The 144,179-nt window shown below is 40.7% G+C and overlaps 5 protein-coding genes across 6 annotated transcripts in view; 4 read left to right on the forward strand and 1 right to left on the reverse strand.

Moving 5' to 3' along the window:
- Window positions 1–4,918: 4,918 nt before the first annotated feature.
- On the forward strand, window positions 4,919–35,816 carry LOC309959513 (uncharacterized protein C5orf34 homolog). The gene is made up of 13 exons (XM_082835838.1): window positions 4,919–5,055; window positions 8,563–8,796; window positions 8,949–9,038; window positions 11,364–12,007; window positions 14,096–14,197; window positions 17,671–17,794; window positions 23,302–23,393; window positions 24,569–24,638; window positions 25,298–25,468; window positions 25,889–25,983; window positions 27,330–27,428; window positions 30,452–30,492; window positions 35,548–35,816. Exons 2-13 carry the CDS (start codon window positions 8,602–8,604, stop codon window positions 35,739–35,741), a joined length of 1,917 nt encoding a protein of 638 aa, XP_082691964.1. The 5' UTR covers window positions 4,919–5,055; window positions 8,563–8,601; the 3' UTR covers window positions 35,742–35,816.
- A 9,117-nt stretch (window positions 35,817–44,933) lies between these two features.
- Window positions 44,934–47,335, reverse strand: LOC309958948 (kinetochore protein Spc25-like; the record flags this gene model as incomplete). The annotated part of the gene is made up of 2 exons (XM_082835060.1): window positions 44,934–46,288; window positions 47,295–47,335. 2 exons carry the CDS (start codon window positions 47,333–47,335, stop codon window positions 45,538–45,540), a joined length of 792 nt encoding a protein of 263 aa, XP_082691186.1. The 3' UTR covers window positions 44,934–45,537.
- Window positions 47,336–49,488: 2,153 nt separating this feature from the next.
- On the forward strand, window positions 49,489–66,082 carry TMEM267 (transmembrane protein 267; the record flags this gene model as incomplete). The annotated part of the gene is made up of 2 exons (XM_082835839.1): window positions 49,489–49,810; window positions 65,747–66,082. Exons 1-2 carry the CDS (start codon window positions 49,499–49,501, stop codon window positions 66,080–66,082), a joined length of 648 nt encoding a protein of 215 aa, XP_082691965.1. The 5' UTR covers window positions 49,489–49,498.
- A 17,101-nt stretch (window positions 66,083–83,183) lies between these two features.
- CCL28 (C-C motif chemokine ligand 28) lies at window positions 83,184–102,438 on the forward strand (the record flags this gene model as incomplete). Its single annotated transcript, XM_082836347.1, has 3 exons — window positions 83,184–83,247; window positions 98,700–98,826; window positions 102,246–102,438. The coding sequence occupies 3 exons, from the start codon at window positions 83,184–83,186 to the stop codon at window positions 102,436–102,438; spliced, it is 384 nt and encodes a 127-aa protein (XP_082692473.1).
- A 37,042-nt stretch (window positions 102,439–139,480) lies between these two features.
- The window catches only part of HMGCS1 (3-hydroxy-3-methylglutaryl-CoA synthase 1), a 17,148-nt gene continuing 12,449 nt past the window's right edge, over window positions 139,481–144,179 (forward strand). The window contains exon 1 of one of the 2 annotated variants that reach the window (XM_082835524.1): window positions 139,481–139,569. The gene's annotated coding sequence lies outside the window, so the exon portion shown is untranslated. Of the gene's footprint in view, window positions 139,624–144,179 lie in introns of both variants that reach the window. The other variant, XM_082835523.1, reaches the window with a different exon arrangement.

A 144,179-nucleotide genomic window follows, 5' to 3' on the forward strand; every position in this document is an offset into this window, starting at 1 on the left:
ATGGATTAAAATTAGACTTTAAAAATAAAATTTAAATAGTTTTGTTTCCTCTAAGTTTTTGGAGTGGTATCCTGGTATTTTAAAGAGTTTCTGTTGAACTTTTTTACATGACATCATAAAGTTCAGATTTGAAATCAGAGAAACTATACTAGGATAGAAGATATTCTTTGAACAAGAGTTTCAATAACATATACATCTACTCAGAAAAAAAAGAGCAATTATAAAACATTAAAATTCTTTAGTGTCCTTATTATAAAAGAGAAATATATATGTAATTGGGGCTTTTGGAAATTGTAATAGTCAGAATTCTTTTTTTCAGAATGGCTCCTAACATGGTGGCTAGTACTTTAATCTGCAGTTCTCTAAAGATTGTGCTCACTGTAAGTCTGAGGGATAGGGGGAAGGGGGTGTAGGGAAGGGGCCCGACATTAGACTGGGGCCAAGAATATGCTAACTGAATATACTTTAAACTTTGCCCAGTCACTCTGGCATAACCACCCAGTTTTATCTGCTAGCTCATTGTCACCAACTACTGCTGTACTCAAAACAGCTACCAACAGGATCAGTATGTTCCAATTACTAGTGCTACTTAAGTAACCACCCAAACTTAGTGTCTTCAAACAATAAGCGTTTTATTATGCTCATGCTTCTGCGGCTCAGGAATTTGGACAGGGTACAATAGGGGTGGCTTTTCTCTATCCTGCAGTGTTTTGAGGCCTCGGCTGGGAAAACTAAGGACGAGGGGTGGCTCCAACAGCTGGTGGCTCTAATCATCTGGAGTCGTCTTGACTCACATGGCTGATGACCGGGCTGAGATGACTTGAAGCCATCACTCGACCAGACCCACCTACACGAGGCCTGTCCACATGGCTTGGGCTTCTTGCAACATGGCAGCTGGGCGTTGAGGGGCCATTGCAAAAGACCTGGAAGAAGCTGCCTTGGAAGCTGCGTGCAGCATTACTTCTGCTACAGTGTCTTGGTTCTAAGTGAGACGCTTGCTATAAAGCTGTATCAGATAGAAGGCCTTCAAAGAATGTGTGGACATGCTTTAAAGCTGCAACAGTACATACTGAAAGGAAGAGTTGGCCGTGTGCCACGATAGTTGGCCTTTAGGATCGCCATATCTTCAACAGAAATATGGATCAGTAAGTCTTTTGTAACAGGGACTATTAGTACAGATCTTTAATGAGCAAGGACACAAAGGTGCCAGTGAATGTTAGTCTCGTGTCTGGTAACAAAGTGCAAATATTAGTCTGAACCTGGCAGTTGTGTCATCAACTCAGATCCTCTGTATTGTCAGTGCTCTTCAGCCAAAGACTATCAGGACCATACCTGTACCTGAATGTGCTGGGTTTACTACTTGTTGTCGTGAGGCAGAATTTACACCATGCGGAACTGTGGGGTATGTCAGTAAGAGGGTGTTCAAAAGAACTTATAGGATTTGGGCTTTGGTTGGATAATTTGGGAGAGGGCCTAAGAAACCGGAGGTACACTAGCTTAGATGCTGTCAGAAAGCAGGGGCAATTCTATGATTAGGTATTTCATTCAATCTTACCTGTAGGGAGGACAGTAGAGTATGGATTAAGTTGTGATTTGTTTAATAAAAAAATCGTCACATTTATCAAGAGAGGATGCTTGGTGTAAAAGAGTAAAAACCTGTCCAGGACTGAAGGACTGAAAATTAGCTCGTACTGAAAAAGAAGGAAGTAGCCCTGCCTATTAATCAGTCTGGGAGGACAGACACAGGTAAAGCCAACTGCAAATTTAACAGGAAACATTTTTCCCCAAGGCCATGACCACCTCTTTGTGTGACCGCTGCTCTGTTAACAATGATGCCTCCAGACCTGCTTTGCTATCCTCACCCATCTTTTACTGGGGATACCCAATTGCTAAACTGCACTCACCTCATGATAACAGCCAGCCCCTCAGTTAAACCCTGCTTCTAATCCTGTGCAGAAACAGCATCCAACCAGGAAGTGGTCTCTCTTCCCTTAGAGCTTCCTCAGAATTCTTCAGCAGGAACCCAAACCTTACAACGATGACGCCCTCCTCCCCCTGTGGAGAGCACCATTTGTGTTTCCTCTGAAGTGTGCTTCCTTCCTTACATGTCAAATATTTTCTCAGACTACAGGCTTGAGCCTGGTGGTCTTTGGCTGACTAGACTTTAGCAGATGTAAATAATTTAAGGTCATGTATGCTACTGCTGTATTGTGTAAGCCTAGCAAAATGCCAGCCCTGGACGAACTGGACACTGCTGCTGCATCCAAACATCTGGAGGTCATGTTTCTGGTAGGTTTGTACTGCTATAAATTCATAGTCACCACCTTCATTTAGGCTGTCAGTGCTGCCTGTAATCTTACTATTTCTTCATTCTCTTGTTTAATTCAAACCCTCTCTACTCTGCTTGCCCCTTTATTCCCTAAAGACTTGCTTCACTGGAAAAAAAAAAAAAGCCACCAGACAAATGTATACAAATGCATCTGCATGTACTTCATTCCTCCTCTTCCTGTATAAGAAGTATCCCTCCACCTATTAAAAACCAGTTATTCAACATGTGCTTGAATCCCATGCCCTCTCACTCTCATGAACTCTATTGTTACTTGGTCTGTAATTTTTTAAAAAATCTTTCTGCCTCGGCCCCTTGCATGAGCTGTTGACCATGCCATTCCTCTCATCAAAAGAAATCTGGCCCTTACATTTCTCTCCAATTACATTCCTATCTTTGGTTCCTAGTCAGACTTCTCAAGTGTTTTCCCATTTTTTTTCCATTTCCTTACCCATTTGCTCTTCAAACCCACTATAGCTTCTGCCACCACTATAAACAACAGACCTCATTAGTCAATAATGACGTCCATGTCATTAAGTTGAATAAAGACTTCATTCTTTAGCTTGTTCTCTAGGCAAGACACCAAAATTGAATACACCCAGGTATCTAGAATACAATAGCTTGCTTTCTAGCTTTTGTGCTGTTTCTTAGTGTTTGGGGGGGATTCTCTTCCCTTACCTAATCTGTAAGAACTGGTGTTCCTCAAAGCTCAGTCCTAAGCATTCTTTTCTCATGTCACAATATCCTTGGACTATTTCATCTTCTGAAGCTTCAGTTAGCATCTATCACCATTGACCTCCATATTTATTTCTAATCTCCTGATTCTAGACCTTTACTAACTTGTTTCCACTGGGAGGTCTCACAAAATTTGTCATACTATTCCCTAAATTTACTCTTCTTACATTCCCCCCTCGTTGATCGCACTGACACCTACTCACTTTCCCCAATCAGAAACCCCTGGAATTGTTTTTAACTCCTACTCTTAAATCATCCCCAAGACCAAAGAGTTGATCTCTTAAATATTTCTTGGAGCTATGCTCTCCATTCTCACTGTCCAGTCTTGAGTCTGAACTGCCGTCATCTCTCCTGTTGCTCTTTCAAAAGCCTTTTACTGGGCTCCACACGTCTGTTCTCGTATCCTACAATCCACTCTCTATTCAGCAGTTCCAGGAATTTTTCTAAAGTACAAAAAGCACCACAAAACCCCTCTGTAGTAGACAGAATTTATATATAGGAGGTTCTTATACACTGGAGGGGGAAAAGGTGGGAGTTGGATAGGACCTAAGTTAGCACTGTGTAATAAAACTGATGTTACAGATCAATGAAAACATGGCTGTCTGAGGATGCCCTTATTACACTTTACATAAGATTGAGGTCAATTTGCATATCAGACTTTTAAAAATGGAGATGAATTTAAGGAGCTATACTTCAATCCCTTAGTGCTGCCACCTTTTGCTTAAAGCCCTTGTAATAGTTTACCACTGCTATTAAGATAAAGTCCATAATTCATAAATCTGTACTACCTACCTCTATAGCCCAATTTCAGGCTTCTCTCCCCTAAGAAGAGCCTCTCTCTTCTCTTTAATCATTCTTAAACCAAACTGGCTTTTTTTTTTTCAGCCCTTTTAAGGGGCCAGATCTTTCCTTTGGGCCTCAGAGCCTTAACACAAGGCTGTTACCTCTGCTTGAAACACTTTCCCCCTCTACTTGGCTAACACCTACTTAGCCTTTGGATTTCAGTGAAAATATTTCTTCAGTCTAGGTTAGGTCTGCCCACTATATACTCCCACAGACCTCTGTATTTTATCTTAGGAACACTTATCACAACTGTGATCAAATTATTGTCCAGTCGTTTCTTTCCAGTTAATCTCCAGCCCCCATCCTCAACCCTGGGTCTCATTCGCTGCTTTATCCCCAGCACGCCCAGCACGTAAAAGGCTCTCCATAAATACTTGTTTTAATGGAAATAAATAAATATAGCAGACGCGTCCACTCGCCATTGTAGAAGAAGATTTAAAAGGTGCAGAGAAACTGCTGAAAGTCATTTTCTGATACCAAACTAGGAAAAGAAGGTCTCTATCTTTGCCCAATTTTTTTAACAGCTTTATTGACGTATAATTGCTTAGATTATTTAAATAACCATTACTCCACTAAATTATACCTCTGTAGCTATCTCTGATAGACCATCAGAATGCAAGTCCCAACCAGGTTGGAAACAACCAGGTCAGACCAGCTCCTTGTGGGGTACGGGAAGTAAAAACCGGAGAGGAGCGGACCAGCTTCCGGACTGGGAGCCCCCGCCTCCCCTACTTCCGGTCCCGTCCCCCGATGCGAGCGGAGGGCGCGGTCAGGTCGGGACTTCCGGTCTTCATTTGTAAAGTGGGGCAGCTTTTCTAAGATGCGGGAAGGTTTGAATCGCAGCTGTTTGCCTTCGCTTCCTCTCCGGGGTCAGAGCTGTCGATGCTGCTGCCGCTGCTCCTCCGCTCCTCTGACTCGACGAAAGACCGCCAAATACTCTCCCTGTGGCCTTATTCCTCTCGGTTATGATTGTTTTCTTTCATCGAGAAACATAACTTGCTGGTAATTTGTTAAACTCAAAACAAATTCCTCGAGAAGCAGTCGTGGGCGGGCGCAGACGTTTCTACTCCGACCATTTTGGCAAATTAAAAGCACAAGGGCCGTTGATTGTCCTCATTTCCACGACTTTTCAGCTCAGAACTGCTTGCTGTGTGAGTTTAAGATGTTGGTTGTTTTGATGAGGCTTTTTCTGTAACTAGATAGCGCATTTTGAAAAATGAGGTTCCCGTTTATGTCAAGAACAAACTTGTGGCTTTTTGATCGTTAAATGTACTCGGACGTAATGTGCTGGGTAGTGAAAACACAAACAGGAATAAGACAGTAGAGATGAGGCTGGAAATTTAGGTTGGAGCTGGATTATTTTTTTTATGATGCCAGGAACTTTAGACATTTCTACTGTTTCTTGTGTATGCTTGATTATTTAAATAATCTAAACAACAATTATACCCCAATGAGCTGTTAAAAAAAAAAGAAAACTTGGCTAAAGACCTTTTTCCAGTTGTTATCAGAAAATATGTTTTCCAACTGTGTATCTGCACTTGTTTTTTTCAGAAATAGCAAGTTGATATCATGCATATATATGATACATATAGCTGCAATATAAATATATTTATTGCTATGAATATTTATTGCCGTTTAACAGGTATGTAGACAAGTGATGTAAAGCGGTTGGTATGGTCGGGTTGTGGAAAGTTACTTGTGAGGGCAGTGCTGGAAATGGATTGGAGAGGGGAAAAATTGGAAAAAGGTCCCAGACAGTCTACAGGAATGGAGGGGAAAGTTGAGGCCTGAAATAGGAAAAGGAGGAGCCAGATTTATGGGGGAGACTGACAAAATCAACAGGACTTGTTACTTGGATGTAAAGGGAAACACTGAGAAATCAAATATTGCTAACATTGAGATGCCATTAACTCAAATTGCAAATTAAGGAGGAGCAAGAATTTTAAAATTCACTTATATATTCTTATATATTACTTATATATTTATCATTTAAAAAAAAATTTATTGCACCCTTATTATTGGCCAAGTATTGTTTTAGGTGCCAGGGATAGAACTGTGAATAAGACAGATGAGGGCCCTGCTCTGATTGAGTTTATGTCCTAGTGGGAAAAGACTAAAAGCAAGTAAATAAATAGAACAGTTTTGATAGTAATAGATATTATGAAGAAAAACGATGAAATGGTTAAAAAGTGATTGGGAGATGGTTGGGAACAACTTTAACTGGTCAAGTTAGGCCTTTGAGGAAGTTAGATATTTGTGCTGAGATATTAACGGTGCCAAAGAACCAGCGATGTGATGAGCCAGGGAAAGGACATGCTAGGCGGAAGGAACAGTGTAAAGGTTCTGACATGTGATACAGCTTTCTTAAAAAAACATTAAAAAGGCCAACATAGCTAAGTTGTCCTGAACAAGGAGGAGAGGGTTAGGAGATGACATTGGAGAGGTAGAAGATGACATTGGAGAGGTAGATGGGGGCAGGTTGTATGGCTTTTATAGGCTGTGGTTAAGAATTTGAGTTTGGGGCTTCCCTGGTGGTGCAGTGGTTAAGAATCCACCTGCCAATGCAGGGGACACAGGTTTGAGCCCTGGTTTGGGAAGATCCCACATGCCAAGGAGCAACTAAGCCCATGCACTGCAACTACTGAGCCTGTGCTCTAGAGCCCGTGAGCCGCAATTACTGAGCCGGTGTGCCACAACTGAAGCCCGCGTGCCTAGAGCCTGTGCTCCGCAACAAGAGAAGCCACTGCGATGAGAAGCCTGCGCACCACAACGAAGAGTAACCCCTGCTCGCTGCAACTAGAGAGAGCCCGTGCACAGCAAAGAAGACCCAATGCAGCCAAAAATAAATAAATAAAATAAATTAATTAAAAAAATTATTCAGGTTTTATCTAAGTGCAAATGTTGGGTTGTAAGTCAAGAAGGGTTAGATCTCATTTTTATTTTAAAAGGTCCCTCTAGCTATCGTTTGTAGACTGGCCTCCAGGGAGTTGAGTGAAAGTGAATTAGGGGGTATTACTGAAGTCTGCTTTTGGTGGGAGTGATTAAGTTCCATTTTAGTCATGTGGAGTTTGATGTATCTGTGGAACAGGGACATGAAGAGAGGTCCTGCAGGCAACTGGAAGCTCTGGAGAGAGGTCAGGTAGATTTGGAAGTTCTCTAGAGAAAGAAAATGATTAAAGTTGTGTGAATTTCCTCAGGAGAGATCATTTAATATTGGTTTAATATTTACTTATATGCTGACATATTCTGCAAAAGATTATAGGCTATATCATATGTAGCTAATTATATACATTGAAAAGGGGTAAGATTTTTTTTAAAAGGCAAGGGTGGGCATAAAAGCAACATGAGTGTATCTAGTAAGAAGAGATGAAATGGGGACTAACTAAGGTCAGGTGCTGATGAATCCTTGATTTGAGAGAATGGTGAAGAAAAGGAATGATTAAACTAAAAAGAGCAATAGATATAGAGGAGGTGGTGGAGGAGGGACCATGGCGCACCCCCCACCCTTTTTTTAAAAAAATAAGAGGCAGAGGAAGAGGAAGTTTGGTGCAAGGGAAGATAGACAACATTGTCACACGTTGACCAGTTTAGTAGGGTGAAGACTGAAGTCATTGGGTATAGGAAGATACTGGTAACCGTTGTGAAACAATTTCAGTAGAGAGGTGGAGGAGAAAGCTGGATTGCAATTCATCGAAGATTGTTGGGAGAGAAAGCCGACACTGAGTGGATACTATACCTGAGAAGTTTATTGGTAGGAAATAGAGGTAAACTGGGGAAAGTGGTATCCATGGAAAGTTTTTTTTTTCTGACAGGTGAAACTTTATCACCTGAGTAACAGAAGGAGATGATGTCCTAGAAGGGGATGGAGTTAGTTTTAGAAAGAATCATAAAATTTACTGAGCTCCTACAAGGCAACATTCACACTACTGCCACTGTCATACATGTTGTCTCATTTAATCCTCACAACGATCCTGTTACCCCCATTTTACAAATAAGGAAACAACCAACCCAGCCAACCTGTGGTTTATAGCTATGAGCTAGTGGAGTTGGAACCCAGCCCTCCATTCCCCTTCCGTCACACTTATATGGAAAGCGTAAGTGAAAATACAGAGACATTTCAGAGGTAAAGAAGAGGAAATTGAATTCAATGAAATAAGGATGAATCTAAGACACTAGCTGGTTAATTAGCTTTCTGAGTCGAGACATGGATCTACTTCCTTAATGCCAGGCTAGGGGCAAGAATCCAGGTGTTCTTTTCCCTTAGGCCTAATAGTTACTTTTGGCCTGCCTTTTACATGTCCTACAAATGATTTGCTGTATTCTTTTTGCAAAGATGGAATTTGCTTGTTATTTGAAATGAGATACTGAGCATACAATTTTCAGAAGTTAAACTTCAGAAGTAAAGCTACTAAAATGATAAGGGCATTTATAACTTGGTGGGCCATCTCCCTCTCAGTTATCTTCCACACTGGAGTAGAGCCCTTGGGGTTAATGAAGGCATTCAGATCACAGAAGCGTGTATAGCAAGATAATCACTTTTCATTCAACAAAAGTAAATGCAATGGCAATTTTGTGTTTTGCTTATGTTCACTTATTTTGATAGAACTTTTGTACATGAAGAGAACTATTTGGTGCTACTGTATTTCTTATTTCCTCAGCCTTTGCCTTGGAAGGACATTTTAGCCATAGTCACAATAATGGCGGCTGAAGTGCAAATAGTACTTTATGAAGATGACTCAGTGGAGGTACAATATGTTGATGGTTCCAGATTGCAGCTTTCTCCCTGTGGCTCTGAATTTTTATTTGAAAAAGCACCTCCTATTTCAGCACATCCTTTACAACAACCAGAAAGAATTCGCCAAAGGACACACTTTGTTATTAGCACGTACCGAGTAAGTAAAGATGACACAAAAACTACTCTTTTTATTACTAAAATACTGTTGAGGTGGCCAGAATATGGAAAGTAGTTAGTATTCCGGATTACTGTCATTCTAAATTGATTTTCAAATCATCTTTTTAAATTACTCTGTATTTCTTTTTGTAGGAGCAGCTGCAGCGAGCCCTAGATTTCCGCAACTCCTTTGCTACTTGCCCTTTTTTATCTGAAAGCATCATACCTTCTGAAAGGAAAATGGTAATATTTTTTAAACTTCATTTTTAAAACAAATATTTGAGGACAAGTAATTACAAACAGGTAGTTTAATATTTAGTCTTTTTCTTCATGACACTTTGAGCATAGACATGTTGCTATAGAACACATAGGCCTATATATTTCCACAGACTAGGGTGTTTTGATATTTTGTACATTGAGACACAGAAGTTATATAGTTTCTCTCTCTGCCTTTTTTTTTCCTTTAACACCTTTATTGGAGTATAATTGCTTTACAATGTTGTGTTAGTTTCTGCTGTATAACAAAGTGGATCAGCTATACATATACATATATCCCCATATCCCCTCCCTCTTGCGTCTCCCTCCCACCCTCCCTATCCCACCCCTCTAGGTGGTCACAAAGCGCCGAGTTGATCTCCCTGTGCTAGGCGGCTGCTTCCCACTAGCTATCTATTTTACATTTGGTAGTGTATATATGTCCATGCCACTCTTTCACTTCGTCCCAGCTTACCCTTCCCCCTCCCTGCGTCCTCAAGTCCATTCTCTATGTCTGCATCTTTATTCCTGTCCTGCCCTAGGTTCTTCAGAACCATTTATATGTGTTAGCATATGTATGTGTTAGATTCCATATATATTCCATATATATGTGTTAGCATACGGTATTTGTTTTTCTCTTTCTGACTTCACTCTGTATGACCGACTCTAGGTCCATCCACCCCACTACAAATAACTCAATTTCGTTTCTTTTTATGGCTGAGTAATATTCCATTGTATATATGTACCACATCTTCTTTATCCATTCATCTGTTGATGGACACTTAGGTTGCTTCCATGTCCTGGCTATTGTAAATAGTGCTGCCATGAACCTTGGGGTACATGACTCTTTTTTTCTTTTTTTTTTTTTAATTTATTTTATTTTTGGCTGCATTGGGTCTTTGTTGCTGAGCGCGGACATTCTCTAGTTGTGGCGAGTGGGGGCTATTCTTTGTTGCGGTGAGCAGGCTTCTCATTGCAGTGGCTTCTCTTGTTGCAGAGCACGGGCTCTAGGTGCATGGGCTTCAGTAGTTGTGGCACGTGGGCTCAGTAGTTGTGGTTTACGGGCTCTAGAGCACAAGCTCAGTAGTTGTGGCGCATGGGCTTAGTTGCTCCGCGGCATGTGGGATCTTTCCAGACCAGGGCTCGAACCCGTGTTCCCTGCGTTGGCAGGTGGATTCTTAACCACTGCGCCACCTGGGAAGCCCTGTGCCACACTTTAGATTCCACATATATGTGATATCATATGGTATTTGTCTTTCCCTTTCTGACTTACTTCACTTAGTACAGTAATCTCTAGTTGTATCCATGTTGCTGCAAATGGTATGAATACTTCCCTTAATTTTAGCACACCAACATCTGTACACATAGATAGCACTGTAAATTTACCAGGCTTTCTTGACAGTAGTTTTCGTAAATCTAAGGTTTTATATAAATGGAAGGTGAAATGTGTAAATTGGCAAAAGCTTAACTGATTAAAAGACTGTTATGTGACACTTGCCATTTTTATCTTATATGAAAGGATGCAACAGGCACTGTTACCTGTTATGAATCTGTTTGCTGTTGGTCCAGATCAGTTTACCTCTGAGTAATTCGATTTTTTTAAATGTTACCCTTTAAGGCGCCCGGAATTTAGTGTGTGCTGTACCTGGTGCTATGTAGGACGAGTACCTTATACATGTTATCCTATTTAGTCCATGTGATAATCCTTTGAGGTAGCATTTCCCAAATGCTGTTCAATAATTTCAGTACCATTTATTAAATATGTAATTCTCCCTTTCCCCCCTTGTTTTGAAAAACTTATGTTATCGTATGTAACATTTTGAGATACGGTTGAGTCTGTTTCTGTGTTCTCTAAATTGTTCTGTCAGTGATTGTTATGCTTGTTCCATACCATTTAGGTTATGATTGCTTTTCATACAGTAGTGCTGGTCTTCCCTCATTTATATTCTTTTTCAGAGTAGACTTTTGGAGAGGGGCTGCAAATCTATTTATCTCTGATGCAGTGTACACTTTAAATCAAAATACGTTTAACATTAAATATAACCAAGATGATTTTTCTTTTTCTTCTTTTCTGTCCTTTTTGTCAGAGAGTGTGTGTGTGTGTGTGTGTTTTATGTCTACTTTTCTGAGAAATAATCTTAACAATATCAAGTGCTCTCTGGAAAACCATATATAGGCTGACATTTTTCATTCTTTCTAGGTAGTAGAACACAAAACTTTAAGAGCTTTCTTAAGTAATATGTAAGTATCAAATGTATGGAAAAATTGGACTGTTAACAGAAAATACCATCCCTTTTTCTCCCCTCAACTCAGCGTATCTTCACTGACATCTCAGAAGTAAGATGGCCCGATCTTGATACTGATGGTGGCATGATATGTATGCAGAGTGGCACCGTGAAGATATCATCTTTAGATGGTCACGCATACCTTTGCCTGCCCAAATCTCAGCATGAATTTACAGTACATTTTTTGTGTAAAGTAAGCCAGAAGCCAGACTCATCTATAGTACTGTCAGAAAAAAATAATAAAGCCAAAAAGGACAAACTAGTTGAAAAAGCTGGCAAAATCTGTACATATGGAAGTTTTTCAGGACAGAGACTGAAGAATAAAGAAAATGAACTTTATTATCAGATCACGAAATCCAAAGAACCTTTAGAGAAGAGTTGTGTAAATGGAACTGAAGGGAGGGAGGCACTGTCTTCACCTGGGACAAAAGACACGTGTGTATACACGTGGGTAAAGCAGTGCTGGTCAGTGGCCTCCTGTCCGGAGGAATGGGAATATCCTTTGTCTTTAGCACTTCGTTTTCATAATAATATCAGCAATATGTCTGGAACTGATGCAGATATCACCCAGAAGAGAATTTTAACTTCTGACGTTTCTGAGGAAAGAGGAAAAGAAGTTTCTGTTCTTCCCAGGGCCCTGTTACTAAGCTGTCCTGTCCCACACCTGCACAGGTAATGGAAGAATGACTTATTTGTCCTAATGCTTTTGTCAGAACCAGACCTACCTAAGGATCATTTTTCTTTCGGAATCATCTGATACCATTCATAAGGAAAGTTCAGTTGATCTAAAACTTTGCTTGTAACGGATAGTAAATAATGTCCCCGGCTAATGTGTTGCTTATATTTCTTACTTCACATCCATGCATTGGATGTTGGTGGAAGGCTGACTACACTGGGTACTTTGTTAAGCATGGAGACTGTAGAGATGAAGAGTCCCTGCTTTCTAGGAGCTTAGAGTCTAGTAAGGGTCACTATCACTGAAAAGATTATTAAAGTGTGGTAAGTGACGGCACAGAGCTCTGTGGGAGCGAGCCCTGGGAAGCATCCGCTGCTGCTCAGTGGAACCTGTTAGTTCTGTTGCTGGAGCATGGACCTGACGTGTGTGATCATGGGTTCTTTCTTTCATACATAGCCTCAGAGGACACCCTTGTCTTTGGTTAACTGACTGTAAATATGTCCATCTTCAACAGGGATAAACATGGAGAGGCTTCTGGCTGGCTAGGTACAGACCGTTTACCTTCACTAAGAAATGAATAGCCTAATGGTTATAGATTTGTAACATGAACTCTGTATAAGTAGTGTAGTAATAATGATAATAGCTAACACAGAGCACTTACTTTGTGCCAGGCATGGTTACACTTTACCTACTTTGTCCTCATAGTAACCCTATGAGGTAGGTACTATTATCAACCCCATTTTGTAGAGGAACTTGAGACACAGAAATGTTGAATAACTCAAGCACAGTCTCACACCTAGTGCTTGTAGAATTGGGATATGATCCCAGGTAGTCTTCTGAGTACCTATTTGTTATTGGAAACAAAAAATGGGAATGATTTTTAGCCTTGTCACGATTATGTAGTTAGAATTGGGAATTCCAGTATTATAAGTACACATCACAAGAGATTTATGCTTCTAAATTAACAGTTTTTCAATAACTTGCCACTGGCCTTGATTGAAATCCATTATCCTTAGGCATGGCTTAACAGGCCTTCTGTTATATGGTCTTTTCGTGGGTCTGTAATCCTCACCACTCTTGCCCTTGCTTTCTCTACTCTTGCTAAACTGGACTTCTTGCAGTCCATAGAATTCTTGCCCAAGCTTTCTTTTACCACAGCACCTACTCTTTCCATGCCAGGAACACTCCTTTTATCTCTCTCAGCTCGCTAACTTATGCTCATTTTCAGGTCTTAGCATAAATAAGCCTTTCTTCCTTAGGGTCATTATTCTGAAGTCCCTAGATTGGATTAGGCTCTATACAATCCCATAGCATACAGTAATTCTCTTTTCTTTATGTTCAGTATCTACTACTTTATGTCCCTGCTAGATAGAATCTCCTTTGAGGGCAGGGACCATGTCTGCTTTCTTGGGTGTCATATCCATAGTGTGTATTGCACAGTGCCTGGCTCACCATAGATATTTCAGTAAATATTTATTGTTTGAATCCTAAATTTTAAAGGTTAGTGAAACTTAATTGATGTATTTATGCTGAGATTCAATAATGAGATTATTAAAAATACTAAGAAAAATACATGGAAAAATAAAATTACAATTGACTCTTGGACAACACGGATTTGAACTGTGTGGGTCCACTTATACACAGGTTTTTTCAATAAATATTAGTGCTGTATTTTTATTTTTCAGATCTTTAAATGAACTAAGTATGGGGGGAAAGTTTGTGTTCGATTAGAGATCACAGTTTGGGGAATCAACAGAACTAGGGTTTGAGTGCTGATTTTATCCAAACTGTTTCAGCTTCCTGCCCTTGGGTGAGTCATTTATAAACTCCTTTGTTTTTGAGGCAGAGATAACAGTACTCGGTTTTCTACTGCACTGGGGTTAGTGCCCCCAACCCCCATGTTGTTCAAGGGTTAACTGTAGTTTTAAATTTCATTAATGCACTTTCATATTAATTTTTACTTTTCTTTGATCTAATGACTTAAGCAAGAAATAAATCTTACTACAGTAGCACTGTTCTGTTCACTTCTAAAGGTAATTATGTTAGGCAACCAGAATTAATAGCTTGTATTTTGTCCTTCACAGGTGGGAGTTTTGTGATTCACTTTCACAGAGACAGTTTGTTGAAGAAGAATATTCCTATCCTGAACTAGTGAAAGTGGTTTGGTACAAGGGTATCACCTATAGGTAAGGCACTTGTGTTGCATTTGGAGCTATTTAGCAATGTCACAGAGGGTATAGGACTACCCTTGTGGATAGACTCCCCCGTGAGTACAGTTTTGCCTGGGGCCACCATTTTCCTGTGTTTGGCCCTGAGTTTTACAGATCTCTATGTGTACTAATAAAATTTAAATTAAATTTAAATTTAATTAAAACTGAATAAAATTTAATTAATAATTTTATTAGTCCACATAGATGTCTTGTGACTAATTCACATTACCCATATTCACAAGATTTTTGTGACAACTCCAAAGCCAATGAGGAATTAGTTTTGCTTGTGAATGAAATATTTTGCCAGTTATTTAGGATACCCCTTCCAAGCAATAGGGGATCTAGTCATCTGAATTAGTCACGTCAGAAGGATGCCTGTTGAGCATGGAATTAGAGGAGAAGTTAGCTAGCCTAGAAGAGATTTCAGCCACCATTCATGCCACAAATATTCACTGAATGTCTCCTCTGTGTCTGCACTATTCTATTGAATTATCCCTATTCTACCACAAAGTATACCTCACTAGTGACTGGAATACAAGTGTTGGCTAGATTCAGAGTTTCACTTCTGTAAATAATGCTAGAAGAGATCTGTGAAATTTTTGTTCTTTGGGGTCTCCTTTTTCTGCATGAAAACCACCCCTTTCTCTTTTTTTTTTGTTTGTTTTTATTTGTTACTTTTATTTAAAAAAATTTTTTATTGAAGTATAGTTGATTTACAATGTTGTGTTAGTTTCAGGTGTACAGCAAAGTGATTCAGTTATACATATATATGTATGTGTGTGTGTATGTATATACATATATTCTTTTTCAGGTTCTTTTCCCTTAGAGATTATTACAAAATATTGAGTATAGTTCTCTGTGCTATACAGTAGGTCCCTGTTGGTTATCTATTTTTTATATAGTAGTGTGTATATGTTAATCCCAAACTCCCAGTTTATCCCTCCTGCCCTTTCCCCTTTGGTAACCACAAGTTTCTTTTCTATGTCTGTGGGTCTATTTCCGTTTTACAAATAAATTCATTTGTTTTGTTTTGTTTTTTAAGATTCCACATGTAAGTGATATCATATGATACTTGTCTTTCTCTGTCTGGCTTACTTCACTTAGTATGATAATCTCTGGGTCCATCCATGTTGCTGCAAATGGCATTATTTCATTCTTTTTTAAGGCCAAGTGGTATTCCATTGTATATTATACCACATCTTCTTTATCCATTCATCTGTCAACGGACATTTAGGTTAATACTGTGTCTTGGCTATTGTAAATAGTGCTGCTGTGAACATTGGGGTGCATGTATCTTTTCAAATTAGAGATTTCGTCTTTTCTGGATATGTACCCAGGAGTGGGACTGCTGGATCATATGGTAACTCTATTTTTAGTTTTTTAAGGAACCTCCATACTATTCTCCATAGTGGCTACACCAATTTACATTCCCACCAACAGTATGGAGGGTTCCCTTTTCTCCACATCCTCACCAACATTTGTTATTTGTGATCTTTTTGATGATGGCCATTCTGACTGGTGTGAGGCGATACCGCATTGTAGGGTTTTTTTTTGTTTGTTTTTTTTGCGGTACGTGGGCCTCTCACTGTTGTGGCCTCTCCCGTTGGCGGAGCACAGGCTCCGGATGCGCAGGCTCAGCGGCCATGGCTCACGGGCCCAGCCGCTCTGCGGCATATGGGATCTTCCTGGACCAGGGCACGAACCCGTGTCCCCTGCATCGGCAGGCGTACTCTCAACCACTGCGCCACCAGGGAAGCACCCTCATTGTAGTTTTGATTTGTATTTCTCTAATAATTAGCAATGTTGAGCAGTTTTTCATGTGCCTGTTGGCCATCTGTATGTCTTCTTTGGAGAAATGTCTATTTAGATCTTCTGCCCATTTTTTAATTGAGTTGTTTGTTTTTTTGATATTGAGCTGTGTGAGCTGTTTATATATTTTGGAAATTAATCCCTGGTCAGTAGCATCATTTGCAGATATATTCTCCCAGTCCATAGGTTGACTTTTCGTTTTGTTTATGGTTTCCTTTGCTGTGCAAAAGCTTTTAAGTTTAATTAGGTTTAGAGAAACTTAGAGAAATTAAAGAAACATTCCATTCCATTTACCATCACATCAAAAAGAATAAAATACCTAGGAATAAACCTACCTAAGGAGACAAAAGACCTGTACTCCGAAAACTGTAAGACACTGATGAAAGAAATTGAAGACGACACAAACAGATGGAAAGATATACCGTGTTCTTGGATTGGAAACATCGACATTGTTAGAATGACTGTACTACCCAAGGCAATCTACAGATTCATTGCAATCCCTATGAAATTAGCAATGGCATTTTTCACAGAACTTGAACAAAAAAATCTTAAAATTTGTATGGAGACACAAAAGACCCCAAATAGCCAAAGTAATCTTGAGAAAGAAAAATGGAGCTGGAAGAATCAGGCTCCCTGATTTCAGACTATACTACAAAGCTACAGTAATCAAAGTAGTATGGTACTGGCACAAAAACAGACATATAGATCAATGGAATAGGATAGAAAGCGCAGAAATAAATCCACGCATGTCTGGTCAATTAATCTATGACAAAGGAGGCAAGACTATATAATGGAGAAAAGACAGTCTCTTCAATAAGTGGTGCTGGGAAAACTGGACAGCTACATGTAAAAGAATGAAATTAGAACATTCTCTAATACTATATACAAAAATAAACTCAAAATGGATTAAAGACTTAAATGTAAGACTGGAAACCATAAAACTCCTAGAGGAAAATATAGGCAGAACACTCCAAAGAGTGTTCAAAAGATAAGTTGCAGTGATGTCTTTTTGGATCTGTCTCCTAGAGTAATGGAAATAAAAACAAAAATAAACAAATGAGACCTAAACCCACCCCCTTCTGACAATATGTTCTTCATATATGTTTCGATAAAATTGACTTGGCTTAAGTTTTTATAAATTATATACCCAATACCTTGGGTATTGGGTATATACCTTGCAGCCAGGTACAGTCACCTTCTCTTAGGGGTGGCTCCTTTTACACATGGCTAACCTCATCCATCAGGTATTGATTCTACTAGTTTCATTTTTACAGAATAATATTATTTTTAGGCTCTGGAGTTGTCATATTTAACTCCTATGCAGTGGGCATTGCTTTGATGACTATAATGTACCAGCCACTGTGAGTGGCAGTGGGATACCAGGATGATAAGACAAGATGCCTGACTTCTAGAAGTTGAGCTTAGTTGAAATAGATACATTAACCAATTCTGGGTGTTCTGTTTATTTTTTCCAAAAAAATTAATTTAGCTGGTTGATGTACAGAGTATGAAATGATCCATTTTTTTTAGATAGGCAAAAAAACCCCTCATACTACCTTTTTTTTTAATATGATTGCCATCATCTATATGTTAATCTCAATGAGAAAAATATTTTTTTAATGATTATTTCTTTTCCTTAGACTTACCCACAAAAATATGAGCTCAATAGAGGTTTATCCTGGAGATGGATCTGTTTTCAAATCAGAAGGAGCTTATTTGGGAAACTATTTTATATATTATTACATTCAAGAAGGATCAGAAGAGGTAAGTTGACAATGAGGTCTCAGCTCAAGAAGATTTTTGGTACATGGCTGTTTATAAATAATTCTGAATATATATATATATATATATATATATATATATATATATATGGGAAATTTGATCTTCTATAAAATTTCTTGCTACTACTTCTTAGTCTAGAGAATTAATATAATCTTACTGCCAGCATTGGCACAGTAATTACTAACCGCCTTATTTTTGCTGTATTCTCATCCAGTATTCTGTCATCCATTTGCCTAAGCAGTTTGTCTTTAAATCAGAAATTAAATTTCTTCTGTCATAGAATTTATTAATAGGAAACACTGAAACCAGCAATATTATTTGGAATCAGTATATTTCTTTGAATTAATATTTGCATATTAAAAAGCACATTCTTTTCTCTCCACATACAATTGCTTGCATATTTAAAACACCTCTTAACTCCTAAATCTTCATATACAATTAGAACATTGAACAGGATCATTCTGTTGTTGAAAACAGTGAAACATAACATGATCTATTTAATATATCAGACCAAAATGTAATCATGTGGAAATTTTGTTAATAGTCTAAATTTGCTTGTTCCCAGTCTGACATTTGAAATCCACCCTTTTATAGGGATTACTATAGTATCACACAGCTTTGCTTCGCAGGATGGAACATAATACGTTTTCTTTCTCTATTACAGAGTATTTGAGTGATAAGATTATCACGGTTGCTAGGAAGAAGACTTAAAACTAGAGCAGATTTTTTTTTAACTAGGGAAAATTTCAAACATATGCAAAAGCAGAAAGACTGGCGTAACAGACCTTCATGTACCCATTACCCAGCTTGTTCCATCTATACTTCCCACTGCCCCCTCCACTTCCTATTTATTTTTAAGTAAATCCCAAGTATCATTTTATTCATAAATATTTTAGCATATATTAGAGCAGATTCCCTGCTGAAGTCTATTTGTAGGAAAGTATTTATTCAATAAATATCAATTGAACATTCATAGGCAGGCACTCTGTTAAGCACTGGGTAAAGATGAAGCGTTCTTGCAGTCAAGAGTTCACAGTCTAGTAGTCAGTCAGTCAGGCAAACAGGCAAATGAGATGAAAGCATGACCAGTAGTGTGTGTGTGTGTGTGTGTGTGTGTGTGTGCGCGCGCGCGCACGTGTGTAGTGCATGAGATGATTCAGTAAACAGGCAAATAGAATGGGTATGCATATACATCCACACTACTGACTGCTATGTATCGAGAGTTCAAAAACTACAAGGCAAATACAGAACATCTTCCTGGAGCTTCAGTTTTACTCAAAGGTGTCGTGGGGAGGGGGTGATAATTTTTATACTGAAGCAAACATATCACATGTGCTTTGGAGATAAAACTTCCAGACAAGTTAGTTGTGCCTTTGTGGTGGACTGCTTTGGGCTTTACACACTCAGACCCCAGTGAGCAACACATTCATTCTTCTCTGTCTACTTGAGTGAAAAGATTTAGAAAGAATTTGCTTTCTTTTGGGAGTAAAATTGTTTGCTCCTTACTTTAACCCATATTCCAAAATAAATTCCAGGTGGATTAAAGGGCTAAATGTAAGAAACCAAACTTTATATTTATTAAAAGAAAATAGAAGGACAGTGTTTATAGTGTTGTGATAGGGAAGGCCTTCTTAAGTACAATACACAAAACCAGAAGGCATAAAGAAAAGTTTGATCAGCTTGAAATTTTTAAATGTATGTTAAATTTTAAATATTTAACTTTTGTTAAATTAGATAAAGTAAAAAAGACAAAGGCCTGGAAGAAAATATTGTACACTATAAATCATTAATAAAAAGACCAGAAAAAAACCTAACAGAAAAATGAGCAAAGGGTAAGAATGATTATGCCATGTAACCCATAGTATTTGAAAACATGTTCAACTTTACTTCTTGCATCAAAGAAATGCAGATTAAAATAACAATGATATAATATTTTTCACTCATCAAATTGTCAAAAGGTTGATAATATCTACTGCCAGCAAGGGTATGGGGGAAAGGGGTGCTTTCATAGTGTTGATTGGAGTGTAAATTGATTCAGCCTTCATGAAGGCCAACTTGATAATACCAAGTAAAATTGGCTGGAAATTCTGCTTCTAAGGTATCTATCCTAGAAAACTATGAGCACATATATACAAAGAAGCATGGCCAAGGATGTGGACTATGGTCTTGTTTGTAGTAGTGAAAAACTGGAAGTAATCTAAATGTTCATCAGTAGAAAATGGTGAAATAAGCTGTGGTGATCAGGTCATGGGAATGTTGGAAGCAGTTTAAAAGAATGAGGAAGATGTAGACGCATAGAAAGACAGATACTGAAAGATCTCCAAAATGCTGTTGAGTGAAAAAAAAGTTGCATGAGAAGATGTACAATGATATCTTCTGTGTAAAGAACAAAAAACAAACCCCAAACCCAATTATATTACTGTATATAATACACATGTAAATGCACAGGGAAAGATCTGGGCAGATAAAAACTAAACTGAAGTGGTTACTTTTGGGGAGGAATCTGGGATTTTGTGAGGGAGGAAGAGTCGGGAGGGGCTGAAATCTTATATTTTTGAACTCTTCCCCCCCCCCCAAAATGTAGTAATGTATCATTGCTTGTATAATTAAAAATTCAAAGAGGAAAGATTGACAGGGACTGACAGTGTAAGTGCTTCCATAGAGATAAACACTTGATGCTTTGGGTCCACATAAGGAAGGGTACCTGACCCTGTTTGGGAGGCTCCAGGAAAGCCTTCTGGAGGAAGACATGGCAGGAGGAGTTATGCAAAAGCGGGATGGATGTTAGAGGAGCATATAGCTAAGGGAACACTGTTCTTGCTCAACTCTCTGCATGGCTGGCCTTTTGTCATTAGAATTTCTATTTCAATGCCACCTCCTCAAGGAAGCTTTTCCTGACTATCCACCTTAAAGAAGCTACCTATGACACTCCCTATCAAGGTACCCTCCTCTTTTTTTCTTCTTGGCATTTAGTACTTTGTGACATTTTCATATTGATCAGTGTTTGTTTACTAACTAACCCACCTAGAGGTAAGCCTTGTCTTGTTCAACACACTGTTTTGCTAGTGCATAGAACAGTAGATAAATGTCATCTAACTGGAGGCAAGAGTCTGGGGCCAGTATGGAATGTTGAAGGAAATGAAAATGCTGTGGTAGGCTGTAGTAGACTAAAACAGAGGTAGAATGGTGGGGGATATGTCCACAGAAGAGATTAGACCAAGTTGAGCCAGTTCACTAATGGAGCATGAGAAACCCTATTGCTTTTGGAGAGCCACTGAAGGATTTAAGTAGGGAAGTGACATCATATTTTTGTTAGGTCTTTTCAGAGGAAAATGAACTGAGATGGGGAAGCAGTGGCACTTCAAGCTGTAGAACCAGTTAGAAGACATGTATAGTAGTGCAGAGAAGGAAGTATTAGGGCCAGGCAGTGGTAATGAGAATGGAAAGATAAGAATGGACCCAAGAAATATTAAGGAGACAGAACTAATGACTGAACGGGATATTGGGGATGGGGAAGGAGTTGAAAATGATGCCAAGTTATTGAATTAATCAATGAGTGGTGGTACCAGGCACTGGATTAAACCAAAAAAATTTTTAAACCGAAAGTGTATTGATGATGGCATTTTTTGAACTTACCAAGAGATTTCCATAAAAGATTTAAATTCTATTATAGTTCAGTCCCATCTGCCTGATAGTAATTGAAAGAAACTCTTAATTGTAAGATGCATCTTTATTTCAGAGAGGTTAAATCGTGAAAAATAAGCATTTTAGAATTGATGCAATTAGGCAGTGGAAAAAGACAAGAACCTTCGAGGGACTCAGTATCCGATAGAGAAGGACATAAATAATTAAGGTGTGATATTTTGAGTGCCTACCATGTGACTTAGCCCACTGTGCTAATAAATGCTGAGGATACAGAGGTCAGCAAAACAGATTCAGCCCCTACCTTCACGAAGCTCCATTCTAGCAGAGAAGACCAACATTAAGTATAAAACATTAAATTGCAATTGTAATGGAAACCAAGAAGCAGGAATAGAGGTTTTCTGTGCTTGTAGACATAACTAGGGGATTTCACCTAGCGTATGGGACCTCCTTAATGGCTTCCCTGATGCTGAAGGAAAAGTAGGAGTTAGTCAGACAAAGGGAGGCGATGGAGGGAGGGAGCTGAGTTCTAGGAAGAGGGAATAACATGTAATGATTGACATACCAGAGGTAAATATGAAGTAGGAGGGAGGGAAAAAAATGCAGATTTTGAAGGGAAGGTAATTTCATTTTGACATGTTGAAGTTGAAATGTCTTTGTAATATCCGGTAGAGATTTAGATATTCAAGTCTACAGTCCAGGATAAAAGAGGAGAGATTATTTTTTGAGTACCATACTATAGACTAAATTCTGTCCCAGTTGCTTTATATATGTATTATTTTATTAATCCTCGGGACAATGTGGATGGTAGGTAGTATCCCCATTTCATAGGTTGTAGGCACTGAGACTTAACACAAGTTTGTATAACCTGCCCATCATTATAGTAGTAAAAGGCACACCTGTGATTTGAATCCAGCTCCGACTCTGAAGCTTATTTTCTCTCACTGATGGTAGAGTATGGGCAACACTCTCTTGTGGTTCAATTCAGACCTCTACTACTACTTAGCCCTCAAGCCTCAGTTTCCTTATCTAAAAAATAGACATTAATATTTCATATCTCTCAGGATTATTTTGAGGAGTAAATGAGATAATCCTTTGTAAACTACATAGCATAGCACCTAGCACATAGTATCATCTGTTTAATAAATGTTAGTTGTTGCTGTTGTGATATTTATTATGAACACAGTTTTGGACCCTCCTGGGATTACCCAAGAAGAAACAGGAAATCAGAAGAGAAGACTGGAGACAGAGTCCTGGTAAACACTAGCATGAAAGAGTCTCAGAAAGAGGAAATTCAGAGGGAATAACAAAACAACATTTTTTTCTAATTCAAGAAGTTGAGCTTGTAAATAATAATATTGTCTTACACAAACTAGCAATTGTTCTTCCATTAATAAAATACAACAAAACGATATAGCCATTCAATTAAAATAGTAATTAAAACAGTTTTTTAAGCCTATTTAGCCGCCGCCTTCTTTTTTTTTTTTCCTGTCTAAAGGGAAAAAGGGGCTTATGGTAGGTTTCCTGTTAATGCACAGGGAAATTAGTTTGTTAATTTGAGTACCGCCAAGATTTAAATTGAGCAGTAAGTTATAGGCTGTTAGAATGTAATTTTTGAGTAGGATAACTTTTGATAGGAGGAATTCTAAACTTTAAAAAAAAAAGGGAAAATGGAAAAGCATCATAAAATACCTTTTAAAGTTACCTTTTATGGGCTGTTGATTAACTTAAAATAACTGCTTGCCTTTTCACTGTATAAATACATATTTTAAGGAAAAAAAATAGCTAAGTAATAATGGCCAAAATTTATTATTGAATCTTTTTTAAAATTTTAAACTAATTTTCAGAGAGAAGAGAAAACTTATTCAGTAAATAACCTTCCTCCAGATAGACCAGGAAGTCCATTTTCTGTTTGTTCTCTAATTAAACAGGCAACCAGGTAAGTGCTTCACGTTCAACTGAATCAAGTGTTATGTGTCTGAGAAACTTGATACATTTTCTAGTGGTTTGGATGAGATTAAGAATTGGTGGGTACAGTGGAAATGTCTTTAGTAAAATCTGTCAACTTTTCTGGTCTCATCATTTATAAAATAAAGTGATCACAATGTCATTATAAGAGTACTTCTTGGCATTTCCCTGGTGGTCCAGTGGCTACCACACTCCCAATGCAGGGGGGCCCGGGTTCGATCCCTGGTCAGGGAACTGGATCCCATGTGTTGCAACTAAGAGTTTGCATGCCACAACTAAAAGATCCTGCATGCCGCAGCTAAAGATCCCACATACCACAACAAAAATCCCTTGTGCCACAACCAAGACCCGGCACAGCCAAATAAATAAATAAAGATTAAAACAACAGCAACAACAAAATCCCAATTATTTAAAAAAAAAAGTACTTTTGGCTTTGAAATTTGAAGTTAAATATGGAGAAACATCCACATATGGCAAGCAACTGCTGGAAGAAAATAAGTGCCTTTTCTCTAGGTAAGTGTGGCATCATTATTGTTCCTTGGAATCAAGTTGAAGATTTAATGATACATTTGAATTTTCATACTTCTTTATTATCCTAGGAGTAATAACGATTTCTGAGAATGAACAGAAGGTGAACTGTAGTTTGGTTCTTTGGTTCATATGTTTTTTAATTCATTAATCAGTCTGTGGCACCGAGAGGAATGAAAGTGGATTGTTGAATTAAATTATTTGTTTTATAAACTTATGTTTAAGCAACTTCTAAAGTAGATTTGAAGGAGCAGAACTGGTCATTTGATTTTCTAGGGACAGTTGATTCACATCCCCACCACTCTTAGACTATGCTAAACCTTTCAGGTGCTGTGAATCTGTCACTTCTTAAAAAGGAGCAAATTCTGAAAATCCTCTCCATTTGGAGTCATTTCATTGCTAAAAATTAGAGGAATAACCTTAATTATGTAAGATTAGCACAAAGGGAAGCAACAGTAGTAGTTCCCTTCTAGGGGCTTAAGGAAGAAAGAGGTCCAAACGTATTTTTGTGGAAACGAGTTACTTGCCTAAAATGTTGTATAGCAGTGAGAATGGGTTGCTAGAATTGGAAAATGACATTATTTGCAAATGTTTAAGTAGTATTTTTCTTGTTCACAGAATTCTTCAGCATTGTGCCAAGATGAAGCTTTCTTTAAGCCATAACTATCATATATGCTGCTGGAAAATGGTATCTTAAATTATTTTAAAAGCAAGATATTTTTAATTGCTTTATTATTTGTATACATACATATAAGTTCAAATTACTTTCATCTAAGTCATGTGAGAAAGTCTTTGTAATATTAATACTGGTTTATTTAAAAAATCCATTTAATAGATAAACACTGCAAAACTGGGCTTTTATGTTATACTTTTACTGTATATAGTTTGTTGTTTCTTTTTTCTTAGAGGGGGAGGACAGGGGAATTGATTGGATTTGAAGTATGTGAAAACATAGTTATTTTGAAACATATTACAGTATTCATTCTATTTCCATAACTGTAAAAGTAAATTTTTTTTAATGCTGACTTGGAGGAAGTGATTCTCAGACCTTGATTTCTGTATCTATACTGCTTTGATTATAAACCTATATGTTGCTGTAGTTCCTAATCTTTGTCTATTTTCTATGTAAAGTTCAGCAGAATGGTGACTTTCCAAAGGTATTAGTACTTAATCTGCTTACAATAGACTCTTTTGGGTAGCCACTTCTGGAAAAGTCAAAACATCCATAAGGGTTCTACAATATTCAACTTCTGAATGAGAATCTGAAGTTGCCTCAGTGTTCATTAATCATTTCAATCTTATTAGTGGATAACTGTCTTTCCTGCTATTTTTATTTTCTGGTTTTAGGTACCTGGGATAAATGATAGCAATATACTGCCTTTGCTTTTGAGAGAATCGTTCATACCCAACGTGGGAAGGTTTCTTGCATACTCTGATGACAAAGTACATGCTGTCTTTTTAGATGGCATTACTCTAACCCTGAATTGGAATTTCAGCTCTCTTATTGAAAAGAGACAGGTAATTATACTTCAGACTGAAATCTATTTTTTATTTATTTATTTTTAATCTGTGGAAATAGAAAATGAAGTACCACAGTATCTCTATTTTTTGAAGTATAAAATCTGTCAAGAGGCTTTACTGATCTCATTGGATTTCCTAGCAGAAATCAGGAAGGTGTGACAAATCGTCATTTTTATAAATGTAACTCATTATAGAGAGAGGGACTAGTATTTTTGTTCTTTTGATAATTATCTATATAAGGGTGGTGGTTAAATAATACCCATATCCCATGTAAAACAAAACTTTTAAGTTAGTCAAAATAAAGTTTTAATGATTCGTCTACTTCTTTTTTTTTTTTAACTGAAAATTAATTAAAAAGAAGGTTTTGTTTTTCAGTTCTAGAATACTAAAACTTTCCTTTCCTCCTTGCTTCTTAAGGTAAATCGAGGTCTCAATTTATGTTGGTGTAAGTTAACTTTTCCTGATGGACAAAATCAGTTAATTCAGATTCAACACCCTGGACCATATGAAAGGTACTGGAAAGCAATTAAAAAAATAATTTCATGTTAGTAAACAACTTCCTTTTAGAGAGGAAGCATAAAAACATTATTTAAATGTTATATATATTTTCAGTTTTTCCATGTGGAAAATGCATAAAGTCATTTCAGCGGGTTTCAGTAGCTGCATTGTTTTTGTTTTTGTTTTTTTGGCCATACCGTGTGGCTTGTGGGATCTTAGTTCCCCGACTGGTGATCGAACTCACGCCCCCTGTAGTGGAAGCGCAGAGTCTTAACCACTGGACCTCCAGGGAATTCCTCAGCAGGTTTCAGGGTTTACAGTTATATTGGTCTCTAGCATAACTAAATAGATCAGGTCAGCTTTAATCATTTCCATTTGTATTCTAGTGATTTTTCAAAAGAAATGTGTTATAGATATAACTGGCTTGCTGTGGAGGTTGGACTGTGGTCAGCTGTGTTAACCAGTTAACTAATTAATCCCCTAACCAATTTAAACTAAGGCTTACAGCCACAAATAACTAAACTTATGTATTATTTCTGTAAAGTGAAATAAAACAAACTAGCTAACGATTATTCTTAAAATGGAGAAGATTCTTGAAATCAGCTTTTTATGAATATGCTTTTTCTCTTTTGGCTTATGTAATTTGTTATAATAATCATTCTCTTTGTGATGTTCTTGACATGTTAGTGATTTTACTTGAGGATGTTCACAAAACAATTGCTTTTTTTACCTCTTGAATTTATTTTTCTGTTGGGAGTTATTGCATTTTGGTTTAAATGCTCCAACATTCATTGCTAGTTTGAATAATTTGCCTCAAAAGATAGTGTCTGTTTAGCAAACATTAACTATTTATTTCAGCCAGTCACTCCAAATCATTCATTTTATTGAACTTGATACTTGTTTTGTGTGTTTGATGAGTTATATGTAATTCTGGATGTGTGTGTGTGTGCATTAACAGGTGTGTTCTGGTTTAAATTTTAGAAAGCAAATGCTCACTAAGTCTTGTGTGTAAAGACATTTTCATGATAAAATTTAATGAAATTCATTTTACTTTGAAAAACTAAAAGGAGAATTTAGGTATTAGAACTTTGAATGAAATCCAAGTGTTAACCTGTGTTCTGATTCTTAAATCTCATCTTTATTAATCATATATGTGAGTAAATCATCTTATTCCTGATGAATGAGAAAAACTTGCTTTTTCTTTTTCCAATGAAAATGATTTAAAAATTGCCCTACTTTAGAATTTTTTCTTTATTCTTTTTTCCCAAACCGTCTTAATGATTTTTCCAATTTTTAAATGCTTTTATAAATATTCTACAAGTTCATTTTTCAAATATCTGTCTTAATGTATTCAATCTAGATATGTGACAACAGTAATATCATGGTGCAGAAGACTGACCCAGACTAGTCAGAAAGAAATGCCTACACATCCTTCATCTTCTGTTCCGGAAGAAAACTGGTATTTGTATTTATTTTAAACTTAATCTGTGTAGAAGAGCCAGGTAATCCTCAAAAATTAAAATGTTAAAAGGTAAACTGACTCTTTTTCCGAAAAAAACTTTCTCTTAGTTAAATATATTTAACTCCTATGATGTTTTGATAGCTTAAATCTTGAAAATATCTTTAATTGGATATCTCATTTATTACCTTTCATCATAGTATATTTCATCTGAAGATTTGAAAACTTCATATCAAAATGGGTGACTCTTTTAGTGTAATAAATTCATCCTGAAAACCTTATGGAAAAATTTAGAGGATATATATTTTTTTATCTTAGTAATATTAAAGGAAATAAAATGTTGACTAACATAACAAGCTTTCAGGAAAAGTTGATTTTTAAATAATTTCTATTATGTTAATTGCCTCCCCCAAATTAATTGATAAATCAACAAATAAAGCAAGATTTCAGTCCCTCCTGTGTGCCTTTCAGTGTGCAGGGGACTAGAACTGGGCTCCGAAGGAATATTTAGGGAAATTAAGACATTTTAGGGAGGAAGCAAGGGCAGAGGTAAAAAAGGGTATTTTGGCTTGTGGAGATAGTAAGAAGTTAGTTTTTATGGAGCAGACACTTACCTGCTTGGGTGTAGTGTGACTCTGATGGATAGGAATAGACCTTGTAATCAATAGAGGAATTCAGACTTCATAGAATTACAAGTTCCTATATGGAAAAATGACAGGAAGAAAGAGCCTTAGGAAGTTTAGTGTCACTGCAAGAGTATAATCTGATTATATTGGAAAAGAAGGATATCAGGAACACTTTAGGAAGCTTTAAATTAAAGTAAGTTGTAAGAGGACTTACCTGGTGGTCCAGCTGTTAAGACTCCGAACTCTCAATGCAGGGGGCCCAGATTGGATCCCTGGGCAGGGAACTAGATCCCACATGCCGTAACTAAGAGCCCACATGCTGCAACTAAAGATCCTGCGTGCCGCAACTAAGACCTGGCACAGCCAAATAAATAAATAAAAAGAATGAAGTAAGCTGTAAGGTGTCTTAGTGCATGGTGCATGGTGAAAAAATATATATACAATAAGCTTGATTCTTATCACCTTTTCCTAAGTTACTTAGAGAAAGAGGTACAATCAAATCAGGAGATGTTATTTGAATATCCAGATATCTTAAGGATTCAGCTTTCCAGGTCCCTCTCTTCAGCTACAGTTTGGGAGCAGAAAAGTTGCCTTAATAGCTAGCAAAAAACATAGTTGGGAAGAAAGGGAAATTGTACATGGCTATAAAATTGGTTACTTCATCATTGCTCAGCTGGCAAAGTTTGTAAAATGCTAGCCTTTTTATATGAAAGCTTAGAAGAGTATAACTGTCAAGACAAACTGAGAAGTGAGGGGGTAAGAGAAGTACAGATTGGTGAAAGCAGCTATGGGTGGAAGCAACGCGGAGCAGAGGGGAGACAGGAATTGAGGAGTTGGGGAGGGGAGATACAGCACTTGAACAGCTCCATTCCCCTCCCAAAGCCTAAGACCTCTCCACAAGAATCAGATGATTCTTGTTTTCTTGTCAAAGTGGATAGGTTGAAGGGAGAGAAGAGATCGCATAATAAACAGTTACCTAAATTGTATTTCAGCTGTAAACATAATATACAGCTACCTAAATTGTATTTCAATATTTTATTTCCAACTCACCCTATATTATTAGCTTACTCGTTCAACTTTTTAATAGGAATGCTTGTCAAAAAATAGTACAGGAGATATTTTATAAGACGTTGGTTTATCATATGAGTGACAGCATTAAAGGTAGTTTGTATGGTTCTGGGTGTACCCAGAAAATGTGTCTCATGTTTAAAAAAAGCAGGGAGAGTGTGTTTTGCAATGATGAAGAGTCGGCGGGTTTTGGAGTAAGTCACATCCAGGTTTTTACTACGGATGCTTAAAATGATGAAAGGTCTCTTTTATTCTCCGTTCATAGGCTGGAGTACAAGGAAAGAGTGCAGGCTGATGAGGTGCATGTGGTCCATTGTGTATGGTCCATTGTCTGCCAGTAAAGCAGACAAGTCGTATACCCTATTGTGAGCTGTGAAAAGACTTTTCTAGTGACTTGAATAAAGAGATGTTTTAGCATGAATGTCCTCATTAATTTTGCAGAGCTAGTCCAGTTACACTATTTTCTAGTTGTGTGCCACTGCTCATATTTCATCTAGTGATGAGGGAAAACACAAAGAACACGCACATAAGAGGTTCTGCTGGATTTGTGTACATTTAGCCTTCTATCCCACACCAGTTGCCCCAATATCTGTTTCTGTGGAACATGGTAAGGGCTGATGTTCATATATTAACCCTTCAAGTCAAGAAGAGAATGTTTAGTATACCGTGCTTAAGAAAACAATGAAATGGTAGTCTATTCCAGAAGAAATTTAATAGAAAGTAGTTATTATGTTTTGACACCTAATTCAGTCATATAAAAAGTTGGCCCTGGAGACCGTCCATTCCCTAAGAGTTCCATATAAATGAGGTCTTAACTATATGTGTAAGATCCCTTCTCCTCCAAAGAAACTATCTAGGTATGAAGATCAGAAAATTAAATAGTTCAAGAGAAAGCATTACAAAGAAGTTTGATTAATTAACATACTGCTGTAGGAATTCAAAGGAGAGAGTATTTCTTTCATGGAAGTGATGAGATTTTAGTAGGTTTTTAAAGTTTTAGTAAACCTTGAGGAGGAAAGTAGAAGATATGCCATGTCAGTACTGAGTTGTAGCAGGAAGGCTCATTACCTTCAAACCTCAATACTTAATTCAAAAGTCCTGGAGGTGGAGGACGTTTATTCACTTGCCTTACTCATGAAAGGCACTCAGTAAGCATCAGTTGAATCAAGGTGATTTGTTGCTAAATAAAGCCAATATAAAGAGAATTCTTAACCTCTAGGTTCTTATGTCAAAAATTCTAACCTTTATGAAAAAAAATTAAGTATGCTCATTTGAAATATTGTGGATATAAAAGAATCAGACAACTAGCATGAGGTTTTTTTTGCACAGGTCTGTGGCTTCTGAACTTGAAAAGATACAGAAGTTTAACTGTATCCTTTAAACAGAATGTATTGTCCTGCATAATTTCTCTCTTTCCATTGTAGGCTTAATTCATGACTCTACTTTATATTAATCCATACTTATATATTACAGAGCTTTATTGAATAATATTTAAGATTGTAATTTAAGATGTATCTTGTCTATAGGAGGTACATCATGTTAGCATTTGTACTTTTCATTGGGTTTAACTCAGCAAAGGACAGTGAACTGGGGTTAAGATGTCCTGTGGAGACTTTCACACTTATATAATTATATTCTAAATTATAACTGAGAACTACCTCTGACTTCTTTCTTTTTTAAAATTTGTAGAATTTTTATATACTATTATTTGTAAAAAATTTCAGCTTTATTGAGGTATAATTGAAAAAATTATAAGATACTTAAATAGTATATCATAGTGACCTGACACACATACACATTGTGAAAGGATCACCCTATCTTGTTAATTAACACATATATCACTTCACATATCTATCTTCCTCCTCTCCTCTACCTCACCAACCCTCCCGGGGTAGGTGGTGGTGAGAACATCTGATTTCCACCCTCCCAACAAACCTCAGTCATACAACACAGTGTTATCAGCTACAGTCACCATGTTATACATTAGATCCTCAGACCTTATTCATCTTATAGCTGAAAGTTCATATGCTTTTACCAACCTCTCCCTCTTTCCCCACCCCCAGCCCCTGGCAACTACCAGTCTACATTCTGTTTCCATGAGTTTGACTTTTTAAAAAATTCCACATATGAGTGACACCATGTATTTGTCTTTCTCTGTCTAGCTTAGTTCACTTAGCAAAATGCCGTCAAGGTCCATCCGTGTTGTTGCAAATGTCAGAATTTCCTTCTTTCTCATGGCTGAGTAGTATTCCATTGTGTGTATATATATGTACCACATCTTCTTCATCCATTCATCCAACAGTGGACACTTAGGTTGTCTCCATATCTTGGCTATTGTGAAAAATGCTGCAGTGAACAAAAGAGTACAGCTATCTCTTCAATAGACTGTTTTCATTTCTTTTGTTTTTGTTTTTGTTTTTGTTTTTTTTGCGGTACGTGGGCCTCTCACTGTTGTGGCCTCTCCCATTGCGGAGCACAGGCTCCAGATGCGCAGGCTTAGCGGCCATGGCTCATGGGCCCAGCTGCTCCGCAGCATGTGGGATCTTCCCGGACCAGGGCATGAACCCGTGTCCCCTGCATCGGCAGGTGGACTCTCAACCACTGCTCCACCAGGGAAGCCCCGACTGTTTTCATTTCTTTTGGATATATACCCAGAAGTAAGATTGCTGGATCATATGGTAGTTCTATTTGTAAATTTTTGAGGAAACTTCCATACTGTTTTCCACAGTGGCTGTACTAATTTATATTTCTACCAAGGTACACAAGGGTTCTCTTTTCTCCATATCCTTACCAACACTTGTTATGTCTTATCTTTTTGATGATAGCCATTCTAACAGGTGTGAGGTGATATCTCATTGGTTTTGATTTGCATTTCCCATGATGATTAGTGATGTTGAGCACCTTTTCATGTACCTGTTGGCCATCTGTATGTCTTTGGAAAAGTACCTATTCAGTTCCTCTGCTCATTTTTTAATTTTTTTTTTTTTTTTTGCTATTGAGTTGTATGAGTTGTTTGAATATCTTGGATATTAACCTCTTATCAGAAATATAATTTGCAATATTTTCTTCCATTCCATAGGTTGCCTTTTCATTTTGTTGAAGGTGTCCTTTGCTGTGCAAAAGCTTTTTAGTTTGACAAGTACCGCTTGTTTATTTTTGCTTTTGTTTTCTTTGCTTTTGGTGTCAAAAAGTCATTGCCAAGACTGATGTCAAGGAGTTTATTACACCCTATGTTTTCTTCTAGGGGTTTTATGGTCTCAGGTCTTACATTCAAGTCTTTAATCCATTTTGAGTTGATTTTTGTGTATGGTGTAAGGTAGAGGTCCAGTTTTCCCAGCATCGTTTATTGAGGAGTCTATCCTTTCTCCATTGTATATTTTTGACTGTTTGTTGTAAATTAATTGACCATTACAGACATACGTGACTTTATTTCTGGGCTTTTTATTCTGTTCCATTGATCTGTATTTCTGGTTTTTGCCAATGTCATACTGTTTTGATTACCATAGTTTGAAATCAGAAAACTTCCAGCGTTGTTCTTCTTTCTCAAGTTTGCTTTGGCTATTTGAGGTATTTTTTGGTTCCATACAAATTTCAGTACTGTTTGTTCTATTTCTGTGAAAAATGCCATTAGAATTTTGTATTGTTCAATACATTGAATATTGTATTGAATCTGTAGATTGCTTGTGTAGTATGGACATTTTAACAATATTAATTCTTCCAATTCATGAGTACAGAATATCTTTCCATTTATTTGTGTCTTATTCTGTTTCATCTAATGTCTTATAGTTTTCAATGTACAGATCTTTCACCTTTTTGCTTAAATTTATTCCTAGGTATTTTATTCTTTTTGATGTAATTGTAAATGGAATTGTTTTCCTAATTTCTTTTTCTGATAATTCATTATTTATTTTTATAAATTTATTTTATTTATTTATTTATTTTTGGCTGTATTGGGTCTTCGTTGCTGTGCGCAGGCTTTCTCTAGTTGCGTCAAGCGGGGGCTGCTCTTTGTTGTGGTGTGCGGGCTTCTCACTGCAGTGGCTTCTCTTGTTGCAGAGCATGGGCTCTAGGCATGCAGGCTTCAGTAGTTGTGGCACGTGCACTCAGTAGTTGTGGTACACGGGCTTAGTTGCTCCACGGCATGTGAGATCTTCCCAAACCAGGGCTCAAACCCATGTACCCTGCATTGGCAGGCAGATTCTTAACCACTGCGCCACGAGGGACACCCAGGTAATTCATTATTAATGTATAGAAATGCAGCTTATTTTTTTATATTGATTTTGTATCCTGCAACTTTACTAAATTTATTAGTTCTACCAGGTTTTTGGTGGAGACTTTAGCAGAGTCTATATATAATATCATATCATCTGCAAATAGAGACAGCTTTACTTCTTCCCTTCTGATTTGTATGCCTTTTATTTCTTCTTTTTTTTTTTTTTTTTTGTCTAATTGCTCTGGCTGGGACTTCCAGTACTATATTGAATAAAAGGGGTTGAGAGTGAGCATTACTGTCTTATTTCTTATTTTAGAAGAAAAGCTTTCAGCTTTTCACTGTTGAATATGATATTAGTTGTAGGCTAATCATATATAGCCTTTATTATGTTCAGGTATGTTCCCTCTATACCCAGTTTGTTGAGTGTTTTTCTGCATCTATTGACATATGATTTCTATCCTTCATTTTGTTAATGTGGTATACCACATTAATTTTCATATGTTTAACCATCCTTGTATGCCTAGAATAAATCCCACTTGATCATGGTGTATGACCATTTTAATATATTGTTGAATTTGGTTTGCTAATGTTTTGTTGAGGACTTTTGCATCTATGTTCATCAGAGATACTGGCCTGTAATTTTCTTTTCTTGTAGTGTCTTTATCTGGTTCTGGTTGTCAGGGTAACCGTGGCCTCGTAAAATTAGTTTTGAGGTATATTCTCTCCTCTTCCATTTTTTGGAAGAGTTTGAGAAGGATTGGTATTAATTCTTGTTTAAATATTTAGTAGAATTCACCAGTGAAACCATTTGTGTTGGGAGGTATTTGATTACTGATTCAATTTCCTTACTAGTAATCAGCCTGGATTCAGTATGTTTCTAGGAATCTATCCATTTCTTTTAGGTTGTCCAATATCTTGGCCTATAATTGTTCATAGTAGTCTCTCATGATCCTTTGTATTGTGTGGTATTGGTTGTGATTTCTCTTCTTTCATTTCTAATTTTATTTGTTTGAGTTTTCTTTTTTCTTGATAAGTCTAGCTAAAGGTTTGTCTATTTTATCTTTGCAAAAAAAAAAACCCAGCTCTTTGTTTCACTGACATTTTCTTTTGTGTATAAGCTCCTTCCAGGGAGACAGCAGCAACCTGGAGTAGGCCAGAGAAAGAATGTGGAGATATCATCTGCCAGCCTCCTGAGTCTCCAGGGAGGATCACATTCAGCCCCTAGGCACATGCTAAATTAGAAGCTTTTAAAACATGCAAATAGGCATACCTCAGGCAGCAGCTTTTAAAGTATGCAAATAGCCCTCTTTGAGGGAAAGACTGGGAGATGGGTGTTTCTGTCTGCTCAGAACTAGGAGTTTTAGGGGCCTGTCCCACACTTAGGAGTCTTAAAAGTTGGAGCATTAGATCTTGGGGCAAACTGTTTACTCCTCAGGGAGAAGCTGGGAATTGTGGGTTCCCCCCTATTGTGCTAAGGGTGGGGTTTATAGTGAAAGTGTGTCTCAACCTTTCTTACCCATTTAATTGTGGATATATTCTTATTCACTCAGTGTATAGGAGTCACTCGGGTAGTTCCTGGATTTCTGACAGCGAGAATTTCTCCATGTGTAGCTGTAGATTCAGTGTCACATTTGTGGGAGGAGGTGAGTTCAGGAACCTCCTACATCACCAGCTTGGACTGGACTCTTACTTCTTTTTCTTATTAAACCTTTTGTTCTGTACATTCCTATCCCAATCATCTAAATTTCTTTTATCCTGTTATTTTTTCCATAACCCTATTCAAATAATAAAGTAGCTCTGCAACAGAGGACAGATTCTTTTCACTCTAGATGTTTTAAGTTAAAAATACCCTACACAGATTGTTTGTATTCCTCTCACCCCTACTTTGGTTCCCTTTTATTCCCATATCACTTCTTCATTTAAAGAAATGTTACTGAGGTTTTAATTCTTTTATTTCCTCCCTGTCACCAAACTTCCATCCAAATACAGACATACATACTCTCTTTTCCTTTCCCCCTCTTATCGTCTTAACTAGTTTCTTCATCTATAAGGGATAGACTTGATAAATTCTGAAGTCCCAACTCTATTGTGAATCCAAGAGATCTTCCTCCCAATGGAGAAATAATATTTTAATATGAAGGCTAGGCTTTCTGAATTAAAAACAATTATAATGAAAAATATGGGGGAAAAGCTCCTTAACTAAGCAACTTAGTATTATTGGAGAACAGTGGTGTCCTAAGCCAGATTTCTAACAAGAAAAATGAACAGTCTTTGGATCATTGTAAACCAAAATCTTCAGAAGACTTGCTAAAAGAAGTTAATGAAAAGAGTGTATCAGTGGCATTGAAAAAAACCTCTGAAATCCTTCAGGATATTGACTGTCTTCTATCAAACTCTAAAAGGTGAAATATGGAATTATTACAATATATTATTAAACCTTGAGGATGTTATTTCAAGTGACTGGTAGAAAATTACTAGAAAGCCAAGAAATTATATCTATGACTTCTGTACAATGATTTTATGAGAAATGACATTTAACTTTGGAGGTATTTTACCTAACTTGTAAATTTTAAAATATATATTTTATTAATAAAGAACTATTTTAGAAATTTGAACAATTTCTTATCTCAGATTTGAGAAAAAATTTTATAAAACTGTAGTTGTTGCTGTTTTGTCTTGTGGAGCATTCACTATTAATCAAGTTTCTTTCATTTTACTTATGCAGAATTGTGTACATTGATCATTTGCTATTTAGTCTCTCTACTCCAAGTATTTTTCAGTAGAACCATGAAAAGAGAATTAGATCTTAAAAAAACAAAACGAAAAACCTTAATGTGGGCAATATTGCTTCAAGCTAAGAATCGAGCACTTTAGCTAAGACTAAATTTTATCTGGACTATCTCATGTACCAGATATTTTCATTTGTTTTGAACATCTCCAAAGATTTATGCTACAAAGTGCATGAAACCAAAAGAGGAATGAGCTCACCAAAAGTGCTATGTATTACACCTGTCTCTTGGGAAAGAACAAAACCGTACATCTAAAAAGACTTCAAGATTATACCAGACATAATCAGAAATGTTCAAATTAACTTACGATTTCTTGAAAAGACCAGTCTCTTCACATAAAAGAGAAGAAGCAACAGAGGAAACAACGAGAAAAATAGAGAGCAAAGCAAGCAGAGTGTAGTAGGTTAGGAGAGGTAATGTAAGCAATTTGAATGGGCACAATGCTCTCTTTAGCTCACAGTGGGCTCCCTGCCACCTTCAGGTCTCAGCACAAATATCCCTGCCTCAGAGGGGCCTCCCCCAGTTACTATTACATCACCATGTTTACTTCCTTTAGAGCACATATTTCAGTCATTCAACTTACTTCTTTGTGGTCTATATCCTCCACTAGAACTTGAGCTCCATAAAGTTATTTTATAGTCTTATTACCAAGCATAGTGCCTGGCATATTGAGAGCGCTCAGTATGTATTGTGTAATGAACAGTCCCTTTGGGCAGCAGACTGCCCACAGAGAAAATAACTAAGTTCTGTTTTGGTTGCAGGAAACCACCTATGTTGTCCCTAAATAACTCTAGAAAGCCTAGACTATAAGAAATGCACCCATGCTGCCATAAGGGTAATGCCAAACTGTTACTGCATTCAGACAGAAAATATTTGTTCTTAACATGACTAAAAGCACCCAATATTGTGGTTAATGTGCTCAGTAATATTTTTAATAAGCTTTTAAGCTGTGCAGGTAAAATATGTATAATTTCCTCCCTCAGTTGAGTCTTTCCCGTTGGCTAAGAACCAAGAGTGTGACAAGCAATGAAAAGTTCTGTAACAGAAAGTCAGCCACACTTTAAGGTTCCGTGAAAGACCTAGAAGTTTGCTTGAGATAGAAGATTCGGATTCTCTATGGTCTCCTTCAACTATGTACTTAATATAATCCCATTGCCGCCCCTGCATTACATCCAACACTTGTTTTGAGAAACCAGGTAGGAAGGAGAAAGAAATTTTCCTCTTTGAGCCCCCGCTTTTCGCCCAGTGCTTACTAGAGCCACATGTCAAGCTCGATGTCTCCTTGGTGCTCACAGAGCAGCCACCACTCCGAGGCAGGGAGTCGGGATGGGAACTGGCCACAGACCCACTAAACAAGCTGCACCTTTTCCGTCCAGTTAATCAGAGTCAAGCCACCCTTTATGTTGTCTCTTTTTCCGACTCTTGGGCATTCAGTAGTCATGATTAAGGCGTTCTAGCCTTCTCACTGCTGTCCACAAGAAAAAGCTGCCCCCAACGTATACCGCACAACGCCAAAGAGTAATTATCAAGAGCTCCCCAAGGGGGCGGTGGAGCGCCACAGAGGAGCGTAAGGTCCGCAAAGTCGCCCGGTCTTGCGGAGTGAAAAACTCTCTCCTACGCCCACCCTAAAGGATCCCATGCAGGAAGTCGGAAACATCTCTACATATCCAGGACAGCCGGCGGCACCTCTGGGCAGAAGCCCGCGCGTCCCACATTCGGTGAGGTTAATTCGCGTCTCCGGCTTCCCGCCGCCGCGTGGGTGCGCTGTGGACGGCGCCGGCTAAGCCGAGAATGAATCCTCAGGGTCGAGACAAGGGAACCAACAAGGCACTTTTCACTTCCCACCCGTCGTCCCAAATGTGTCCTTTTGGGGAGCTGACGGTAGGGGAACTCCAGGTACCCAACCCCTCGTCTTAAGAGCCCTCAAGCCGCGTTCCTGCCTGGCCGCTTAGAGTGGAACCAGTATCCCGGCGTCCTCTCGGCCTGCGTCGCGGGCTAGAGCCGCTCAGGCCCGCGGCCGGCGTCTCTATGGTACCGACGGAAGCGGGTGTAGAGGGGCGGAGCCGCCGTTCGTGCGGCTGGCTTGTTTCAGCTGGGGGAGCAGACGGTGGGTGCGGCTGATCCTCAGCGAGGGACCGGGCGGGGGGTGACTGTATGGACGCCGCGAAACTGCGTCCTGAGGTGGCAGGCCGGAGGCGGGGACCACCTGAACCTGAAGTCTAGAAGATCCAGGTTCCCGATGGGGAAGGCGTGGAGGGGCGGCAGTCGCGTGGGACCCGAGAGCAGGCGGGGTGTGCTCGACAGACACTGGCCGGTGTCTCCGGGATCTGCGCGATCCCTGCACGGCCCTCCTGCTTCGTCGCGCCTTATAGATCCCATGGGCGTCAAGCCCTCGCCTAGGCTTCGCGCCCCTGGCGTTTCCCTGGCTCTGGGCGGGTTGCCGGCGATCTTGCCGGAGTTGCCCATTGCCACCTTTCCAGCCACGAGGGCCCTTAAGGCGCCCAGGCTACCGGGAGGGGTGATTGTGGAGGTTGTAACTTGTTCCCTTCCCTGCAGACGCCAGGGCTTTCCACCTATTTTCTTAATCGACATTTTAAAAATTATTGAATCATGCCAACCTTAGGAAAGAATGACTTTGGGAATTTGCTAAGACTTGTTGAAATTCCGAATCGTATGTATTTGTAATGGTCATAGGAAAGAAACATTTTACATGCAGGTTACGAAGAGTATCCGTGAAAGTGAGCAAGATTTGTGTTTCCTTTCTTTGCAAATTAGCTGAATTAGATTTGGCATCTGCTTTGAGTACTATAGCATTAAAGAAAGTAAATATATATTAAGTTTCACAGCAACTACAGTTCATTGAAGAGGACTTATTTGTAAAGCATAATAAAGGCAGTTTTCGGATTCTAGACGGTGCTTTTTCCTCAGGTTTTTGTAAATATTTGTGATGGGGTTTGGGGTGGGGGAGAAGGGGTGAAGCAGAAAAGGACATTTCTGTTGGGAATTTGCTACCTCTTATTTTTTTGGTAGGAATAACGTCAGAGATTATTAACAAACCATGCACAACAGTGTGTAAAGTAACTGGCTAAGTATGTGTTTGTCGAGTTAAGGAAAGGGAGGATTACTGCTAGGTATACTTTGAAGACCCCATAGTTGATGGCATAGTACTCTTATAGGAATGGTGCGTGGCAGAGTTTGGCCGTTGCCGAAAATGGCTCCCGCAAGTCATAGAGAGACATTTATGATCTGGGTAACTGGCTGTTATGGCAGAAATCATTCCAAATAATATCTTCAGTTCACAGGCTGAGGATTGCTAACCTGCTTACCCCCTGTATTAGTATAATGAAATATTAAACACCTTGAGCACATTAACTTCATGCATGACAAGTTTAAGAAAATTATAATTACTGCTCTTAATGAACTTACCCAACAAAAGTGAATATGTAAAATAAAGGTATTTTACAGTTTAAGAGGTTCTGGAGTCCATTCTATTTATGCGGGAGGAGCAGGAAGTGGAAAAAGGAAGAGAGAAGAAAAATGGGACACTTAGGTGTTCTAGTCAGAGACAATAAATAAGAGGAAGTACAACTATTAAATTACTGTCTCATACTCAGAATCTACTCTAAATATCTGCACCAGTAGTTGGAGTGGAATAGATGTCAGAACTGTGTTTCTGGGACCATAATTATACCTTTGTTGAAAAGAGAAACTACTGTTTTAGCTGTCCGTGCTGCATAACAAATTACTGTACCCCAAAACTTAGAGGCTTAAAACAGTAAACAGTTATTATCTCACTGTACCTTTGGGCCAGAACTTTTGGAAGAGGCTTAGCTGGATGGTTCTGCTCAGGGTCTCATGAAGTTGTAGTCCAGATGTTGGCAGTGCTGCAGGCATCTGTAGGCTTGACTAGGGCTGAAAGGATCTGCTTCTGAGTTTGCCCAGGTGAGCTTTTTGTTCCTCTCTCATCAAGCAAGCTGTTTAAACTTTCCGTTTAAAATGCATTCTGTGCTGCCCCATTATGTGTATCTGTTCCTATTCATAAACTACTACAGTATATAGACATTTGGAAAACAGTAAGTTTTTCTTTTTCACGTCGCTTTAAATTTGGATCATCATTTACATACTTTAAGTGATCTTTTCATGTTTCACTTTGCTCATGACACTTCATTAGCTACTCGATCCTTTCTTGTATCTGAACTCATCGAGTAAAACATTAGGTGAGTACATTTAAATATATTTAGTGATGACAAAAATTGTTTAGTGAGTAAAAGAAGATGGATGTAATGAAATGGCTTTATAGAGACATCATGCAATTTGCAATTAGGTGTATAATGACCTTTTGTCTGCTTTCTAGGATGACACTTGACAATAAATTTGCAATTAAATGCATACAGAAGCATAGTTTGAGCGGCAGAAGAGCTTTTCTGTTAGGCCTCTGTGTATACTGTGCCCAGCCTACGTTCTCCTCACAACTCATCCATCTGAATGGCCTTCTTTCTTCTTAGGGCTAATTTACAGGCCACGGCTTACCGTGGGGGATATTGCTCTGCGGCTATACCTCTCTGGCTTGGTCATTAATTCAAGCTTTCTGTGTCCCAGTTCCCATCCAGCTAAGGGGATAATGATATTATCTTTGGTTCAAAGGAATATTTTATAAACTTTAAAATTATATGCACTGAGCCTTTAAACACATTGACTTCTTTATCCATTCAGGTGTCAGATGTTTACTTTGCAAAGCAGAGACCTGATTCATGATGTGTGGAACTATAAATCCTAAGGTATATGGAAGGGATTCATGACCTTGGAGGTTTCTTTTGCATTTTGGTCATATCTCTTGGTTGAAAGTATCTTGAAATCATTATTTCCTAATCCTGGAAGAATCTGTAGACTATAACTCAATCTTAGTGCTTTAGAGAACAATTTTCATTTTTCCAAATGACTAAGAATTTGAGGATGGTTTTAGATTCCATTGTCATTAACAAAATAGTTGTTCTCTGCAAAGCAAGTATTCTTCACACTAATAAAAAACTTAAAGGAACCTGCATAAGTTTATTTCATCTGGAAATACAGAAATCTTTCATACAGGCTTTTCATGTACCAACTAATACATAAATATAAATACATTATTTTTATATTATACTATAAATTTGACGTGAGATTTGCATACAATTTTATTAATGTTTATTAATGTTATATATTCTAATATTTTATTAATATTTATAATGTTATAAATATGTTTCTACATTTTTAAAAATTATACTTTAAGAAACTGAGCTTAGCATCATGGTCTGAGTTATTAATTACTTCTAACTTTTCAAAGGTGCTTTATTGGTTTTGTTTTCATGATACTAACATTAAAAATTTTTATGAAATCAAAGAAAAGGGGAAAAAAGTAATGATCACATGTAAGCCCACTAGTGACAAACAAGCCAAATGAACAGCCTTCCAGATTTTTTATGCATATGTACATATTTTTAACAAAAATGTAATATTTTACATATTATTTTTAGGCTCCTTTTAAATTTTAGTATCTATTGAGCATTTCCTATGTCAACAAATATGGGAATAAGTATTTTTTTAATGACTGCATAACTGTATGGAATTTATTTCACTAGCCCTGTATTTTGGACACATAGTTTCTAATTTTTCCTTATTATAAACAATGCTGTGCTGAACATCCATGTGTAACTCTTTGTATTTATCTAATTCGTTTCTTAGGATAATTTCCTAGAATTGGAAATCCTGAGTCAAGTGTTTGCTCATTTATTAATCATTTTTGATACATATTGTCAAATTGTCTGCTAGAAGAGTTATACCAATTTATACAACTGCTAATACTGAGTGATTGTTTCCCCACCACAAACAAATCATTAGCAATCTTTCGTCGATCTTATGTTGAAATCTCATTGTTTTAAATTCAATTGATTACCAATAAAGTTGAAATCTTTTAATAGTTTTCTTTGACCGTTTGTATTTATTCCTTTTCCAAATTGCCTTTTCATAGACATTGCCATGTTATTATTGGGATACGTATTTTTTCTTCTTGTTAGTTTTAAAAGCCCTTAGTAAAGTAGGGCTTCTAATCTTTCTCCATCATAAATGTTCAAAATTTCCTCCATTTATTAGTCTTTAATTTTGACATGCAGAAGTCTACATTTTTATATAGTTATGTCTATCAGTATTTTTTTTTTTTGCGGTATGCAGGCCTCTCACTGTTGTGGCCTCTTCCGTTGCGGAGCACAGGCTCCGGACGCGCAGGCCCAGCGGCCATGGTTCACGGGCCCAGCCGCTCCGCGGCATGTGGGATCTTCCCGGACCGGGGCACGAACCCGTGTCCCCTGCATCGGCAGGCGGACTCTCAACCACTGCGCCACCAGGGAAGCCCCCAACTCCAAGTTTTGAGAGCAAAGAAACAAATATGCCAAGAATCTTTTATGACAGCAGCAGATAGGGCAGTACTAGCAGCAATGCCAATGATAATATGTGGTGATGGGTCAGGCAGTGTAAGCTGGGCTCGGGGGCAGAGAGGTCTTCACCACAGGTGTCTGGTGTCATTTTCACTGAGGTGCTTGAGGCAGAGTTTGAAGCCTTGTTCTTGAAACCTGGCAAGTCTGTGATTTCCCAATATCCTTTTAATGGTTTTTGCTTTTACTTAGAGTCCTTTCTCTTCCGTGCACTTAAGAACCCTAACTGACACAGGATCTGAGTGAAATAATTGTTCCTTACCAATTTGGAATTATACATACATTTCCGCCTTCCCCAAACACACACTTGACCTGTCTCAGACTTTGCATTTACCTTTCAGTATTCATATTACTCTGCTTTTGCAAGTTTATTGGCATTAATTCTTTCGAATGCCAATCTGAAAATGTTTTGTGAAGTTGCTAAAAGAAAATCCCTTTTATGATTTTGATGAGTTACATTAAATTTATAGATTAATTTGAGGAGGATAATACCATCCATGTTGTCTTCTTCCTCAGTAAAATGGTCTGGCTCTTGTATCAGTAAAGTTCCATCAAAGGAACAGAACTACTTTGTGTGCTAAGGAATAAGAAGTTTAGACCTGCTGTAATCGTGGGGCTCGGAGGGCAGGCGCTGCAGGCCGTTGCCTCTGAGTCTGTTTTTGAACCTGAAGCTGCAGCAAGTCGGGAGGGGAAGGTAGATGTGGATGAGAACAAGGACAGAATGGAACCTGCACTGGCCTCTCACCAAATCCAGTTTTGATGCTGTGGGTGACCTGCGGGAGAGGCTGGCACTCTTGACCTTGGGGCTGCACCTGCAGGCCCAGGATTTGGAGAAGCTGAAGGAAGATAACGGTGAAGGCTGAAGGAGCTGCAGGCCTAGCTGCTTGCTCATGCCAGCAAGGCGAGCTGACAGATCAGCAGCAAGACCTGCGAGCTCCATGGTGCGTCCAGCACCAACCTGTAGAGTTAAAAAGTGTGGCTGCTTCACTTCTGCCTTCCAAGTCCCATGTACAGTGTCTCCTGTAGCCAGCACTACAAAGAACTATAAAAGGAAGGGGATTCTCGGAAATGTCCTTCCAACTTAGATGCGTTAACAAAGCACAGGCTCTAAATAGCACAGAGCTCTAAATAGCTGATAAAGTACAGTTTTGACATTTTCTTCACAGGCATTACCTGTTTAGTTTATTCCTTGATATTTGAATTTGTATTGCTGTTGTGAATGTTCATTTTCCTGTATTTTCCCCTTATGATTATTGCTGGTATATTAATAATTTATCTTGAATTAGCCGCCTTTTGCAACTTAAATTCTAACAATTTTCAATTTATTCTCTTGGATAGGCAGTCATTTCACTTACAAACTAATGTAATTCTTTTCTTCCTGATAAGGTAATGATACATTTTCTCTCTCCCTCCCTCTATCCCTTCCTTGCCTCATTACATTGATTAAAACTGCCAGAACAATATTATAATAGCTGTACTGTTTTGACTTTAAAGGTAATGTTTCTTGGTTTTCATTCATTTTGGTTTCTTATAACCTAGCAGTTCTTAATGTTTAGTGAACATAAGGATTACCTGGTATTCACACTTGCTAAAAATGGAGATTTCCAGGAACACATGCTACATTTTACTAAATGCCATTTAATCATTTAATAGGCAATACCTGGTGGATAACAGATACAGTGTATGATGATTTTTATTTAATTCATTCAATAAATACTTGTTGAGCATCCACTGTGTGCTAAAAGATAGTGGTGAACAGATAGACAAAGTCTGCTCTCTGAGCTTTTGTTTTCTTTCCTGAAATGTTTACAGAGCATAAACACTTGAAAAGTAAGCAAATCTTTTGGCTCTAACAGAATTATTTGCACCACCATTTAAGCTTAGTTTCTTCGAGCTAATTAGGTCACTATTTTTCTTTTAAGCAGTTTAAAAGTGATGAATTATATATTGCATTGCGGTCAGAGAATTTGGCCTGAACATTTCCACTTTTTAGATTTTGTTGAAGTTTTTCTTGTGGATGAGTAAATGTGTAATTAAATTTTATAAATGAGCCACAGACATTTGGAAATAATGTGTATTCTATGTAATATACACAGTTTTAGACCTGTATATGAAATAAAATTTGTAATTAAATTATTCAGACTATCTATATCTTTTTTTTTTTGCTACTTGACCTCATTCATGTAAGCACGATTTGACATGTAAGCATCTTCTTATCTAACTTTACTATGACTTGAATATTTTATCCCTTTTAGTCCCACTAAGTCTTTTGCCATAAATTGTGTTTGATGGTAGTATTACCACAGCTGCTTAATTTTGTTTGTGTTTTCTAGGTATGTATTTTCTCATCTCTTTATCTTCTATATTGCTAAGACTTTTTGTTTGAGATGTTTTCTTATGAACAGTAACTTGGGAGATGTTTACTTCTGTTCCAATCTGTCTCTTTATAGAGAAATTTAATACATTCACATATATTATAGTATTTGTGTTTGATGTGTTTGTTTCCTTTTTTATTTTTTTGGTGGGTGGGAGTGGGAGTAAAATTTTCTTCTTTTTTTTTTTTTTTCTGTTTTGCTATTGTTTTGCTATATTGAGCAAGTTTTCTGTATTCCTCTCTTCTTCCCCTAGAAATTTAGAAGTGCTGCTCCTTATTTTTTCCCCAGAAATCATATATAAAAGTGTTATAATTTCTAAGGTAAAAATCTTAAAATTTGCAGTTGTCACGTAGGGGCCATAATTTAGTTGTTTAGAACCCTATTGTCATAGTCCTGTTCTCCCAGAGCTCTGTAATTGTTGTCCCACAATATTTGGTGTTGATGTTAATCACATTCTCTTTCTTTTGCAGATAACCATTGTTGTTGATGATGATGGTTTTTTTGGACGTGGAAACTCTTAAGGATTTTCTCTATATTTTTATTTTTTTAACGGTTTTTATATACTATTTATACATTAATTATAAACAATAGCAGTAAAAGCTTTCCGAACATTGGCAAGAAAAGCCGGAAAATTGTTGGTCTTCCTTACATTTTCTTGAAATTCTGCTAGGCACTCAAAATGAGGAGCGCTATCTGACACCTCATAGTCCCTTGCTTCATTTAGGCTCAGGGAAAACATAAATAGGCTCTCAGGATGCTTAGGGTCAATATTAGTGAATAGAAACTGCAACTTATCACCATAAATTTTTCGAATTTCTAGTCCAAGTCGACCTGTATACAGGTCTGCAGATTTCTGTAGCCTTTTCAACCTCTCTTCATTAGCTTTGTTAGCAGTGGAAATAGTTTCCCTCTTCCTAGCATATTCTTCCTTAAGGTCCTGGATATCTGCAGTCAGTGCGTCCAGTTCCTGCTTTTTGTCTTTTACTTCAGCAATCAACTTCAACAAATTCTCTTTCTTTTCTTGAGTGAGCTTATTCTGCCTGCAGATCTGATTTTGATATTCCAGAAACATCTCAACCATTCGTTCTTCTTCCTTTAATTTCACAGCCAGCTTTTCTGCAAATGCTTTAATGGAATCCTTGTAGGTATCTCTTAGGCCCACCATCTGACAGGAGGTGTCACTGACAGTGCTTTTGAATTTATCCCAAAATTCATTTATGCTTTTATCGAATAGTGCCAGTTCGTCCTCTACCACTTTGTAAGACAATGTGATACCAGCCAACAGCGGGTCTCCAGAATCGGATCCCGCAGCCGCGCCAACTTTCCTATTTCAAAACTCTCTTTATTTTTTGAATTTGTTTTTTCTTTCAATGCCCACCTCTTTGTCCTTTTTTTCTCCCTCAAGCTTTGGGAAAATTGTTTGAAAGTATTTTTACTCACTAATTGTGTTTTTTGAAGCATACATTTTACTATGCATTGCTTCTATTGACTTTTATTTGGGCCATCAGGTTTTTTATCCCCATAATCTCTTTCTTGTTTTCAGATGCTCCTTTTACATGAAAGGCTGCTACTGTTACTGACAATAAAATGCTTTCTCTAACTTTTTAACATCTTTATTGGAGTGTAATTGACATGTAATAAACTGTACGTATTTAAAATGTGCGATTTGATATGTTTTGATGTGGGTATGAGACTATGAACCGTGAAACTGTTACCACAATCAAGATGATGAACGTATCTGTCCCTCCAGTTTCCTCATGCTCCTTTTTTTTTTTTTTTTTTGCGGTACGTGGGCCTCTCACCGCCGCGGCCTCTCCAGTTACGGAGTGCAGGCTCCGGACGCGCAGGCTCAGCGGCCATGGCTCACAGGCCCAGCCGCTCCGCGGCATGTGGGATCTTCCCGGCTCGGGGCACAAACCCGTGTCCCCTGCATCGGCAGGCGGACTCTCAACCACTGCGCCACCAGGGAAGCCCAGGGTTCATTCTTTGTGTTATACAGTTCTATGGGTTTTGACTATGTAATCTTTTTTTTTTTTTTGGTCTGGTTTAGTGTTATTTTAAGGTTCATTCATGTTTTTGTATGATTCACGTTTTGGTTTCTTTTTATTTCTTTTTTTCCACATTTTGTTTATCCAGTTGGGTTGTTTCCAGCTTGGAGCTAATGTAAAGAAAGCTGCTATGAGCATTGATGTGCACGTCTTTGATGTGCAAGTCTTTGTGCAGATGTTTGCTCTCATTTCTCATAGGTAAATACCTAGGAATAGAATGACTGAGTCATATGGTAGGAGTATGTTCAACTTTTTCAGAAACTGGAAAGTTGTATCATTTTACATTTCCACCAGCAGTGTATGAGAGTTCTGGTTGCTCCACATCTTGTCAACATTTGGAATGGTCAGTCTTAAATTTTAGCAGTTCTAATAGTTATGTTTGGAATCTCATTGTGGTTTTAGTTTCCATTTCCCTAATCATGAATGATGTTGAACATATTTCATGTGCTTCTTGACCACCTGTATATCATTGTTGTAAAGTACCTTTTCAGATCTTTCACCCAACTTTGTATCAGTCTGTTTTTCTGTTATCATGCTTTGAGAATTCTTTGCTCTGTGTACAAATCCTTTATCAAATATGAGATATGCAAATATTTTCTCCCAGTCTGTGTCTTGTCTTTTCATTCTCTTAACATTGTCTTTCAAAGAGCAGAAGTTCTTAACTTTGATGAAATTCAGTATATCAACTTTTTAAAACAGATGGAGCTTTTGATACTGACACTAAGAACTCTTTGTATAACCCAAGGACAAAAATATTCTCCTGTGTTTTCTTCCAGAAGTTTTACAGTTTTGTTTTACTTTTAGGTCTGTGATCCATTTTGAGTTAATTTTTGTATAGGGAGGAAGGTATGGATTGAGGTTCATTATTTTTGCATATGGCTATCCAATTGTTCCAGCACCATTTGTTGAAAGGAATATCTTTTCTCCATTGACTTTCCTTCGCATGTTTGTCAAATAATCAATTGACCATTATGTGTGGATCTATTTGTGATCCCACTCTCTATTCTGTTGCATTGATATATTTGTCCATCTTCATAACGATACCACATTCTTCATTACTGTAGCTTTATAATAGACTTGAAATCAGATGGTGTAAGTCCTTCAACTTAGTTCTTTTTTAACGGTGTTTTCCTATTCTAGGTCTTTTGCATTTCCCTATAAATTTTAGAATATATACAATGAGCTATGCATAGTTTTTATTACAGAATGGAGGTTGAATCATTCTCAATAAATCATTTAGTTATTCTTTAAATCTCAGAACGAAAACAAAACAATACAAAAACTTCAGGTATCACACAACATTGATAACTTTAACTAGATAAGTGATTTCAATATTCTATGCCAGGCAAGCACTCAGAATTATGATTGCCTTTTTATGTCAGTTAAGGTTCTTTGGTTAGAGGTAACAGAAAGGAAAAGGGGGCTTATTGGGAAAATCCTGAGGTAGCTCATGGAAGGTGAAAGGTGAGCTGCAGGAACCAGGGCAGCTCCGAGAACCTTAGAGATTGGACCTGAGGACTTGATGTCCTTATGATTCTTTTTTCCTAGGCTGTCTCATGTAGTGGAGTCCATGGTCTGTAAGAAGAAAAAGAACTTTCCCCATCAGCTCCACTAGGGAAAATTCTGAAAGGGAGTCTGATTGGCCCAGCTGGGGTCACCTTCATAAGCAGAGTAATCACTACTAATCACTACTATAAAATTATTACTAATTAGTAATTGCTTGTTAATCACTACTATTAATAAGGGATACAGGGAATTCTAATTGGTCAGCTCCAGAGTTTGGGTATTTTGATGAGCAGTTTTCCCAAGGGAAGTGGATGCTGTTATCAGAAAAAGTATGGAAAGCAGTTGCTGGGTACACAGACGCAATGGATCCCCACTGCTGTGTAGTACACATTGCTGAAAGAAAGAACTATTTGATGACCTCAAAGTAGTAGATTAGTCAGTGGGCTTTCTTAAATTTCCCTTGATACATGCTACGATCTAAACTGTTGTTCCTACAAAGCTAATCTGTTCTCTTTGGGCCACATGGCATACTATATATAAATGTAAGAAATACCATTTCTTTTAATATGAAAGTTGCTAAGAGTATATCGTAAGTGTTCTCATCACACTCACACAAAGGTAACAATGTAAAGTCATGAATGTGTTAACCTTATTGTGGTAATCATTTCACAATACATATGTATATCAAATCATCATGTTGTGTAAGATAAACTTACACAGTGCTATGTACCAGTTATATCTCAATAAAGCTGGGAAAAATAAAATGAAATTACTGATAACAGTTAAAGAAAAAAAGAAATACCAGTTTTTACAACTTGGTTTTATACTTGTAAAATTATTCTCGATATTGTTTTGGTTATATATTATAATGGCAGCCCATAATCTTCATTTTCTCTGCTTTCTATTTTAGGATGACTGGGAATGTAAACAAGAATAAGCTGTTTGTTTCCTGATGGCTTTTAGCATGACATACCATTTGTGATGGCATCTGAGACTGAGAAGACCCATGCTTTACTCCAGTCTTGTAGCACTGAATCTCTTATTTCCAGCCTTGGTCTGGGCATTTTCTGCCTAGTAGCTGACAGACTTCTTCAGTTTTCCATAATTCAACGAAATGACTGGCTTCGTGCACTCTCAGATAATTCAGTACATTGCGTGATTGGCATGTGGTCATGGGCAATAGTCATTGGAATCAAGAAGAAGACTGACATTGGAGAAATCGTCTTAGCTGGATTTTTAGCCTCTGTTATTGATATAGACCACTTTTTTCTAGCTGGATCCCTATCTTTAAAGGTAAGAAACCTATATGTTTAATTTTTCTGGTCTTCCATTTTTTTTAACATCATTTTATTTATCTTCACAGCATCATTCTACTTAGAGCTAGAGAAGATTAGCCTTATTTTAAAACAGGAAAGCCCATTCTTCCAACTTTTTTGAGCACCGAGTACTTCCCTGAGGGCACAGACATGTTGCTGACCACATTATATGGCATCACAAAGTGCCGTGGAGGCACCCAGAGCAAGGGCTCACTAATTGTACCGAAGGAGTTCCATTCTGGCTTTACAGAGGATATGTTTAGTCAAGTCTTTTTTTTTTTTTAATTGAAGTATAGTTAATTTACAATGTTGTGTTAATTTCTGCTGTACAGCAAAGTGGTTCAGTTACATGTATATACACATTCTTTTTTTCTAATATTTTTTTCCATTATGGTTTATCATAGGATATTGAATAGAGTTCCCTGTGCTATAAATAGGATATTGTTGTTTATCCGTTACCCAAGTCTTGAAGGAAAGATTAGCTAACTGCTTTAAAGTAATGGGGGTCATTCTCAAGGCCATCCTAGTCCTTTTTGTATCAAGGTTCTTTCTTTAGGACAACACTTAAAATTTTCCCCTATTCTTCATGTTTTACAGTTAATATGAAGCGTGCCTATGTGCTCCATAACAGCTGAATAGCTTTAAAATGATTCCTAGGCCTGGGGAATGACTATAATGGATTCATTCATTCCTCAAGTCCCTCTTGAGGCCAAGGTGTGCATTTCAGCAGGCTGATCAGGACACAGTCCCTGGTGGAGAAATTGAGGAATTTCATTGAGGCTTTAGGGATATAGCTTACACAGTGACCTATTAGTATAGCTTATACAGTGACCTATTAGTATTTAAGCCTAAAATGGCAGTTCAGATAATATTTTCTAAGTGTCAACAGATTTACCTACTGTTTGTGTAGTTATAATCTATAAACACATCAGGAAAGAAATACAAACTTGTAGAGCAAGGACTTAGCTTTGTTCACCACTGGCTAGAACACTGTCTGGCTTACCTAGTAGGTGTTCAGTAAACATGTGTTGAAGGAATAAGAAATGATCTTTTGTTCTTCCCAGTATGTGTCAAGTCCCGCACCAGGTACTTCTCAGAGGTTGTCTCACTTATTTAGAAATTTAATCAGTAAGGAATCAGTAATTCCTGATTAAAGACAAATTTTAACTTTTTTTTTTTTTTTTGCTATAAGTAGAGGCAGCATAACATTGCTGTTTAAGATTGGAATCAGAAGACCAGAGTTTAAATCCTAGTATATGGTCTCAGCAGAGCACTTTTCTTCCTTAAGTCTCAATTTTGTCATCTCTAAAATGTGGATTGTAACGTTACTTCCCTCATAGGGTTGTTGTGAGGATTAAATGAGTATGTTAAGTGACACACCCTGGCAAATAGTTGGTAAAAAGTGTGCTTTAGGAGAACTGCCAAGATGGTGGAGTAGAAAGATCCTGAGCTCACCTCCTCTCACGAGCACACCAAAATCACAACTATCTGCAGAACAACCATCAACGAAAAAGACTGGAACTTACCAGAAAAGATCCTCTACAGCTAAAGACATACAGAAGGAACCACAACGAGATGGGCAGGAGGGGCAGACTCGTGATACAATCAAATCCCATACCCCCTGGGTGGGTGAACGACAAACTGGAGAACAGTTATACTGCAGAGGTTCTCCCACAGGAGTAAGAGTTCTGAACCCCATGGCAGGCTTCCTAGCCTGGAGGTCTGGCACCAGGAAGACAAGCCCCCAGAGCATTTGGCTTTGATGCCAGCAGGGTTTAATTGCAGGAGCCTCACAAGACTGGGGGAAAGAGACTTCACGCTTAAAGGGTGCACACAAAATCTCATGTGCACTGGGACCCAGAGCAAAAACGTTAATTTGATAGGAGCCTGGGCCAAACCTACTTGCTGGTCTTGGAGAGTCTCCTGGAGAGAGACGGGGCAGCTATGGCTCAACCTGGAGACATAGACATTGGTGGCAGAGATATTGGGAAATATTCAAATGTGTAAATACTGCTGCTGGGGGCTGCCATCTTAGCTCATTAGTGCCAAAACCTGGCCCCACCCAACAGCCTGTAGGCGCCAATGATGCCTCAGGCCAAACAACTAACTGGGTGGGGAATAGCCCCACCCATTAGCAGAAAGTCTGCCTAAAGATTTCTGACCCAGACGTACCGCTAGACATGGCCCTTCCCACCAGACAGCCAAGACCCACTTCTAGCCATCAGTGGGCAGGCACCAGCCCTTCCCACCAGGAAGCCTATACTAGTCTCTAGACTAGCCTCACCCACCAGGGGGCACACGCAAGTAGCAGAAAAATACAGTCCTTCAGGCTGCAGACCAAGCCTGCCAACAACAAGCCAGACCTGACCCTGAGACAAGCTGGGCCCTGCCCCTGCCCACTAGCATGCCAATGCAATCTTTGGGACACTCCACACACTATACCCAAATGTGTCAGGAACTGCCCCCCACCCCCCCCCCCCCACCAACCAGTGATACGAAACATGCTTTGGGATCCCTGGGCCCTGCAGTCAGACCAGGAACGAGCTCTGCCTGCCAGTAGTCCAGCACTAACCCCAGGATCTAGCTTCACCTGCCAGTGGGTAGGCAGTAGCCCCAGTGTCTTCAGGACCCTGACTCCGCTCAGCAGTAAGCCAACACTAGTCGCAGGGCCCCATAGAGTTCTGCAGCCAGCTGCCTCATGACCAGGCCCTGCTAAACAGCAGCCAGCAGCATCCACACAAGACAGGGCCTGGCAACCAACTGGACTAAGAGCCAGCCAAGCCTACCAGGCCACCCACATAGTCAGCCCAACACAAAAGAAGGACCCACACAGCCCTCTTAGGGGGACCCCTAGACCATATAGCTTGGGTGATGAGAGGGGAGTGCACTGCTGGGATGCATAGGATGTCTCCTACAAAAGGCTACTTCTCCAAAGTTGAGAAATGTAACTAACCTACCACATACACAAAAATGCAAATAGCAACCTATGACAGAATGAAGCAGCAGAGGAATATGTTTCAGACAAAGGAACAAGATAAAAACCCAGAAGAACTAAGTGAAGTGGAGTAGGCTATCTACCTGAGAAAGTTCAGAGTAATGATTGTAAAGGTGATCAAAGAACTCAGGAGGAGAATGGATGCACAGAGTGAAAAGTTAGAAGTTTTTAACAAAGTGTTAGAAAATATAAAGAAAAACCAAACAGAAATGAAGAATACAATAACTGAAATGAAAAATGCACTAGAAGGGATCAATAGTAGACTAAATGATACAGAAGAATGGATCAGTGAGCTGAAAGACAGAATACTGGACATCACTGCTGCTGAACAGAAAAAAAGAATGAAAAGAAATAAGGACAGTTTAAGAGACCTCTGGGACAACATCAAATGCACTAATATTCACATTGTAGTGGTCCTGGAAGGGGAAGAGAGAGACAAAGGGCCTGAGAAAATATTGAAGAGATAACAGCTGAAAACTTCCCTAACGTGGAAAAAGAAATAGTTACCCAAGTCCAGGAATTGCAGAGTCCCATGCAGGATAAACCCAAAGAGGAAGACACCAAGACACACTGTAATCAAAATGACAAAAATTAAAGATAAAGAGAGAATATTAAAAGTAGCAAGGGAAAAGCAACAAATAACATACATGGGAACTCCCGTAAGGCTATCAGCTGATTTTTCAGCAGAAAACTCTGCAGGCCAGAAGGGAGTGGCAGGATATATTTAAAGTGATGAAAGGGGAAAACCTACAACCAAGAACACTCCACCCAGCAAGGCTCTTGTTCAGATTTCAGGGAGAAAGCAAAAGCTTTATAGACAAGCAAAAGCTAAAAGAATTCAGCACACCCAACCCAGCTTTACAACAAATGTTAAAGGAAATTCTCTAGGCCAAAAAGGAAAGTCTGCAACTAGCAACAAGAAAATTATGAAAGGAAAAACTCATGGTAAAGGCAAACCTACAGTAAAGGTAGGAAATCATCCAAACACAAAGCTAGTAGGGAGGTTAAAAGACAAAAGTAGTAAAAATCATCTGTATCCATAATAAGCAGTTAAGAGATACACAGAACAATTAGATGTAAAATATGACATCAAAAGCAGTAATTGTGAGGGCAGGAGAGTACAAATGCAGGGTATCTAAAATGCATTTGAAATTAAGAGATCAACAACTTAAAACAATCATTCATATATATATATATATATATATATAGAGAGAGAGAGAGAGAGAGAGAGAGAGAGAGGGAGAGACTCTTACAAAAACCTCATGGTAATTGCAAACCAAAAATCTCTAATAGATATACACACAAAAAGAAAAAGGAATCCAGACATAACACCAAAGATAGTCATCAAATCACAAGAGAACGAAAGAAGAAAGGGGGGAAAACACATACAAAAACAAATCCAAAACAATTAACAAAATGAGAATAAGAACATACATATAGATAATTACCTGAAATGTAAATGGACTAAATGCTCCAAACAAAAGACATAGAGTGGCTGAATGGATACGAAAATAAGACCCATATATATTCTGCCTACAAGTGGCTCACTTCAGATCCAGAGACACATACAGACTGAAAGCAAGAGTATAGAAAAGGGTATTCCATGCAAATAGAAATCAAAAGAAAACCAGAATAGCAATACTTATATCAAACAAAATAGACATTAAAATAAAGAGTGTCACCAGAGACGAAGAAGGACACTACACAATGATCAAGGGATGAATCCAAGAAGAAGATATAACAATTATAAATATATGCACCCAACTTAGAAGCACCTCAGTATATAAGGCAAATATTAACAGCTACAAAAGGAGAAATCAACAATAACACAATAATAGTAGGGGACTTTAACACCCCACTTACATCAATGGACAAATCGTTCAGACAGAAATCAATAAGGAAACACAAGCCTTAAATAACACGTTAGACCAAATGAACTTAATTGATATATGAGAGCATTCCATCTGAAAGCAGCAGAATACACATTCTTTTCAAGTTGGAACATTCTCCAGGACAGATCACATGCTAGGCCACAAAACAAGCCTTGGTAAATTTAAGGAAACTGAAATCATATCAAGCATCTTTTCCAACCAAAACACTGTGAGACTAGAAATCAACTACAAGGAAAAAAAACTGCAAGAAACAACATGTGGAGGCTAAACAGTATGCTACTAAACAACAAATGAATCACTGAAGAAATAGAGGAAATCAAACAATACCTAGAAACAAATGATAACAAAAACATGATGAGCCAAAACTAATGGGATGCAGTAAAAGCAGTTCTAAGAGGGATGTTTATAGCAATATAAGCTTACCTTCAGAAACAAGAAAAATCTCATAAATAACCTAACTTTACACCTAAAGGAACTAGAGAAAGAAGGAAAAACAAAACCCAAAGTTAGTAGAAGGAAAGAAATCATAAAGATCAGAGCAGAAATCAATGAAATAGACATGAAGAAAACAATAGAAACGATCAATGAAACTAAAAGCTGGTTCTTTGAAAATGTAAACAAAATTGATAAACCTTTAGCCAGACTCATCAAGAAAAAAAGAGAGAGGGCCCAAATCAATAAAATTAGAAATGAAAAATGAGAAGTTACAACCGACACAACAGAAATACAAAGGATCATAAGAGACTACTATGAGGAACTATATGCAAATAAAATGGACAACCTCTAAGAGATGGACAAATTCTTGGATAGGTACAGTCTCCCAAGACTGAACCAGGAAGAAACAGAAAATATGAACAGACCAATTACCAGTACTGAAATTTAATCAGTAATTTTAAAACTCCCAACAAGGGACTTCCCTGTGGTCCAGTGGGTAAGTCTCCACGCTCCCAATGCAGGGGACCCGGGTTCGATCCCTAGTAGGGGAACTAGATCCCGCATGCATGCCACAACTAAAAGTTCGCATGCTGCAACTAAGTCTGCATGCCGCAACTAAGAGTCCGCATGCTGCAACTAAGAAGGCCACATGCCACAACTAAGAAGCCCGAGCCTGCATGCCACAACTAAAAGATCCCACATGCCGCAACTAAAGATCCCGCATGCTGCAGCGAAGATCCCGTGTGCCGCGACTATGACCCGGCGCAGCCTAAATAAATTAATTAATAAATTAAAAAAAAAACTCCCAACAAACAAAAGTCCAGGATTAGTTGGCTTCACAGGTTAATTCTACCAAACAAATAGAGAAAAGTTAACACCTATCCTTCTGAAACTGTTCCAAAAAATTGCAGAGGAAAGAATACTTCCAAACTCATTCTATGAGGCCACCATCACCCTGATACCAAAACCAGACACAGATACCACAAAAAAAAAAAAAATTACAGGCCAGTATCACTGATGAACATAGATGCAAAAATCGTCAACAAAATACTAGCAAACTGACTCCAACAATACATTAAAAGGACCATACACCATGATCAAGTGGATTTATCCTAGGGATGCAATGATTTATCAGTATCCACAAATCAATCAGTGTGATACACCACATTAACAAACTGAAAAATAAAAACCATATGATCATCTCAATAGATGCAGAATAAGCTTTTGATAAAATTCTATATATATTATTAAAAAATTCTCCAGAAAGTGGGCATAGAGGGAACATACTTCAACATAATAAAAGCCATATATGACAAACCCACATCTAACATCATAGTCAATGCTGAAAAGCTGAAAGCATTTCCTTTAAGATCAGGAACAAGACAAGGATGTCCACTCTTGCTACTTTTATTCAACATAGTTTTGGAAATCCTAACCACAGCAATCAGAGAAGAAAAGGAAATAAAAGGAATCCAAATTGGAAAGAAGTAAAGCTGTCAGTGTTTGCAGATGACATACTATACATAGAAATTCCTAAACATGCCACCAGAAAACTACTAAACCTCGTCAATGAATTCAGTAAAGTTGCAGGATACAAAATTAATATACAGAAATATGTTGCATTTCTATACACTAATAATGAAATATAAAAAACAGAAAAAAAGAAACAATTCCATTTACCATCACATCAAAAAGAATAAAATACCTAGGAATAAACCTAACTAAAGAGGCAAAAGACCTGTACTCAGAAAATTATGAGACCCTGATGAAATAAATTGAAGATGACATAAACAGATGGAAAGATATGCCATGTTCTTGGATTACAAAATCAATATTGTTAAAATGACCATACTATCCAAGGCAATCTACAGATTCAATGCAATTCCTATAAAATACCAATGGCATTTTTCACATAACTAGAACAAATAATTTTAAATTTTGTCTGGAAACACAAAAGACCCCGATTAGCCAAGAGTCTTGAGAAAGAAGAACAGAGCTGGAGGCATCAGGCTCCATGACTTCGGCCTATACTGCAAACTCCAGTAATCAAAACAGTATGGTACTAACACAAAAACAAACACATAGATCAATGGAACAGGATAGCAAGCCCAGAAATAAACCCATGCACTTATGCTCAATTAATCTACCACAAAGGAGGCAAGAATACACAATGGAGAAAAGGCAGTCTTTTCAGTAAGTGGTACTGGGAAAACTTGACAGCTACATGTGAAAGAATGAAATTAGAACATTTTCTAAAACCATATACAAAAATAAACCCAAAATGGATTAAAGACCTAAATATAAGACCAAATACTATAAAACTCATAGAGGAAAACATAGGCAGAACACTCTTTGCCATTAAATCACACCAGTATTTTTTTGGATCTGTCTCCTAGAGTAGTGGAAATAAAAGCAAAGATAAACAAATTGGACGTAATTAAACTTAAAAACTTTCATACAGCAAAGGAAATTGTAAACAAAATGAAAAAACAACCTGTGGAATAAGAGAAAATATTTGCAAACGATGCAACTGACAAGGGATTAATTTCCAAAATGTACCAATAGCTCATATAGCTCAATATCAAAAAAACAAACAACCCAATCAAAAAATGAGCAGAAGAACTGAATAGACACTTTTCCAAAGAGGAAATGCAGATGGCCAACAGGCACATGAAAAGATGCTCAACATTGCTAACCATCAGGGAAATGCAAATCAAAACCACAGTGAGATATCACCTCACACCTGTTAGAATGAATATCATGAAAAAGATTATGAATAACAAATGTTGGTGATGATGTGGAGAAAAGGGAACGCTCATACACTGTTGGTAAGAATGTAAATTGTGTAGCCACTATGGAGAACAGTATGAAGGTCCCATTAAAAGCTAAAAATAGAGCTACCACATGATCCTGCAATCCCACTCCTGGGCATATTTTACATTTCGTAGTGTATATATGTCAATGCCACTCTCTCACTTCGTCCCAGCTTACTATTCCCTGTCCCCGTGTCCTCAAGTCCATTCTCTATGTCTGCATCTTTATTCCTGTCCTGCCCCAGGGTTCTTCAGAACTTTTTTTTTTAGATTCAAAATATATGTGTTAGCATACGGTATTTGTTTTTCTCTTTCTGACTTACCTCACTCTGTATGACAGAATCTAGGTCCATCCACCCCACTACAAATAACTGAATTTCATTTCTTTTTATGGTTGAGTAATATTCCATTGTATATATACGCCACATCTTCTTTATCCATTCATCTGTTGATGGACACTTAGGTTGCTTCCATGTCCTGGCGATTGTAAATAGTGCTGCAATGAACATTGTGGTACTGTCTCTTTTTGAATTATGGTTTTCTCAGGGTATATGCCCAGTAGTGGGATTTCTGGGTCATATGGTAGTTCTATTTTTAGTTTTTAAAGGAACCTCCATACTGTTCTCCGTAGTGACTGTATCAATTTACATTCCCACCAACAGTGCAAGAGGGTTCCCTTTTCTCCACACCCTCTCCAGCATTTATTTTTTGTAGATTTTCTGATGATGGTCATTCTGATTGGTGTGAAGTGATACCTCATTGTAGTTTTGATTTGCATTTCTCTAATAATTAGTGCTGTTGAGCAGCTTTTCATGTGCTTCTTGGCCATCTGTGTGTCTTCTTTGGAGAAATGTCTATTAAGGTCTTCTCCCCATCTTTTGATTCGTTTTTTTTTAAAATATTGAGCTGCATGAGCTGTTTATATATTTTGGAGAGTAATCCTTTGTCCGTTTATTCATTGCAAATATTTTCTCCTATCTGAGGGTTGTCTTTTTTCCCTTGTTTGTAGTTTCCTTTGCTTTGCAAAAGCTTTTAAGTTTCATTAGGTCCCATTTGTTTTTATTTCCATTACTCTAGGAGGTGGATAAAAAAAGATCCTGCTGTGATTTATGTCAAAGAGTGTTCTCCCTATGTTTTCCTCAAAGAGTTTCATAGTGTCCAGTCTTACATTTAGGTCTCTAATCCATTTTGAGTTTATTTTTGTGGGTGGTGTTAGGGAGTGTCCTAATTTCATTTTTTTACATGTAGCTGTCCAGTTTTCCCAGCACCACTTATTGAAGAGACTGTCTTTTCTCCATTGTATATCCTTGCCTCCTTTGTAATAGATTAGTTGACCATAGGTGCATGGGTTTATCTCTGGGCTTTCTATCCTGTTCCACTGATCTATATTTCTGTTTTTGTGCCAGTGCCATACAGTCTCAATTACTGTAGCTTTGTAATATAGTCTGAAGTCAGGGAGTCTGATTCCTCCAGCTCTGTTTTTCTTTCCTCAAGACTGCTTTGGCTATTTGGGGTCTGTTGTGTCTCCAAACAAATTTTAAGATTTTTTGTTCTAGATCTGTAAAATATGCCATTGGTAACTTGATAGGGATTGCATTGGATCTGTACATTGCTTTGGGTAGTATAGTCATTTTCACAATATTGATTCTTCCAATCCAAGAACATGGTATGTCTCTCCATCTGTTTGTGTCATCTTTGATTTCTTTCATCAGTGTCTTATAGTTTTCTGAGTACAGGTGTTTTACCTCCTTAGGTAGGTTTATTCCTAGGTATTTTATTCTTCTTGTTACAATGGTGAATGGGATTGTTTCCTTAATTTCTCCTTCTGATCCTTCGTTGTTAGTGTACAGGAATGCAAGAGATTTCTGTGCATTAATTTTGTAGCCTGCAACTTTACCAGATTCATTGATTAGCTCTAGTAGTTTTCTGGTGACATCTTTAGGATTCTCTATGTATAGTATCATGTCATCTGCAAACAGTGACAGTTTTACTTCTTCTTTTGCAAGTTGTATTCCTTTTATTTCTTTTTCTTTGCTGATTGCCATGGCTAGGACTTCCAAAACTATGTTGAATAATAGTGGCAAGAGTGGACATCCTTGTCTTGTTCCTGATCTTAGAGGAAATGCTTTCAGTTTTTTGCCATTGAGAATGATGTTTGCTGTGCGTTTGTCATATATGGCCTTTATTATGTTGAGGTAGGTTCCCTCTATGCCCACTTTCTGGAGGGTTTTTTATCATAAATCGGTGTTGAATTTTATCAAAAGCTTTTTCTGCATCTATTGATATGATCATATGGTTTTTATCCTTCAGTTTGTTAATATGGTGTATCACATTGATTGATTTGCGTAATTGAAGAATCCTTGCATTCCTGGGATAAACCCTACTTGATCATAGTGTATGATCCTTTTAATGTGTTGTTGGATTCTGTTTGCTAGTATTCTGTTGAGTATTTTTGCATCTATATTCATCAGTGATATTGGTCTGTAATTTTCTTTTTCTTTTTTTTCTTTTTTTTTTTTTTTGGTGGTACGCGGGCCTCTCACTGTTGTGGCCTCTCCTGTTGCGGAGCACAGGTTCTGGACGTGCAGGGTCAGCAGTCATGGCTCATGTGCCTAGCCGCTCTGCGGCACGTGGGATCTTCCCGGACCAGGGCATGAACCCGTATCCCCTGCATCGACAGGCGGACTCTCAACCACTGCGCCACCAGGGAAGCCCTGTAATTTTCTTTTTTTGTAGTATCTTTTTCTGGTTTTGATATCAGGGTGATGGTGGCCTCATAGAATGAGTTTTGGAGTGTTCCTTTCTCTGCAAGTTTTTGGAAGGTTTGAGAAGGATGGGTGTTAGCTCTTCTCTAAATGTTTGATAGAATTCACCTGTGAAGCCATCTGGTCCTGGACTCTTGTTTGTTGGAAGGTTTTTAATCACGGTTTCAATTTCATTACTTGTGATTGATCTGTTCATATTTTCTGTTTTTTCCTGGTTCAGTCTTAGAAGGTTTTACCTTTCTAAGGATTTGTCCATTTCTTCCAGGTTGTCCATTTTATTGGCATAGAGTTGCTTGTAGTAGTCTCTTATGCTGCTTTGTATTTCTGCAGTGTCTGTTGTAACTTCTCCTCTTTCGTTTCTAATTTTATTGATTTGAGTCCTCTCCCTCTTTTTCTTGATGAGTCTGGGTAAAGGTTTATCAATTTTGTTTATCTTCTCAAAGAACCAGCTTTTAGTTTTATTTATCTTTGGTATTGTTTTCTTTGTTTCTATTTCATTTCTTTTATTTATTTATTTATTTATTTATTTATTTATTTATTTGTTTATGGTTGTGTTGGGTCTTTGTTGCTGTGCAGGCTTTCTCTAGTTGTGGTGAACGGGAGCTACTCTTCATTGCAGTCTGCGGGCTTCTCATTGTTGTGGCTTCTCTTGTTGCAGAGCACAGGCTCTAGGCACACAGGCTTCAGTAGTTCTGGCATGTGGGCTCAGTACTTGTGGCTTGTGGGCTCTAGAGCTCAGGCTCCATCGTTGTGGCACCTGGGCTTAGTTGCTCCATGGCATGTGGGATCTTCGTGGGCCAGGGCTTGAACCCGTGTACCCTGCCTTGGCAGGCGGATTCTTGACCACTGCGCCACCAGGTAAGCCCTATTTCATTTATTTCTGCTCTGATCTTTATGATTTCTTTCCTTCTACTAACTTTGGGTTTTGTTTGTTCTTCTTTCTCTAGTTCCTTTAGGTGTAAGGTTAGATTGTTTAGCTGAGATTTTTCTTGTTTCTTGAGGTAGGCTTGTATTGCTATATACTTACCTCTTAGAACTGCTTTTGCTGCACCTCATAGGTTTTGGATCATCGTGTTTTCATTGTCATTTGTCTCTAGGTATTTTTTGATTTCCTCTTTGATTTCTTCAGTGATCTCTTGGTTATTTAGTAACGTATTGTTTAGCCTCCATATGTTTGTGTTTTTTACGTTTTTTCCCCTGTAATTGATTTCTAATCTCATAGCATTGTGGTCAGAAAGATGCTTGATATGATTTCAATTTTCTTAAATATACTGAGGCTTGATTTGTGACCCAAGATGTGATCAATCCTGGAGAATGTTCCGTGTGCACTTGAGAAGAAAGTGTAATCTGCTGTTTTTGAATGGAATGTCCTATAAATATCAATTAAATGTATCTGGTCTATTGTGTCATTTAAAGCTTGTGTTTCCTTATTAATTTTCTGTCTGGATGATCTGTCCATTGATGTAAGTTAGATGTTGAAGTCCCCCACTATTATTGTGTTACTGTCGATTTCCTCCTTTATAGCTGTTAGTAGTTGCCTTATGTGTTGAGGTGCTCCTATGTTGGGTGCATACATATTTATAATTGTTATATCTTCTTCTTGAATTGATCCCTTGATCATATGTAGTGTCCTTCCTTGTCTCTTGTAACATCCTTTATTTTAAAGTCTATTTTGTCTGATATGAGTATTGCTACTCCAGCTTTCTTTTGATTTCTATTTGCATGGAATATCTTTTTCCATCCCCTCACTTTCAGTTTGTATGTGTCCCTAGGTCTGAAGTGGGCCTCTTTTAGACAGCATATATATGGGTCTTGTTTTTGTATCCATTCAGTGAGCCTGTGTCTTTTGGTTGGAGCATTTAATCCATTTATGTTTAAGGTAATTATCGATATGTATGTTCCTTTTACCATTTTCTTAATTGTCATGGGTTTGTTTTTGTAGGTCCTTTTCTTATCTTGTGTTTCCCACTTAGAGAAGTTCCTTTAGCATTTGTTGTAGAGCTGGTTTGGTGGTGCTGAATTCTCTTAGCTCTTGCTTGTCTGTAAAGATTTTGATTTCTCTGTCAAATCTGAATGAGATCCTTGCCAGTTAGAGTAATCTTGGTTGTAGGTTCTTCCCTTTTATCACTTTAAATATATTGTGCCACTCCCTTCTGGCTTGTAGAGTTTCTGCTGAGAAATCAGCTGTTAACCTTATGGGAGTTCCCTTGTATGTTTTTTGTCATTTTTCCCTTGTTGCTTTTAATAATTTTTCTTTAATTTTTGTCAGTTTGATTACTGTGTGTCTCGGCATGTTTCTCCTTGGGTTTATATTGCCTGGGACTCTCTGTGCTTCCTGGACTTGGGTGGCTATTTCCTTTCCCATGTTAGTGAAGTTTTCGACAATAATCTCTTCAAATATTTTCTTGGGTCCTTTCTCTCTCTCGTCTCCTTCTGGGACCCCTATAATGTGAATATTGTTGCATTTAATGTTGTCCCAGAGTTCTCTTAGGCTGTCTTCATTTCTTTTCATTCTTATTTTCTTTATTCTGTTCCACGGCAGTGAATTCTACCATTCTGTCTTCCAGGTCACTTATCCGTTCTTCTCCCTCAGTTATGCTGCTATTGATTCCTTCTAGTATATCTTTCACTTCAGTTATTGTATTGTTCATCTCTGTTTGTTTTTAATTCTTCTAGGTGTTTATTCTTTAATTATTCTAGGTCTTTGTTAAACAGTTCTTGCATCCTCTCAATCTTTGCCTCCATTGTTTTTCCGAGGTCCTGGATCATCTTCAGTGTCATTATTCTGAATTCTTTTTCTGGGAGGTTGCCTATCTCCACATCATTTAGTTGTTTTTCTGCAGTTTCATCTTGTTCCTTCATCTGGTACATAGTCCTCTCCCTTTTCATTTTGTCTATCTTTCTGTGAATGTGGCTTTCCTTCCACAGGCTGCAGAATTGTAGTTCTCCTTGCTTCTGCTGTCTGCCCTCTGATGGATGATGCTATCTAAGAGGCTTGTGCAAGCTTCCTGATGGGAGGGACTGGTGGTGGGTAGCTACTTCTATTTTTAAGGTATCTATTTTTACTTGTATAATTTTATGATATGTCTTTGTTTTATTATTTATCTATGAATGAAAAATTTGCATGAATATTTTAGAAATTAGGCAAGCAACAGAAACTTCTTGTTTCTTCGTTAGCAACTATTAATATAAATAGACTTCACAAATGAAATTGTGAATAGTCAGTATCCCTCCACACATCCAGAGCACAACTGCTAATCATCTCAACATGAGGCTATTGCTCTCCTCCAAGTACTGATTACTGTAGCCCATCCTGCCCCCCATCCCACGCTGCTATTGAGGAGCATGATATATTGTGGGTATAAAACTTAAAAACAAAGGTGGAGGCTAAAATGGCATAATACAGAAATGTTATGTGTTCTGACAAAGTAAAAATAAAACAACTAAAAATGTGGAGGAGTAGGGAGAGGTAATTAGGATTGTAGAATAAATAAACTCTTTGATGTTCAGCGGGTAGGTGGGGATTAAAGAATACTGGTTTAAGGAGTGGCTTTACAAGATACCCAGTTTAAGGTTGGTCTGATTTGACAGTGTTGCAAGGTACAGTCTCTTTAATGGATGATTTTTTTTTTAATGTGGTGGGAAGGTTGTGTCCTCTATTTTTTAAAAAATAGGAACCTGACTTTTGCCTTTACTACTTCTTTTTTCCCTTTACTACTTCTTTTTTCTCTTTACCACCCGAGTCTCCAAAGGCTACCTCTCCCTTCCTTTGTACCATCTTCTCCTGGAAAACTAATGCTTTTCAGAGCCTTGAATCATGCCCACTTTTAAGTCCTTTCTGTGTAGTTAGTGCTCTTATGTACGAGGACCCCACACTTGGGTTGAACTTTCTCTTTCTAGTGGTAACTTTAGATCAATCTTAGATTTCCCCTTATCTTTCTTCAGTGCAGTTTTTTTTGGCTTGAGTGGGGAGTGTGAGAGAGTGCTCACTGACTTGGTGTTTAATACTTTAGAGTAATTGAAGTTTGGGCATTCTCTGACTTCTGGCTATGCTAAGTGAGGCTTGGTATAGTTTTATTTGTCGTTGTTCTGTAGTGTTTTTGAAGATGTGTGGGGAGATTCTAAATCAGGCAATCTTCTCTATCTTCAGCTTTATTTTTATTAGAAATTATCTAGTTGGAAATTAGCCTTTAGAATGTGTGAGAATGAAACCTTACTCATGGATCATTCAGGTGTTAAGCCTGAAATTTTCATTTGTTTAGATATTGATTACATTTTTACAATGGTTTAGAAATGCTATTGGTTTATTTAACTCAACTTTCAAATACTTGTTTAAAATAATATACTGCCTCTAAATGTTGTTATAAATAAATTCTGAAAGTATTCAAGGCTAATATAAAAGGTTACAACAAAAATACTCACCTTTTATGCATTTATTAATTGAAGAATGGGGTGGGGGGAGGGACAAGATAGGGGAAGGAGATTAAGAGGTACAGACTATTAGGTATAAAATAATTAAGATGCAAGAATGTAATTTACAGCACAGGGAATATAACCAGTATTTTATAATAACGTTAAATGGAGTATAATCAATAAAAATATATGTTGTACACCTGAAACTAATATAACATTATATATCAACTATACTTCAATTTTAAAAAGTTTAATTGAAGAATATTTTATTCAGTTGTGAGACTTTTTCAATACTCTTAGAGGTCCCAGACAATTCTTTAAAAGTCCAAGTTTACACTAACCATATATTTAGGATATAAACTGTTTGTATTGTGACTTTTCTAAGTAAATAATAGGAAGCTTTTAAAAATTAATCACATGTTCCTGCGATCGTGATTTCATTTTTAGTGCAAAGTGTTTTTGGAGGAGGTGGCATAGAAAATGTTTCCTTTGCATTTCCAATAGCCTGCAGGAAAACAGATGGTTACAATATTAGGAAGCAGCTATAAAATTTTGTTTGCCAAGAAGGAAATGATACTAGCTACCGCTTTCCCTGTGCAGGCTGCTATTACTCTTCCACGAAGACCTTTCCTTCACTGTTCTACTGTGATACCCGCTGTGGTTCTGACCCTGAAGTTTACGATGCACCTTTTCAAGCTCAAAGATTCATGGTGCTGTCTTCCCTGGATGTTATTTATATCCTGGACCTCACACCATGTTCGAGATGCAATTCGCCATGGCTTGTGGATATGCCCATTTGGAGAAACTTCTCCTCTGCCATTTTGGCTTTATGTAATAATCACATCATCTTTACCTCACATCTGTTCATTTGTTATGTATTTCACAGGGACGAGCCAAGTGATGTCTTCAAAACATGGAAATTATATTGATGTCTGAGATAACCATATGGCAGTCTTAAAGAACCAATGGTTGAGATAATGACAGCCAACATTACAGTGAATTTTAAAAACATGTTAGGTACTTATGTTAATTATAAGATGTATAATGAATGCTAACATTTCTTTATTTCATATATTTTGATCCTGACTGAAGTTTAATTTGCCAAGTGCTTTAGTGAGTTGTGATTACTGGCAGAAACTGCTTTTGTGCACTTATGTTATAATATTCTTAAAAGACAGTAACATTAGACCTAGGTTATTGTTTCAGAAATAACTTTAGGAAATAATTATTATAATATGTTGACTGTAGTAACATTCTACCAAAGTAGTATTTTTTCATTATCTTTGCCCTCAAATCTCATGTGTTGGAGTTTTAACTGTCTTGAAAAACATAACTAAATTTAACAAAATATTTGTTTAAAATTAACATTAACAAAATATTGATACTTGACTCATAACCATAAAATCCACAAAAAAGGACCTAACCAATAATGTCATTTCAAATGTAAACTCCTGAATGTGCCATTAAAATTGTTTTAGTTGCTATCAATTTGTTTACATACTATTCTAAAATATTATACCAGTTAAATCATTTTTTAAAAATTTGCCTGATACTAAGAGACAAAACAATTTTTTTTCAAAAAAGTAGTTTTAGGAAATTGGCTTTTTCCTTTGTTCTTTCAGGTTATCTTCTGTTAAAAATGATTAACCTTTATTAGAGAAGGAAAATTGAGTTGCTGTAAGTTTTACATTTGCACAGTTTAATATACTTTGACATAACAATCAGTGCCCCAAAGGCACCTGTTTTTTGGTAGCATTTGTACCAGCTGCTGTCTTCAGATTTTCTTACACATTTGTGTTTGTAATGCTGGTGACTGTGTGCCTTAATCTCTGAGAAGTGATGAAACAGTGCCTTATCCAAAGCAGATTTTTCTCATTAAGTTAAACAGAGTTCTGTAAATTGTTATAAAGGGTCAGCCTCTTTACTTTTTGTTGTTAAGCAATTGGTTGCAATCTGTTATATTTTATAATTTATTAGCTCTTACAATGTATTATTGTCTTTTGAGAGCAATTATTGTCAATTTAGTTGGTTTAATAGTAAACATTATATAGTGGGGGTAAATTTGATTAAGGTAGAGATTTTTAAAAAGCATATGATTTTAGAAATCCCGGGAAATAAAGCATATATGTTGTGTAACTCTTTCTGACTAAATCACAGAACTCTCCCTTTTTTAATTTCTCCGTATTAAACAAATGAATATCATAAAAATATAAGGCCTTATTTAAGAATGTCTCATTGACATTTTGGGGGTTGTCCTAACTTTATTAGAATGGGAACTCACTTTGACCATGAGTCCTTGCTTAAACAGTAACTGCACATTTTTAGTGTGGGTTTATCTTTATCTTTGTTCCTACCTCATCAGAAATGTTCCTTGTCCTCTAAGTGGTCTCTGAAAGCTGTAGTTGTAACCTCTAGAGATATAGTAAGCAAATTCCTATGCCGCCATTTTGTCCCTTTTCTTAGAGAAAGAGTTTGCTTCAATACAACTTATGTTGAAAGTTGGATTGTATCTTCTTTGCACGGGTGTGTTTTCTCCATTCTCCAGACGTCCTCCTTTCACTTAGTGTTCTCTCTTGGCTGTTTCACTGATCTGACCTCCCGATCTACTGTTTTCTTGAGCCATGTTCATTATGCTGGCTACTCAGGAGAACTTCCACCACTGAACTATTTTCTACTCATCCCAAGCCTACTTTCTTTTAGTGGTGGGCTAAGAACCTCAGTTGTGTATGGGTTAAAACTCCCATTTATCCTCACCCCCTTTCTTTAACTTAGACCTCTCTTCTCCCAGGCAGCCACCCTCTTTCTCCCAATCAGACACATGCTTCTTGGCTCCTTTCTCTTTTGGCTGGTGGAACAATTACTTTGTGTTTCCCATTTTTCCCAACTGAAGGGGAGAGGAATGGGGGCTATTCTGGCACTTGCTCACCACTGTCACAGTTAAACCATTTATCCAACACAATTCTGTCTTCTTCCTTTGATATCTCATTATTCATTCCAAACCCTCTTCACCCTCACATGCTACCCTCTAAGACTCAGTTTCACCTTCTTTGATGATATGAGCAACTGGATCACTTTTTTCCCTTTTATTCTAACCCTTGATTTTATCCTCAGTCATCAGATGACTCGCCTGAAATCGGGACTTCAGTATCCCCTCTTCTTCTGTACCACTAACTCTCATCACATCATATCAGCCATCCACCAGCACAGAAGGCCTCTGTACCTCCTTTTTCGGTGACACTGCTCATCTAGGAGAGCTCCAACTTTGTTTCCTTTTTCTAAACCAGTAGTTCTCAAACTGACATACATCAGAATCACCTATAAGGCTTGTTAAAACAGGGATTGCTTGAGGCCCACCCCAGAATTTTGATTTGGTACGTCCTGAGAATTTGCATTTCCAGCAAGGTCCCAATTGATATTGATGCTGCTGTTCAGGAACCATCCTTCAAGAGCCACTGCTCTAGACACATCCTGTTTAACTTCATTTTTCTCCCCTCCCTTCTCTTCATTGAGCCAACTCTTTGCCTTACTGATATGTTTAATTTTTCTCAACCTTCCTTTGTCAGCAGGTCCACCAGCCCGCTTCTGGGTACATTTAATTCTGTCCTGGCTCCACATATGCAGTGTGTAAGTCACTATGTCAATACCCTAATACCCCAGACTTTCTTGTGTGCTATCCAATTAGCCAACCCAGAATAATCCATAGCCTGCTTTCCCCAGTTCTCCTTTAGATTACATGTCTCCAAAGTAGTTATGGATCCATGCTGACTTGGCCTACTACAATGCATACTATCTAACTTTGACTGGGTACTTAAGAATACTTTGCTCGCTGCCCAACAATTTTTTCCCAAATATTGCACTAGACAAGCCGAGCCTCAGAATAGCTGCCCACGTTAGATCCAGCCACAAGCCAGGAAGTTCACAGCATTTCACTGATCTGAGAAACTCTTGTTAATAATCTCCACAGTTACTTTGCACTTTGCATAAACCCAAAGCATTGCCACATGCGTCCCTTGGCATTTCTTTACTTCCCAGGGATCATGATAATAATCAAAGGGTTTCTGAAGCATATTACCCTTTTGACTGATCTGGCAAGGAGTTATTTGGCTTATATACCCAGCAGCACTAATTAACGCTGCTTCAGGGTTTGGGCAGCCTTCCAATTCCATCTGCCCCATGATGGCCTGAAAAGGAGGGGAATGTCAGATTAGGGCTCTAATACTCTGATATTCCTCAAATACCTGTGTGAGCTCGCAAAGAAAGCACCCATCTGAATTCACACATCCTTACTCATTCAATATTCATTTGATTTAATTTAAGCACTGTCCAGGTTCTCAGATTAGCAATATTGATACCATGCACATAAAGTGGAAGTCAGAGAAAATTTTCCATAAATGTCTGGGTGATGTTAAATAAAGTGTAAAAATGTGGTATAGTGGTTACATAACAGACCTCATACAGGGGTGGCATATCTAAATGACAGTGGTCATAACCTCGCTACCCTGAGCTATTTCACGCAATCGCAGGGAGTAATTGGAGCTTTTTGAAGTTTCATAAGAGATCCTATCAGGACCACAATGTATGCGGCAGAGGCCCTGCTCTTGGAAAGCCATGTGTAAATACCATACTTCCCTCTTCCTGGAGCTCTGTGGCTGTTTGCCCAGAGTCAATAACAATAGTCTCTCAGTGTTAGGCCTGTTCCATGGCCAGCAAAGACTGTGTCGTTTCTCTAGATTCTAAACTGATTGGCACAAGGCTGCCTTTGGTCAATCTGGACTCACAAAATGTTGCACGAGCCCCAGGCCAATCTTTCTGGAAAGGGCTCTGCCATTTCTAGGGTGTGAGACCCAGAGCAAATCACTCCGCAAGCCCTCTGCTCCCACCTCGACATATCAACCCAAGTGAGATGGGATTAGATAACTCCCACAAGATCTCTAAAGGATAAGAACACTACAGAAGAGTGAGAAGAAATTATGGACAAGAGATGGGAAGCCTGCCTATTTGGCCTGCTTACAATGTGTGTAGCCTACATTACTCTTCTCTTGATGCTGTAACAAATTACTGTAACTCAGTGGTTTGAAACAAATGTATTATCTTCCTGTTGTGTATGTCAGCAATCCCACACAGGTCTCACTGGGCTAAAATCAAGACATCAGCAGGGATGCCTTCCACCTGGAGGCTCTAGGGGAGGCTCAGCTTCCTTGCCTCTTTCAGCTTCTAGTTGCCGCCTGCACTCCTTGGCTCGTGGTGCCCTTATTCCATCTGCAATGGCAGGTCAGCTTCCTTTTCACATTGCATCTTTCTGATCCTCCATCCATAGTCATGTCTCCCTCTGACCACAGCTGGGGAAGATTCTCCGCTCTAAGGGCCCATGTGATTAGATTGGGTCCATCTGAATAATACAGGATAAACGCCTCATCTCAAGGTTCTTAATCACATTTGCAAAGCCTCTTTTGCTGTGTAAGGTAACATTCACAGGTTCCGGGGATTAGGATGTAGAGAGCTTTGGGGCCATTTATTCCACTTACTCTTTGATTCTAGCCCTGGTGTCTTTGAACAAGTCATTCGTCTTCTTTTAAGCCAATCAGGAATAAGCCAGGTGCTTTCCAAGACTCCCTTCCTGCTCTTTCTATAACCTTCATCTCCTTGTCCTAGTAATGGGCATCCTCAGTTTCTGGGGAAATGACCTCCAACTTGTCAGAGTTAAGTTTAACCTTGGGATAATAATGTCCTTTTCTCCCCTGCTATTAACACCTTTGGTTGTTACTTCTCTTTATTTTTTCCATGTGGAACTACTGAATCTTCATACATACCCTTTCTCTATTCTTCGTGGGGGGGAAAAATTTAAATTCATAAAATTCTTAGCCAGTAAAACACTCAGCATTCCTTTGGGTGAAAATGAACACAATACCTACCCTCACAAAACACCGGTTCAGTCAGCTCTGAAACAAATGTTTAATGTATTCCTGCTGTGTTGCAGGCTTTCAATTAAAAACTAATGTTCTAATGGTGAAAATGACAATCTCTACCTTAAAAGAACAGCTAGGCTAGTAGTGGGGACATACAAGAGACAGCACATCTCAGGACAGCGTGTTAAGTGCTGCAAAAAGCAAGCGCAGGGCCTCTGAGGTCCCACTATGGAAGAAAGGGGGGTTCCCTGAAACTAAAAGAAAAGCAGGAGAGCTCCAGTGAAGGTGAGAGTGAGGTGATGGGAGGTGGGTGGGAAGATCCCCACAGGCAGAGGGAACAGTGTTTACAAAAGCCTGGCGAGATTGTAAGTAATTCAGCATTGCTGGAGCAGGGTGTTTGAAGTGGGAGAGTGGTGAGGGTCGATGGCAGTCAGCTGACCATGACTAGGGCCTGGAAAACCTTGTTTACCTGTTAAGAAGTTGGGAATTTATGCTGAGGGCAATGTGGAAGCATTGAAAGGTTTAAGCCTGAGGTTGGCATGATCAGGTTTGCCTTTTTTCCTGCAGACTCTCATTGGGAGCTCAATCCAAGAGCTCCTGCGTTTTAACTGCTGCCACGTAATCATGCGGCCTTCCCATGAAGAACTTTGGAGGTTAGAGGCACAACAGCAATAAGAAGCCTATGTTCGGGCTTCCCTGGTGGCGCAGTAGTTGAGAATCTGCCTGCTAATGCAGGGGACACGGGTTTGAGCCCTGGTCTGGGAAGATCCCACATGCCGCGGAGCAACTGGGCCCATGAGCCACAACTACTGAGCCTGCGCGTCCGGAGCCTGTGCTCCGCAACGAGAGAGGCCGCGACAGTGAGAGGCCCGCGCACCGCGATGAAGAGTGGCCCCCGCTCGCCGCAACTAGAGAAAGCCCTCGCACAGAAACGAAGAGCCAACACAGCCAAAAATAAATAAAATAAATTAAAAGAGGGCTCAACATTTAAAAAAAAAAAAAGAAGCCTATGTTCTCGGTGCCACTTGCCTCTGAATCTGGCTACTCATAATCTAAGAATAAAACACTAGAAATACTATGTAAGCAAAATCACCCCTACCTTAAGCAAACCAGGGATGTGGTCCCTCTCCCGCTGATTGCAGCTGTTTGGTTCGGGTCTGGCCCCTTTACATGGAGCACTGGACTCTCTGCGGTGCCTGGAATGAACCGTGCTCCACAACACCTTTGTGCACATGCTGGACTGGAAGCCATTTCCTTCCCCGCCCAGGCGTCAGGGTAGCTCTTACTCTCCCTTCAAGACTCACCACAAGTGTGTCCTATCAGTAAATCATTTAAATCCTCTCAATTCAGCCTCCAAGGTTGAGCTAGGGTTCCACTTCAGTAAAGTGTTCTGCCTCCCTCTGTTTTGTGGCTATCACACTACGATGCAGGCTAAATGCTTTCCTGGTCCTACTACTCCCCGTCACCACCACCACTACAAAGTCCAGAGGAGAAGTCTTGTAACTAGAACAGATCTGGATGTGCACCCTTTGTTACCAATGCAGGATGCTTGGCAAGGCGAATGCTATCTTAGTATAGCAGCCCCAGGATATTAATTAACAAGAAACCAGTTCAGAGATACGTGAATGAAAGTGTTAGGACTTTCTCATCTCACCAGGGGTTCGCATGGGAATTAATCTTGGGGTGTTGAACCAACCCTAACCCTGCACAGCTTCTCCCCCACACCCATGTTTGCTGGGCAGCAGTAACTGGGCAGAGGAGGAAAGGACGGGGATGCAAAATCTGCAAGTCTCAAGGCACTGGTGAGGACAGAGACTGGATTATTTCCATAGGGAGGCGCCGGCGCCTGTGCGGAGGACCGTGAAATGGCAGAGCGCCGAGGGGAGAGGGCTGCTGGGAGGGAAACGGGGCACTGAGGTGGGAAATGAGGATGCCCTCTGAAGGCCCAGGGAGAAGGCCCTGAAGCAGGCCCAGGTGATAAGCCTTGCCCCTGAGAAGGAAAGCCTCAAACAATGTGTTCCCTGCGGAGAGAAATATCAGGAAGTATCAGAAAAATTGATAGATGAGGTACTCGAGGTTCCCAAACTTTCTTGGTTTACAGTTGATGTCCTTAATGTCTCAGTAATTTTTTTCAACATACCACTAGGCCAAAAGAAATACCAAATAGTGCCTGTTATTTGGTTGGATCCAAATGACTTCACAGTGGTAGTTGTGTGGCATCCGACAGTTGTCCTTGTATGTCTCTCAATAATTGAGAAATATCCCACGGCACCTCTAAGAGTTCGTTTCAGCACCTGGGTGGGCCTCAGCACACGGTTTGGGAACTACACTACCAATGCAAGAGCAGCCTTCTTTTTGAGGACTTGGGTTCTAGGAAGCATCAATCCCAGAGAAGACGAAGATTCACCGAAGACCTGTAAGGGTGCTTGTTTTGATTTGCCCCACTTCAGAGTAACCTAGGGCTCACCCTGAGGAACAGAATAGGACAGAACCTATCACGGGAATTAACATTGTAATTTTTGATTTTCTTTCACTCTCCCTCCACCAGCAAGGATTCCTTGAGGGCAAACACACTGTCTGCACCTCTTACTCTTTCCCTAGAGCTGTGCTCAACACAAGGTGGGGACTCAATACAGGCACACCTCCCTTTATTGCACTTTGCAGATGTGTACTGCATTTTTTACAGATTGAAGATTTTGGCAACCCTGCGTTGAGCACGTCCATTGGTGCCATTTTCCCACCAGCATTTGCTCACTCTATGTGTCTCTATGTCATATTTTGGTAATTCTCGCAATATTTCAAACTTTTTCATCATTATTATATGTTATGGTGGCCCGTGATCTGTGATCTTTGTAGTTACTATGACTCCCTGAATGCTCCGATAATGGTTAGCATTTTTTAGCAATAAAGTATTTTAAAATTAAGGTATGTACATTGTTTTTTTAGACATAATGCTATTGCATACTTAATAGACTACAGTATAGTTTAAACATAACTTTTATATGCACCAGGAAACCAAAGAATTCGCTTGACTCACCTTATTGTTGTACTTCCTCTATTGTGGAGTCTGGAACAGAACCCACAGTGTCTCCAAGGTATGCCTGTACATTTTTTGTTGAATGAATGACTGAATGGTTATATCTATTTCACCCTTCCCTATTTTCTTAGAAGATATGCGCTGACATGCCCTTGACAGTCCTAACTCAGGACTCTTTCCTGAAATGTCAGCCAAAAAAAGGAAAATATAATTATCCAGGTTCAAAGCCAGCAGCAAAGACCTGGTGGGAGCTTAAAATTTCATTTGTTCTCCACCCTAAGGGAAATGCAAGGGGAAAGGTGACCTAGGAGCACAGACACAGGAAAAAGAAAGATGGACATTACTTTGATGTTTTATTATTTAAGATTGTGGGGCCTTTGTTTTGATGCTTTTAAAGAATTGCTAAATTATTGGGGTGATTTGGGTACAAGCTAGCACTGAGATAGAGGAATACATTAATCACCCATTTAGAGGCAGTTCACAGCAATATTTCAGGTTCTCATGCTTTTCCAGAGCCTTGCCACTTTCCATCGAGAGGTCTATTTCTCCTTCCTTTCAACCTGTGTAGAACTTTGTGACTGCCCCAGCTAATCGAATGCACTAGAAATGAACCTGCATAAGTTTCCAAGACAAGTCATAGAAGGCCATATAACTTCCACCTGGTTCACTCTCTTGCTCATGGGATACTCCTCGGAAGCCAGCCACCAGGCTGTGAGGCAGACAGACTAGTCACATGGAGAGGCCCATGCAGAGACCAACCGAGGTCCCCAGCTGACAGCCAGCATGAACTGCCAGGCATGGGAATAAGCCCTCCAGATGATTCAGGCTCCCAGCCTTCAAATTACTCCAGGTGATGCTGAGTGGAGCAGATGTGAGTCACCCACTGCCTCAAGTGCAGATTCATGAGCAAAATAAACGCTGATTTTTTTTTTTTCCACCCCACGTGGCATGCAGGAGATCTTAGTTTCCCGACCAGGGATCGAACCCGTGCCCCCTGCAGTGGAAGCATGGAGTCCTGACCACAGGTCCACCAGGGAATTCCCCAATGTTGTGGTTGTTTAAGCCACAAGTGTTGGCATATTTGTTATGCAGCCTCAGTCAAAAACTTTTTTTTACCACTGTATTTGAAAAATGTATACATAGTGTAGTAAGGAACACAGAACTCTGAACATAGAATGCCTGGGTTCCAATGCTAGCTCCAATACTTACTAGCTTTCAACCTTGGGTAAATCACTTAACCTCATGCCTGTTTCCTTATCTATAAAATGAAGGTAACAACAGTTCCTACTTCATAGGATGGCGCTAATCATTAGGTGACTTAATGTGTGCAAAGTGTTTGGAACTGTGCCCACTACGAAATAAGCTCTACATAAGGACTGGATATTGCTGTGGTGGTGATGGTGGTCTTATAGTTGGTAATGTTGGTGTGTTCGGCAGAATTCTAAAACCCCAGTGACTCCTGCTTCATGGAATCCTGTCACTTGCTTCTAGTCAATAGATGTAATTAAAGTCCCTAAAACTAACTTTAAGTGAATCAAAAGGGAGATTATCCTGGGTGGACCTCACCTAATCAGGTAAGCTCTTTAAAAAGAGCTCTTTAAAAGAGGACCTAGAGATCAGACTCTCTTGCTGGCCTGGAAGAAGCCAGCCACCAGGAGTTCCACAACTGTGAGGAAATGAAAGCTAACTACCACAGGAACTTGGAAAGGACCCCCAGCCTCAGGAGAAACTGCAACCACGGCTGACACTTTGACTGCAGCTTGTGAGATGCTGAGCAGAGGATCCAGGTAAGAAATCATACTTGACTCCTGACCCGTGGAAACTGTGAGCCAACAAATAAACAGATGTTGTTTTAAGTCACTAAGTTTGTGCTAATGTTATTCAGCAATAAAAACAAATATAATTAGTAAAAATTCAAACCGTAAAAAAGTATATACAATGACAAGTAGATTTTTCTCCACCCTAGACATTCACCCTCCTCAGAGGCAACCACTAGGAAAAACCTGTGTCTCAACATTCCAGAAATTTTCTATGCATATGAAAACGTTTACATGCATCTGTATTTCCTTCATACACACACACACAAGGATATATATATAGTGTACATATATATATATATAATATGGATATATATCTTGAAACATGGGCCAAGGGCAGTGAGTGAGTGTGTTATCTCAGAAATCTGTATTCTTTAGAAACAATATACAACATCTTCCAGCTGAAACGGCTTTTAGGAGAGACAGGATAGGTCCTCCTAAGTGCTTAGGTGGTTTAATGATTTACACTCTGTAATTAAATGTGTGATGGGGTTGGGCATTAGTCTGCCAAAGTAGAGAAGAAAGACTATTTTTCCACTGCTTTCCACTTTTTTTTTTTCCTTTCACTTACAGACCAGAGATCTTTACTTACAACACCTTATCTTTACTGCTACAGTAAAGTCCATCGTGTTGTGTGCCATGATTTATTTTTCTAGCACCCTACTGATAGGTATGCAGCTTGTCTTTAATAGTTTGCTATTAAAAAATGCTACAATGAGATTCTTATGCTTACATCTTTGCATACATGTGTCTGTAGTATAAACTCCAATAGTCAAACTCTTACGTCTTCATTTTAAATTGATAGGTATTGCCAAACTAATGTCCTAAGACTTTGCACCAAATCACACTCCTTCTAACCACTTGTGATAAATAGATACTTGCTAACACACTTTGACCTTTGCCACTCTCATAGGTGAAAAATGTATCTCACTTTGTTTTCTTTTTATTTGTTTACATAGTTTTGAATGTTGAATAATGTTGAATAATGTTCATAAGCCTTATTTCTGTGAACTATATGTTCATATCCACAGCCAAATTTTCCATTAAGTCACTGGCCTCTTCCTTATTGATATACAAGATCTCTTTATATAATAGCCCTTTGTCTGTTGTCTGACCAATGTCACCCCCCTCCACGTGCAACTTTATGCCATTTGTCTTTTATAGAGTTTTATTTTTCCATGACAGAATTTCACTTTTTTGTACAGTCAGATTTTTCATTCTTTTCCTTATGACTTCTGAGTCTTGTTTTATGCTTAAAAAGTTGTTTCCTGCTCTATTTTTTTAAGTTCATATTTCCTTTGGATACCTTTATATTTTATTTACATTAAATATGTAATACATCTGGAATTCAAAGCCTCAACTTTTTTTTCACATGGTTAACCAGTTGTTTCAAACAATTCATTGAATAATCCAGTTTTTCCTGATGTAAAATGCTAACTTTACTATGTAGCAAATTTACTCGTTATATTTTCTGGATTTATGCACTGGTGTCTTGTGTCTACTGTAACTCTTTTAATGATAGTAGATTTACAATATATTTTAACATCCAGAAAGACTAGTCATCACTCACAGCTCTTCTTTCTCAGATTTTCCTGAGGAGATTCTTTGTGTTTTTATTAGCTTGAGGTATTTATTCTGCTTTGATTCCTAATTTATTGACTAATCTTAGGCAAGTCACTATATTTCTGTACCTCACCATCATAAAAGACTGATGATACTGGACTGAATCTGGATTATTTATATATATGGAAAGCATGAATGCTAAAAAAGAAAAGTTATAAATTTAAGTCTGGAACAGAAACTACAGTGTTAACCAGGAATAAGAAATCCAGTGAGAAGGAAATTCCCTACTGAGGCTCTCAGGTTATACTGTTTCTACTTACTCCTGCATTCTTTGCTCTGTTTACTTTGGCATACCTGATACCCAGCCCCATCAAACATTTAGTTAAGAGTATAAATCAGAAACTGTGGCACTGAAAGAGACCTAGCATGGCTCTCCTAAAAGCCATCTCAGCTGAAAGATGTTCTAACTCATTTCTAAAGAATACAAGTTTCTGAAATATCACATACTCACTCTCTCACTCACTCAATCATTCACCCTTGACCCTTGTTTCAAGCATACAGATTCCCTGGTGATATGTATTTTTACAACTAACCGTCCTCCATGCTTTAAGGAAAACTCAATGCATAATTTTTTTGTTTTCTGTGTGGTATAGAAAACAACTCCTTCTGAGAAATGTATATTTGAAATATTATTACCAATTAGACTATAGATATTCAGAAGAGGCCACAAGTACCAACTGTGGACATCTGTGACCACATTGGCAAGATTTTGCCCATGTAGTGAAGGCTTGTTCGAATAATCCAATTTCTTGTTCATTCAACACTAAGCCTCTAGTATTTGCTGAGCACTGAATGAGGCACTGGGGGTATAATGATGAGTAAGATACAGGCCCTGTCCTAACTGAGCCCCACTCTATTGGAGGGCAGAGGCACACACGTATATAAAACAGTGTGAGATAAGTTGGCAATATACATTAAAAAGTGACTTAAATGGGCATACCCTTTGAGAAGTTCCATTTCTAAGAATTTATTTAAGAAAATTTTGAGATGAATGAAGAAAGTGTATAGAACTTATTATCATAGCATTTCTGTAATAGTAATAAATACCAGAAAAGGGAAAAACCAAACTACCTAAATATCCAAAAACTGAGTAGAATCTAGTAAATAAACTATGGCAAAACCATGTGATTGAATACTATTAAACCCTTGCAAGATAAAAAAACAATACAGGGCTTCCCTGGTGGTGGTGTTTGGGAGTCCACCTGCCAATGCAGGGGACACGGGTTCGAGCCCTGGTCTGGGAAGATCCCACATGCCGTGGAGCAAGTAAGCCCGTGTGCCACAACTACTGAGCCTGTGCTCTAGAGCCAGCGAGCCACAACTACTAAAGTCCGCACGCCTAGAGCCCACGCTCTGCAACGAGAAGCCACCGCAATGAGAAGCCTGCGCACCGAAACGAAGAGTAGCCCCCTTTCTCTGCAACGAGAGAAAGCCCGCGTGCAGCAACAAAGACCCAGCTTAGACATAAATAAATAAATAAATTTATTTAAAAAAAACAACAACAATACAGATCCATAGGTTTGGCTATGGAGAGCTATTCCTGATTAATATAAAGTCACAAAACAGAAGGGGGGGGGCAAAATAGGGGCATAGGATTAATAGATACAAACTACTATGTCTAAAATAGATAAGCAACAAGGGTATATTGCATAGCACGGAATTATAGCCATTATCTAGTAATAACTTTTAATGGAGAGTAATCTATAAAAATGCTGAATCACTATACTGTATACCTGAAACTACTATAATATTCTAAATCAACTACACTTCAATTTTTTTAAAGTCACAAAACAGAAAGTGTTATATGACTCTATTTTTGTAAGAATAAACTATACTTACAGATAAAAAATCAAAAAGATAAACATCCAAATGTTGGGCTTCCCTGGTGGCGCAGTGGTTGAGAGTCCACCTGCCGATGCAGAGGACACGGGTTCACGCCCCGGTCCGAGAAGATCCCACATGCCGCGGAGCGGCGGTGCCCGTGAGCAATGGCCGCTGAGCCTGCGCGTCCGGAGCCTGTGCTCCGCAACGGGAGAGGCCACAACAGTGAGAGGCCCGCGTACTGCAAAAAAAAAAAAAAAAGAGTAGATCCCTAATAAAGGTTTATTCAATGAATGAATATGCACAGAAATAACACTGGAGGAATATGCACCAAAGGTTAAGAAACTTTATTTCTGGATATTTAAACATTTTCCTTCTTTATATTTTTTTACATATTCCAATTTTTTTACAGTGGACCCAATATAATTTTATAATCAGAAGAGAACAACATACTATATTCAAAAATGGTAACTCAGAGCCTACCATAAAGTATTTGAAGCTCAGTTTTGAAACAGAGACCCCTGTTTGGCTCTTCATATCACAGAGGTTAAAAGGTGATTATTCTCATCACCCAAAGATTAATGGAGGAGCCCATTAAATTTTAAATTCTTCTAGGACATTTAAAAGTTGACATGGGGACTTCTCTGCCAGTCCAGTGGTTAGAACTCCACGCTTCTACTGCAGGGGACAGGGGTTCGATCCCTGGTTGGGGAACTAAGATCCTGCATGCCGTGTGATGTGGCCAAAAAATAAAAATAAAACAAAAATAAAAGTTGACATGATTTTCAAAATATCAATTTATATACTTATTTCAAGACAAATCTTCAAGGGAAATTAATTTTATTTTGTGAAAGCTACTGTTTAGAAATCTTCATCTCCCTAACCCAAACTGGCCATTTCTAGGGCCTGGATGGCATCAAGTATTTTTATGACAGTCGGAGGTTCACACTTTACTTCTCTTTAAAGTGAAAACGATTTGGTTTTTCCGGGTAAAGTAAAATATATGTATGTGCATGTGTGTGTGTGTGTGTGTGTGTGTGAGTGTATATATAAATTTTTTTTTTTTTTAAGTTTGCAACCTGGTATTCTTTGCCAAGGACAATGGAAAACACAAAACCATACAGTTTTAGATTGTACTCAAACTGTTTCATTCTATTGCTCTACCCTCCAACTACTTTTCCCCTAGGTCCTAAAGGCATACGTTTCCCAGGCTCCTCCTCATTTGGTTTTGTAGAAGCCCTGAGCCCAGATAACAATATTTAAATAATCAAAGTTGCTCTGATACCACTTGGTTTTGTTTTGTTTTGTTTTGTTTTTGCGGTACGCGGGCCTCTCACTGTTGTGGCCTCTCCCGTTGTGGAGCACAGGCTCCGGACGCGCAGGCTCAGCGGCCATGGCTCACGGGCCCAGCCACTCCGCGGCATGTGGGATCTTCCCGGACCGGGTCACGAACCCGTGTCCCCTGCATCGGCAGGCGGACTCTCAACCACTGGGCCACCAGGGAAGCCCTGATACCACTCCTGAAGCTCCTTCCCAGTTAATTCTGGTCCACATCTGCCTAGTGAACACCCTGTCACACACAGACCTACACACCCCATAATTACAGCTTGCACCATGTTCTCTCCAGACAAAGTCCCATCCCAATTTTGCCCTCACCCCAGTCAAACTGATCTGCTGGTGGATGTCAGGTTTGCTTTTTAACACCAGGCTGACTTAATGCCTTGCCCCAAGGCTGCCATTCTAAAGGTGGTAATTTCACAAGCGCAAGCTTTCATGCTTTTGGTTCCACGAACCACACCAACTGTCTTCAGGTTACCACTACCTAAGCCACCATCTCAGCAGTGACCCCCAGGAAGGAGAGGGAAAGTACTAATAACCTGTGACACTCAAGGAGGGGCCCCTGTGCTCTCCAAGTCCAGATTCTGTCCCTAGGTCTTTTCCTGGAAGGCCCATGGTGACATTTCCTAGCAGAGGAGACAGGCACACAGTGAAAGGGAAGCTTTCCTGTTAAACAGAGAAACAAGTAAGAGTTTCCGAAAAACTGCACAGGGTCTGTCTAATCCCAGGTTCATCAAAACCGAGCCCAGCCTTCCTGTTTGATTAAAATCACTCCTATTACCCAATAGTCATCCTTCATTTCATCTGAACAGAGGCTTTTTTCTACTGCACAGAAGCCACCCTCAAGAAGGCCTCTTAGGGCAGGAACTTCAGGCACAACGGCAGGCTGGTGACTGAATGTTTATGTACCTGTGTTGTTTCTGTAAATCAAAATAATTTCTTAACTGTGGCTGTTTCAGAACATAACTTCTGTGCAGCTTTCCCGACTCACCTTCAGAGCACCTGGTCCTCTGCTAGGTCCAGAGGCTGCTCAGTTGTGGTGGGTGCATATAGGTTCATGGGCCTTGATAGTCACCTCTGCAGGATCTCTGTGCTCTATTTCCGAGAACTTCAGCAAGAGTCTTAAGACCTTTGCTTAGTGGCAGAGTCTGGAACGGCTGCTCTGCATGACTAGGTCTTCCCATTCTTGGCCTAGCCCTGTGCCCACAAAGCTCCCATTTCCTATTGTATTATAACTCCAGTTCTTGATAGTGAAATTAGAGCTTGGTTAAGTATCACAACTTGACAGCTGGGGGACAATTCTGACCTCGAGCTCTTGACCTTATAAAGTAGCACTGCCCAATGCAAATATAGTGTAAGCTACATAAGTAATTTAGAATTTTCTGAGTAGTCACATTAAAAAAAGTAAAAAAGCAGGTGAATAATTTTAATAATATAGTTTATGAAACTCAATATATCAAATATTATCATTTCAGCATATAATCAATACAAAAATTATTAACGAGATATTTTATATTTCTTTGTACCAAGTCTTTGAAATTCTGTGTGTATTTTACACTTATAGCACATGTGAATTTGGACTAGCACATTTCAAATGCTAAAGGACCACATATGGACAAGAAGCTACTGCATGAGACAGTGCAGTTAGAGGAAGCACGGCAGGACTTTGGAGGTCATCCAGCCTGCCTTCTTATTTAAAGTTAAGAACATTTGCTAAGGTTATGTAACCAGTTAGTAGAAAAGGCAGGATTAGAACCCAACTACCCTCAGCCTACCCTATAGCTGTATTCACAAAGCTGATTAGTGACAAAGCTGGACTACAGCCCACACCTCCTCATGCCTGCTCACACCTGCTCTGGGGCTCTTTTTTTACCAGGCATAGCCCCTCTACCTGTCTTATTACCTTTCTCCTAAACAAACTAACAGCCTCACTGGAAACACTTTGGCTGCAGACCAAGACCAGAATGGGGTTGAATTTTCCCATCTTTCCACCAGATAATGTTTTTTATGACTTGCCACCTTTGTCCCTAGAAACTCAGTTTCAATAAGCTACTAAAAAACTGATTCCTTTACACAATGGTTCTCAATAGAGGTATCCATCAGAATCACCTACGGAGCTTTTTAAAACTTCAAATTCCTGGTTCTCTACTGCAAAATTCTGATTTATAACTGTGGAGGAATTCATGTAGGTAGCTATTTTTAATGGTCCCCAAATTGATGCACACCTCCAAACTCACAGCAATCTCACCAGAGGTCAGATCACCACAGACATCACCCGATCCCTCAGGTGGTTGAACACAGGTCTGGTCTTAAGAAAGAGCCTGGTTTCAAGGAAAGAAACATGAGAAAGAGGTACCCTAGCACCTACCAGGGTGGAGCTTTCTGGCTTGCTTTCCTCCACGCTCTTTCTCTGCACCCAAGGGCACTTTTAGCCTCATTTCCTGATCTTAACAGGCTCACCTGCGGTGCTGTCGAGCTGCTGGGGGCAGGCAGGAATGCAGCGGACAGGACTCGCTCTCGTGGCCTTGGCTGCCTGGGTGGCTCTTCAGCCCTCGGAAGGTGAGTGGCCGGCTGGCTACCTAAGCCTCCAGGGGAAGGAGGGGGGCTGCCTTCCAAGGTGGAGCTGGAAGGAGTGAGGTACTTCTGCAGTTAGGGGTCAGATTTCCAATTATCTACGTGAGAGTGGCGTTGGTTTAAATTCCTCAACTCCAAGAGGCAATTTCAGGAAGGAACCTCATTTGCACTTAAATATCAGTAATTTGCCACCAGTGCAACTTTGAGCAGTGCTTTCTTTTCTGATGATAGTATCTTAAGAGAATCCCTGGGTAGAGGCTGGAGGAAAGCCCCTATTATTCAACTGTCTTCCCCCTTACCCTGACCTGCTGAACTGTCTGAATACAAGTGTGCATATTCCTGGAAGAAAGACAGACTGGACCTCTGGTTTATGTTTTGGTAAGTTGCAAGCTTTCTGATCAAAGTCAGCCCTGTGGTTACTGAAAACCAAAACTTCAGTCTGATCTTTAAAAAGGAACACAGGATAAAGGAGATGATTGAACCATACAAATTATATCAAAGAGAACTTCTATTGTGATTTGCTAGCATATATATGGAGACTATAACTGCGTCTGGACTGGAGGCAATCTTTTCTACTGTATTTAGGAAACCCTAAATATAGGTATTTAATACTTGACTGATTTGACTCTTTTCCACTGTCTTCTTTTCTGAAACTTTAACCTGAATAGAGTCTCTAAATTCAGAAGAGTTGAAATGTAAGTTTTGTTTGGTCTGCTTTTTGAAAAATTAAGCCAACATTTTTTTTTTAATTAAAAAAATTTTTATTTATTTATTTTTGGCCGCACCGGGCGGCCTGTGGGATCTTAGTTCCCCGACCAGGGATCGAGCGGGTGCCCCCTGCAGTGGAAGCGCGGAGTCTTAACCCCTGGACCACCAGGGAAGTCCCGAGCCAACGTTTTTAAACTGACAGATTCCAAATACACATACTCATATATACACACATACGAATTAGATTTTAGAGCTTCTCTTGAAAAGTCAGATCTGGCAACAATGGTTCCACACTCCCTGGCAAGAACTAGCTAGAGCAGACCAGCCTCTGTCCTACTCTGGAGTTGGCTATCATTCTATGACTCCCAATAGAATGCCCCAATCTACTGAGCTTTATTACTGAGCACAGTTCTTCATCTCTAGCCACTTATCTTACCAAAACAAAAAGGTTTTCAGTTTATATGTTTCTGTAAATTTTTCAGAAAATTTCACCATTAAAATTTTAGGACTCACCCCCATTGTTAAACAAAAGTCTACCAGCTAAGGCTTTATTCCTAGTCTTGGCAATGCAGTTTTTTTTTTTTTTCTCACATAAAGCTTTGAAATAAAAGTGTATACAACTCCCCGTTCAGCTTCCGGGCCTATTTTATAATCCAGCCGCAGGAGCAGCAGCCGCCCTCCTCCAGGAGAGGAGGGAGGGAGGGGCCGGCGGAGGGGGCAGGGTAATGAGGGAAGCCTGCCAGACCCAAGGCCAAGGTCTGCATGGGACTGAGCTCTGGCAGAGAGGGTGGGACCACAAAACACAGAGGTGTTTGAAAAGGAACAGTTGGCGATGATAAGAAAGAGCTGAGGAGACCCAACAGTAACTTTCTGGGTTAGTCTTGGGCCTTTTTCCTAAGGCAGTTTGGGTCACAGGGAAATCACATTGTCTGGGAAGCTCCAGCTTTCTTATTTAAAAATAAGTGATGTCGGGGTTAAAATACATGAGAGTAGGCCTGAGAACAGTTGTGGAACTGAGGGGCAAGCCCACTGCTTTCCGTGCCAAACGTCCATTCAAGTGTCTGTGTGTCTCAGGTGCCTTGTGGGAGGTTGTAATGAATTCAGGCTGGGAGAAAGGTCAGGTTGGGAGGGAGAGAGGGAGAGAGGGAGGGAGGGAGGGAGGAAAGTGAATACTGAGCAGCGCAGGGAAGGAGGTATACATGGCCCTGGCAATTGTCTCAGGCTGAGGGAGGGGATAGGGAAGTGGCCCATGGCAGTGTGGGACTTTGGGAAATACATTTTGTTTTTTGAGGCATTAAGTGTTCCATTCTCTTAATGGTTCCTGAAGTGTCCATCTTGATGTGATGGCTCAGTAACTGGCATCCCCAAAATAGTCTGCATAAATCAGGGAGCAGTTGACTTACCCATAATTAGAAGCCCTGGATTCTCCTCAAAGATAGGGCATACTCCACACCTGCTGACGTGGCTGCCGGCTCCCAGAACTCAATTCCGACTCCATAAAAATGTCTATCATCCAGTGGCCAAGAGCCAGATTATTTAAAGCCACAACCCAGGGCTTTGTGGGCCTTGCTGTTTTTATTGTGCGTTAAAGACGAAGGGTCCACTTTGTCCAGCAGACACAAGTTGGGGGATTTTGCTTAAGTCCCAAATTGGCTTTCTTCCCATTTCCTGTGACAACCTACTTTCTCAGTGCAGGATGGCTCCTGATTAGAGATACTTGCTAGGGACTTGCTGCTTGCATCCTAAAAGAAAACTATCTTCTGTTTGTTTTAATCTTAGAAGACTCACTAAGGAGGGTTGGAAGAATATATATTTGTGCTTGAAAGTTGTTCTGAACAGTTGAGACTCTGTTTCACCAGGAGTGCTTCCTGAGAAGCCAGACAAGACGTGCCCAGTAAATCTGCCCTTCAGTTTCTCTCCAAGTGTGCCCTTTAGTTAAAACAATAGGTCCTGATTTCCCTGAGTTCAATAACATTATTGGATTTAGCATCTAGATTTGGTTAAAAAAACCCCAATCATCATCTTTATAATGTAGTTCAGGTTTGTTTGGTTTTTTTTAATGTCCTTTTCTATATCTAGAGAAGCAGACTGGCTTCTTATAATAGCAATCTTCTCAAATTTCAGTCAAATATGGGCCCCTTTAAAGAAAAACATTCTCTTTATTCTCAATGATGACTTTTAAATTATTTTACTACATCACTTGATGTCTAAACATATAACTAGGTATAAACCCCATATATATGTGTTTATGTATGTATCTTCTGCAATTGTAAAACCAAAATAAATTTAAAATTTAAATAAAACCACAACTACAAAGCCAAGAAGGTTTAAATGTAACAATATTAATTTAACCTAATGTTAATGTTTGGCCAAAATGAAAATCGCTATTCCAAACATGAATATAGCACTGATACTTGAGGTGCAGGTTTTGAGTTTCATGTGCATTAACTACCCTGTTCAGAATAAGAAGTGTTTTTTTCCCCACCATCTTTTTCTGTTTGAACCCTGATGGTATAATTTGCCCCTCCCTTAGCATGAATCCATTTTGAAACTCCACTCTGTTCTCTTCCTATTGGCCTGGGACAATTAAGATAGTATCTGACTTGGTAACAACACTAGCATAAACTTAAAGCAAAATTCAAATGTCCTGCAAGTGCTCCTTTAAGATGGTCTTCCAGAAGGTCCGGAACATGTCTATGTAAAGATTATCATTGAGATGAAATATTAAATTTAGGCATTGTCTGGAGAGCTCACGGACCCTGAGAACATATCCCCAGATGTCTATGAAACCCAGTTTAAAAAATGCTGGCATACTGGGAAGAGTGTGAGCTTTGGACTCCAAAACGCCAGGTCAGAATTCTAACTACATCAACTTGGGGAACTGCTTAACCATGCATAACCACACAGATTTTTAAAAACATTAAATAGGACCATGAAAACGTTCCTGTACCCAATTCCAACACGTGTGTAGGTTTCCCCAGACCAACAAACAACACTGAACTCCTCTCAATTCTGACACTATCTACCCAGAGATAGAATCAGATTCCACAGGCAAAGGGGTCAGCCCCACAAGGCTGCCCTCCACTTCAGGTGCCAATCGCAAGCCCACATTGTTACCTGTGCTTCTGACCAACTGGCTATAAATGGGTGGTTCCAATGGTCTCCCTCCTTGGGTTTGATTAATTTGTTAGGGGGCTCGTAGAATTTAGGAAAACCTGCTTACTCACCAGATTACTGATTTATCACAAAGGATATCAAAGGATATGAATCAACAGCTGGGTGAAGAGATACATAGGGTGAGGTCCCGAACAAAGGAGCTTCTGTCCTGTGGAGCTTTGGGCCCAGCATGGCAGCACATGGAAGCATTTTGGTTCCCCAACATAGAAGCTCTCCAAACCCCCTCCTTTTTTTTGCTTTTATGGAGGCTTTATTACATAGGTATGATTGATTAACTCATTGGCCGTTGGTGATTTTTATTTATTTATTTTTGGCCATGCTGTGCAGCTTGTGGTGTCTTAGTTCTCTGACCAGGGATCGAACCCGAGCCCTCAGCAGTGAAATCGAGGAGTCCTAACCACTGGACTGCCAGGGAATTCCCAGCCATTGGTGATTGATTCAACCTCCAGCCCCTCTCTCCTCCCTGTAAATCCGGGTGGAACTAAAAGCTCCAACCCTAACCAGCCCGCATCCTTAGGCGCTTTGCAAAAGTTACCTTCATTAACATGAACCCAGTTGTGGTGGAAAGGGCTTATTACCAATAATGACCAGACACTCATTTCACCTTTATGGTTTGAAGCGTTTTCGGGAACTGAGGACAAGAAAACCAAATATTTTAACAAAAGATGCTCCCATTGCTCTTATTAAAAGGCAATTCCAAGCGTTTTGGGAGTTGTGAGCCAGGAACTCACGTATATTTGAAGATCAAATATATCTGAGAAATATATTTTGGTCATGTGAATGACCTATATTTTGGTTGTCTGAATGTCCAAATATAAATATTTCTTATAAATCACAGAACACAATCTACATACTGCTTTATATTTTGTTCCACTTAATCATAGGTAACAGCATATCTGTACAAAACATACAGTCATTTCTTAAAAGTTTGCATCATTCATCTTAACAGACAACAAACTTCTTGGAACATTAAAGTTTCATTCATTCATTATCAATTAAGAGTCCTATCAAGAGACAGAAACCAGACAATAATTTGAACAGCAAAAGTTTAATACAACAAATTATCAACTGTAACAAGAGATAGGCTAGAAAGAGGACACTAAAGCATACAGGAATAGCAGATTTTCCCGGGACAAAATAGAGTACTCAAGGAAGAGATCCTGCACCCCTTCCCTGCCCAGCTGAGACCAAGACCTTGTTGGAGGGCACAGCCATGCTCACTGAATGGCAAAAAAAAATCACCAGCTCTGCCCTCCAGTTTGCAGGGGAAAGTTCTTCACAGGGAGGTGTCTCACTGGAGGGAGAGGGGGCCAAGGATGGGGCAGTCTGGCTCTTTAGTTGTGCAGCTGACAATGTTTATTCTGTGGATGCCTCTGAAATGGGTGCCTTGACAATCAAAAGCTTAATGTCAGGCACTTACATTACAATCAAAAAAGGTGGCTTTCAGGCACTTACACTACAAGGGCCCATCTTAATTTCATAGAATAGGCAATTAAGGGTGAATTTGAAGCTAAGGGGCAATACATTGACAATGGACACATTCCACAAACACTCAGACACCTGGATACCTACTGTGGAGCTGGCACTGTGCTGTATATTGACCTCCAGATGATGTCTTTTTTGTTTCCATTTATTGTTTACTATTTGTCACTTCTGTTCTAAGCACTTAAATGTATAAACTCATACTGTTAGACCTTCGCGGTCTCCTAGGAGTTTCGACTCGCCCAGGAAACAACAAGAGTCGGAAGCCGATGCAAAACGCAAGAGGTTTATTGAAGGCCGGTGCACCGGGGTTCCTTGGTCCTCACGCAGGAGGTCGAAGAAGGAACCCCTTTTGGGCGCGAATATGTCAGTTTTATAGGTTCCCACTTCCCCGTATGTAAATTATAGATTTGGTTGTGTTTTCCTGCTGATTGGTCCCGGCTTAGGCTCGGACCAGAGAGGGAACTTGTCCTCAGCTGCCTGATTGGTCTTTGACAGACACCTTTTTTACATTTTGTTTATCTCCCTCCTTCTCGGAAGGGGGCCGGACATCCTGGAAATTCACCCATTGTCTAAGAAGCCCCTATTGTCTGGAGAGTTCTTAATCATTAGCTGGAACAATGTCCCTCGAGTCCCACAATACAAGCCTCACAACCCCATGAGGTAGGTGTATTACCATCTCCATATTGCAGATAAAGAAACTGGGACACAGAGTATTAAGTAACTCACCCAACATCAGCTAGTAAGTGGCAGAGCCAGGGCTTGAACCTGGTAGTCTGTCTCCACACACCGAGTAACTGTGCAGTAATGCCTGTCAGCATGTCTCTATGGCAAAAAATTACCTAACCCCCTTCAAGACTACCCCCTGAGCACTCCAGTGTCCATGATGTAAGAAGTACTGGTGACCAAATCTGTTCAGATTAACTAAAGAAAAACCCTCACTCACTCTCCATTACACAAACATTATCTCAGGGCTCCAAGAAGTCTCTGGGAGAACTTTTATTTGGGCACAGCAGTTTCATGCATCATATCTTCGTGACCCCTTCTTGCCTATATGGTGACAGCAGTGGACACCTTTGTCTGTAGGCATCCACAGTGTGAGTGGCTCCATTAAGGTGTGAAGTTCACTGGAAGGGGAAATGTGTCCCCAACCATATTTGGAACATTTCTTTAACTACTATTCTTTTTATAATTAAAAAAATTTTTTTTGTACCTATTGCCATTCTTAAGTTACACTTATGGACTTGAGATACTGCCAGCAGCCAGGTGAATCTTTCTTATCATTTTTATCTTTATCCTGGGAATATTTCTCTAACAATGGCATGTACCTTTGCTGTTTCCTTTCTGCTGTGTTCCATAAAGTATTCTTGTAAGGCCAACTGGCCCGAGGTAGGGGAACACAATCGGATTCACAGGTTGCATCAGACCAAAACTCTCCGGACCACCCAGTCCAGAAACTGACCTGGAGACTTTCCGGACCACCCAGTTCCAGGAACTGACCTGGGGACTTTGAACCCGGCCCAGCCTTCCCGCCTTTTGAGGGGCGGGACTAACGGTCCCCCAGGATACCCGAAAAGACCACCAAATAAGGAATACCCTGCGCCCTCCCAGATTCACCACACACCTTTCCCTTCTTCCCCTATAAAATCTTGCCCAACCCTCGCCCGGGTGCAACTTCTCTGGCCCCTTTCTCTCGGACCAGTGAACCTCGCCCGGGAGCGCTCCCTAATAAAGCTCACTTGAAGCTTTCCTCTGTTTCGCGGTGCCGTTTGTTAAGATCCGACCTTACAATTCTTTGTACTGGTGCTTTTCAAACTGCATTTCTAATAAGCCCCCAAGGGACAACCATACTGCAGCTCTGGGAACCGTACTTAGCCATCCATCTAAGGAAGAGAGGAAACTGGGTCACCTCTGTACATTAACAGAATCCTTTCCTTAAAACCCAGAATCTAATCTTTATATCCAAATTTGATGTGCAGTGTTTTAGTGCTGGTCTTAAAAGGTCTTGAGTAGGGAAATCTTTAAAGCCTTCTAGTTACTGACTAAAACTGGATCACAGACATAAAATCAAATCAGGGACAGACATTCCCATTAACCATCCAACTCTGACACTTAATACTGGAAACAATGATGACAACCCAAAACCAACAGAATCAACGGTAATAACACTATAATAAGACAAGATAATGCTTTTAATGATACTAATAACATCATCTTTAAAATATTAAATATAGTATTTAATTATATAAAATTATATAATATTTAATTATATAAAATTAAATATAATGGACAAATGATTCATCATACTGAATTGACCCCTAATTACTTGAGGGTGGGGGGATGGTATGTTTCTGAAAAGCACTGTGTAATTTTAGGACACTTGGGACATAAGACCTTGATCAAAAAATGATAATCTTATTTTTTAAAAAAGGAAAAATATTTAATATTTAAAAGCCTTAAAACAAGATAAAAGGAAACATGATATAAGACTACAACAGAGTTTAGATCAGCTCAAGAGACATTCAGCACTAATGCCAGGCACTGTGCTATGTGGTATGGGTATAAAGGTATGCTGAGGGAGTTCACAGTCAAAAGGCAGTCGTGTAAACGCTTAATTTTATATATGGTAAAGACAGAAAAGCACAGGGCGTTGTGAGACCTCAGATCCACGTGAGGAAAGAGCAAGACTGGGAAAACGGAGGCAACTGGGAGGGTCAGTTGGCCAAGAGCAAACTGATGAGGTTTGGAACTTGGGCAGTGGTAACAGGGACGAAAAGGGGGAGACAAATCTGAGAAATGTCCAGGGAGTAAAATTTACAGGTGTTTGTGACTGGCTGTGGAGTGCAGGAGGATGGAATGACACACGGGTTTCTGGCTTGGGTAACTGTAAACGATGGTTAAATGAGATGAGAAAATGAAAAGGAGTAAGTTTAAAGTGGCAGGAGATAACGTCCTCAGTTGGATACAGAGGAATGACTGTATTAGGGGAATGAGGAATTTAGTGTCTTGAAAATTAGGGATATGGAAAATTTCTAGGACGGAAAGGGTAAAAATGTCACATGCAGCAAGGAGGTCTTCTAAGATATTAGGAAATTGCTAGGGTAGGGACTCTGAGTTCAGGTACAGTGACTCACTAATTTTTGTATACTTAGTGCCTGGAACAATGACTGACACAAGGCAGGCGCTCAATAAACGCTGCTGAATTGTACTGATGTGGCAATTACCTTCATTAGTAAAATAATACTTGATTCAAACTCAAAAAGATTTGTATGAGATATTGTTGATCTTCTCCCAGGGAAGTTTTTTCTTGACCTAACCAAGCCTAAGTTTTCATTAAAAAAACTTTTGAAGGAAATGTATTAAACTTATCAATCCAACCGAAGGGGGAAAAAAGCAAAGAAAAAAGATGACTGAAAATACAAAATAAGATGGATAAATAAATTTAACCAAAAGTTTAGTGTCACGCTATTAATATCAGAAAAACAGAATTTACGCAAAAGTCTGTAATAGCCCTAGAGGAATCTTAGGGAAGGATAAGTACAATCAATTCACCAAGAAGGTTCACCCAAGGCTGAGAATAGGGTGGGGAAGTGATGTGACCGAGGTGAGTCGTGCAAGCGCAGGGTCGAATTTTGTTTTTATTTAAAATTGCAGTATTTCATTCATCATATATGTCTTTGTATTAATTCTTATTTTAAAAAATGCTGCATTAAAATGTGACTTGTCTTCGTTACTGAGTTTTTTGGCGCCCCTTTAAATTTGGCAACCGAGGCTAGTGCTTCTACTCCAATCCCGGCTGCATACCGGAAGGGTACTTGTACGCGTTTGAAAATATAACCCCAAGCGATGCATTGTAAAAGCTGACAGACTGGCAAGGAAAAAAAAAAAATCTGACATAATCTCAACAACAGTGTAAGATTTCTTACCTATGTGCATGAGAAACGGATAGATCAAGCACCCAAAACACTAACGAAGGTAGGAAAGACGTGCCCAGCGCAACTGACTTTGCCCCACAGCTCCAGGAAGGACAGCCCGCGGTAGGCCAGGCTGGCCCTGCGCGCCCCGGCCAGGCTCTCCCGCGCCGCCAGAGCGCGTCCTCAGGAGCCGCCGGGCAGAGGCAGGACTCGCGCTTCCGCTCGGGGAGGTCTGGGCGGCGGGCGCAGGTGTCTGCTGTTTCAGGGTCGCGGCCGGGGAGCCTCGCGCTGGCTGACGTCCGTGGGCGCGTGAGCAGCCCAGCCACCACGCCGGTCGCGTGATGTTACCCTCCCGGAGGCGCACTCCTTATACTTGCCCGCTTCTCCGCTCCCGCGCCCTCTCTGCGCCGCACGCACCAAACACCCGCTGAGCGAAAAGCAGGCCCACCTTGCCTGTGGCGCCCAGCACGTTGCACAGGCGCAGAGACCGGAAAAGCGGCGGGACGTGGCCCAGACAAGCGACGACAAGCACCACCCGCTGCCCGCAGCTGTCGCCCCGCACTCCTCCTCCTCCTCCTCCCCTTCTTTGGGCCGGGGCTTCGGCTTCAGCACCTAGTCTCCCGATCCACGGCCGCCTTGCCTACAGATAGGTGTAGCGCGACAGCCGTAAAGCGCCGCAGCGTCGTGCTGGTGTCTTTTTCCCATCTTCGTTTTAGTTTCCTCTGATTTTCCTTTTCTAGGGTTGAACCTTTTATTTTATCGTGTTTGTGTTTTAAATAAATGCACTTAGGCTAAATTTAGCTGTATCTTACCTGTTATAATAAATAACACCTCCGCTGTTTTCCAGAATAAATGTTTCGTGATTTCACTTTTTTTTTTTTTTCTTTTTGCGGTATGCGGGCCTCTCACTGTTGTGGCCTCGCACAGGCTCCGGATGCGCAGGCTCAGCGGCCATGGCTCACGGGCCCAGCTGCTCCGTGGCATGTGGGATCTTCCCAGACCGGGGCACGAACCCGTGTCCCCTGCATCGGCAGGCAGACTCTCAACCACTGCGCCACCAGGGAAGCCCCGTGATTTCACTTTTAACCAATGAGTTCAATGCATTTTTTTTAGTTTCTAAGAAAATGATTTTTGTAAATTTATAAATATATTTTCTTTATTATTTAGACCCAGATTTTTAAACGGTTACTTTGCACAGGAACTGCCTCTTCAAACACTGTATACTAAAAAAGAACTCAACTGTAGAGACGGTAAGATAGTGCTGTGATGTAGGGAAGGAAAAAAAAATTTTTCCTTCTACCCTTCTAGGTTCTGTACTAGGACCCCTGTAACAAAAGACAGATTAACAAGAGAAAAGCATACAAATTTATTTAATGGGTGCCTTTGAGGCAGGAGATAGATGGGCCCCAAGCTAGGCATTTACAACTGGCCTCCCGTTTACATTTCTTGGGGTAGGAAAAAAGTGGGCTTCAGGCAGGACCCTTACAACTAGCCTCCTGTTTGCATTTCCTGAGACAGAAGTTAGATGGGCTCCCGGTTAGACATTTTTAAAATCAGCCTCCTGTTTACTCTCCAAAATGGAAGCTATAACAGGGACAGGGTAAATAGCCAAGCTTTGTCTCTTGTGGATGCCTTAAGATAACAGTTATGGCAAGAACAAAGAGGGGCAAAACCTTGTTTGAGTAAAGGATCAAGGGATCTCCGTTCCCCCCCTTCTTGGGGCAAGGGAGACACTAAACATGCACAGAAAGTCTCCTTGGGGGTCAAAAGTCAGGGAACAACGCCAGGCCATGATGAGTCTTGCTTCCCCACCCCCCAATCCTTTGTGTGGAGATCCATCTTAGCTGAGAAGTGCGTGCGCACCTACGGGGAGGGTCCTGAGACAAATTAGCCTAGGGGGACAAAGCAAGATGATTGGCCAGAAGGGAGACAAGGACCCAGAAAACTGGCCCCTCATAAAGGATTTAAACTTCCCAAAGGTGCGACTCTCTCTCTCTCTCTCTCTCTCTCTCTCTCTCTCTCTCTCTCTCTCTCTCTCGGAGTTTGCCTGTGCGTCTTTCCGCATGTACTGTGCTTTTCCAAAAAACTTTTTACATTTCTCTTTACCTTCTGCCTCCTCGCTTGAATTCTTTCCTGACAAGGCAGGCAAGAACTGGGGGTTTAGGCCCTCGCCGCTGGCTTCTGTGGTTTAGCAGTTAGGACTCCCGGTCGGGGAACTAAGATCTTGCTTCCAACTACTGCTCACTGCTGCTTGTTACAAGCTGCTGCTTACTGCTGCGTGCGTCCGAAATCACCTTCACGAGGAAATGAAGACCCAAAGAAGCAGTCTGAGTTACTGAAATGGAGCAGGACCCTATGGTCCTTCCCCCCACCCCCCATGTCCTCAGCCTGCCTTTTATCTGTGGAAAAAATTGAGCCAAAGAATAAGTTTCATCAGAGAAGTGAGAAAATGCAGGAACAGGAAAACAGTCAAAGGAGACCAAATTATAATAGTTTAGTCATTAAGCAAAATCAAGGACTTTTAGTTTGTCCTTAAGGTCCATAGACAATATTCTGAGCCATATCCGGTGAGCTGTACATAAGCTGACACAGTTCCAAGAATTGGCCTCGAAAGAAATGGGAACAAACCAATCCCGGAACTGAAGATTAACTGTACCTAAAACAATCGATATGATGCTGGTCAGACCACCGATGACTGTCAGAGCTTCTACACCACGTAGCCCCATCCCTCTGTCTATAAAAACTCTTGCCCCCTGATTGTCAGGGGGGGAGTCGGCCTTTGGACAGGAGTCTGCCCTCCATACCCTGCCCCCACCCCGGTTTCCGGCATCCAAAATAAAGTAAACTTTCCTTTCCACCAACCTCGCCTCTTTATTGGCTTTTGAGCGGCGAGCAGCTGGACCTGAGTTCGGTAACATTACGACTTATATATTAAGTTGGACAAAGAGTGGTAATTGTGAAAACGTGAGAAGACAAAGGAACTTGGGCTAAAGCAGTTAACCATGGAAAAGTGACTAGGAACATAAGGCTTAGTTTAACAAGGTTCGTTTGTGGTTCGTTTGTGCAGATTTTCCTTGGCTTCAGCTTCCTGTGGGGTGGAGATACCATCTCACTTCACCCAGAAGGTGGGGTGGTACCACCCTCTGCTGCTAAAAATTTCTTTCTTCCCCAGGTGTTGGGAGAGTACCTTTTACGTGGAAGTTTTCTCTCTTGCTTTTAGGAAGGTCAGAGTACCATTTCTGCATCTGTTGGTTTTTTAAGTGGCTTTAACTTAAAATAATCAACATGCCAGAGTGGCATATTTTGGGGTGGCGTGTTCCGAACTCTTTCAGTGACAAAACATTAGAAATTGTAGATGAAATGTACAATTTCTTAGAAAGCTAAGATATCAAAATTGACTGGAGAAGTTACAGAAAATCTAAATAAACATGTAACTACTAAGGAAGTTAAGTCAGAATTGAACATCTTTTCTTCAGACAGACAGTAGACCTAAATGGTTTTAGAGGTTTTACCAAACATTGGAGGGACAGATAATCCTTGTCTTACACAAACTTTTTCAAATAATAGAAAAACAGAGAAAGCTACCCAACGCATTGTTGAGATTAATATAACGTTAACACTCAGAACATTCAAGGATGATATCAGGGGATAAAAGTATGGAGTAATCTTTTTTATAAACATAGATGCAAAAATATAAAAATGCAAAAATAAAAATATGTTTTTATATTTATCATCGAAATCAGAGGAAGTTCCTGGTGGTTCTTTCAAAATGGAAATATTGATAGGAAGCTGCTCTAGAAAACCTCTAGGGGGCGATGTTATCTAAAAGAATCATACCTTTGCCCTAATCCAAACCACCCTGTTAAGATTCTTCATTGCTTAACTCCTTGTGCACGCTTCAGAGGATTCCATCTTTCTTGGCCTTTTACATTTCCAGCTGCCTCACTAGGGCACCAGTCACATCTGTGAACATATGATAAATGCTGGCCTGCCTCTCGCCTTTCGATAGTTAATCTGTCTTAGGTTAAGTGATCTCCAGGTGAGCCCAGCCTACCTTTATATCTGAGAAATATAATTCAGTTTATTAAGTACATATAGGTCCTGAGTGCTTTTCTGGCTTAAAACTGTGCTTTGAATTGATGTCAGCACTCCGAAAACACAAATTCTTAAGCACATAGGTTTGCCTATGATTCTTAATTCCCACAATGCTTCTGAAAGTCCATTTAATATTTTATAGTTGCCTGGGTTACAACTAATAACAGAAGTATGTGTGGTAGTAACTCTTCATCTTTCTACCCCCAAGGTCCGGCATAGTGATTCACTGTAAAAGAGCTCATAGACATAAATATAGATAGTATTTCATTTATGAGAATTCACATAGTAATTCTTATATAGTAAGATGGGTGAATGGTTACATGAATAAACCCAAAACCTTGTTTGGGATAGTAAAACAGTTTGACTTGGAGAATAGGAAGCACAGCATAGCTAAAGAAAGAAACAATTAGTTTAAGGAAATCAATGCATTAATAAATGTGAGGACAGCCAGTGTCCTTCTCCCATCGTAATTTTTAAAAACTTGAAATAAGGAATTCCCTGGTGGTCCAGTGGTTAGGACTTGGCGCTTCGCTGCTGTGGGCCTAGGTTCGAAGCTCAGCACGCCCCCACCCTCCAAAAACAGCATATAATTCGGGGAGTTCCCTGGTGGCCTAGTGGTTAGGATTCCGGGCTTTCACTGTCGTGGCCCCAGGTTCAATCCCTGGTCAAGAAACTGAGATCCCTCAAGCTGTGGGATGTGGCTAAGAAAACCCAAAAAACCAAAAACAAACAAAAAAAGGGGTACAATTCAGTGATTTTTAGTATATTCACAGAATTGTACAACCATTACCACTGTCTAATTTCAGCCTGTTTCATCAACCCAAAAAGAGACCCTGCACCTATTAGCAGTCATGTCTAATTCCCTCCTACTCCCACCCCTGGCAACCACTAATCTCCTTTCTGTCTTTATGGATTTGCCTATTCTGAACATTTCATATAAATGGGATCATACAATACGTGGTTCTTTGAATCTGGCTTCTCTCACTTATAATCTCTCCTTGTCCCAAGAGCAGGGACCTCTATGGCTTAGAGCTGACACCACTGAGGGGTTTTACTCATTTCTTTTAACCTCTAATTCAGGGGCTAACTTCTGTCTGTTATTATGAGACTGCCACCTGCAGCCACTGTTGACTATAATTTCTAACTTTTTTTTAAAAAAATGTATTACCCATTTGGAAGAATGGGGGGCATAGAATACTGTGTGCATGTGGCACGTAGGGATTTGCAGATACACATTTTAGTAGGAGATTAGATTTCCTTGCATATTTGTGTTGCCCTTTTCTCCTTATATCTGGGTAACGTGAGCTCCTCCTAACCTGACTTCCTGCCCCGGTCACTCCTCCCTTATCTTATCCCCACTAGCTCATCACTGCAAGACAAATTTTCCTAAAACCCTTCTCCTTTCTCAAATCTTTAATGGACTCCATTTCATAAAAGATAAACCTCCTTAGACTGACATTCAATGGGGTGTGACCTCAGTCTATGCTTTGAACATACCTCCCATTACTCAGCTTCCCAGCCACTCAGTTCACACCAAGTGGTCTATTTTTCTCTATTCTCTAAATGTGCCCTGGGCTTTCCTATCTCAGAACTCTTGACCATGCACTTCCTTTGGCCTGGACAAGTTTTCTCCGTTTTTCTCCACCCATCCAAGTCCTTAAAGATTCAGTTAAGAACTTCCCTGGTGGGTCCATTTCAAACCTGCTCCAGGGACCCATGTGGTTGCTCCCTTCGGAGCTCACGGGACACTTTGTCAACCTCACCTCTTTAAGCAAGTACGGTTGCAACCCCAGTAACATCATCTGAAGCTGTTTCTCAACTCTTGCCTTGTTTTGTGTCTTTGCTTGTGCTTAGTTTTATCTCCCCACCCCCAATACAGTGTAAGTTCTGTAGGGTAGAGACGTGTCCTGCCCTGGAGTCTGCATGTACAAAGCCCCCAGTAAGTGTTTGCCTCTTGCTTCAGTGGGTTAACATTCTGTTCCTCTAGAGTCTTCAAGATAAGAGCCAGGCCAGTGTTCGGTAAACTGTGAGAGTTCACATTTCTTTCTTCTCCTCTTTTAGCCATACTTCCCATTGCCTCCAGCTGCTGCACTGAGGTTTCACATCATATTTCCAGAAGGCTTCTGGAAAGAGTGACTACATGTAGCATTCAGAGAGCTGACGGGGATTGTGACTTGGCTGCTGTCATGTGAGTGTTCTTGGGCAGGGAGGTCTAGACCTGTAGAGTGGTCGTTTCTCGTCTAGTGAACAGTAGGTTGGGGAGACTTTGCCTGATACGCAGCATACATATAATTATTTGAACAAGGGAGGGGAGGGTGGCGTGAATGCACACTCGCTCTGTGCCAGGATGTCCAGAGGCACATGCTAACCCTCCGTTCCCTGCACTGCACTGCTGTGTTGAGAGGGAAATGCCTTTAGTCACCAGACAGTGTACACGACTTTCCTCAGCCAAAAAGGGACATTCTGAGTGAAAACAAAAGCAAAAATAAAAACAGAAGATGACTCTATTCAATTTCATGGCTTTAACTATAATTTTTCCCTGCAAGTAATGGGCTGCTATGATTTTTCCTCTCTGAATTCATCAGAAGTGTATGTAAGATTCAAACAGAAGCGTGGAGGTGTCCATACCTGTCACAAGTGCTACATGCAATGAAGTTCAAATGCCCTTCTTTGCTTTTGATTCTGGGCTATTGGCTCTTGGTGAATGTTCTCACCCCTCCTACCTCCACCCATGGCTCAGCTATTCAAAACTCCGGACTTACTGATGTACTCAACGTCTCCACAGAGACTTTAGAATCGGAAATGCATTGGTACTTAGCAAATCTGGGTTCTGACAATAATGCTGTGAGGAAGGCGTAAATCATATCCATGTCGCACAGGAGAAGGCTGTCACTGAGTAGATGACATAGCTCATCTGGTGACAGATAGCTAGTGAACAGCAGAAATGGGATGAGAACCCAGGTCTCTTCGTTCAGAACACTATATTCCAAGGTCTCTCAAAACAACGGTGGGACTACCCATGGAATGTTCTCCCAAACTCCAAAGCATTTGGCACCTTTAAATCGTAACAAGGGCACATTAGGCATCTCCCAGGAGTGCTGGTTTTAATACCACTTGTGGCTCCAGGTGACACAAATAAGCCCAATGCTGATGCCTGAGTTCCTGAGTCACTGGGGAACCTCTTCATTAATTGAATGAATTCAACAAATATATATTGATTAGCGATTACCCAGTACCCTTCTATGTGCAAAGATACAGCAGTAACAAAACAGACTCTGCCCTCCTGCAGTCCCCAGGAGACTCTATCCAACTGGGTCCTGCAGACCATTCTCTGAGATTTAAGATACATTTTCCCCCCTTTCAAAGGAATCCATCCATTACTCATCCTTGAGAAACACTTCTCCAAGAAAAGATTCTCAGAAGTTCAGAGGAAGAGTTTGTAAGCTGTCCATGGATAGACTTTCTTCAGGTCAGGGGGCTGTGAATTCCCTGAAATTTGTGGGTATGAATGTGTGAGCATTTTCTTAGGGAGAAGGTCCATAGAATTCACAAGCTCCTCAAAAGGATCTCATATCCAACAAAGTTTAAATATCACACTTGGGGTTAGATGTACGGAGGAAGACAATTCCTGACCCAAACTTTTAATAAGCACGGGTGTCTGTGGGGGAGAAGCGAGAGGACCGGAAATTCTCTCAGTGTCTCCTCAGATCACGCCCCTCACTGGCGCTGTCAGCTCAGGAGGGTTAGTCGGCGGGAACCAGTGACTCCCATAGCAATCCGGGGAATACTAACTGACGAGCTCCCTTCTGAGGGGATGCTTCACGTTCCCAACGGGCTTGAAAAGCTCCCATAGTATATGCCTGGCCAAGATCCCATCAGTTTTTTTTTTTTTTCATCAGTTTTTATTTAATCTGAATAAATAGTGCTGGTAATAGTTGCAGAGTGAAAATTCATAGGCAGTTCACAGATAGGCAATGCTCTGGAAAATTGGAAACACCTGGGTATTTGTGTCAGCCCTACCTAGCTGAAGTAAATCTGCCTGAGGCTGCTCTCAGAAATGCTAGATTCTCAGCTTTCAATTCCCTCCACCTCACTGGCATATGTCACCTCAGACTAAAAAAGCCTTCAGAACTTGTAAGGGCTCCCGTGGGACTCCCAGAAAGCCACAGAGAAAGAACCAGAGGAGGTGTCTGTGTGTATATGAGTAAGAGATAGATGCTGGGGACTCTCAGGGGACACTATTCTCAGAATTTTCAGAGAAGTTTCTTTGGGTTAAGCAGGTGTGAGATAGAGATCTAAAAGGTATAGGTACAGGGACTTCCCTGGTGGTCCAGTGGGTAAGACTCCATGCTCCCAATGCAGGGGCCCTGGGTTTGATCCCTGGTCGGGGAAATAGATTCCCCACGCCGGAGCTAAGAAGCCTGCATGCCGCACTAAAAAGTACGCATGCCGCAACTAAAGATCCCACATGCCCATGCCGCAACTAAAGATCCCACATGCCGCAACTAAGACCCAGTGCAGCCAAAATAAATAAATAAATGAATAAAATAATAAATAAATGTTAAAAAATAAAAGGTATAGGTACAGAAATATTGCAAATCCTCACTTCGATAAGGGAAAATATGATCAAAAACATGATTCTTCATTTTAAAAAGGACTCAATTTTAATTAAAGGGAAACTCTGAAGCCAGTCACTTGGATCTAAAAATACTTCATCCAAGTACAAGTTTTTAAATTGGCCCCTCTGTGCTGATAAGACAGCTGAAAAATATAGAGTAGTTATGACCTGGTCTCAAATAAGATGAAATTGGACTATGTAGTATTTTGTAATCGTAAATTACAGGTCATCTCTGTTGTGTTTACTGATTCGACATAAATAAATAAATGTTCTCTTGTTTTCAAATTGTTTTACTACAGACCATGTTTTTACTTATCCAGAATGTAGTCCCTTAACCTTGACTGTGTATAAAGACATTAAGGTTTGAGACAAGTGTTTTAGATGTAGAAAATATTGCAAGCGTTGAAAATACAATTCCCAAAAAGCATGTATCAATATTATTAATCACAATTAACTAATATAAATTAACTTACATTGAACTCACTAGATTTATTTCCTTGTCCTTTCTGCCTAGAAATAGGTCCTTTGTTTCACACCCTTTAAACAATCACTGGAATATTTGATGTCTGAGACAGCAGTTTGTTTAAAATTTCTCTACAGTGATTTCATTAAAGAGCTTCTAGCTCTTTCTAAACATAAACACAAGGCAAAGTTGTATATCTTGAGCAGAGCACTGCGTTTTTTTGTTTCTGTTTTTGTTTTCATCTTTTGGCCATGCCGTGCAGCATGTGGGATCTTATTTCTCTCCTTCCCTCCCCCTCCCCTCCCCCTCCAATTCCTTCTCCTTCTCCTTTTAGTATTTTCTGCAGGTGTTTGAGGAACCACAGGCAGCACCATAGTAAAGACTCATCCTGGTGGTCCTCAGCTTTAGGATTCAGTCTATGTCCAAAGATACACTGTCCCAAAGTGGGAACTGCCTATAAGTTCACTAAGTTTTTACTGACTTGTACTTTCTATCAGTGATTTTTTTTTTCTTCCCTTCTTGGCAGCCTTCACGTCAAGCGCAGAAGAATCTGTGTCAGCCCGCACAATCACGTTATTAAGCAGTGGATGAAAGAACAGTCAGGCAAGAAAGATGCTGAAGGCAACATTTGCCGTAAGAAGAAACACCACAGCAGGAGGAACAGTAAAGGGGCACATCAGGGGAGGCATCAAACACATGGCCATAAAACTCCTTACTAGAGAGAGTACAGATGAAGCTACACAGATGAGTCCTGAGTGAACTTGGCCACGGCTGGCTATAAATATATCATGTGAATGTTCCAACAGGGAACAGGGCAAAGCAAAATATAATTTTGTAAAGGAACAATTATACAGATGCAAATGGAGCCAATAATATACTCAACTGAAAAATGAAATGAAGAGAGAATACTTATCTTCACATAATATTTTAAGCACAGCATACAAATCGAATTTCTCCAACCTTTTTATTATGATATTTTCCAAACCTACAGAGAAGTGGAAAGAATGGTACCGCGAACATCTGTATGCCTTTACCTAGATTAATCCTTGGTAATATTCTGCCACATCTGTTTTGTTTTCTCTCTTCTCTCCTTGTACATGTATATATAAAACATTATATACATAAAGATATAATTTTTTTTGCTGAACCGTTAACCATTTGAAAATGTTACAAACATCATGACACTTCATTCCTAAACTTCTTTTAGTGTTACAACTTGGCATCCCTCAAGAATAAAGACATTCTCTATGTAATCGCATAATCAGCTCTATACCTAGCAACAATTTCATCATATATATGATACAATATATATGTTCAGATTCCACATTCAAATTTTTCCAACTATCTCCAGAGCATAGATTTTTTTCCAACCAATTAATCAAGGTTCACATATTGCAATCGTTATATTTCTTTTTTTTTGGAATTTTTGAATTTTATTTATTTTTTTATACAGCAGAGTCTCATTAGTTATCCATTTTATACATATTAGTGTATACATATCAATCCCAATCTCCCAATTCATTACAGCACCACCCCCCGCCGCTTTCCCCCCTTGGTGTCCATACATTTGTTTTCTACATCTGTGTCTCAATTTCTGCCCTGCAAACCGGTTCATCTGTACCATTTTTCTAGGTTCCACATACATGCGTTAAGATATGATATTTGTTTTTCTCTTTCTGACTTACTTCACTCTGTATGACAGTCTTAGATCCACCCACATCTCTATATATTTCTTTAGTATCTTTTCATCTAAGAAAGTCCCTCTGCTTTTTTTCTTTCTTTCTTCCCATGGCATGAACTTTTAAAAAAAAAAGAGTATAGGCCAGAACCTGTTCTACATTCTGTGTTTGTCTGTTTCCTCAGGCTCATGTTCAGATTTAACATTTTTTGGTAAGAATGCTTCCTTTGTGAATTAGTATATTTCTTATTGCACCATTTAGAGTTCATGAACAGCGGAGTTCATTTTCTACATAGAAAACTTTTAGCTGAATATCACCTTAAAACATGGACTAGTTTGAGTATCTGCTGTTGTTTGGACTGACAAATTTGGATGCTGACAAAAACGCCTGCTTTGCTCTGGGGGCCATCTGCCTCCTAGAGTCAGCTCTTGGCGCTTGTAAGCGGTCCTGAGTTGGGTCCTGTGTGGGATGATTTTATGGTTTCCTAAACAAGGAGCCTACATTCTTTGATTCCTAAACCACCTTTCAAGGCTCTGCTGCTCTTTGGGCCTCCTTGCTCACAGAGGCTTCGGGATGTAGAGTAAGAGGTAGTTTTCATAAACAGCCACCAGATGGCAGGAGCACAGGGTCCACTCAGCCAAGTGTCAGGCGTCTGAGTCGCCGCCGGCCACTCTCTGGCACTGGTGTTGCCAGCATGACTTGGAGGTGTTAGTGAAGCACACGGAGGTGCTGAACCTAATGTAGGTTAAAAATATCACCAAATGACCGATTGTCTAATACTCCTCATTGACACTAATTTAGCATGTGATTTATTTATTCCTACCATCAATCCTGCGAGTTTTGTATTGCTGTTTCCACTTTATGGATGAGGAAACCAGAAGCTCATGGGGTAAAATGACTTGCTCAAAGGCACACAGTAAGTGGCAGAGACAGCCTTGTACCCAGGTCTCCAGACACTTCCTCTTCTCCCATCAGCCCCAGCAGTTGAACCTAGAAGGTGTGGACATGGCAGTGGGGCAGAAGAGGAGGAATTCAGGTAAAGATCTGGGCATCAGGTGCTCCACAAAGGGCCAGGGATGCCTGCTGATGGTTTTGCTTGGGTCTAGAATTAAGACATGTTGCTACTGGCATTGGTGCCAATACTGGCAAAAAAAGTCTTCATAGATTAGAACAGGCCCCAACATGATTTTATTGAGTTTTGCACTCTTAGGAAGTGAAGGAAATTGCACACTATTTATGGCCTTTGTTCTGCAAAATCTCCCTCACCAGCTGCTTCTTTTCAACTTAAAGACAGATTTTGTCAGAAAATGAGGCATGCTTCCACTCACCTCCATCATGCTTTTTAATATGCTAATATGATAAAGCAGGTAATCCTGAGGAAAATAATTCCTAAATGTCTTAGTCCGTTCCAGCTGCAATAACAAAATCTAATACCGCAGATTGGGTGACTTATAAACAAACATTTATTTCTTACAGTTCTGGAGGCTGGGATGTCCAGGATCACAGCGTTGGCAGATTCGGTGTCTGGTGAGGGCTCTGTTCTGGGTTGGAGACCGCTGACTTCTCTCTGTGTCCTCACAAGGTGGAAAGGACTAGGGAGCTCTCTGGAACCTCTGTCACAGAGCACTAACCCCATTCATGAGGGTTCTATGCTCATGACAAAAGCACCTCCCAGAGACCCCGTATACTGATACCATCAACTTTGGGTGTTAAGATATCAACATATGAGTTTTAGGGGGACACAGACATTCAGACCATAGCGCTAAATATTCCCTTTTGGTATTGTAGTCCTATCATCCAATGTCATCAAATTGCAGGTTCTAAAAGCTGAAGAAAGTGACATTGAGTTAAAAATAATTAATAAAATAAGATAATAATATGGGAGTAACTTAAAGTCAATCACAAGTTTTAAAATTAATTAATCATAACAGACAACATTAATGAAAAATTAAAATAAAAACATTGGTCTCTAGTCCTCTCAACCAACAACTTGAATTATTTTCAATTTTGTCTCCCTTCCAGTCCAGATCCAGAATTCTACACAATTTTTTTGTAGCTATAAGGACAGTAAGTTTTATGCGATATTTAAAAATTTGGATTTTACTGCAATGCAAATAAATGAAGCTTTGTATAAGGACCACATGCCTGGGAGAACAGCTTCTTAAAGAAATTCCATTTTACAGGCCATCACACGTGCTTATTAAAACATTACTGTGTCACCAATACTGCACTATGAATATATCACCCAGGTTAACACTCTAAGTTTTTTTTTAGATTACATTTTTATTAAAATAATGCAAGTGTGTAATAAAATATAAAAGAAAAAGTGCAGCAGAATTTATCATGAAAAACAACATCTTCTCACTCTGTCCTCCCTCTTCCCAGACCTGCTTCTTTGAGGCACCCTCTTAACCTTTTTAAAAGTTTTCCTTCTTCTGGAGGTGTAGGGGAGGAAAAAGTTTTTCTCCTCCTTCTTATTGTCCCTGGCTGGGTCTGCAAACTAAACTGACAAAGACAGATTAACAAGAGAAAACATACACATTTATTTAATATACATTTTATGTGACATGGGAGCCTTCAAAGGGAAATGAGGACCCAAAGAAACAGACCTGAGTATTTTTATGCCGAGTTTGATGGTGAGTGGATAGTCATACAGAAATGTGATAGGTCAAAGAATATGAAGGCAGTGTAGTCAACTGGGGGAAACTTAGAAAAGAATCCTAACAAACAGGTCTTGCTATGTCTCTTTGTCCTCAGAAATAAGGCTGCTCTTCTCCTCCATGTATAGGGAGAACACCTGTCACCTGAGGGTTTTACGACCTGTTTCAGGGAGGAAGGGTGGGGGAAGGTCAGAGTGACCTTCCTGCTTCTGCTGTTTTCTCAAACTCCTTCAGCCTAAAATATTCAATATTCAAGGTGCCGTATTTTGGGGTAGTGTGTACAGAACCCCATCAGTGGTTACCTCCATAATTTCAAGTGAAATGCTTAAAATATTATTTATTTGTTTATCAATTTTAGGCAATCTCTGTTGTCTCCTCATTACTTCCTATTTCCCTTCCCTTCTCCCTCCTCACCTTGACAGTTTTATCACTATTGTTTTTCCTTATCTTTATAACTTACAATATACCCACCTTCCATTCATTAGTCTGTTAATCCTAGAATTTCAGTCTCTTTATGTAAGATGTAGATAATACCCCATTCTCCTTTTCGTTTCCTCCTATCCTTCCATCTTGCATCTTGTGTCATATCAGCTATATTTTTACATTTATGTAACTATAATTCTGTACTATAATAATAATCATCTTTCATGCTTTTAGGCAGGGTCTCTCAACTCTAGCACTACTGACATCTTGGGCTGGGTAATTCTTTGCTGTGGGGACTCTCCTATACCTTATAGGTGGATTAGCAGTATCTCTGCCCCCTACCTACCACATGACATTCAGAAATGTCTCCATATATTGCCAAATATCTCCTAGGAGAGAGGAGTAAAGTTACTCCCAACCCTAGTTGGGAATCACTAGTCTAGAATCTAAGGTAGGTTCTAAAATTGAAAACTATATTGCTGGAAATTTTCTAAAATGATCCCCAAAATTCCCTGCCCTGACACACACCTTCTCCCAAATACTAATCTAGGTATTGCAGCAAAAACTTTTAAGGTCACAAATCAGTTGACCTTAAGATAGGGAGGGACTTCCCTGGGGGTCCAGTGTTTAAGACTCCACTCTCCCAGTGCAGGGAGCCCAGGTTCGATCCCTGGTCAGGGTACTAGATCCCATGTGCTGTAATAAGACCCGGCGCAGCCAAATAAATAAATATTTAAAAAAAAAAGTTAGGGAGATTATCTGGGTGGGAATGACTTAATCACAGGAACCCTGTAAGTCTGGGTCTAGAGGTCAAAGACAGGGTAGTCAGAAAGTTTCAAAACATGAGAAGAATTCAACATGCCATACCTGGCTTTGAAAACAGGCGGGCCAAGTCCCAAGGAATGTGGATGGCCTGTAGTTGCTGAGAGAGGCCCCAGGCTGACAGATAGCAAAGAAACAGGCACCTCAGTCCTACAACTATAAGGAACCTCATTCAGCCAGGAACAAGAACGAGCCCTGCAGCAGATTCTCCTGCGGAGCCTCCAGAGGGAATGTAGTCCAGCCAATATCTTGAAGATTTGAAATCTAGAAGATTTCAGCCTTCTGAAACCCTAAGCAGAGAACCCAGTCACACCACATCTGGACTTCTGGTGTACAGACAGTGAGCTAATAAATGGGTGTGGTTTTAAGTGGTTAAATTCATGGTACTTTGTTATGCAGCAATGGGAAATTAACACAGCCAGTAAATGGCGCTTTTATTTACCATCCTGACTATGTAAGTATTGTTCGCTGCCAGGCCAAGTAGTGTGCTGGAGTTTAACATCCTTCTCTAACAATGACCTGTGTATGATTCACTATTCAGGCAGCTTGAGCCTAATGAAACATGACTACTTTCTACATTATTTGTGTGGTTTAGGTATTTTACTTCTTTCTCAGGAGTAGCCAGGTCTCCCTGTGAGCTCTGGGTTTTTATATTATCCATGAACAAATAGAAATCTGATGTGTTTCACAATTTACATAACCAATTTGATGCTCTTTTGACAATTATAGCCATTTTCTTCTTATTATTTTATTTTTATAAAATCATGCTTTCCCTGTGGTAAATATAAGAGAACTCCAAGTTCATCCCATCCTACCCCCAAAGCTGCGATTATGCTCTTCCTTATAATTCACTGACATAATTTGATCAATTGGTATATTGTAGTCTGTCCATCTTGTTGCCATTCTGCCACTGCAGAAACTATTGAAAAAGTAAACATCTCCTTCTTTCATTCAGGGTTTAGCACATAGCAGGCACTCAGATAAATATTTACTGAGAAAACATTTGTAGGCAACTGACCTCTTGCTTGGCCAATTCCAATGAAAATAAGACACCACAGAAGAGTCCTGCACTCCTGTGATGATCAGCCTCTACTGAAGAGTGACAGGGATACTAAGGCTTAAATTCTGCAAGGTCCTGGCCTGGGAGAGTACACTAACTAAACCCAGGATGACAGGATGACTGGGCTCCATTGTCTTCAAGCTTTTCTTAATCTCAGAATTTTTAGGTTTTTTTTACCTCTTCCCTACATCTCGGACTCCAGCCTGTTCATAACATGGACTTTATCTTCATTTCTGGTTATCTTTCTCCCAGGGCACAATCATCTGTATCAGGGAATTACAGAACTTTCTTTGCAGAGGTGGTAGGGCAGAAGAAACAGCTTCTGGCAGATTGACTTTGCTAAACCCAGATCACAGTGAAGGCAAATTGTACAATCTGTGAGAAAACCTAGGTTTAGGAAGAAGTGGGGTGATAGGGGTTTTTGGGATTATAAAGGGTGAAGAAAAGAGGTGACTCCCTATTTGATTCTCAACTTTCAGAGTTACCCTGGACCCACCATAATGGCTAAAATTAAAAAGACAGAGAGGGCTTCCCTGGTGGTGCAGTGGTTAAGAATTCGCCTGCCAATGCTGGAGACAGGGGTTCGAGCCCTGGTCCGGGAAGATCCCACATGCCGTGGAGCAACTAAGCCCGTGTGCCACGACCGCTGAGCCTGAGCACTAGAGCCTGCAAGCCACAGCTACTGAGCCCGTGTGCCACAACTACTGAGGCCCACATGCCTAGAGTCTGTGCTCTGCAACAAGAGAAGCCACCACAGTGAGAAGCCTGAGCACTGCAACCAAGAGTAGCCCCCGCTCTCTGCAACTAGGGAAAGCCCGCACGCAGCAACGAAGACCCAATGCAGCCGAAAAAAAAAAAAAAAAGGCGAAGATATCAAATGTTGGTGAGGATATGGGGTAATTGGGACCCTTATGTGTGCTGGTGGGGATGCAAACTAATAAAAATCACTTTGGAAAACTGTTCAGTAGTATCTACTAAAGCCAGATACCTACCTTATGACCCAGAAATTCCACACTTAAGCAATATCTGGATAAGTAAATATGTTCACCAAAACACATGCATAAGAATGTTCAGGGCTTCCCTGGTGGCGCAGTGGTTGAGAGTCCTTCTGCCGATGCAGGGGACACGGGTTCGTGCCCCGGTCCGGGAAGATCCCACATGCCGTGGAGCGGCTGGGCCCGTGAACCATGGCCGCTGAGCCTGTGCGTCCAGAGCCTGTGCTCCACAACAGGAGAGGCCACAACAGTGAGAGGCCCACGTACGGCAAAAAAAAAAAAAAAAAAAAAATTGTTCATAGCACCCCCAAAATTACACTACCTAAGTGCCCATCAACAGTAGAATGGATAGATTTTAAATGTTATAGTCATTACTGGAGAGGGTATGGAGAAAATGGAACCCTCCTACACTGTTTGTGAGAATGTAAATTGGTGCAGCCACTATGGAAAACAGTATGGACTTTTCTTTAAAAAGGACTTTTCTTTAAAAAACTGAAAATAGAGTTACCATATGATCTAGCAATCCCACTCCTGGGCATATATCCAGACAAAACTCTAACTCGAAAAGATACATGCACCTCAATGTTCATAGCAGTAATATTTACAATAGCCAAGACATGGAAGCAACCTAAATGTCCATCGACAGATGAATGGATAAAGAAGATGTGAGTGGAATGTAATACTACTCAGCCATAAAAAAGCATGAAATAATGCCATTTGCAGCAATATGGATGGACCTAGAAATTATCATACTAAGTGAAGTAAGTCAGAAAGAGAAAGACAAATACCATATGATATCACTTATATGTGGAATCTGAAAAAATGATACAAATGAACTTATTTACAAAAGAGAAACAGACTCATAGACACAGAAAACAAACTTATGGTGACCAAAGGGGAAGTGCTGGGGAGGGATAAATTAGGAGTTTGGGATCAGCAAATATGAACTACTGTATATAAAACAGATAAACAACAAGGTCCTACTGTATAGCACAGGGAACTATATTCAATATCTTTTAATAAACTATAATAGAAAATGATCTGAAAAAGATCTGAGTCACTTTGTCGTACACCAGAAACTAACACAACATTGTAAATCAACTATACTTCAGTTAAAAATAAAAGTTACATTCATAAAATGAAATAGCATCCATCAATGAGAAATGACAATCTATAACTCATGCATCAACATGGATGTATCTCACACGTATATTGATCAGACACAAAGGAGCCAGTATTATTTATCTATTGATATGTAACAAATTAATCCAAAACTTAGTGCTTAAAGTGGCTTAGCTGGATGATTCTGGCTCAGGGTCTCTCATGAGGTTGCAGTCAAAATGTTGGCAGGGGCTGCAGGCATCTGACGGCTTGACTGGGGCAGGAGGACCCTCTTCTAAGGTAACCTGCTCACTTGGCTGTTGGCAGGAGTCCTCGGTTCCTTGCTTATCTGAGCGTTGGTAGAATGCTTTGTGATCCTCCTCTCGCTGGCACTCGCTCTTGTGTTCTTGGCTTACTTGCTCTATTACTTTCCTAGGGCTGCCCTAACGAAGTACCACAAACTGGGTGGCTTAAACAATAGAAATGTATCATTTCACAGCTCTGGAGTCTAGAAATCAAGGTGTAGGAAGGGTTGGTTCCTTCTGAGGGCTGTGAGGAAGAATCTGTTCCATGCTTTTCCCCCAGTGGTTTGCTGGCAATTGGCATTCCTTGACATGTCTAAACAGGAGCCTGATCCCTGCCCTCATCTTTGCAGGGTGTTCTTTCTGTGTGCATATATCTATGTTCAGATTTCCCCCTTTTATAGGGACATCAGTCCATATTAGATCGGGGCCTACCTTAACGACTTCATGTTAACTGATGACATCTGTGATGATCCTATTTAGAAATAAGGTCACATTCTGACACACAGGGGGTTGGGACTTCAACATATGAATTTGTGGCACACAGTTAAACCCTTAACACTTGTCTTAATGAAGCAAGTTGCCATGTGAGAAAGGCCCACTTGGCAAGGAACTGAGGGTGACCTCTAGCCAATAGCCATTGAGTATCAGAGTCCAGTGGCCTGTGAAGAACTGAATCCAGCCAACAACCATGTGCGTGAGCTTGGAAGTGGATCCTTCCCCAGTTGAGACTTGAGATGACTACAGCCCTGACCAACACCTTGATGACAGCTTGTGAGAGGCCCTGGGCTGACATCTTGATTGAGCCTTTTTTTTTTGGGGGGGGGGGGTGAAATAGAAAAGAATAGCTTTATTGCTTTGCCAGGCAAAGGGGGCCACAGCAAGCTGATGGCCTCAAAACTGTGTGTCCCAACCTGGAGGGAGTAGTGAGAAGTTTTAGAGTAGCGGTTCAAAGAGGGTGTGATCAACTCATGGACATTCTTCTGATTGGTTGGTGGTGAGGTAAGTGGGAGTCAGAATCATCCACCTTCTAGTTCCAACTGGTCTGGGGTCTACGTGCTGGTGGGCAGCGTACCGTTAACTTCTCCCAGCTGGTGGGGGTTTCAGTATACCGTATTTCCGAGCCTCTAGTACCTCTCATTTTAGGGTGGTCCAGGAAACACATCCGTATGGGTGTGGATATGCACATTTGGAGGCTCTGGGCCAAAATTAAATTGCTCTGGTCTCAGGACTTAATGAAGCTCAGGTTCTTGATGTCTCATTGCAGAAAGAACTCAGTGACGGACAAAGTGATGAAGTGGATTTATTTAGAGAGATACGCATTCCATAGACAGAATGCAGTCCGTCTCAAAAGGCTAGAGCAGCCCCAGGGCATGGGGTTGTCTCGGAAAGTGAGAGCGGCCAAGGGCGAAACCAACTCCTCAGAGTATGGGTCATCTCAGAAGGCAGGAGGCCCTTGATTGAGCCTTTTGAGAGAGTCTGAAGCAAAGCACCAGGCTAAGCTGTACCTGCATTACTGACGCACAAATATTGTAAGATAATACAGGTGTGTTGTTTTGAGCCATAAAGTTTGAGGCAATTGGTTATGCAGCAATAGATAATGAATATAAAGAGATAGTGTAATCAAAGAAAAGCAAAAATGGCAACAAATTCTACAATTAAAGAACACACACACACACACACACACACACTGAGGATTGGGAATCAGATGAGGTAGCTTCTTTTTTCTTATTGTACTTTTAAAAATATTTATTTGTTTATTTATTTACTTATTTATTTTGGCTGCACCGGGTCTCAGTTGCGGCATGCGGACTCAGTTGCGGCAGGCATGTGGGATCTAGTTCTCTTACCAGGGATCGAACCTGAGCCCCCTGCGTTGGGAGCATGGAGTCTTAACCACTGGACCACCAGGGAAGTTCTGAGTTAGCTTCTTTTAAATATATTAATAGAAAATATGGCTGACAGTGAGAGCTATAGATATAAAAGGCAAAGAGAAGCTGAGGAAAAAGGAAGAGCTTAACGTCAAACACAGATATTCGAAGGCTGGCAGTAACCTGAGTGACAGAATATCTGAAGCCAAACGGAGTGAGAATGAGAGGAATGTTTGGGTTTGAAAGTGATATTATCATGAGATGTCAGAAAAGACACTGAGGAATAAGAGGAATTGTTTCTTATTTAATAATTTGAGAAGATCCCATTTCTGATTATTTAAAAGCCAAATACTAGAATCAAATATCTTTCATTGTCATTGACACGGTGCCATACATCTAAATTTTTTAAAATTAATTAGTAAATTTATTTATTTATGGCTTCATTGGGTCTTTATTGCTGTGCGCGGGCTTTCTCTAGTTGCGGCGAGCAGGGGCTACTCTTCGTTGCGGTGCGCGGGCTTCTCGTTGCGGTGGCTTCTCTTGTTGCAGAGCACGGGTTCTAGGCGCGCGGACTTCAGTATATGTGGCTCACAGGCTCTAGAGCGCAGGCTCAGTAGCTGTGACGCACAGGCTTAGTTGCTCCGCGTCATGTGGGATCTTCCCGGACCAGGGCTCTAACCCGTGTCCCCTGCATTGGCAGGCGGATTCTTAACCACTGCGCCACCAGGGAAGTCCCATACATCTGAATTTTTAAAAATCCTGATAATTATCTGATTTTGTTTTCAGTCAGACTCAGCCTAAAATCTGCTGATCAAAGAAGCCTTTTTCATTGCAGTTCCCCAGGAAGTTCAAAGCCCAAACCAGAGGGCAAAATATTTTTAAAAAATACACTTACAGGGCTTCCCTGGTGGCGCAGTGGTTGAGAGTCCGCCTGCCGATGCAGGGGACACGGGTTCGTGCCCCGGTCCGGGAGGATCCCACATGCTGTGGAGCGGCTGGGCCCATGAGCTGTGGCCGCTGGGCCTGCGCGTCCAGGGCCTGTGCTCCACGGTGGGAGGGGCCACAGCAGTGAGAGGCCCGCATACCGAAAAAAAAAAAAATACACTTACAAGGAAGTAAATGCTCTAATGCGGAGGAGGATAATAATTAGTAGATGCAATAATAATAGTAATTAGTATAGGAACTAATTTGAGTAGCAAGAGAACCAGTTATCTGAAGAAAACTAGACAAGATCATTTTTTTCAACCACATAATGCCCTGAGAACAGTTCACTGAATTTTGACTTTTTGCCTTTGAATGTTTATATTTCATTCACAGGAGTGAGTGTGCCCATTTTATCCCTTCCTCCAACCCCAAATTATAAATATCTTCCATCCAAAATAGAACATTCCACTTAGCTAAGAGTTACACTGAATGCTGCCTCAGACAGCCTCCTCTGGTGAACAGGCTGTTTATTAATCATTGTTTGTTTTAGTTAGGACTCTGGTCCAGATTCTGAAACAAAAAGTAGTCCAAACCAGACACAAGTTTATTTCTCTCTCCTCACATAGCACTCCAAGTGTAAACAGTCCAGGGCTGAAATGGTGCCTCCGTGCTGCCTTTTGCCTTGTTTCTCTGCTGTCCTCTTGTCCACATGATCAAACACGGCTCACCACCATGTGTGCTGGGGCCACCCCAGGCTGCAGTAAGAGCGCCTTAGTCTGCTAGGGCTGTCATAACAAAGTACTAGAAACGGGATGACGTAAACAGCAGGAATTTATTTTCTCAGTGTTCTGGAGGCTAGAAGTCTGAAATCAAGGTGTTGGCAGTTGTGGGTCTTTCTGAGGTCTGTGAGGGAAGGAGCAGCTCCCGGCAGCCTCCTTGGCTTGTCCATGGTCGTCTTCTCCCTGTGTCTCTCCCCAACATCTTCTCTCTACACATGCCTATTTCTGTGCCCCAATCTCCCCCTTATATAATATAAGGACCAGTTATACTGCATTAGGGCCCACCCTAATGACCTCATCTTAACTAATTACATCGAAAACAACCCTATTTCTAAACAAGTCACATCCTGGGGTACTGGGGGACTAGGACTTCAATGTAAGAATTTGGGGGCGGGGAGCACAATTCATCCCAGAAGAGGGAGGATGAGTGAGGTGGGAACGAGGGAGGAAATGCTCTTTCCTTTTAAGTGCATGACCCAGAGGTTGTATATAACACTCCCTCGAATCCTTCAGCCAGGAATGAGCCACATGCACACCCAACTTCAAAAGAAAAAGGAAACATAGTTTCTTGCTGGTGGTCACATGCTCAGCTAAAACTATTATTAGAGGAAGAATGGGAGGATGGATATCAGGGCAACAAGTAGCTTTAGACATATTACAGTTTGCAAAAATCTTAGGAAGCAGAGAGCTAACGTCTTCCTCCAAAGTGCACTGATAATTACTCTTTGAATACTGCCTACCATACCAGAAATGTTATATTTAGTTCTCACAGTAACTCTGAAAAGTTGATATTTTTTCCCCACGTATTTCAAAAAAGGAAACCCGGGCTCAGAGAGATTAAGCAACTTGCCCGAAGCTGAAACTATTAAAAGCTGGAACCTGGAATCCAGCTGAGGATTTTGTCTGGTGCTGAAGCCTGATGAATTTCACCGCACCCACCGCATCCTGAACACTGGCCAGCAGCTCTCAGCATGGCTGCCTTACTGGTAACTGCTCAATTTCAGCTCACTTCAGCCTCCGTTCTGGTCGGTGACTTGAAGATTTGTATGGGAGACATCAGAAATGCCCATTTCTAGACTTCATGGGTTAGCAAAGTGATAGGCAACCAAAATTTCATATACAGACACACAATGGCATAAATATATAAAAGATTATATACATATAACACCGTACACAATACACATGCACTCATAGGTGCACACACATGTCCCCCCCCCACACACACACACATTTTGCTTTTGAGGAAAACTACTATTGAGACAGGAAGGGGGTTAGGGCACAACCTTTAAAAGAATGGCAGCCGTTGAAGACACGACATATACTGGTTGGAACCAACCATGTCCAAAATGGCGGACAAGTCAACTTCCAGTAGACCTTGAGCCCCAGTATACGCTCATTGTAACACATCAGCATGCTAAATGACACATCCACAGGTGCCATGACAGTTCCAAGGTCAACCATAAAGGTCAAAAAGTGGGCGGTGGCCCAATTCCTGGAAATCCCCACCCCTTCCCCAAAATAGCTGGTATACTCCTCCCACTCATTAGCCTGTGAAATTACCCAGCCCTATAAAAACTGACAACTCCATACCCTGGTGTCTCTCGCCTTCGAGATGGCCCACACTCTGTCTGTGGAGTGTGTATCTCCCTGAATAAACCTTCTTTCACTTTCCTATGGCTCGCTCTTGAATTCTTTCCTGCGCGAAGCCAAGATCCCACACCTGGCCGTCCCACGGACTCGCCCGAGACCTGGGACGTGAGCATCTTCTCGTGTCCCACTTTCTTTCCTGCAACAATATCCTTTCTTTCTTGCCTCCCCACCTCCACCCCCAAGGCATCACTTTGCTCTGTGTTGCTCTAGTTAAAAAATAATCAAATATGATCTCTCGTATGTGGAAACTAAAAAAAACCCCAAATTCGTAGAAATGGAGAACAAATTGGTGGTTGCCAGAGGCGGGGTTGGGGCAGTGGGCAAAATGGGTGAAGGTGATCAAAATGTACAAGCTTCCAATAATAAGATTAATAAGTCCTGAGGAAGTAATATATAGCACGGTGACTACAGTGAACAATACTTTATCGTATATTTGAAATTTGCTGAGAAAGTATATCCTGAAAGTTTTCATCACAAGAAAAAAACCTGTAACTGTGTGTGACGATGCATGTTAACTGTGTTGTGGTGATCGTTTTGCAATATATATGTAGGTCAAATCATCATCTTTGCACACCTAAAACTAATATAATGTTTTATGTCGATTATATCTCAGTTAAAAAAAAAACCCACAATGTTTATTAGAAAATGAAGTCTATAAATACGAATTCTCTGGAGTTAAGCAGAGAAACTTTCATCCCTCTCCTTCTCTCCAAAGACGGAGACAGGTAAAGCAGTGCTGTTATGGTTTCAATGGTCTTAGCCTCTTTCCTTCTAGGCAGACAGAAAGTCACCTTGGGATGGTGATTTGCTAGTCTCAATTTTTCTGTGAAGGGTTTCCTGAGTGGCTTCCTTTTGCTGCATAAATGTAAGGTCAGTGGACATAGGCAAATGTCACAGTAAGAGCTCCCTCTCCCCTTTATGGCTTAGGAGCAGTTTCTTCTAAAATTCTGGGGAATAAGTATACGATTTGAACAAGGAGACCAGAGCATCTGGGAAAAGGGACCAACAGTCTAACCTTAACTGCTGAGATGGGAGTTAATGTCATGGTAATTTCCCAAGGTCTGCTGGAAGGCAAGGCACCAGTTGCCACTAAGGCGACCTCACCAGAACGGAAGTATTCTTCTCAGCTGATGACTCAGGCTTGACACCAGGGGCTCGGTGTTTGGGCACAAAGGTATATTCTTTCTACCTCGGTGTGTGGTTGACAGTCAAAGCTCTCAGAACCTGGCCGCTTGGTATATTGTCTGAGCCTGTGTGTGACCCAGGAGAGCTGCAACTGTGGAACTAAGCATGGAGCATCTCCCTAAGCTGGTCCGTGTGTCTGGTCCAGTTAGGGCATCATCCTCTGGACCATGGTATTGGGAAAGTCTCATGAGGATGGAAGCCATGTCTAGTGTGTTCTCAGCTACATCCTTGGTGTCCAGTGCAGCGACTGGTACATAGCAGATGCTCAGTGAATATCTGAGCATAAAATATCCTAATAAAGGATCCAGGATCCAGAATTCAGTAACAACACCCTATGGTAGCAACCACACCAACTGTAGACTCCAATCTCTCTACCTGGTGCTTGGAAAGCAGGCGTGCCTTGCTTTGGACTGAATTCTTAGACTATTCAGGTAGAGGAGATAGAGTGTCCTTGAGAAGGAAACACTCTAGTTCTTGTGAATAAAGGTAAATTGATTTGCAATCAATTGATTGGAAGAATAAAAGAAATGTGACTCTATTTATACACCCCGAGCCAGTGGAGCAAGTCTTATGGGTTGCATAAGATATTATTTCAGATATCTATATCTTGTAGAACACAGGTGTCAATTGCAAGGTTCTAATTCCCTGAAAGGACAGGCCTGAACAAGGTTTATTTCAACTGGGTGTAACCCTTAATATAAATGAGACAGGAAGGGGGCAGGGCACAACATTTAAAAGAATGACAGCCGTTGAGGACACGACATAAACTGGTTAGAACCAGCTAGGTCCAAGACGGTGGACAAGTCAACTTCCACTAGACCTTGAGCCTCAGCATAGCTCATTGTAATTCCTCAGCATGCTAAATGACACACCCACAAATGCCATGACAGTTCCAAGGCTGACCATAAAAGGCCAAAAAGTGGGCGGGGCCCAATTCCCGGAAATCTCCACCCCCTCCCCAAAATAGTTGGAATAATCCTCCCACTCACTAGCCTATGAAATTACCCAGCCCTATAAAGACTGACAACCCCATACCGTGTGGCCTCTTGTCTCTCTCACCTTCCAAGATGGCCCACACTCTGTCTATGGAGTGTGTATCTCCCTGAATAAACCTTCTTTCTCTTTACTATGGCTCGCTCTTGACTTCTTTCCTGCGCGAAGCCAAGAACCCACACTTGGCGGCCGTCCCAGATACGCCTGAGACCTGGGACGTGACCATCCTCTACGGCCCCACTCTCTTTCCTGCAACATAAACACATCAATTTTTTGGTTAGAAATAGCTCTTTGATCCAGAATGGGCTCAAGTTGCTTTCCAGCGGTAAAAGGAGAAACTTGACATTTCTAGCTCCCCCAACCAAACCTCATAATCAGGCCAATTTCCCCATATTTCAGGCAGAGAAATCGGAGGCAGTGAAGATGGAGCAGATATTTATATTATTTGGAGCTAATATACTCATAATGATAGCTATGTAAATAACTCAAATAAAATATTAGTTTTAATAATCCTACTTGAGTTTTGTAGTGTTAGCAATTGCTAGTTTAAAAACACACACACAAAACTTAGAAAATATATGTGAAGGTTTTTTTTTTTTAATATTTTATTTATTTATTTATGGCTGTGTTGGGTCTTCATTTCTGTGCGAGGGCTTTCTCTAGTTGTGGCAAGCGGGGACCACTCTTCATTGCGGTGCGCGGGCCTCTCATTGTCGCGGCCTCTCTTGTTGCGGAGCACAGGCTCCAGACGTGCAGGCTCAGTAGTTGTGGCGCACGGGCTTAGCTGCTCCGCGGCACGTGGGATCTTCCCGGACCAGGGCTCGAACCCGTGTTCCCTGCATTGGCAGGCAGATTCTTAACCACTGCGTCACTAGGGAAGCCCCTGTGAAGGTGTTTTTATAAATCAAAATTCTCCAAAACTATGTCATTATTCAATTTATTTTTATAAATTGAACTGTATTTTAAGTGAAGTAGAACAGTTTTTACCTAATTTCTCCAAAAATACTTGGATAAAATGAATATAATTTTTTAAAAGCTAATGTTGACATTTGATTTTTGTTTGTTTGTTTGTGTAGCATTATGTGGTAGAAAAAGCACTGGGTTGTTTTGGTCAGACAGGCCTTGATTGGAATCCTTACATAGAATGTTGGTTTGTTTATTTACAAATGGAGATAATAAAACCAGCCTCTAAAGATTGTTGTGTAGTCAGAGAAGGCGATGTGATAACAGAAGAATAATCTGTCTCTAAGAAGAATTGTATGTTGTGACAAATTCTAGGCCGCCATGGCTGCCTTAGAAGATGGAGGGAGAGGACCACAGTCCATGAATGTGAGCAGCCTCTAGAAGCTAGAAAGGCAAGGAAGGAAATGAATGTTCCCCTAGAGCCTCCAGAAAGGATGCAGTCCTGCAGACACCTTGAATTTTGCCCAGCGAGACTGACTTCAGACTTTGGACCTCCAGAACTTTAAGACAATAAATTTCTGTTGATTTAAGGCATTTAAAAAAATTGGTGTGGGGATTTAATGTAAAGTATAGTGCTGGCTACATAGGAGGTACTTAGGAACTGATTGTTCGTTTTTAAGGAAGATTGCATTCTGGTTTGTTTAAGTGAGAAAAACCTTTGAAAGTGAAGCTTTCTCTCCAACCTGACTTACATTTTCTGATTCCTAGTACTTGAGCACCTGTTAGACATTATAACCTGGCCTCCGTCACGCCATGGAGAACTGGAGAAAGATCTGCTTTGTGCTTCAGAAAGCATAACTAAGGGGAAAGCAGTGTCCTCACAAGGCCAGAGTGGTGACATGGGAGCTGTTACTAACAGAACAGATGACGTCTGTGCCCCTAAGAGCAGCACCCGCACATGGGTCATTGGTAGCTGAGGCAGCAACAGGGCAGCAGAAGCAAGGCTGGAGCAAAAGCACACAAATCATCTGTCGCTGAGCACAGGTGGGACAATACCCTTTGGGCCCTGGGGGTCACACGGAAGAAAGGCAAAATCTGACCATTTCGTTGGTGGGATTACAAAATATCCTAATTGGGCATCAAAAGAACGTGTCCTGATCTTTCAGTCATACGTGTTATTTGTTTCACAGCACGGAAATAGCTTTCATTGATTTGGATTGGGTTGGGGAGAAATCTGAGAAAATATCATAGCCGACCCTCCCTTGGCCCTTTCTTTATCTGGAACCTCTGAGACCTGGATGGGACAGAGTTGGAAAACACAAGAGAAAAGGATAAAGTACAGCTGTCTCATGGTATCCTCGGCGGGGGTGGGATTGGGTCCAGGACTCCCATGTATACCAAAATTCATGGGTGCTCAAGTCCTTTATATAAAATGGCACAGTATTTGCAATATTACCTACACATATCCTCCCACATACTTTAAATAATCCCTAGATTACTTATAATACAATGTAAATGCTATGTAAATAGTTGCCAGTGTGTGGCGAATTCAAGTTTTTCTCCTTAAACTTTCTGGAATTTTCTTTTTTCCCAATGTTTTTGAACCTCAAAATACTGGTTGAATCCTCAGATGAGGAAACTGTGGATACAGAGGGCCAACTATAGCTATAGCTCTTTGAGATAAGGGCAAGATGTGGGCAGCTTCATAGTGTTCTTGTTTTTGTTTTTGTTTTCCCTCTGTTTCTACTTCACACCAAGACTACTTCCCCAATGCCATAGCTGAAAATCAATGACAGTAACTTTTTTTTTTTTTTTTTGCGGCAGGCGGGCCTCTTGTTGTGGCCTCTGCCGTTGTGGAGCGCAGGCTCTGAACGCGCAGGCTCAGCGGCCATGGCTCACGGGCCTAGCCGCTCCGCGGCATGTGGAATCTTCCCGGACCGGGGCACGAACCCGTGCCCCCTGCATCGGCAGGGGGACTCTCAACCACTGCGCCACCAGGGAAGCCGACAGTAACTCTTAACCCCTTTCCTGTGTCCATATCAGGAGTGGCGTCAAAGAAGTGGTTCTTTCCTGTGCTGAAACTGGTGTCTACTATGATCATCCATGGTATATTGAATTACTGGCCCCAATTCTTGTCCTTCCCTGTGGCCACACCCTTTGCCATGTGACTTTGCAGCTCCTCCAACAAAAGCAGAGTGTATTCCCCTCCCCTTGACCTTGGACTTGACCCCATGATTTACCTTGGCAGGTTAGCAAGTGTGATACAACAGGAGCTTAAAAAGTGCTTTTGGAGCTTCCCTGGTGGTGCAGTGGTTGGGAGTCCGCCTGCCGATGCAGGGGACACGGGTTCGTGCCCCGGTCCGGGAAGATCCCACATGCCGCGGGGCAGCTGGGCCCGTGAGCCATGGCCGCTGGGCCTGCGCGTCCGGAGCCCGTGCTCCGCAAAGGGAGAGGCCCGCGTACCGCAAAAAAAAAAAAAAAAAAAAAAAAGTGCTTTTGGGGTAGGGCTGGCCCTCTTGCATTCCATCATTGAAGAAGAATCCTCCACTTTGGGTAGTTGTTCCCTCCATTCTGGGTCCCAGGGTAAAAACACACAGAGAAGAGACATGAGCTGGCCAGACCCAGAGCTTGAAAAGAGCCGTTTCTGCTGAACCCAGCCTGGATGAGCTGATCCTTGGCTAACACGCAGACATATGAGGAAATAAATGATGGCTGTTTTAAATCACTGAGTTTTGGGGTGATTTGTTTCCAGTACTCGTTGACTAATGCACCATATTTCTGTGGAAAGGAGGTAGAGGGAAAGGAATACTCTTTCCATGGGGATTCATAGGGATCTGTCACAGGGGGAATTCTGCTACATCAGGAATGGAGGAGAAGAAAAGAGGTGATGGGGCCAGAGTGACAATGAGGCTCTGAGAACAACAAGATAAATCTGATGGATAATAGAAAATAAAATCAGTAGAGTCTTATTATAGAACCAAACTTGGATCTGCTAACCTGCAGAACAGCAAAGCCAATTTACTGACACCAAGTTGTGGTGAAGGACAGCATTTATTGCAGGTGCCCTGCAATGAGAAAGGGCAGCTCATTCTCAAAAGACCCGAACTCCCTGATGGCTTTCAGGGAAGAGTTTTTTGTTTGTTTGTTTGTTTTTTGTTTTGTTTTGCAGTACGCGGGCCTCTCACTGTTGTGGCCTCTCCCGTTGCGGAGCACAGGCTCTGAACGCGCAGGCTCAGCGCCCATGGCTCACGGGCCCAGCCGCTCCGCAGCATGTGGGATCCTCCCAGACCGGGGCACGAACCCGTGTCCCCTGCATCGGCAGGCGGACTCTCAACCACTGCGCCACCAGGGAAGAGTTTTTAAAGGTAACGTTTGGGTGGTGTTTCAGGAATCTTCATAACCAACTTTCTGGATCCAACCAGTCTGGGGTCTTTGTTCTTGTGGTTAGCATGTAGTCACCATCCTCCAACTGGGTAGGCGTCTTAGTTCCTGCAGAACGACTCAAGGATATGTGTCAGATTGTACATCCCTTGAGGAGGAACTAGGACTGTTTTATCGCTGCACTATTGTTTCTTTACTGCTTTCCCTTTGTTTCTGCATCCCCTCACTTCCCTAGTTAGTAACTGCCTCTGTCTGCTCTTTGGAACTCAGGGAAGGCCTAGGAGACTAAAGCCTTTTCCCACAAACAGGAAACGTGGGACACAGAGGGGCTTTTGTGCCTGGGAGGGCCCCGCAGGGTCTGGCTTGGTTTCAGTATCACCCCTTAAGGAGGGGCTGCACAAAGAAACTTCTTCCAAAATGTATAGTACGGAGGGGAGGAAAAGAGTAGCTTTACTGTGGAGAAACCTGACAAACACTACCTGAGCTAGGTGATCAAGGTCAACATCAACAGTGATAAGTCACCTTGATAGTAAGTCACCTTGATATGATCTGATGAGAATAGCACTTTGACCTCTGATCATCTTCCAAGAAACAACATAACCCCAGAATAACCATGAGAAAAAACATCAGACAAACCCCAAATGAGGAACATTCTACAAAATGGTTGACCAACATTTCTCAAAACCGTCAAAAACAGGGAAAGTCTCAGGAGTAGAGGAACTGAATGAAGGTGGTCAAAAGGTACAAACTCCCAGTTTTAAGATAAATAGGTACCGAGGATGTAATGTACAACGTGATGACTCTAGTTAACACTGCCCTATTATATATTGGAAAGTTGCTAGGAGGGTAATTCCTAAAAGTTCTCATCACAAGGAAAAAAACATTTATCTTTTTTTGGCATCTGTATGAGATGATGGATGTTAACTAACCTGTGGTGATCATTTCACAATATATGTAAATCAAGTCATTATGCTGTATGCCTTAAACTTATACAGTGCTGTATCTCAATTATATCTCAATAAAACTGAAAGAAAAATAACTAAAAGCAGGGGCTTCCCTGGTGGTGTAGTGGTTGAGAATCTGCCTGCCAATGCAGGGGACATGGGCTCGAGCCCTGGTCCGGGAAGATCTCACATGCCGCAGAGCAGCTAAGCCCGTGCGCCACAACTACTGAGCCTGCGCTCTAGAGCCCGTGCTCTGCAACAAGAGAAGCCACCGTAATGAGAAGCCAGCACACTGCGACGAAGAGTAGCCCCCACTTGCCGCAACTAGAGAAAGTCCGCGTGCAGCAACAAAGACCCAATGCAGCCAAAAATAAATAAAATAAATTTTTTAAAAAAGCAAAACAACAACAACAAAACTACAGCAGGGAAGTCTGAGAAACTGTCACAGCCCAAGGTGACATAACAATATAATGTGGTCACCTGGATGGGATCACAAACAAGCAAACATTAGGTAAAGGCTGAGAATCTAAATTAGTTAATGATAATGTGTCAATATTGGTCCATTAGTTGTGACAAATGTATCATATGTAGGAATTAACAATAGAGGAATCTGGCTGTGGTGTATAGGGGAGCTCTTTTGTACGAAATTTGCAACTTTTCTATAAATGTAAAATTAATCTAAAATAAAAGTGTATTTTAAAAATTAGAAGAGTAGATTTTCTTAACTAAACCCTCACTTTTCCCAAAAGGCTTTTTAGCTTGGTTTCACTCATTCATATCTCTTCCCTCTCATTCCTCAAGTCCTAGTTCACCCACCTGTCTTTGAGATGGTGCCCTCAATTTCTCTTATTACCCTTCATTTGTTCCCATGTTGCCTGCTGTCACGCTAGTACATCTGACCAGGTTTCCAGCTCCCGGATTGGTGGGTGTGGATAGGACGATGTCCCAGGCTGGATAAGACAGGGCAGGTCAGGACTTACTTACTGGTCAGGACTGACTTACTGTCATATCAACAACTCAAACTTTGTCACCTTAAATAGCATATTTTTCTTCTCACAGCAAAGGCTATTTCTTTGAGGAACTGTGAAAACAAGCCAGCAGTCCCATTTTAGGCATTTAAAAACTCTTAGAATTTAAGAACACGGCAGGGACTCTGAAGATCATCTGGCTGAATCCTCTCATTTTAAAGATAAAGAGAATGAGGGCCAGAAAAGATAAGGTTGACAAGGGTAAAGCACAAAGCTGGGTTCCCAGATTCAGAGATCGTATGTGCAACTCACTACGCAAAACTTTTAGGGAAACAATGACCCAGATCAACTGTATTCATATCAGAAAATAGTTATTAAGGATCTACTTTGGGCAAAGCATTGTGCTTGATGTTAGAGGTAATAGAAACATGAGCTAGAACAGTATCTGTCCTCAAGGAGCTTCCAGTCTAGGGATGGATGGGAAATAACAGCAACCTGCGGAATAACTGTAATGTAAGCAAGAGTATATGTGTGCCGTAAGAGGGATAAGGTAGGAAAGAGGCCTGACATCCAGTTAAGGATATCAAGAAAGGATTCATGGAGGGGGTATCATTCCTGGTGGACTTCGGAGGATGGGTGAGATTTTGATGGGTAGACATGGTGGTGGGAGAGAAATTCTAGGCAGAAGAAGAGCACAAGCTGAGTCAGAAATGTGGGAAAGTACAGACTGCACTGGAGGAAGAGCAAATTACCTGGTTTGGGGAGAAAATTCGGCAATAGGCCAGTATAATATTACAGAGGGCTTTGAATGATTGTGGCTTGGTATTTAATTCTGTACGTAATGAGGAACGCCTGATGTGTGCCGCTGGCAAGGGAAGACGGGGCATCTTACCTGGCTTGGCTTGGTGTTTTCACTGCAGAGCGGTAAGAAGGTCAGAGGCACACTTATCCCCAGTCTGGAAACAGAGCATAAGATGGACTGGGGGAAGGCATGCCGCTTGAATGAGGCGGGAACAGCCCAGGGAACCAGAGTGTCCTGTGAGGATATGGGGCTTAAGTAGGGCAACTCAAGCATAGCCAGGGAAATGTGTGAGCCAGGAGGAATGGGACATGCATCAGAGTAAGGACAGATAAAACTTGCACCCAGTTTAAGAACCAGGGAGACCAAGAGATGTCCTGAGTAGTGAGCTATGGAATAAGATGGAGGTGAGGCTAGGAGGTTCAGGAAACTACAAATAAAAGGCTCATCAGGGGCTTCCCTGGTGGCGCAGTGGTTGAGAGTCCGCCTGCCGATGCAGGGGACGCGGGTTCGTGCCTCGGTCTGGGAAAATCCCACATGCCGTGGAGCGGCTGGGCCCGTGCGCCATGGCTGCTGGGCCTGGGCTTCCGGAGCCTGTGTTCCACAACGGGAGAGGCCACAGCAGTGAGGGGCCCACGTGCAGCAAAAAAAAAAAAAAGTAAAAGGCTCATCAGTCTGGACTGTTCTCTTATGCTGGGCATCAAGGGGGTATATAAGGAAATTAAATTGATGTAATAGAAAATTCCAAAGTGAGTGCTAGAATAAGATGCAGCTTTTCAAAGGAAAGAGTAAAGCACTAGTTTAACAATTATAAAGACATTCGACCATAATAAGGGTGTGATGACCAGTTTTATGTGTCTGCTTAGCTAGGCCACAGCCCCCAGTTATTCAATCAAACACTAATTAGGTGTTACTGAGCAGGTACTTTGTAGATGCAATTAAAATCCAAAGTCAGTTGACTTTAAGGGAGATTATTTTAATAATCTGGGTGGGCCTAATTCAATTAGCTGAAAGGCTTTAAGAGCACAGCTGAGGCTTCACTGAAGAAAAACAACCCACCTGTAGATGCAGCTTCAACTCTTGCCAGGGAGTTCCAGCCTGTCCTCTGGGAAGGCCCGCCCTACGGATTTGCTTCCACAATCACATAAGTTAATTCCTTGCAATAAATCTCTTAATATACATCTCCTATTAGTTCTGTATCTCTGGTTGAATGCTGACTGATACAAAGGGTATTGAGTTGACAGAGGACAGCTTAAGAGACAATACAGTGAGGAGAATTTCTTTGGAGGGAGGTGTGCTTTGATCTCCTCAAGTTAGGTGGGGCTTCGATGGGACCACTGAGAGTTTGACATGTGTTCCCTGAAGCGTGGGACAGCACAGGCTGGTAACAACTGCTGAGGATGAGAGTTGGTGGGCTCAGTCCTTCAGCCAAGGAGCTCCTAAAACCAGGACGGAGACTTCCAAGTGAAGACATGAATTAAACACACATTGACATTAGCTTCCAGTGAAAACTGACTAAAGTGATCATACACAGCTTTACTATAAAGCCATACATCTAAAAAGGTAGGAAGCTTAGAAAAAGAAGCAACAGGAACAAACTTTAGTTGGAAAGGAAGTAAAGCAGTGGTTACAACGAACAAACAAAAAGCAGCAAAAGCTATCAGTATCATCTGAACACATAACCAGCTATTTGAAGAGAAGAAAAATTCTCAGTATTCCTTTACAAGGAACAACAGAGAATGCAAATGCTTAACTCCAAATTCTCAGATGCCTTTGGATAAACACAGATTATGTATCACTTTAGTATTGGGTTACCCCGAGTTTTAAAAAGCAGTTAAGAGTGTCAGAAAATACAATTGACTTGATGTCACTACAAAATACAACCAAATCCATATCTAGGTGTACTGGTTATGGATTTGCTGCTTCTTGGCTCCAAATTCACCAGCTTTGCCTGCTCTGTGAAAACAGTTCTGGTACCTTTAAATATTTTTCCTTTGCCGGCTGGCATGGTGTTGAGCTTTGTTGGTAGAGGGGCTGCTACAAAGACACTGTAGGAGGAAAAAGGCTCCTGCAGGACTCGGTGCCTGGGGTGGTAGGGGTGGGTGGCACCCAGAGGCCAGCAGCTGTCCCCCTCCCCTATACTTGCTCCCTGATCCTCAGCAGTTTTGTAGCCCAGCGCCTCTGGTGAGCCCCAGCTACTTCCCCAGCACCCCAGAGGGCAAATTTCCAGCAAATTATAAAGTGACTTCTCTGCCGTTCCACGAGCCACAGCTAAGCTCTTGCCAACAAAGCATGGATCTCAGCCTGGTGGCGCAGCGCTTCCCTTCCGTGCTCTCTCTCAGCCCTAGGGCTGCTGGCTTCTCCTCCTTTCTGCTATTCCTGCATGCTTTAGAGTTTCCTTTACTTCTGGACTAGCCGATTCCTCTTAGACCAATCATATCATTTAGTAATAATTCTTTCTATTAAAATGTTCCTGTTTAAACTATTGTGCATTTTCTCTTTCCTGACTGGATCCAGACTGATGTCAGAGGGAAAAATAGACAAATATTAAACTTTTAAAAGTTTACTCAGGGACTTCCCTGGCTGTCCAGTGGTTAAGACTCTGCACTTCCAATGCAGGGGGCATGCGTTCGATCCCCGGTCAGGAAACTAGGAACCCCCATGCTGAGTGGTGAGGCCCCCCCAAAAAAATGTTTACTCTGAAAGTACACATGGAACAATTTGTATAGACCTCTTAGAATCTCAGGGGGCTTAAATAAAAGCAGTCCTCTTCTGGACTCTCTTTCAGAATTGTCAAGTTCTGAAACAACTGTGGTTGAGATTTAAGTATTGCCTTTATTACTGATGAAAGCCAAGGTAAGGGATGTGGTCTAGGTGTGTGGTGTCTATGGGCTTCCCAATACTGTGCCCCAGAATCATAGACTCACCCTCCCAGGCATAGGCAGTGGTGGATGAGGGCAGGCCTCCTTCAGAAGGGCCAGGCTGATACGGCAAGGTCGACAGCAACCAAGAGCATCCCCTCTCTGCAGGCCAACCAACCACTCCCAACACCTGGTGTCTTCTTCCAAAGCCTCTAATTAGGTAGATTGCTCCTTCTTCCCAGGGCAGGGGGGAGTCAGTGGTATGGAGAGGCCAGTAGGATTATACAGTCATACCCTCCTCATGCTTCCCCCTCACCACCCCAACAAGGTCTATGCCATTTTTATGTTATTTTTCTAGGTTTCACAAGGACCAATTTAAGAAAGACACAGGCACGGTTGGATTATAACACATATCAGTTAAAATCCCATGTTCATAATCTCCCAACACCAATATGGAGAATGAAGTAAATTCAGGGTTCTTTTTTTAAATCATAAAATTCAGTATAATAACTTCAGCAAGGTGCAAACATAGAAAGTTAGCCATTGTATCACACACCAATTCTGGCTGATTTAAACAGAAAAGGGATTTACTGAAATGGTATTGGGCATCTTGGGGAATTTCAGAGAAATTCCTTAAAACCAGGATTGGAAGATGGGCAAAAACGAAGGGAGGCCAGCCAGTCGGCACAGCAGCCGGAGTCACGCCAGTCAGGAAGTGCTTGTGAACACACTTTTTGGACTTTGCCCTTGGAAAATGGATGGTGCAGCCACTATCAAAATGATTTCTCCACTTCCTTGCTTCTTTGCCACACTAGCTTCAAAGTCCCAGGTGGATGCATCTGACAGATTGTTTTCTCCCTAGCTCTTAGTTGTTCTGGGAAAGTGATTATCTGCTGTTCTCATCTTTAGGAAGACAGAAAGAGACATTCATGGGGAATTCCCCCAATATAGGAAAAAGGTCTACATGCTAAGAAGTCAAGAGAAAAGAATGACAAATGGGCATTGTCATTTTTGGCATCAGTGCAAATAACCAAATGTTTGCATGAATTAAAATAGGTCATGCTTAAACCCAAAATTTTGTATTCTATAGTACCTTTATGATCACCAGAGAGATGAAATACAAAGTGTGACTTAAAAAAAAATACACAGTGAATTTTATTTAATTAATTAATTAGTTTGTTTGTTTGTTTGTTTATATTTATTTTTGGCCTGAGGCTTGCGGGATCTTAGTTTCCCAACCAGGGACTGAACCCCGGGCCACAGCAGTGAACGCACCGAGTCCTAACCACTGGACTGCCAGGGAACTCCCACAAAGTGTGACTTTTAAAGAATTAAAGTCCATAAGACAAAAAAGTAATACAGCAATATTACTTCATATCTTCATTCCAACTAGGAATCAAGAAAATATGTAAACCAAGAAATATTAATAGTTCTATGTTTATTATATCATACATTTTTATTAGTTTTTAAACTGGAAGCATTCAGTATGTGGGGACAGTGCTTTAACATCCTTTTCTCATTTCAGAAAGTGAACCTCAAGCCAATATTCAAAAATGGCAACCAAACTCTCATTTTTTTCCCTTCCTGTCTTTTTCTTAAGTATTCAGATTTGGTGATTATGTTGATAACTGTTCTGGGCATATTGTTCCTTAATTATCCCAATTATCCTAACAGTTGCTACAATTTGGGACTCTCATTTTCAGAGTAAGGTTATAAGGGAATATAAACAGTATTTGGAAATAACTTTTGCAGAGTAACATTTCGTTTGCTAGGTTGGAAGCCATGAGAGTTTAGAGCTCCCTGAACTTTTCCCACAGAAAGGAAACACATCCATCCTGGACAGGACACACCTGCATGCATCAAAGATACTTTCAAAAACGTGTTTTTTTAAACATTTGTTAACTGACATTTCATATTCTTGATTACATGTTTTGTCTGTGCTTTTCCAGGCAACTGTCTCTGAAACTGGCATTCTAATTATAATACACACCATAAATTTGGTTGATATGAGTTTATTTCTGTGCCTTTTACTAAGAGCTAGCTTCTGAGCCCACAGGGCCAAGTGCCAAATCCTTGAGCATGTTCAGTTCCTCAAAGAAATGAGAACTGGCCTGAGTGGCCTATCTGGAGAAGCGACCCACCTTCCTTCTTTCCAATGTCTACCACCTCTCTCTGTCCTTGGACACCACTGTGATTTTGAGGGGTACACAGACTAGTGGAAAGAACATGAGTTTTGGCACAGAAGACCTGGATTTGAATCCCAACTTTGTCATTTACTGTGGGCAAACTACTTAAATGGTCTGCAGCTCAATTCTTCACTTGTAAATTGGGAATAATATCTACTTAGAGCTTGGTGGGTAGGATAATGTACCTAAGCTGCCTATTACAATGCCTAGAAAATAGTAGATGCTCAATAAATGGTATCTAGTATTAAAACATTTTCAAGTGATTAGCAGGTAACTCCTAGAATCACAGTGAGGAAGGAGTATGCCACTGAACTCACTCTTTTTGCCCAGACTGGAACAGAGGAAAAACCCAGCACACGGAAGGATTTTTATGCTACTGACTATAACTTCCATATTTCCCCTTATTCTCATGGTCCATTGCTACTTTTAAGATAAATTTCTCTCTTTTGGTTGAATGTATAGTTCCATCTCCAAGTCTGACTAACTCCTTTTAGTTCTTCAAAACTCAACTCAGTCACACCTGCCTTTTGTCCGTTCTTCAAACAGGCAGAGTTTATTTCTATCTCAGAACCTTTGTACCTGCTGTTCTTCTTGCAACACCCAGAGCCGCATATAGCTGGCTTCTTCTCATCACTGATTTCTTGACTCAACTGTCACAGAAATTAATTTTTTTTCTAACCACCTCATGTATCACCAACTTCATCCCAGCCAATCATATTCTATCTTATTTATTTTCTTAATAATATTCAATATGGAAATTTTCATCTTATTTATGGATTTATTTATATATTTGTTTATATATTTCTCTGGCCCCTCCCCACCTTCGATATTGTGATTTATAATTAGAAATATATTTTTGATCTTCATTCTGCTTCTGGTACAGAGTTCCTAAAACCCTTGGAATGTCCTAAGTCATAAAAGTGATAGAGGTATCTCGTTATTCAGTAACAAACTGTGAGTTTCAACCATACCTGAGTTTATGTTAACAAGGTGAATTTTAAAAAGCACCTAAGGATAGGGGCTGGTTGCCAAGGGAACCAACCAGGTGATTAGAAGGTTGGAACTTTCAGTACTCACCCTTAACACCTCTGGGGAGGGGAGAGGGGCTGGATATTGAATTCAATTACTAGTGGCCAGTGATTTAATCAACCATGCCTAAAAAATGAAGTCTCCACAAAGACCCAAAAGGACAGGGTTTTGGAGGGCTTCTAGACTGGTGAACAAGAACATGTCCACGTGCTGGGAGGGTGGCACACTCCAAACTCCATGGAGACAGATGCTTCTATATTTGAGACCCTTCTGGACCTCGCCCTATGCATTTCTTCACCTGGCTATTGGTTCGTATCCTTTACTAACCTTGGTAATAAGCTGGTAATCTAGTAAGTAAACTGTTCTGAGCTCTGTGAGCCGCTCTAGCAAATTAACTGAACCCGAGGAGGGGGGTATGGGAATTTCTGATTTATAGCTGGTGGGTCAGAAGTGCAGGTAACACCCTAAACATGTGATTGGTGTCTGAACTGGGTTGGGTTGGGGAGCAGCCTTATGGGACTGGGCCCTTAACCTGTAGAATTGAATTAAATTGTAGGACACCCAGCTGGTGTCGAAGACTTGCTTGATGTGTATAAAATCCAGGTCTGCTTTCAGAAGTGAAGCCGTGTTGTAGCAGAGCATTGAGAGTGGAGGAGACGCACAGTGTGCGTTTTCCTTGGACTACTCCACTAGAAAGTAAGCCCTCCAAGAACTAGACTTTGTCCTGTCTTGTTTCCAACTGCTCACCTTATAGGATGGAGATCTTGGGCAAGGAAGGAGACTTTCAGAGAAAAATGCCAACACCAAGGAAATCATTCTTGAAAGATGGAGACCACGATAATAGTAAAAGACATCAACTGACTTCTTGGATCCAATTATCCTCGAGACAAAACCAACCGCCTGCATTTTTCGTTATGTGATCCAATTGATTAGGTTAGTATGTGTTAGTTTCTGTTCTTTGCAACCAGAACAGGGACTAACACACCAACAAATGGAATCTCCAAATTAGATCAACCAGCATCCAATTAGGGCTTAAAAGGAGTGAACTGTCATAAAACCGCAAGCCTGGCTGCAGAGTCCTGTGATTGCGTGGCCTCCACGCAGCCCTTAGACACCCACACCCACACATAGGAAGTGGGCTGCTCAAGTGGAACAGCTCCCAGCTGGAGACTCCCCAGCATGGCAGATACAGTTCCTGCCTATCTTCAGCCCTTTGCTCCATCCTTCTTAGGAACAGAATCCAAATATTTTTTAGGGAAGGCTAAAATTAATTATGATAACTATATTCCCCCATAATGCTTGATTCTTGCCAACAACCCCAAACCTGGATTTAAACTGGGGGAGAGGGATAGAGGAAGAACTACCCTCCCTTCCTCCACAGGGCGGGAAGAAATTACCCTCCCCCCAAAATACTGGACTCCTCCCAGGGCTGATGACTCTTGACCTCCCTCTCTTGCTACCCTCACCATCACACCTTCTTTTAGGTTGTGAAGGTAGAGCAAGTGGTGGTTGATTTTAGAAAGATTTTTCTTTCACCAATTCAAAAGCCCTTTGTAGGACTACTGAAGCCCACATGCATGGAGCCTGTGTCCACAAGAGAAGCCACCGCAGTGAGAAGCCCACGCACGGCGACGAAGAGTAGCCCCTGCTCGCCGCAACTAGAGAAAGCCCGTGAGCAGCAATGAAGACCCAATGCAGCCAAAAATAAATAAATTTATTTTGTAGGAATGTATCTGGCCCCAGCACCGTTCTTTTCAGACTGTAAGGTATTTAATACCTCATATCTTGTATCTCGGCTTTGGGCCTCTATGTTCATGCTTGCCTGTGTGCTCCAATCTAGGGTGACTCACTTGTAACCACATTGCATAATTCAGGCTGTTTGTGGTCTGGACGCTGTCTTAATACATTCCTTCCATACACCACTGTGAGGGAGAGTGAGGGCAGTGTGGGCTCTCAGTAGGTGGAGTCTACTGTGCGGTGCCCTCTAAGGATATGGAGACAAGATCATCTGCTGAGGAATAAGCCCTAAGAAATTGACACATACTGGAGCAGAGATAGAAAAAGTTACTTGAAAGAAACCAAATGTCACTCAGGCAATCAAGACTACACATTAACCTGACTGATTATACTGACTTGTTTAGAGAATTGAGCACTGGAAGTGGAGATGGTGAGCCATGGACTCATGAAAAGGGGATTCATAGATACAAATGCAAACAGTGTCCAATTAAGCACAGTCCACAGAATAAGAGAGCTTAGGAGTAAATTTCAAGTATTCTAGTCTCATTAGCAAAGCCGGTCTTAAAGGGGCCTGGGTGAAGGCAATCGATGGCTTATGGCCTTGGCATATCTCCACTCCTATTGGGAAGACCATCCTATTGAGAAATGGATACCTCATGTTATCTTAACGCAATAGCATGAAAGAGCTGTCTTTCCAATGTCTTCCCAATTCCATGTTTACCAATCAATGTTCTGAGGATGACTTGATTTCCTGTGTAGTTAATCCAGAGGTTGAGTCGTGTAGACTTTGAGGGTTGTGGTCCCTTTGGTTTTATAAATAGTAGGCTGGCATTCTGATTTTATGCATCATAAACTTGATTAAGGTATTGCACCCCTCAGAGATGGACTTGCTCTGAGCAAGTTGATAAAAGAGGTCTGCTGAGCCCATGAGCCAAGCACAAAACCTGTTCTATGGTTAGATTCCCCAAGGGTAATAAGTGCTATCCTCTGAGGCTGCCTGGGAGAAGCTGCCTACCTTCCCTTATTTGACATCTACCAGCTCACTCCAGTCCACCCTATCTTTGAGCACAACTATGTTTCTCTATATAGAATAGTGGAAGGAATATGAGTTTTGACATCGGTAGACCTGAGTTGTTTTTTGTTTTTCTTTTTTCGGTACGCGGGCCTCTCACGGTTGTGGCCTCTCTCGTTGCGCAGCACAGGCTCCGGACGCGCAGGCTCAGCGGCCATGGCTCATGGGCCCAGCCGCTCCGCGGCACGTGGGATCTTCCTGGACCAGGGCACGAACCCGTGTCCCCTGCATCGGCAGGCAGACTCTCAACCACTGCGCCACCAGGGAAGCCCTAGACCTGAGTTTTTATCCCAGCTTTGCTACTTTGTAATTAACTTGGAACAAGTTACTTAACCTCTCAGTGACTCAGTTTCCAAATTTGTAAATTGGGGTTTATCCAGTGGGGTTAACTGGAGGGATAATGTGTATAAGACACTTATTAGAATTCCTGAAAATACTGATAGTAGATGCTCAGTAAACTCTCTTTACAAATGTTGACAGGTGAGCCATAGATTGCTCTCCGGATCACATTTTGGGAAGGACATTCCATTGAACCCATTCCTTTTCCCCTCAATATTACAGAGAAAATCTTGCACCCTGCTCCATTAACATTCCTTTTACCTGAAAAACCTAGCACAAAGGAGATTTCACTGTTACCGTAATCTCAACTTATTTTACCATTCTTGATTAAGGCTGCAGTTCTCACATATACAGTTGATGGATCCCTTTTCCTGAAATGACTCCCCGTCCCCCTCCTCTTCTTCCTGCCCTCTGGTCCACAACCCAGATAACTTCTTAGTCCTTCAAAACTCAGCTTGGACATATGGGCCTTTTGTTTCCTGATTTTATTTATTTATTTATTTATTTGCGGTACACGGGCCTCTCACCGCTGTGGCCTCTCCCGTTGCGGAGCACAGGCTCCGGACGCGCAGGCTCAGCAGCCATGGCTCACGGGCCCAGCCGCTCCGCGGCATGTGAGATCTCCCCGGACCGGGGCACGAACCCGTGTCCCCTGCATCGGCAGGCAGACTCTCAACCACTGCGCCACCAGGGAAGCCCTTGTTTCCTGTTTTGAGGCCTGTTCCTCCCCCTGCATCACTCTGCCCCCAGAGCTTCATAGACTGGATCCTTCTCATCCTTCAAGTGTCACTGTTTTAGAGAGACCTTTCCTAACCACCTCGAGTACTTACCCATCCCACTGTAAGTGTCTGTCTCATTACTCTGCATTATCTTCTTTGTAGTATTATCACTACCTGAAGATATCTCAACTTATTTTCTTACATAATGTTTAGTCTTCACCAACTAGTTTGACTGGATCAGAAATTGTGTCTGTCTTGTTTACCACACAGAACCCCCCTGAACCTAGAACAGTGCCTGGTACACAGTAAAGACTCCTGAATGTGATAAATGAATGAATATCACCTGCTCTGGAAAGCCTGCCTTAACCACCAGGATGGACTAGATACTCCTCCTTTGAACTTCCATTGTCTTTTGGGCATGCTTCTTTATGTAGCCCTTGAACTGTATTGTAATCGTTAATTGTGCTATTTTTTAAAATACCTTTCACGTATCCTCGAATGGTAGTAACCCTTTCAGGGGTGAGAAGGGTAAGAGGTAAAACCCTAGAGGGAGGTAGTGTTGGAAACAATGGTGGCTTGTTGGGGTGGGAGAACTAAATCAGTAGGGTTTTCAATCAAGTTCTCATTAGCGGTGGTAAAGTGGTTCTGGAGAGAGGAGAGTCTCTCCCTGGAAACCACAGACCTACTTTAGGGTGTAGCAGTACAGTTTTACTAGCATCAGTCTGCAGTCAGGTAGGGACTGGGCCCTGAGCCTCCCTCAAGTTCCTTTTTTTTTTTTTTTTAGATTCTATGTAGAGAATTTATGTATTTATTTTTATTTTTATTTTTTGGCTGTGTTGGGTCTTCGTTGCTGTGCGTGGGCTTTCTCTAGTTGTGGCAAGCGGGGGCTACAGTGCACGAGCTTCTCAGTGCAGTGGCTTCTCTTCTTGCAAAGCACAGGCTCTAAGCACATGGGCTTCAGTAGTTGCAGCACACGGGCTCAGTAGCTGTGGCGCACGGGCTTAGCTGCTCCGTCGACGTGGGATCTTCCCGGACCAGGGATTGAACACGTGTTGCCTGCACTGGCAGGCAGATTCTTAACCACTGTACCACCAGGGAAGTCATACAGGAGTTCCTTATGTCATGCAGAGGAAGGAAGACAGCTGAAACTCTGGCTGGCAGCATGGAAGGGTTTTGCTGCAAAAGGGGCTGAGTGAGCCTAATAGTGGGCTGCTGTTGGGCTGCTGAGTGCAGACTACTGGGTAGGACATCAAATAAAAGTAAGCTTTGGGATTCTGTAGCACAGGAGAGCACCAAGGCCAAGGCCAAATCCTAGTCAGCAAAGGGAGGCCAGTACAAGACCCCACAACTAGGGCTGAGGCCCCTCTTCAGATGTAACAACAACCCAGTATGCTCTGCCCATTGCCATCTTGCCATGAAAAAGGGCTTCAGGAGAAATAGCTCTGATACGGAACTAAACTTTGAACGGACAGAATATTTAAGCAAAATAAAGCTGTTTAAACCTGAAGAGATAGAAATACCTTTAACTGACAAATTTGAAGGTTCCTCCTACCTCACCCTCTCCTACCCTTTTTCTAGTGAGATAGTGGCTGGAAAGCCAGACCTTTGCTATATTCATTTTTCTCTCCTCCACTCTTTAGACTATGAACTCTTTAAGGACAGAGTCTGTCTTTCAACTGTGTCTTCCTACTGTCTAGCTCAAACGGGAGCCACAAATGGGAGCTGCATATGGAGTTTTACATTTTCTAGCAGCCACACTAAGAACTACAAAGAAACAGGTGAAGTGAATTTAATAATATATTTTATTTAACCCAATATAACTAGAATATTATTGTTACAACAAGTAATCAATCAAAAAATTAACGAGATAGTTCCGTTTTTGTACTGTCTTTAAAACTTGGTGTGTATTTTACACTTACGGTATAGCTCACTTTGGACTAGCCACCCTTCAAGTGTTCAAGAGCCATTGCCTTGCCTAGCACTTGCCTTATTGGACAGCGTAGGTCTAGCACAATCCCTGTCACAGAGTAAAAAGAAGACGGTTGTTCAATGGATGAATTTATAATACCAAATGTTATCATTACATCTTCCTGCTTCTTAAGAAACTTTTGCTCCTTTCCAAGTAGGGCACAACAATAAATTATACTTTCCCTTTGATGTACAGTGTCTACAGTGCTTTACTAATACTATTGGAATTACATTTAGAAACAATGTAATAAAACATATATATTAACATGTCTTAAAAATGCTCATTAGGGCCTTCCCTGGTGGTGCAGTTGTTGAGAGTCCACCTGCCGATGCAGGGGACACGGGTTCGTGCCCCGGTCTGGGAAGATCCCACATGCCGCGGAGCGGCTGGGCCTGTGAGCCATGGCCACTGAGCCTGCGCGTCCAGAGCCTGTGCTCCACAACGGGAGAGGCCACAACAGTGAGAGGCCCGCGTACCACACAGAAAGAAAAAAATATATATACATTCAAGTATAACATGCTTATGTCACATTGTAGCTCAAAAATGCTTGCAGCCTCTACCAAAATAAATATATGTATTTTGTCCTCAATTGCATGGAGAGCTCATACATGTGTAGCCTGGTATAATCTACCATTATATTTCACAGAATCACAGAGGCTTGTTTTTTAAAATTCAGTTGAGATGTTCTATATTTATTACTAACCCACTTCATTGTCTGTTGCTTGACTTCCCAATAACCATGCTCACTTTGCTTAATTGGAGATTAATTTGATCAAAAAGACAGTCTGCACCTTGTGGGAATTTCCTGTTGTGCAAAATGAACTTCCTCAAGACTATCTAGCTAATTATTTCCTATTGTGTACTCCTGGAGTTGGAACTATTTGCTATCTTTTTCTAAGGACAAAGCTATATCTTCTTTCTTGTGTTTATCCTTACTGCCTTTCAATGCAATCTAGTATGCCAAGAATGTTTAAAACCCCCTCAAAATTGCTGTTGGTCACAATCAAGCAGTGTCTCTTTCTCTTTGTCACCTAGTTACTTTATGAAGGTATAAATGACATTGATTCTGGAACAGAATGAATGTCATCAGCTACATTGTAGAGTATAACCATTGAGTAGTCCTCTCTCCCAAGTAACTTATGCCACCACTTCACAGTGGTTCCATTGCCAATATGATTGGCCACTTCGCAGCTGAGAATGTCTCTAACTAGGTTAGTATCTATAGTGGATAATGAATTTCACATAAAAGTAATTCTGTGATGCATAGAATCATCAGTGACCCCTTATCAATAGCGTTGCTGGGTCATAATGAAACCGAGGGGGACAGAGATACAAACAACTCTGAACCTGTCATGATCTCCTACCAAAGCTAAGTGCTATAGTTTCTCTATTTGAGAAGATGATGCAGAGTCTAATTTAAGGCCATAATCATCCTCCTTTGGATTCTCCCAAACAGTGTTTCAGTGATTTCCTCCAGCTTGAATTGCTCCTCTCTATCTTCTGGGGGAACTAGGCAGTGCTTATCCTGTGGATTTGCTATACTGAGAATTATGGGACCCCTTCCTTCTTTCAACAACCTTTAATTAGACAACTACCGCATATTAAGCTCAGAAAATACAGTGGGGAATGGGCCATATGGAGCCCCTTCCTTCAGAATATATGGGCTAGCAAAAATCCTAGAATCAGGACCAACTCCCTGCTTAGGCAAGGCCCTTTACCCTCCTCATTGGTGTCTAATCCCAAACCATCCTGTTTTAGGTTTAGTTAGTTTGTATAGAGGTGACAATATTGAGTATCTGCAAATCTGGTATTTAGAATATTTACAAAATTACAAATTCTTGGTGACGTATTCTGCTCCAATTTGTCATGCAGGCACACTTGGATGCTCTGGGAAACTAGAAAACGTTAAGATTGAATTCAAATCAAGTATTTCAGAAATTTTACAGGTGAAGCCTAGCTCTGGTTGCTAGGCAACCTGACAGACTCTCCAGCGGGGACCAACTTGCCTTCCACACTTGACCATCTCTCCCCAGTGGTGGGACGTGGAGGCCTCATTGGCTCACATCTCCACTCACTGGGTTCCAATTGGCCGGAGAACCTCTCACTCCGCTCCCGTTGGCTCTCGCCGTCTCTCGCTGCTCTGTCATTGGTAGGCCGGCTCTCGGGCCACCACACGTCACTCTCTCACCCCATTTCCTCGGCCCTCCGGCTTTGACCCCGCCCCTTCCCCCGCCCTTCCAGCCACGAGGGAACACCCCAGCGAGTGCCCGCCTCTAGCTTCCTTCGGATTGGTTGAAACCGGACAGGGAGGCGGGCGCTACCGGCCTACTCTGCCGGTCACGATTGGCTGCTAGGTCCATGGTCCCGCCTCCCACCGACTCCGGGCCGTGCCGGAGTCTGGTGGGTCGGCGGCTATAAAGCTGGTGGGGAGGGCAGGCGCCGCGGATTGCATCTTCGTTGGTCGTTCCTTTTCCACGGCCACTGCCCGCTCACATTTCGGTGAGTGTCCCGAGTGAAAGAAGAAACCTGGGCTGCTGAGGCCCTGCGAGCAGGGTGAGGGCCCAGCGGATCCGTGTCCTTGACTAGGCCTGAAGGAGCTCCGGTTCCGCCAGGGTCTGGGCTGAGGCGTGGACCTAGCCCGGGAGGATGGGGCACCGTGAGCGGGGGCCGTGCAGGGCGTCCCCTGTCAGGGACCTGGGGCCGACCGCGGTGGGTCCTAGGAGGGGCCGGGGCCACTGATGTGGGCAGGCGAGTCGCAGAGGGGAGAAGGAGAGAGGGCATTGAGGGCTAGGCTTCTGATGACATAGGAGCTGGAGGTGCCAGGGGAGTGGCTGGGACCGCCTTGAGGGGATGGGGGGCCCACATGAGGGGGACGAGAAAGGAGTTGGACTGTCAGGGTGTTCCCGGAGCCTTGGCTTAGGGGTGGACGCCGAAGGATGGGGAAGATCACGCTTAGATGGAGGCTTGTAGGATGGCAGGGGGTGTGTCCTCCTGCCACAGATTAGAGAGTTGCTGGGAGAAAGGGAAGTGGGCAGCATTACTCTTCGTCCCTAGCTCAGGTGCGAGAAAGCATCACAACCGTGGTTTAACCTGGTTGAGTACTTTGAATTCTTGACTGCTTCGGTCTGTGCTTGCTTCAGGTATCACAGATTCCTGCTTCCCACCTTCCCGCCTCCATATTTTTAATGCCCATTAAGATATATATATAGGTTTCCTCGGTGTTTTGAAATTCCGTATCTCCCTCCTGCCAGTAGCCTCAGGACCAACCAGACTTGCTATGATGATGTAATGGGCAGGCAAGCACAGGGTCTTCACAATAGGTTTGGGTTGAACCAAGGACATTTCAAAGCTTGGTATATGGAGTCTTTGAAAAACGTGGGTCCTGCGCTGACCAGTGGTAGAGAAAGAATTACTCTGACCCACCCTGGAGGAGAGAGAGATTTGGACAACAGGTAAAGTGAGGCTGGCCCGGCTGGTCATGCTCGCCCCGTGGCCTTGGTTTAGCGCATCACAGGCTTCTTTGCTCACCTCTGCTGCAACTCTGCCCTCCTGCTGATGCTCTTGCCAAACTGCTGCAGTGGATGATGTGTTCTGGCTGCTGCTGAGTAACATTTGCTCTGTTTCAGGGATGAATCATGAAAAACAATGGCAAGGTAAATGACAAGATTGAGACAAATGGAAGTGCCTGTATAGTTAGCAGATTTTTCCTTCTGAGGTGGAGTTTGGACTTTTATTGCACAGATTTGTTAGAAGACTAATTGAAAGTCCTTAACCTGTATCTTTGCCAAATGGTTCTTTGCAGCTTGAGACATCTAAGCAGTTTGTGTTCTTTATGTTTAAAATTTCAGTTATTTTTCTGTGGATACGGAGGGCAGGGATAGCATATCTTATGGGAAAGGAGAAAGACTTTCTTTTCTGTGTGTCTAAACTTTGTAGGTCTCTCTCCTAAGTTTGTAAGTTTGCCCGTAAATCAGTTCGAGCTTAGTTCAGTTCAATTCTAGTTTAGTCAGTAACCCTAGTTCTCAGAAGGTGTTTCCGACGGGGAGAGCTAAATGGTATTATGTTTAGGGCCATAGAAGGCCACGTCATCGGTTAGACTAATCCTGGGCCTTGTTTTTCATTTTGTTTTTTTCTTAAATATTCCTCCAGGGTGCTTTTACATCTTGTTTCTCGTAACTGTGGGATTGATTTTGAGATTTTTTTTGATTGAGATTTTAGATAGCTTTTCTCACAGGAAATGCAAAACCCTGATATTGGTGTAATGTGTGTTTCGTGGGTACCCTAGCATTATTTAAAACAGTGGTAAGTCAGTGGAACTGAATGCAGGGAGATGCACTGGGGTTGTGGATGGAGGAGCTTGATGGGCTATATATCAGAATCTCTATTTAGTTTCATTTAGAAAGGAATATAGAGTCATAACTTTATGCTGGGTTATTAAAAAAAACCAAATATCATAGAAGGGTGTGATATTTTTGTTTCTCAAGACATACAGATAAAAAAATGTTAGATTAAAAACATGTTACCCAATCTAATGGGAGGGTGGTAGGACTCAATTCCTAATAATTTAGTCAACCCTAAAAGCTTAGCTTGTGGTGATGTCCACTTGCTGTTAACTGAGTGTAGTGAGAGCAGTAGAGGAGAAGCTAATCTTCCAAAGCTCACAGGCTTCATCTTTGCAGGGTTCGTGGTTGGGGGTGTGTGCATTTGGGAATGATTGTAAGACCGACAAATGTTCTCTTCTGGTTCCATTTGAACTCCTTACATTTTTCAAGGAATAATTGAAACCTACCATTTGCTTTGAACAGCAGCAGTAGAAAGCCAATCTTCTTAAACTTCTGGACACTGTTTGGTGCTGCAGCTCATGTTGAAAGTGATAGTGAAAAGAACTCAGTAATGAGGGTTGCTGCTATTGCGTACTTGAATCTAAAAGATTTTTCCTCTAATTATAACTCCAAATTCAGCCCCTCAAAAAATAGCAATTCTACTGTTGGTGGGAATGTAAATTGATACAGCCACTGTGGAGAACAGTATGGAGGTTCCTTAAAAAACTACAAATAGAACTACCATATGACCCAGCAATCCCACTACTGGGCATATACCCTGAGAAAATCAAAATTCAAAAAGAGTCATGTACCACAATGTTCATTGCAGCTCTATTTACAATAGCCAGGAGATGGAAGCAACCTAAGTGTCCACAGACGAATGGATAAAGAAGATGTGGCACATATATACAATGGAATATTACTCAGCCTTAAAAAGAAACGACATTGAGCTATTTGTAATGAGGTGGATAGACCTAGAGTCTGTCATACAGAGTGAAGTAAGTCAGAAAGAGACAAATACCGTATGCTAACACATATATATGGAATTTAAGGGAAAAAAATGTCATGAAGAACCTAGGGGTAAGACAGGAATAAAGACACAGACCTACTAGAGAATGGACTTGAGGATATGGGGAGGGGGAAGGGTAAGCTGTGACAAAGCGAGAGAGAGGCATGGACATATATACACTACCAAATGTAAAATAGATAGCTAGTGGGAAGCAGCCACATAGCACAGGGAGATCAGCTCGGTGCTTTGTGACTGCCTGGAGGGGTGGGATAGGGAGGGTGGGAGGGAGGGAGACGCAAGCGGGAAGAGATATGGGAAAAGAAAAAAAAAATAGCAATTCTGTGTGCCCTTTACTCCAAGGTCTAAAAGGGATTTCAAAAGAATCAAAATATAGCCCTTCTCCCAATAGGAGTCTAAGTATCCAGTATTCTTAAGAAGACTGCCAATAACTAGTTTTCCATTGAGAGTAGAATATGAAGGCTTCAGTGTAGGTGTGAATGACATACCTGCTGTAGGAGTGCAGGGCCCTGATTAGAAAGCTCTAGGAAACCTTCCTGGAAGAGGGAGCTTAAAACAGGACCTTGAAATATGAGTAGAATCTCTGATAAGCAGACCAGTCCCTCTGGGGGGAGGCAGGGTGTCTGTGATTTTTACTTAGGGAACTAGACCAGAGTTGTACAGGTGTGGGCAAGGCTTTCCTAACAGTAGTTTTGCTTGCTTGCTCCTAAGGAGGAAAGGGCCATTCTCAGTTAAAAAGGATTCCTGGATTTCTCTCCTGTAATAGTGAAAAAGATCAGCAGGTAACTGCTTGTGGTTTATCGTGTACCAAAATGTGTACTGGGTGAACTTCTCCGACCATTTGTTTGAATCAAGGCTAACGAGGGAGCCAGAAGGAGGAATTCAGAACACTGAACAAACCCCAGGAGAAAGTTGATTGGCCCTAGGCAGTCTTATCATTCTTCAGTTTTAATCTTTGCCAAACTCGAAACGCCTATATTTCAGCTCAGGAGTCTCCTCCAAACGTGCTTTGTGATAACCTGCCCGGCCGCTTGTGATTCATAAACTGCTGTCTGAGCCACGCTGCTTCCCTCTATCACTTGCTCTGAAAAGACCTTCTGTTAGAAATAAGCTGATGACCTGCTTGAGACTTTGGCACTGCTGTTTTAGTCAGGATAGAGAACGCTCCTAGCAATTGCAGAAGAGAATGGAAAGCCTAATCCCTTTCTGATTGACTCTTCCCCAAAGTGGCATTGATTGCTCCATTTCCTTTCCTGGACTCCAGGCCTCTCTTTCTCCTGAGAGCTTAAGTAGCATGGCAGTCCTCTGTGAATCTTCTTTCTTCTTCTGTCTTTCTTTGCTTTCTTTTGTGCGCTGGAGTTCTCTTTCTCCCTTCTCCCTCCTGCTCTCTCTGCCTTCCCACCTAACCTCCCTCCCCAGTTTAAATAATCAAAATTGAAAGAGGGAATATTGGCAGTTCAAGAGAAATGTCCTTGATGAAAATAGTGTCAAATGCATATGCAAATGTGGTTTCAAGAAGAAATATTATTAAATTATTTAAATAGTCTCAACACTTAAGAAGGAATCATGTCCCCGCCCCCCCTCCACCAGTGAGAACTAGTCCCCATGGAATGCTTAATTTGCAGATTACAAAGGGATAACTTGAGAGAATAAGGAACAAAAAGTTATTTTCTCAAAATGTATATATCATCCTGGAATCAGAGGTTTTTTGGAATATAGAAGTCTTTTCCCACAAACCTCAGTATCGATTTATGGGATGG

This window comes from Leucopleurus acutus, assembly GCF_964270905.1.
Source record: "Leucopleurus acutus genome assembly, chromosome: 3".
NCBI lineage: Eukaryota > Metazoa > Chordata > Mammalia > Artiodactyla > Delphinidae > Leucopleurus > Leucopleurus acutus.

Coding starts and splice junctions, on each gene's coding strand:
- LOC309959513 (XM_082835838.1), top strand. CDS start 8,602: ATGGCGGCTGAAGTGCAAATAGTACTTTATGAAGATGACTCAGTGGAG. Junction 8,797..8,948: donor TTGTTATTAGCACGTACCGA/GTAAGTAAAGAT, acceptor TTCTTTTTGTAG/GAGCAGCTGCAGCGAGCCCT. Junction 24,639..25,297: donor ATATATGCTGCTGGAAAATG/GTATCTTAAATT, acceptor TTCTGGTTTTAG/GTACCTGGGATAAATGATAG.